General features: G+C 38.4%; 1 protein-coding gene across 4 annotated transcripts; it reads left to right on the top strand.

Annotated features, from left to right (window-relative positions):
- Positions 1 to 48,511: 48,511 nt before the first annotated feature.
- VSTM2A (V-set and transmembrane domain containing 2A) lies at positions 48,512 to 83,888 on the top strand. Of its 4 annotated transcripts, none has more exons than XM_060171536.1 (5): positions 48,512 to 48,790; positions 50,637 to 50,803; positions 52,225 to 52,269; positions 55,866 to 56,202; positions 83,475 to 83,888. In XM_060171536.1, exons 1-5 carry the CDS (start codon positions 48,712 to 48,714, stop codon positions 83,600 to 83,602), a joined length of 756 nt encoding a protein of 251 aa, XP_060027519.1. In that variant the 5' UTR covers positions 48,512 to 48,711; the 3' UTR covers positions 83,603 to 83,888. The 4 variants fall into 4 exon arrangements, with proteins under 4 accessions (XP_060027519.1, XP_060027520.1, XP_060027521.1 ...); XM_060171537.1 differs by having other exon boundaries at positions 83,120 to 83,568; XM_060171538.1 differs by lacking the exon at positions 83,475 to 83,888 and adding an exon at positions 82,998 to 83,210.
- The last annotated feature ends 60,291 nt before the right edge of the window (positions 83,889 to 144,179 follow it).

Below are 144,179 nucleotides of genomic sequence, written 5' to 3'. Positions count from 1 at the left end.
TTATCCTATAGTTTAGTCAATGTTTCCTTTTTATAAATAAAAAATTTAAAAGAAAAAGGATGGCAGAGGACTTAGTGGGAGTTGTATTGTTATGTGGAAAACTGGTAAATGTTATGCATGCATAAACTGTTGTATTTACTGTCAAATGTGAAACATTAATCCCCCAATAAAGAAATTAAAAAAGGGAAAAAAGTGGACATTTTCACCACATGCAGGGGGAAACTTCATAAGCAGAAATAGTGCTACAGATGCCTCTCTTTCTTGTTCTCTATCATCACCTCTCAGTTTCTCTCTATCCTAGCAAATAAAATGATAATGATAACTTTTAAAAGTGAACATTTTACTGGGATTGTATTTGATGTAACTTTTACAAATGGCCACAAGAAGCAGTAGATTCATATATGGTGCTGGCACCGAACCCCAAAGATAAAACTTGGAGGCAAAAATAAATAAATTAAATTAAATTAAATTAAGAAAACTAATATTTATCTGATACTGATCTGGCCATCAATTAATGAATAATATTACTCCATTACTTAATATTTGCCTTTCTGCCTGTCACTCTACCATATTCATTAAGTTACAGTTTTCCTAGCTATAGTTTTCCTGTTATTATAATGATTTATCTCCTAAAATAAAATTTTTAGTCAGGTCTATGGAAATGCAACTGATGTTTTCAAATGTTAATTAAGTACCTACATAATCTTTCACCCATGAGCCTTTAAAATAAGTATGTAATTAAACTTATAGAAATGTATCCCTTTAAAAAGTCATAATATTCATCATAAGTATGTTGGAGCAACCTAGATTTTCAAAATAGAAAAGAAATTAAATTATCATATCAGAATAAAGAGATCTTAGATTGAAAATAAAAATGACATATAGGACTCAGGAGGTCACTCAGTAGTGGAGTGTATGCTTTGAATAAAGAAGAAACCCTTGGTTTGATTCTCAACACCACACCTTTTAAAATTCAAAGTATATAAAAATTAATAATGCATTTCAATGACATGGGAAAATATATAAAGTGTACATATAATTAGAAAAACATATGAATATTAAATAAAAGGAAGAAATCACTCTAGGCATATGATAAGTAGAAATTTCCAAAGAAATTATAATATAAAGCAGATGTGTGGTATTTTTGTGGGGTATATAATTATTCATAGCTCATATTATTGTTTAATTAAATATCTACAATATAGCATGTGTATGATACTGGAATATATTAACTACTTATTACAGAGTTTTTAGGTTCAGAAACTTTATTATTAGCTGCCTGTCACCTTGAAAACTACTTTTCCCTTTGTATATTAAGAGCAGTAACTGCTGGGGGATGCATTGGATCGAGGTGCATCCCATGAGTACCCATTCATTGGGGAAACTGACGATCCTTCCTAGCCGACTGAATCCACATGGATCCCAGTCACTTTCAAAGTCAGCAAGAAGCAGTTCCTGACAGCTTTCAACCTGATGCTGTTGACTGGCTATGGAAGAAGGGCAAACGCTAGAAAAGAAGAAGAAGAAGAAGAAGAAGAAGAAGAAGAAGAAGAAGAAGAAGGAGAAGGAGAAGGAGAAGGAGAAGGAGAAGGAGAAGGAGAAGGAGAAGGAGAAGGAGAAGGAGAAGGAGAAGGAGAAGGAGAAGGAGAAGGAGAAGGAGAAGGAGAAGGAGAAGGAGAAGGAGAAGAAGAAGTAACTGCTGGGAGTAGGGCAGCGGGTTAAGTGCACGTGGCGCAAAGCGCAAGGAACAGGGTAAGGATCCCGGTTCAAGCCCCCGGCTCCTCACCTGCAGGGGAGTCGCTTCACAGGCGGTGGAGCAGATCTTCAGGTGTCTATCTTTCTCTCCTTCTCTCTGTCTTCCCCTCTTCTTTCTATTTCTCACTGTCCTATCCAACAACGATGACAACAATAATAACTACAATAATAAAACAACAAGGGCAACAAAAGGGAATAAATAAATAAATAAATAAATAAATAAATAAATAAAACTATTTTAAAAAGAGCAGTAACTGCTTAACAGATTTGTTTTAAATATTGAAAAAATATCTGGTGAGCAGTGAGAAATGTCTTGGTAAGCATTAATGAAAAGAATTAGCTTGTATAATAATATATAACAATTGCTTTATAGTATTGCCATTTCTCATTTCATGCCCTATTTCTATCAAAAGCACATTCACTGTCCTCATGCTGCCCATGATGTAGTCTAGACATCATGTTCAATATAGTGTCTTTACTCAACAGAGTAGTCTATCAAAAATTATTTACAAATGTGAGATTGAATGAATTCACACTTACTCAGTAATTGTGCTACTGTGTACTGAATCCACCAGGGTAGCACAGAAATTTCCATTCAGTTAGTATCTTTAAAGTACAGTTGCAAGTCTGCCTTTCAGCTGCAACTCCACTTTGACCACTGTGCTCTGTGCCTGAGGCTGAGCTCTGCACACCACATGTGTTTTGCTAACTGGCCCCTGGCTAGACTCTGCCAGTAGAGGCATCAGAGGGATTCTGGGAGACTGTACTTCCAAGAACTTTCCCCTTACAAGACTGCTTCCCCCAGGGCAATGGTTGTTTTGTCAGCAGGAACTGATGCCATCCTGCTCCATCTCTTATACTCCAGAACAAGCTTCCTTGCCCAATCTCCTTTTTTTTTTTTCCTTGACCTCATATTAGCTCTGGAGAGCCTGACTACAGGCACTAAAAGTCACAAGAATCTCTGGCATCAGTGCCAGTCAAGCAACTCTTCTTCAAAGACCTATCTGTGCTTTCTTTTTTTTTAAATTTATTTTTTATTTAAGAAATGATAAATTAACAAAACTATAGGGTAGGAAGGGTACAACTCCACACAATTCCCACCACCCAATCTCCATATCCCATCCCCTCCCCTGATAGTTTTCCCATTCTCTATCCCTCTAGGAGCATGGACCCAGGGTCATTGTAAATTGCAGAAGGTGGAAGATCTGGCTTCTGTAATTGCTTCCCTGCTGAACATGGACATTGACTGGTCAGTCCATACTCCCAGTCTGCCTCTCTCTTTCCCCAGCAGGGTGGGTCTCTGGGGAAGCGGAGGTCCAGGGCACATTGGTGGGGTCTTCAGTCCAGGGAAGCCTGGAAGGCATCCTGATGGCATCTGGAACCTGGTGACTGAAAAGAGAGTCAACATAACAAAGCCAAACAAATTGTTGAGCAATCATGGACCGAAAGGTTGGAATAGTGGAGAGAAAGTGTTAGGGGGATACTCACTGCAAACTCTAGTGTACTTCTGCTTTCAGGTATATATTTTGCACTAGTTTATGGATAAGTGTGAACATATGCTCTCTCTCACAGAACCTGGTGTATATCTAGGTTTTGGGACTTTGTTAGGAAGTGAACCACCTGGAATGGGATTAGAGAATACTATGAAAGGAAAGGTCTCACCCGAGTAATGAAGCTGAAGGGTTGTCATTCCACACGTGAAGTCTCTGGACACAGTCTGAGCTGAAGCATGTTGAGGTGGTAATCATTGTGTTGATTAGGTTGCGATCGGCAGATGTGATATTATTTGATATGGTTTGGGAGAGGCATATGGGAAAGTGGGCCCTATCCTAAGGTTTCAGGACTGGGGGAAATATAGGCTCTCTAGTGGAGATGTGAGGTTCCTGCTGTCTTAGGGTTCAAAAAGTCAATGGATAGTTAATGTTATCATCACATTATTTGGTAATTGGGTTAACTTTGAGAAGTCCTTTTGTTAGGGTTTGCTGTATAGTACCCAGTATCTTGTATGTAGCTGTGCCATTAGTTGCTTCTGATCTACTTGGTCTAGGCTTTTGAGAGTCTGCATATCAAATACACAGCCTATATATTAAAAAGACTCGGTCTGTGTTTTAAAAACTTCGAGACATACAATTAATTTTCCCCCTCTCATATTAATTAACTAGTGATTTATATGACTACACTTTACTAGGAGTGTACATAAACACCATTCCCACCACCAAAAGACTGTGTCCCATCCCACCCACGTACCCCCACCCCCACCCCCCACCGGCCCAGGAAGCTGCATGTCTACCCCTTACCACAGGGCTTTTACTTTGGTGCCCTACTCCATATTTAGTCAAATCCTGCTTTTAGTTTCCCTTTCAGATCTTCTTTCTCAACTTCTGTTGATGAGTGGGATCATCCCATACTCATCTTTATCTTTCTGACTTAGCTCACTTAACATAATTCCTTCTAGCTCTATCCAAGATGGGTCAGCGAAGGTGGGTTCATTGTTCTTGATAGCTATATAGTATTCCATTGTGTATATATACCACAGCTTTCTCAGCCACTCATCTGTTGTTGGGCACCTGGGTTGCTTCCAGGTTTTAGCTAGGATCTGTGCTTTCTAAGCTAGTAGATCTTAATTATCTCAGTCTGTAGTGCCTCCTTATCCAATGTTCCAGTCTACAATATTCAGCTAAAATTCTTTATGCTAAATAATGTCTGCTAAAATAATTAGTATTATATTTTTTCTGGGTCTCAACTAATAGAGTTGGCAAAAATGCCTGAATTCTGTATATTTTAATTTGTATTATGTTGTATGTTTTTTAACTTGCCACCAGAAAAATTTTCTGCTGCTATACTGTTCATCAGATTTACACACTTTTAAAGAGAATCTGACAGGTCAATAATATGTATCATATTGTCCATTCATTTGATTTACAAGGGTGTAAGGTTGTCTGAATAGTGGTTATATTGAAAACATTGATTGCTATATAGATGTGAATCGTATCAAAAAGCTAGTCTCATTCCTAACATTAAAATCAATTGCTCTATAAGTCTAAGTGAATATCTTACCCATATACAATATTTGACTGCTGCTTATTGAGGCTATACAATAACATCAGAATATACTATACTGACAATAACTTGGATGCACCTGCATTTCAGATTTCAGGCTCAGGGGGAAAAAGAAACAAAACTAGTATAGCCACAGACCCTTTGGAATATAACTGAAATATGCCTACAAGCTATCTACAAAACGAAGACCCCCTAAATCTTCATCTGCACTATTCCAGCCTTTAGATTCATGATTAGTCAATAATTTGTTTGGCTTTATATGTTAACTCTTTTTTCAGATACCAGGTTCCAGATGCCAACCAGACTTCCTTGGACAGACAACCCCACCAATGTATCCTAGAGCCCTGCTTCCCCAGAACCCCGCCCCACTAGGGAAAGAGAGAGGCAGGCTGGGAGTATGGATCGATCTGTCAACGCCCATGTTCAACGGGCAAGCAATTACAGAAGCCAGACCTTCAACCTTCTGCACCCCGTAATGACCTTGGGTCCATACTTCAAGAGGGTTAAAGAATAGGAAAGCTGTCAGGGGAGGGGGTGGGATACAGAGTTGTGGTGGTGGGAACTGTGTGGAGTTGCACCCCTCTTATCCTATGGTTTTGTCAATGTTTCCTTTTTATAAATAAGATAAAATATAAAAATAATATAAGTATCCATTGCTTCTTGGGAAACTACTAAGTCATTCTGGTCTCCCACATTCATCAGCATCATCTAATAGCAATAGAAAATTATCCTTTACCTCTCTATTTAGGAAATGCTGGTTTGCAGGACTCATTGTCACAGGGGTATATTTTCACATCCCCACAAGATAGTTTTCAATACACCTCATCTACAACCAGATTAACCCCCTCCGTCATTAGACACTGTTCATTCAAGCCCTTCCCATTCCTGTTTATGTCCTTGAATCTATTGAAATAGGCCACAGTTTGTTAACGTTTCTCACTGTACTTTTGCTTGCTTTGTCAATTAAGTCCCAGCAAAGACTAAAATCATCTGGTAAGTATCCTTCTGACCTATTTCACTTGAAATATTTCCATTAATGTTGTTTAAAAAAAAGAATATCTCATCCTCTTTTATAATGCAGTACTATTCATTTGTGTGCATTTTCCACAGCTCTTCCAATGTGTTGATGACAAGAGAATACTCTATAACACTTACCGTATTGCCAGCCTTAACCTGTTATGAAAAGCTGAGAAATTACAGAAAATAGAAAAATCCTTATTGAAATAAAAGTGATAGTAGTAAGTTCACTTTAATTTATTTAAAAATGTCTGCCAAATATCAAGAATCAATAACTATAGTTTGTATATCAGTTGTTGTTTGAAGTAAAAATATTTCTAGTAAAAATAGCTAATTCAGATCACAACTCAAAACAACTATACCATTTTTTTTCTAGAGTAACACTGTTGTGTCTTTAAGCCACAAAAGTGCTTTGTGTACAATTTTCTTTTGCCAGATACATTATTAGAAATACTTGTCCTCAGTGATGACATAGCATAAAAATGTTAACTGCCTTCTCAAGTACATCCTTCATAAAATTATATTAAAACAGTCAATGTGGGTTGGGTGGTGGCACACCCAGTAAAGCAGACACATTCCTATGCACAAGGACCTGCCTGACTTTAAGCTCTGGGTCCTCACCTGCAAAGGGGATGTTTCACAAGTGAGGAAGTTGAGCCGTAGGTGTCTCCCTCTCTCACTCTCAATCTCCCATTTCTCTCTCAATTTCTTTCTGTCTTTCAAAAAGAAAAACATAAAAACATAAAAAAGAGGAGAAGAGAGCCACAGGGAGTAGTAGGATTTAGTACAGGCTCCAAATCCCAGTGATATCCCTGGTGACTACATATATATGTATATATTAGAAAAAACAGTGAGTCCATGGAAATAAAGAATGTAATAAATATGGGCACAGATTGTATCTTGACATTTATTTGTACTAAAATGCCTGCAGTTTGATTTATCATGTTATTTTTCACCATCATGGCAAATACCAACACACTAAAGAAGGCAAATAATGTGGCAGTTTTCATATGAAAACTGATTTGACCTCACTTGACCTTGTGAAAGAGTCTTGCTCTTTTAGATATCCACACCACTGTAAGTTAGAACTGCTGGGTTAGAAAGAAACGCTCAGGATCCTTTTATGAAACAACCTGAAAGGCCAGATACTATTAATAATGATCTGACTCACCTTGTCAGCTAATTACATTAACAAAGATGTTATGTGGAAAGTGTCATGTGGATGTTGATTTACAAAACAGAGACAAGGATTCTAATTAGGAAACTCTGACAATAGCCCTGGAGAAATATGGAGATACTGTGAGAGAAGATAGTGACAGAGGAAAATATAAGAAGTCAGGTCTGAGTGAGAGTCAACATGTCTACTTTATGAATTGAAGATTAAATATGAAAAGAGGCAAGATAGCAATGGTGACCTCAAGACATGGAGAGTGAGATTGAGTGTGCTATGAATTTATTGGGAAGGGAGCAAAAGGAGAATGCACAGGCTGGACAGTTGAGCACACATATACAGGTTGGACAGTTGAGCACACATTTTACCATGCACAAGGACCAGGGTTCAAACCCCCACTCCTCATCTCCTTCATGCAGGGAAGACACTTCATAATCAGTGAAGCATGACTACAAGTGTCTATCTGTCCCTTTCCCTCTCTACCTCCCCCTTTGCACTCAATTTCTCCCTGTCCTATCTGAAAACTTAAAAGAGAACAGAAAGAAGAAGTGGGAGAGGAAAAATGACTGCCAGGAGCAGTGGATTTGTAGTGCAGACACCAAGCCCATGGTGGGAAAAATAATAATAATGATAATAACTAGGGAGAAAAAGGAAGAATGAATTTTCATTTCATTGAGTTTGAGGTACTAGGAAAGCATTATTTAAGAGTGAAAATATATAATCTGGAATTTAAAATACAGATCAAACCTATAATTATAGAAACAGGACTCAATAAATTTGAAATTGTGTGGTTCAATAAAGATAGCACTTAAATGTTAAATGTACATAAAGGAAAAAACATGAAGAAAATGAATCTAAGCCTTAGATCATTGCAAAAGTATAAGTATATACTTCATTGTCCCTACTGGCATAGCTTCTGATAGTGACAGAAGACAAGAAAACTAATTTAAAATGCATTTTTCAGCATATTTACTTCTTAATTGACAAATTGCTTTAATTGGTGATTATACAAAAATAGCTTTATCAAATTTGTCTTTGAAATGAAATTATGTCTAAAAAACTACTACACCAAATATTAAAATATATTAAAGCAAAAGTTTTCATCATCTGAAAATTAAAAATAGCATTAGCAGAATAATTATTCTTAGTAACTTCGATGTATTTGAATAAACTTCTTGACCTTATTCTGTAACATTGCAGCAATGACATTTTTCTGAAATATCTTCATCTTATGCAAGTGCATGTGTTAAATCATTATCTCTGGCTTTTTTTTTGTTTTTTTTTTTTTTGCTACCAGGGCTTTATGATTGCAAAATTCCATCACTCCAGATGGTCCTCCTCCTTTCTCTCTCCCTTTTAGAGGGTGAGAGGCAAAGAGAGCTTGAGAGGAGACAGAAATGAGAGACACCATAGCATTTAGTCCCCTGCTCCTGAAGTCTCCCCTGTGCAGGTGGTTGGAGATTGGGTCCAGGTCCTTGGGCCTGACAAAGGCTGCACTCTACTGGGTTAGATATTTCCACCCCCCCTGGCCACAATCTTTTGAAAGTAACTTCTAATAAAATCATTTCAAAACTTATACATTAGGGTTGGGTGGTGGTATAATTGATAGAGCATACATGTTAACATGTGTAAGAGCCCAGGTTCAAATCTCTGGCCCCCACTTATAGAAAGAAACTATCACAAGCAGTGAAATAGTGTTGCAGGTGTCTCTTGCTCTCTCTCCTTCTTTACCTTCCCTTTACCTCTCAATTTCTTTTTTAAATATTTTATTTTTATTTATTATTAGATAGAGACAGAAATTGAGATGGGAGGGGGAAATAGAGAGGGAGAGAGACAGAGAGATACCTGTAGCCCTGCTTTACCACTGATGAAGCTTTCCCCATGTAGGTGAGGACCAGGGACTCAAACCTGGGTCCTTATGCACCTTATTATGAGAGCTTAACCAGGTGTGCCACCACCAAGCCCCTTCCCTCTCAATTTCTATCTGTCTCTATCCAAAAAAAGAAAGAGAAAAGAAAGGCGAAGGTGAGTGGAAAGTCCACTGGGAGTGGTGGATCATCATGCAGGCAACAAGTCCAAGCAAAAACCCTCACGGGCAAAAGAGAAAAAAAAAAAGTTCCCTATCATCTGGTTTTTATGTAAGCAGTATTATTATAAAATGTAGGACCTAGTAGGGCACCAAAGTAAAAACCCTGGGTTGAGAGTGAGGGTGGATGTTCAGCTTCACAGGCGCGCGGGGGGAGGGGGGTTGCGGAGGTGGGGGGGGACACAGTCTTTTGGTGGTGGGAATGGTGTTTATGTACACTTCTATCAATTTGTAGTCATATAAATCACTATTTAATTAATATGAAAGGGAAAAAATTGAATGTCTCAAACTTTTAAAGTACAGACTGAAGTCTTTTTAATACATAGGTTGAGTCTTTGATATGTTGACTCTCTTAAAAGCTTAAAAGCCAGGGAGAAAAGAAGCAACCAGTGGCACAGATATATGCAAATAATGTCAAAGGACATAAATTATGGTGATATTGTGTATGATACAACAAATCCTAACAAAGGGATATTTCAAAGTTAACCCAATTGTCAAACAATGTGATTAAAGTAATAACTATCTATTGTCTTCTTAAACCCTAAGACGGCAGGATCCTCCTGCTTCCTCTTTAGAGCCTATATTTCCCCCAGTCCTGGAACCTCTAGGGTGGCGGTCACTTTCCTGAATGCTTCTCTCAATTCATACCAGATGATATTCCATCCACTGATGCCAACCTAATCAATGCAATGAGTAACACCTCAGCATGCTTCACTTCAGACTATGTCCAGAGACATCAGGCATAGAATGTCAACCATTCAGCCTCATTACTCGGGTGAGACCTTTTCTTTCATAATATTTTCAAATTTCATTCCAGGAAGTTGATTTCCTATCAGATTCCCAAAACTTAGATATAGACCAGGTCCCATAAGATAGAGCATATGTCAGCATGTATCCATAAATTAGGGCAAAATATATACATGAAAGCAAAAAGTACACAATAGTCTGTAGTGAGTCAGTAAAAAGTTCCCAATGAAATAGTGTCTACTTAGACTTAGATACCCTCCTCACCTACTTCCTATTACAATTGTCTCAGTCACTCCAAAGCTAACTTCATCAAAGCACAGACTGCAAAAGCTGAATAAGGGCAAGAGACTGGCATACTTTAATGATGACTCTTTAGTCACTATCAGGCCACCCCATCAGCTGGGACCCTATTCTGGAGTCCTGGGATTCCCAAACAGATATGATGGGCCTAGACCTCGAATAAATCCCTCTCTCCATTGTTATCAGTCATTCCTATCAGGAACAACACAGTAGACCCCTCTGTGGGCCCCCATAGGACTGTACCCTCAACTTGGATCAACAATGGAAGAGAACGTTCCATCCTCCAAAGGGAGGCTGGACAATAAACTCCATGCTACACCTGATGAAGATGAGTCCTGATATTGTGGCAGCTTAGAATATTCCTCCTTATGACCACAGAATGTGAGCTTAGATCTACAGGGATGCAGAATTCACATAGGCTCCTAAACTGACTCTGGGCCCCAAATCAGATCAAATCGATGGGTTTACAGTCAACAATATTTACATACCTGTCCCATATTTGGGAGCTACTCTCTTCCCTGATCCAGCTTTCTGGCCCTTATGCCAGCCATGACATCACCTCCCCAGACAATAATTAGGGACCATTTGCATATCAGATTCAGCCTCAGGAAAAAAAAAAGTTAGTATAGCCATAGGCCTTTTGGAATATAACTAAAGTGTGCCTACTAGCTATCTATGAAATGGAGGACTCTCCAACTCTTCATCTGCATTATTCCAGCCTTTAAGTCCATGACTGGTCAACAATTTGTTTGGCTTTGTATATTAACTCTCTTTTCAGCCACCAGGTTCCAGATGTTACCATGATGCCAACCAGACTTCCCTGAACAGACAATCCCACCAGTGTGTCCTGGAGCTCCGCTTCCCCAGAGCCCTTCCCCCCTAGGGAAAGAGAGAGACAGGATGGGAGTATGGATCAACCTGTGAATGCCCATGTTCAGTGGGAAAGCAATTACAGAATCCAGACCCTCTACCTTCTGCATCCCACAATGATCTTGGGTCCATACTCCCAGAGGGATAAAGAATAGGAAAGCTATGAGAGGAGGGGATGGGATATAGAGTTCTGGTGGTGGGAATTGTGTGGAGTTTTACCCCTCTTATCCTATGGTTTAGTCAATGTTTCCTTTTTATAAATTAAAAAAAATTGAAAAACCCTAGGACCTGTATGTATCTACATGTATTTTAAGTAAATTATGTGTTATAAGTCAACTTTTCTGAAACATGTAGACTCAGTAAGTTTCCTTGAAGTTTTACTTTTTTAAAATCAGTTTGCTGCTGTAACAGATTACTGCAAAGGAACACAAAGTTCTCATGCAAAAAAAAAAAAAAAAAAACAGTAATAATTGTAGATTCCCAACATGAAAAGCTATGGTAACAAGAGTGTCCTGCACTTTATAACTTTACAGAAATGTACTACCTAGCACATTTTAAAGTTAATCATTTTCCAAAGGAGACTTCCCTGTGGTGGTGTGGAATGCCTAGGGTGAGGCAAGGATGACCCACAAGGTGGGCGGGCAGCTGAGTAGCAGCACAGAGGCTCACCTACACTGCTGGGGTAAGGAATTCACCAAGTCTGGCTACTTGCATCTCCAAGTATGTGATCTCTCAGTGAGCACCCATAATGCTATTCTTTAAAAGAAGGTATAAGTATGTTGTTCTGTATCTGCAAATGTCAAGAGTGGTGGGTTTTGACAACTTTCTTTTAGTTTTAATTAAATTATGCAGGGAGAAATGTATTCGTTGCACAGAGTCACACAAAAATAGATATATGGCAGAAGACAGAAGGGTATGGTAAGAATTTCCATACCTATTTTAATGAAACTTTTGTTAATAATGCTTTTAAAATGAAAACTCATTTAGGGTAGAGGGGCAGGCTTGTACCTGGCTGAATGCACATGCTACAATGCACAAGGACCTGGGTTCAAGGCCCTGGTCCCCACCTACAGGGGGAAAGCTTCACAAGTGGTGAAGTAGGGCTGCAGGTGCCTCTCTGTCTCTCTCCTCTCCTCCCCAACCCCTCTCATTGTTTCTACTTAAATAAAAAAAATGAGAAATCATGGACAAATGCTAAACCACATATGATACAGACATCTTATGTCAGCTGAAATCATGGTGTGGCATTCACAGAAGCCGAGAAAGTTTTTCTAGAATAGCAAGATGACCAACATTGCATTATAAGAAGTAATGAAAAATTCACTGGGAATGAGTACCTGAATTTGTCAATTGGACAGTCCCAAGGAGTTATGGTTATAAAAGTTCAAATATCCCCTAGACAAGGAAATGGTTAAATAAATAGTTTGTGGTATATTCAATGAGACACTGCAGTATAACATTAAACTGAAAATACCCACAATAACAGAGTAATTTCATAATGTAAAGATGAATGGAAGAGTAGGGCCCCCCAAATTCTATAGTGCATGATGCCATTTTTATAAAGTTAGAATACATGTTTGCCACAAAATGAACACAAGATGAAGTGTGTGTATTATTCTGGTGGGGGAGTTACAGAGAAGCAAACTAGAAGATAATCACATATTTACAAATAACTATTGTCAATATTCTTTCTGTGTTTTGGGTGATGAGTCAGGCTGTTCAGTGAATAAAGAAGCAGAGAGAAGGAGAAGAGGAGGAAAAAATTACGAAAGAGGAAATTGGGCAGTAGCGCAGCAGATTAAGAGCATGTGGAGCAAAGAGCAAGGACCAGCATAAGGACTGCGGATTCGAGCCCCCAGCTCCCTACCTGCTGGGGAGTAGTTTCACAGGTGGTGAAGCAGGTCTGTAGATGTCTGTCTTTCTCTCTGTCTTCCCCTCCTCTCTCCATGTCTCTCTGTCTTATCTAACAACAGCAACAATAATAATAAACAAGGGCAATAAAAGGGAATATATATATATATATATATAATTTTTAAAAAAAGAAATTATGAAAGAAGAGCTTCTTTCATTCTCTTCCTGGAAAACGCTCCCTCAAATATATTGTAGGCCGTGTTAGTCAAGGTTAATTATACATGGAAGGGCACTTAACTAAGAACTTTGGGGGGGGGGTGAGAGCATGGATGGGGCATATATTTGGTTGTTATAGATGGAATTTTTGTAACTTCATCCAAATCTATACAGCTCTATCCCCAATGCACTTGTATTTTGATATGAGGGCTCTCACTTTATAAAAATGGGGACTTGTCATAACAAGTTATGTTTATTAAGATGTATTAAGGTCAAAAAGTAAATAATGAAGTCTCCCAGATTTAAGCAGGCTAAATAGAAAACATTTGAATTCTGGGGAAGAACCAAGTGATAGAAAAATGAAATTCTGTTAATTTGTGTAGTGATCTCCATGTTTGATAGTTATCATATAATTTGGATACAGAATTTGAAAATAAGAATCTTTCAATAAATCAATATCACATTCTCTAAAAATCACAGATTGAAGGAAAGTCAAAGAATGATTCAGTTCAAGAAATTAGTTTATAAACACGTGGCTTTAAAAAATTGCAAGTCATAGGTACATATAGGAAAATATATAACCTTAATTATCATCCTTGAATTTTGACAATTGTGTACATATTTAACTTATACCCAACATTTCCATCACCCCAAAACATTTTTCATGTTATTCTCAGTCAATCTCACACTAACACCAGGGAAAACCCTTACTGAATTCTATGACCATAGATTAGATTAGTTTTGCCTGTATCTAAATTTTACATAAGCAGAATAATTTGTTGTTAAGCTATTAAGTCCAACCTCTTTTGCTGAATACTATAGCAATCTGACTCATTCATGCTGTTTTGGGTAGTAGCAGTTGGCTCTTTTTATTGTGCTGATTCCACTGTATGATGATAGCATGATTTATTTACCCCCCAAGTCTACATTACGGGATGTTTTGGATTAGTTCCTGTTTGGAACAATTCAGAATAAACTACTATGAACATTCTAATTTAAGTTTTTTGACAGACATATTTATTCATTCTTTAACCAGAGGCATATACCAAAGGATAATACTGCTGAGTCATAGGGTAGATGGGCATTTAGCTCTAATGACTCTGAAAATGGTTTTCCACTTGGTTGTACCATCTTTTTCTCTTAGTCACCATGCAGGAAAATTGCCCCTGGCCCACATTCTAGGCCGCATGCTACTTTGTCACTGTTTAGCCAAATCCTCCTGGGAAATATAATAACTCAGTCTAGTTTTAGTTTCCATTTACATGTTAATAGGACCGTGACATGGGCAAGGCAAGTAAAATATCACTTCCAACACAAAAGTAAGAAAGAGGACATTGAAAAATTCAGTAATCAAGATAAATAATCTTTAATGCAATGATTGAAGAAGTAATGAATTGAGCCACAAAGATCAGGTGACACAAATTATCAAAATGTTAAGTTAGTATGTGTCAAACTGACAAGAATAAGAAATAGCCTTTATTTTGTGGCATTTAATATGAGATTATGTCTAGGCCTTTTGTTTTTTTATTATTATTATTTATAAAAAGGAAACACTGACAAAACCATAGGATAAGAGGGGTACAGCTTTGCACAATTCCCACCACAAAAACTCCGTATACCAACCCCTCCAGTGACAGCTTTCCTACCTACTCTTTAACCCTCTGAGAGTATGGATCCAAGATCATTGTGGGATGCAGAAGGTTGAAGATCTGGCTTCTGTAAGTGCTTCCCTGCTGAACATGGGCATTGACAGGTTGATCCATACTCCCATCCTGTCTCTTTCTTTCCCTAGTGGGGAAGGGCTCTGGGGAAGCAGAGCTCCAAAGCACATTGGTGGGGTTATCTGTCCAGGGAAGTCTGGTTGCATCCTGCTAGCATCTGGAACCTGGTGGCTGAAAAGAGAGTTAATATGCAAAGCCAAACAAACTGTTGGACAATTATGGACCTAAAGGCTAGAATAGTGCAGGTGAAGCATTGGGGGGGGGGGGGGGTCCTCCATTTTGTAGATAGCTAGTAGGCATATTTTAGCCTTTTGTAGGAGGCCTAGTAATTAGATTTTCTTTCTATTCCTGTTGTTTTAGCATCTTTTAAAATAATCAATAGATTTTATCAAATTTCTGATCTTGAGCATTAATTTATTTCAAATGTTAAGCCCTAATATTATCTATTAATAAATGTTAATGCAATATGTTATCCTATTCCTATCTTAGTGCATTAATTAATTGTCCAAGGCATCAAATCTTGGCTAAGGTCAAAGTCCAGAAGGCCTTAAGAGAAACTGTTATCATAACCTTAAATAATGCATATTAACTACAACAAAACAAGGGCAACAGAAAGGAAAATAAATAAATAAATACTTTAAAAAACACTTAAAATGCATATTATTCAGATGTAGTTATCTCCAAAAACAAACTTTTAATTTGAGAAAACTATTATTGTTGTTCTACCAAAGCACTGTTCAGGTCTGGCTTATGGTAGCACCAGGATTAAACCTGGCATCTCAGAGCCACATGCACCAAAAGTCTGTTGTGTAAATCACTATGCTATTTACCAGTTCCTCCCAGAAATCTATATTATGACAAGCAGGCAAGGGCTATCACAGCAGGTCTATTTCTGCATATGTGAAACCCCACCACTCTCCCTGATGGCACAGGTCCTATCCCATTCTTATCTCAGGGTTTAACACCCCCTTTGTCTGATTTATTTTACAATTTACAGCCCTGTGCATTCTACTTATACACATGATCCTTTCTAACCTGCCTGATGTTAATTTGTTCGCTTGATCAATCTAGGATCCCAGAAGATAGGAGAAATGTCCTGTGTACCTTTACACTTGCTCTTGTTATTGTCTAACATCAGCACATCAAAACAAGGTTGTGATCCACTTAAATATCTCCCTTCAATCATGTTTTAATTGCAGAAGTAAATTAGAAAATGACTATAGAATACAGAGAAGGATTATATAATTATCAATTATAACACTAATCATTAACTTGTAAGAATGTATAACATAATTTTGTTATCAGGTTGGATTGCCAGGTTAGATTTGAAAAATGATTTGATGATTTTCAATTTTACATATTCACAGCAAGAAAAAAATTCTGAGTCCTCTTATTTTAGGAACAGACTAAAACTACTCTGGTGAGATAGGTCTAGAGAGTGAAAAAGAAGCAGGATGATATAACTAGTTAATGAGTACTGAATCTTTTTTTTTGTACCCTTAATAGAAATGTTTATTATATGTTCCTACAGAATTTCTTCCACAGTCACATTTTCCTCTGTAGAAAATGTAGCCCACTTATAATACAAACTTTTATTTAAAATTGTGTTTATATTATTAGAATTTTCTCTTTTGCCTGTATTTATGCATGTTTTGCTCTAGCAAATATATATATACATAATTTAATTGTGAAAGCAACATTTTATAATAAAAATTTACAATAATGAAAAAATAACAGTAAGTTAGAATATTTGTGAAGAATCACTGTTAGCCTGCAAGTTCACCATTAAAGATTTTAGGGCCTATGTTATCAGCCCAGTTATTTCAATTTAGTCTACTACAACTGTGAAGGTAGCCCTAGTATTGAGTTTTATAATTCTATACATTCCTACATTGAAATACATCACCAACTTCATTTCACAGGCACACAAAAATAACAAATTTCCTATGATTTACATCCAAACCAATAAAAAGGAAATGAACAAAAAGGTTGAAGAGTCAAAGTGAACTATACTCATGTCAACTAACTAAATTCATCCATAATACAGTTCTCAAAGGCATTTAATTTATGTGAATCAAATATTCACTTTAAAAATTTCCAATAAAAAAAGTATCCTGAAAATGTTGACTGTTAGCATGCTTTATCAACACTGTGAGTCCCTTCTGGGATTTTTTTTTTTTTTTTAGCTCTGCAGCCCGTCATTCCTCATACTTGTTCATTCAACAAATCATATTGAGACTCTACTGGGAACACTATGTTTGGTGCTATGAATACTGCAGGAAATAAGACAACGGAGGTCAATGTCCTCTTGGGCTTTATAGTCTGCAGTGAAAGATAAACATTAAAATGATTAAATAAAGACATATCTGGCATTATGAGAGTCTCTAGTAATACATAATTCACTGAGGTCTGAACTCTCTCCATTTCCTAAGTCACTTCCACTAACCAACCCAGGTACACTGTAGAGAGAGTAACCACACCATTATGGAATGGCTATGTATGAAGAGACTTCCCTATAAATACAATGAATATGCAAAAACAAACAAATAAATAAATGATTGTGGGCATTTCTAGAGAACCGGAAAAGGTTATAGAGGTAACACAAAAAGTATAACTCTCAAAAGACTACCTAGCTTGAGATATATAGAATAAGAAACAATGCATTTTCAGAGAGTAACACTCTGCATTTGAATTAAATTGCAAATTAAAGGAAATTCAGGCTATACTAAACCTAAATTATAAGACAATAGGTTGAGATGGAAAATGGGACAGATCTTGATTTTAAAAAAAAAGTAGCATACACTATCAAAGCAGAATTGAAGATTTACTGGAAACAGTCTACCAGGAATTTTGGAGATATAAAAATGAAAATATTAAAAAGAACAATTTATAGATACAGTAGGAAAAATTAGAATAGAACAAAACAAAAGAAAAAAGAGTAGCTATGGAAGATACAACGGTGATAAACTGCACCAAGGTAACAAATCAAATGTATCTGAATTAATAATCAAGTTATAAACAAAATACTTTTAAAGTTGAAGAAAAACTGTGGCATAGAGTAGAATTACCCACCAGATTCAATAAAAGAAAATGAAGAATTATCAGTTGTTAAATTTATTTTTGCACCTGTGAATGAGTCCCAGATATCTGCAAAGGGTGTATATCTTTTCTTAAAAATGTTTATTGTAAAACATTTTAATTATTTTTAATGTACATGATTTTTTAGTGTTTATGTAAATGTTTGCAAGATTAGAAAATTACAGGTTTAAAATGTAATACAACCCTTTAAGGACTTTAACAATTTGAAGGATGCAACAGTTGAGCAGAAACACCAGGGCAGGAAACAGAGTGTAGTGTGGGTGGAACTCTGTTCACAGCCAGGACTGCCACTCTCTCTGCACATCTACAACTGCCAACACTGCCACCTTCTAGCAAGGCAACTCCCGCCACACACACCTGACCACAACAGCCTTTAATGTAGCACAACTGGGGTTTGGGTCTTGGCTGAGCCTGCCTATTTTGGTTGTAGGGAGGCTTGGCTACTGGCTCCTCCTCCTTTTCCATGCTTCAGCCTTTGCTCTAGGAATCCTGCATGAGCAAGCCCTCTTAGTGGGTAGTGGGCTCTTCTGTAGGAACTGGCTAGGCCATTGGGGTACATCTGCCTCTGTTGCCTTCTGGGGTGTACAGGGTTCTTCTTTCTTGGGTGACTTTGTGGACAGCCACTACAACACATTCTGACTACTGCCACTTGTCTTGAACTCCTTTTTGACCAGTAAGTAGACAGGGGTCAGGTACTCTGGAGTGTTGTTTCGAGAGTTATTCACCACAGGAGAGACAAGATAGAAGGTGATATTCTCAATGGGCTGGATTAACTTGAGGGCTTCCTGCATTGAGACCTCCCCAAAGTCAAGCCACTTAGAGACCCCGCTTCCTCTCCATCTAGTATGGCAGGCAACCTGGGGTGAATGTCCATCAAGTCTTTTTCAGGAATCCACTGTGATGATGGTGTAGGAGTACAGGCTCTCTCCTCCCTCTGGGGGCCCCCAGCAGTTGAAGATCCTAGCCAGTGTCAGCAGTCGACAGTTGTAGCAGACTTTCTCCCAGTCCTCAACCACCACCAAGTTTTGTGCTATATACCAGGGCCAGTAGAGCTCTTAGACTTCTTTTCAAACATTTTAGAATAAAATTTGATTCATTTCTCACCTAAATACTCCCTGTTGCTACCATTTTATATTAGCATGAAAATTGGGGCCAGGTGGTGGCATACCTGATTGAGTGCACACATTATAGTGGACAAGGTTCAAGCCCATGGTCTCCTCCTACAGGGGGAAAGTTTTGCAAGTAGTGAAGCAGGTCTGCAGGTGTCTGTCTATCTATCTATCTATCTATCTATCTATCTATCTATCTGTCTATTGTCCCCTCCCCTTTCAATTTCTCTCTGTCCTATAAAATATACAGTAAAAAAAACCTGAAACTAAAACAAAAAATTAAATTGTCCTACAACTTAATAAGCATATGATCAAAAATCATTTTTACCTAAAGATGACACTTTACGCATATATCCTTTCTTTTCATCTCTCCCTGTTTCTATTCTAGCTGATATGTGTCCTCATGGATAAAGCACATTACAATTGAGAAAGCCAGATTGAAAGCATTTTTAGTTAATCTCATGGGAAACAATTTTGGTGAATAGTGTAACTGCAATAATTATGGAAAATCAGAAAGACTGAAACCAGGGCTAAAGCAATGCACATTGTCATCACAGTTCTGTATCTACCTCCATCTTAATCTGTGTCCTTTCTCTCCTTCTCTGTAACTAGCTGGAATGTGAGTGTGACTGTATTGAAGGATGAGGACAGAGCAATCTGTAGAAACTTGTAGAAACTTTCAAGAGCCACATGTCAAGTGAGGTCAGAAACACTAACCTTTAGTTATTGTTTATGTTAGGTCAAATAACATGTAATCTTGGTTAATGTATTCTATATTTTAACACTAGCAGAAGACCTCAACTTTTACTCTTTACTCTTATTTTAATTTTTTAATAATTATTTTATTTTACTTATTTAGTTTCCCTTTTTTGTTTCCCTTATTGTTTTATTGTTGTAGTTATTATTGTTGTTATTGATGTCATAGTTGTTGGATAGGACAGAGAGAAATGGAGAGAGGAGAGGAAGACAGAGGGAGAGAGAAAGATAGACAACTGCGGACCTGCTTCATTGCTTGTGAAGCAAATCTCCCACAGGTAGGGAGCCCAGGGCTAGAACCAGGATCCTTAGGCCAGTCCTTGAACTTCCTGCCATGTGCACTTAACCCGCTGCACTACCGCCTGACTCCCAATTTTTACTCTTAAATTGTCCTCTCTGAATTATTAAATTTGATTTTGCTGCTAGGTTTGTGTGGCTTTTAGTTTGTTTTTATATATTTATTTCATATAAAAGAGATCTTCTCTTCTGTATGCAATGCTTGGACTGAACTCAGGACTTCAAATTTATTGTGTCCAGAATTCTACCACTACCTCAGCTCCTAGGTTTTAAGTTTGTGTATTTTGATGGACTTTTCACTAGAAGCTTCCATTTAATAACTGGAATGAGAAGAGAGGTTATTTGTATGTCAAATTAAGAGAATTATGGTGATTGACACTTTGAGGACACTCTTGTTCATGGCTGCATAATTTGCTAACAGCCCAAATTTGGAAGCAATCCATATGCTCAAAAACAGATGAGTGGCTAAGAAAGTTGTGGAGATACACACCATACTATTCAATGATTAAAGAAGATGAAATCATTTTGTTGTTGTTGCTTGATCTTAGATGGAACTTGAAGGAATTACCTTTTTTATTTATTTATAAAATAAAAATATCAACAAAATCATAGGATAATATGGGTACTATTCCATACAATTCCCACCACCAGAATCCATATACCACCCCCTCCTTTAAAAGTTTACCTATTCTTAACTCTCTGGGAGCATGGACCCAGGATAATTATGAGTGCAGAAGGTGGAAGGTCTGACTTCTTTGTGTGTGTGTTATTCTTTTTATTTTATTTTATTTTATTTTATTATTTATAAAAAGGAAACATTGACAAAACCATAGGATAATGGGGGTGCAATTCCACACAATTCTCCCTATAAGAACTCCATATGCCATCCCCTCCCCTGATAGCTTTCCTATTCTTTATCCCTCTGGGAATATAGACCCAGAGTCATTATGGGGTGCAGAAGGTGGAAGGTCTGCCTTCTGTAATTGCTTCCCTGCTGAACATAGGCATTGACAGGTTGATCCATAATCCAGCCTGTCTTTCGCTTTCCCTAGTGGGGAAGGGCTCTGGGGAAGCAGGGCTCCAGGACACATTCATAGGATTATCTGTCCAGGGAAGTCTGGTTGGCATCATGGTAGCATCTGGAACCTGGTGGCTGAAAAGAAAGTTAACATATAAAGCCAAAAAAATTGTTGAATAATCATGAACCTAAAGGCTGGAATAGTGCAGATGAAGAGTTGGAGGGCCCTCCATTTTGTAGATAGCTAGTAGGCCGATTTTAGTTATATTACAAAGGGCCTGTGGCAATATTAGCTTTTTGTTTTTTTTTTTTTTGTTTTTTTTTTTTCCCTGAGCCTGAAATCTGATCTGCAGGTGGGTCCTAATTATTGTCTGGGGAGATGATGTCATGGCTGGAAAAAGGACAAAAAAGCTGGATGAGGGAAGAGAGTAGCTCCCTAATATGGGAAAGGGGTATAAATATTGTTGACTGTAAGCCCCACTGAATTGATGTGGTCTGGGGCCCATATTCAGGTAGGAGCCTCTGCATCCCTGTAGATCTGAGCTCACATTCTGTGGTTATGAGTAGGAACATTCCAAGCTGCCCCAATGTAAGGGCCCATCTTCCTCAGGTGTAGCATAGAGTATGTTGTCCAGCCTCCCTTTGGAGGATGGAACATTCTCTACCATTGTTGATCCAAGTTGAGGGCAAGGTCCTATAGAGGCCCACAAAGGGGTCTATTGTGTTCCTGATAGAGATGACCAGTAATATTGGGGAGAGGGATTTATTCGAGGTCTAGGCCCATCATGTTTGTTTAGGAATATCAGGACTCCATGACTAGGGCCCCAGCTGATGGGGTGGCCTGATAGTGACTAAAGAGTCATCATCAAAGTATGCCAGACTCTTGCCCTTATTCAGCTTTTGCAGTCCTTGCTTTGCTAAATTTAGCTTTGAAGTGAGTGAGAGAACTGGAATAGGAAGTAGGTGAGGAGGGTATCTAAATAGACACTATTTCATTAGGAACTTTATACTGACTCACTGCAGACTATTGTGCACTTTTGCTTTCAGGTATATATTTTGCCCTAATTTATAAATACATCTGAACATATGCTCTATCTCATGGGACCTGGTCTATATCTAGGTTTTAGAACTTAGTTAGGAAGTGAACCACCTGGAAGGGAATTAGAGAATCCTATGAAAGGAAAGGTCTCACCTGAGTAATGAAGCTGAAGGGTTAACATTTCCATGCCTGTCATCTCTGGCCACAGTATGAAGTGAAGCATGCTGAAGTGGTACTCGTTGCGTTGATTAGATTGGGATCGGCAGATGCAATATCATTTGGTATGAATTGAGAGAAGCATGCAGAAAAGTGAGCCTCACCCTAGAGGTTTCAGGACTAGGGGGAATATAGGCTTTATAGAGGAAGTGGGAGGTTCTTCCTGTCTTAGGGTTTAAGAAGGCAATAGATAGTTATTGCTATAATCATATTATTTGGCAATTGGGTTAACTTTGAAAAATCCATTTGTTAGGATTTTCTGTATCATATACAACATCACCATAATTTATGTCCTTTGATATTATTTGTATATAGCTGTATTGCCAGTTGCTTCTATTCTCCTTGGTCTAAGCTTTTAAGAGAATCAAAATATCAAAGACTCAGCCTATGATCTGTGCATTAAAAGGTTTGAGACATTCAAATTTTCCCCTCTCATATTAATTAAATAGTTGATAGAAGTGTACATAAACACCATTCCCATCACCAAAAGACTGTGTCCCATCTGCCCCCCCCCAGTGAAGCTGAACTTCTCTGCCCTTGCCCTCAACCCAGATATTTTTTATTTTAGTGCCCTACTCAAAATTCAGTCAAATCTTGCTTTTAGTTTCTCTTTCTGTTCTTCTTTTTCAACTACTGTTGATGAGTGGTATCATCCCATAGTCATCTTTGTCTTTCTGACTTAGCTCACTTAACATAATTTTTTCTAGCTCCATCTAACATGGGTCAGAGAAGGTGGGTTCATTGTTCTTAATAGCTGCATAGTATTCCATTGTGTATATATACCACAGCTTTCTCAGGCATCCATCTGTTTTTGGGCACCTGGGATGCTTCCAGGTTTTAGCTATTATGAATTGTGCTGCTATGAACATAGGAGTACACATTTTTTTTTGTTTGTGTGTTATGGAATCTTTGGGGTATATCCTTAGGAGAGGACTTACTGAGTCATATGGAAGGCCCATGTCTAGCCTTGTGAGAGTTCTCCAGACTTCTCTCCACAGAGGTCAATTTATACTCCCACCAGAAGTGCAGAAGGGTTCCTTTGTCCCCACAGCCTCTCCAGCATTTGTTGTTGCTGTCTTTTTTAATGTATTCTCACAGGGGTAAGGTGGTATCTTAATGTTGTCTTTATTTGCATTTCTTTGACAATCAGTGGAAGGTCTGGCTTCTGTTATTGCTTCTCTGCTGAACATGAGTGTGTTGGTACTCCCAGCCTGTTTCTATCTTTCTTGAGTAAGGAAGGGCTCTGGAGAGGTGGGGCTCCATAGAAGAGTTATCTTTAAGTGAGATAATCCAAAGTGAGAAAGATTAATACCAGATGATCTCAGTCATAGGTGAAATTTATTAAACAAGAACAGAGAAAACACAAAGTAAAACTTGAACAGGGTTTGGTGTATTGTACCAAATCAAAGAACTCTGGGAAGATAGGGGTGAGGCAGTGGGAGATGTTTGGGCCCCTAATGCATGATTATGGAAAATGGCCTAAACTGGGAGTGAGAGTATTTTGCAGACACCTAGAACAGTGTGGTGAGAGACTATGCCAATGTGTTAAACATTGTAAACCAGAAATTCCCTCCCCCATCAAGAAAATAAAAGGAAAAAAGAAATACTAATCAAGCAGAGTGGCATGAACCAACTAGAAAATAATAGATTTTTTTAATTTTATATAGATTTAAGAGTCACCAGCAGGGACCAGGTGATAGCACATGGAGGTAAATGTACATGGCTCGAAGTGTAAGGGTTGGCTCAAGGATTCCAGTTAGAGGTGCCGGCTCCCCACCTGCAGGGAGGGAGGTTACTTCACAAGCAGTGAAGCAGGTCTGTAGGTGTCTGTCTTTCTCTCGCCCTTTCTGTCTTCCCCTCCTATCTCAGTTTCTCTCTGTCCTATCCAATAACAATGATGACAACAACAAAATGTGGGGGGGGGGGGGATGGCATCTAGGAGCTATGGATTTGTTGGGCAGGCACCAAATCCCAACAATAACCCTGGAAGAAGAAAAAAGAAGTCACCGGCATCATAAAAGGCCCATTTGAAACTTGTGAAAATTATGTTTACTGGTGTCAACTAGTGGTAATAGTGCCTGATGAAATTTCGAGAATAGAAAGCATAAATGTCCAAATTAGGAAATGATTGCAGAGAGAATGTCCAAATAACCAGTTCCCTGGTCAAACAATAAATGATCTTAACCTCAGATCTTAACCTCAAATCTTAAGATCTTAATTATGCCCCTTTGCATAATTCAAAGGAACTTTCAAAACAGTAGTATAATTTTTTTAATTTTCTTTATTAGAGGGATTAATGAGTCTGTAGTCAATAGTAAAACACAATACTTTGTACATGTATAACATTTCTCAGTTTTCCACATAACAGTTTAACCCCCTCTAGGTCCTCTTCTGCCATCATGTTCCACCTGAATCTTCCAACCCATTCCAGAGTCTTCTTTTTTTCTTTTTAATATTTATAAAAAGGAAACACTGACAAACCATAGAATAAGAGGGGTACAACTCCACACAATTCCTATCACCAGAACTCCATATCCCCTCCCCTCCCCTGATAGCTTTCCTTTCCCATATTTGGGAGCTACTCTCTTCCTGGTCCAACCTTCTGATCCTTTTTCCAGGCATGACATCATCTCTCCAGAGAATAGCTAGGATTTACCTTCAGATGTCAGGCTCAGGGAAAAAGAAAAAAAAAACTACTATAGTCATGGGCTCTTTGGAATATAACTAAAATAGGACTACTAACTATCTACAAAATGAAGACCCCTCAACTCTTTATATGAACTATTCTAGCCTTTAGGTTCATGATTAGTCAACAATTTGTTTGGCTCTATATGTTAACTTTTTTTCAGCCACCAGGTTCCAGATGCTACCATGATGCCAACCAGACTTCCCTGGGCAGATGATCCCACCAATGTGTCCCCACCATGTGAGCCCTGCTTCCCCAGAAACCCACCCCACTAGGGAAAGAAAGAGACAGGCTGGGAGTGTGGATCGACGTGTCAACACCCATATTCAGCAGGTAAGCAATTACAGAAGCCAGACCTCCAACCTTCTGCACCCCATAATGACCCTGGGTCCATACTCCCAGAGGGATAAAGAATAGGAAAACAGTAGTATAATTTTGCCTAATTAAAATAATACATGGAAAGTTAACCCAATTACCAATTAATGTGATGATAACATTAACTATCGATTGTCTTTTGGAACCCTAAGACAGCAGGAACCTCACATCTCCACTATAGAGCCTCTACTTCCCCCAATCCTGGAACCCTTGGATAGGGCCCACTTTCCCGCATGCCTCTCCCAATCCATATCAAATAATATTGCATCTGCCAATCACAACCTAACCAACGCAACGATTGCCACCTCAACATGCTTCACTTCAGACTGTGTCCAGAGACTTCACGTGTGGAATGACAACCCTTCAGCTTCATTACTCAATTGATACCTTTTCTTACATAGTATACTCTAATTCCATCTCAGGTGGTTCACTTTCTAACAAAGTCCCAAAACCTAGATATACACCAGTTTCTGTGAGAGAGAGCATACGTTCACACGTATCCGTAAACTACTGCAAAATACATACCTGAAAGCAGAAGTACACTAGAGTTTGCAGTGAGTACCCCCTAACACTTCCTCTCCACTATTCCAACCTTTGGGTCCATGATTGCTCAACAATTTGTTTGGCTTCGTATGTTAACTCTCTTTTCAGTCACCAGGTTCCATATGTCATCAGGATGCTGGCCAGGCTTCCCTGGACTGAAGACCCCACCAATATGTCCTGGAGCTCCGCTTCCCCAGAGACCCACCCTACTAGGGAAAGAGAGAGGCAGACGGGGGGTATGGACTGACCAGTCAACGCCCATGTTCAGCGGGGAAGCAATTACAGAAGCCAGACCTTCTACCTTCTGCAACCCACAATGACCCTGGGTCCATGCTCCCAGAGGGATAGAGAATGGGAAAGCTATCAGGGGAGGGGGTGGGATATGGAGATTGGGTGGTGGGAATTGTGTGGAGTTGTACCCCTCCTACCCTATGGTTTTGTTAATTAATCCTTTCTTAAATAAAAAAGAAAGAAATACATGGAGTTATACAATAATGCACATATTCCTCTGTATCTAAACTCCTGGTATTCAATTGTTTATGTATGTATCAACTTATCAATAAGTGTACATTATAAAACATTAACTTATATTTGATATATGCATATTAAACAAACTGTTCAGATATTCTACTGTAGATAGACATCTTTTATTACCAATTTCTACTTATTAAAGTTAATGCTGTTGTGAATAATCTTGTGCAAGATTCTTACTAAACCCATATACACATTACTTTTTATATATACTTAAGAATGGAATTAAAATTCATAGTTTAAATACATCTTAACCTTGATATGATAGTGTTTCAACGTGTTAGTATTAATGTAGAGATGTAGAATTAATCCCAAAAAATTGTTTGTGTTTTTCCATTTTGATTCACATCAAGGTCAACACTAGGAAACATTGTAGATTTTTGTTGTGGTTGTTGTTATTTTGTTTTATTAGTTATTCTAATGGTAATATATTGCTATCTCATTATAAATTTATTTATTTTGATACTAAAGAAAATGAACTTATTTCCACATTTCTAATTTTTTTTTTGTAAAATAAGTGTGAAACATTTTTCTCATTTAAAAAACATTTTATTTTAGCTTGTTGATATTATAGGTTTTTGATGTGAGCATTTTGTTGGTAAATGTTCCAGTGTTCTGGGACATGCTATGTCAATGTGTTTCATTCTTACTCAATTATAGTGGTATCATTTGACATATAGAATTTTTTTAATTTTAATGAAATTCAAGTTCTCAGTTTCAGTGGTTGTGGTTTTTTTCTGTGCCTACTTAATCTTTCACTATACAAAAAAAAATTAGGATTCTTCTCCTATGTTATCCATTAGAAAATTTAAACTATCAGTGTTTTTGTGTAGATCATAATCATGCTGGAGATTTGTTTGTTCTGCTGTATGACATAAATTAAGGGTTTACTGCCACTATTTCCATCCAGATGTTCAATTGATTTCAAGTAAAAACTGTCCTGTAACAATTATTCTGAAATTTCTCCCTTGTTACATATAATAGTCCATATAAACACAGTGGTTTTTATGTTCTTTATTTTAATTACATTTTTCCACTTACAGTCATGTTAATATTGTAACTTTATGCTACTTTGCTGTAACTAGTAGATAAAGTTTTCATTTCTCTTCATTTTTTCAAATATTTACTATTTTCATAGTCAAATTTTCTACAAAAAATAATTTCAAATAAGTAATGGCCAATAATACTCTCTTAAACATCTTGATTAGATTTGCATAGATTCATGCATTCCCTTGTCTTCCAATCAATATAAAGCATTCTAATTTTCTTTGTCTTTTTAATTTTTCAAATACTTATTTTGTTATTTATTTGAGACAGTGGGAGAGAACTAGGGCATTTACTTATACATTCTAGAATTTTTCTATATTTTTTATTTTCCACATATATAACAAACCCAGCAGTGCATGTTAACAATTTAGTTTCAACATATCTTTTCACATTTTATTTTTCTTTACATAATGCATTAACTAGCATCTCCAATAAATAATTGAATAATAGTGAAAACTATGTGGTGTATTATACCAAAGTAAAAGACTGGAGTGGCGGGGAGAGTTCAAGTCCTCAAATATGACAGAGGAGGACCTGTCATCATAGTGGAATTTGAACTGTTATGTGGACAACTGAAAATATTACATATGTACAAACTACTGAATATTACTGTTGACTATAAACTGTTAATCTTCCCAATAAAGAAAATGTGGTAAAAAGAACTAGATTAACATAAAATTCTGCTTCACAACCGGTGGTACAGCTATATACAAATAATGTCCAAGAACATAAATTATGGTGATGTTGGGTATTATATGGCAAATTCTAACAAAGGGATTTTTCAAAGTTAACCCAATTACCAAATAATGTGATTATAAAGATAACTATCTATTGTCTTCTTGAACTCTAAGACAGCAAGAACCTCACATTTCCACTATAGAGTCGATATTTCCCCCAGTCCTGGAACCTTTGGGTGGGGCACACTTTCCTGCATGCTTCTCTCAATTCATACCAAATAATATTGCATCTGCTGATCCCAACCTAATCAATGCAACGAGTACCACCTCAGCATGGTTCACTTCAGAATGTGTCCAGAGACTTCAGGTGTGGAATGACAACCCTTCAGCTTCATTACTTGAAAGGTGAGACCTTTCCTTTCATAGTATTCTCTAATTACATTCCAGGTGGTCCATTTCCTAACAAAGTCCCAAAACTTAGATATAGACCAGGTCCTGTGAGATAGAGCATATGTTCACACTTATCAATAAATGAGGGCAAAATATATACCTGAAAGCCAAAGTACACAATAGTCTGCAGTGAGTACCCCGCAACACTTCATCTGCACTATTCCAGATTTTAGGTCCATGATTGCTCAACAATTTAGCTTTGTATGTTAACTCTTTTCAGCCACCAGGTTCCAGATGCTAACATGATTCCAATCAGACTTCCCTGGACAGATGACTCCTCCAATGTGTCCTGGAGCTCCACTTCCCCAGTGCTCCAACCTACTGGGGAAAGAGAGAGGCAGGCTGGGAGTATGGATCCACCAGTCAATGCCCATGTTCAGTGGGGAAGCAATTACAGAAGCCAGACCTTCCACTTTCTGCATTCCACAATGACCTTGGGTCCATACTCCCAGAGTGATAAGGAATAGGAAAGCTATCAGAGGAGGGGATGGAATATGGAGATCTGGTGGTAGAAATTACATGGAGTTGTACCCCTCTTATCCTACAGTTTTGTTAATGTTGCCCTCTTTAAATAAATATAAAAAAGTTTTTTAAAGGAGACTTCCGGAGGTGGGGCTTTGAGCAGGAGCAGATCTCTTTCCTCTCCTCTCCTCTCCTCTCCTCTCCTCTCCTCTCCTCTCCTCTCCTCTCCTCTCCTCTCCTCTCCTCTCCTGGATCAACTAGGAATACCAAAGGAGACCACCTGGGACAGAAATGAGACAGGACTGGAACAACTACAGGAACCCACCAGGTCACTGGTAAGTGAAAACACATGTGGCTGGTGAAAGAGAGGAGCCTAAGGAGAGATTAAGTAGCTGGCAACAGTCCGGCAGTTTGTCAGTTGAGACACCACCTCCAATCTGTTCCACCAACAAGGGGACAGCTGAGGGGAGGAGAGGACTCCTCAGAGACTCACCAAGTGCAACTCTGGGTCTCCATTGCTACTGCCCTCAGACTCTGGAGCAGCAGCAGGGAGGGACACCAGGGGACAGAGATCTAGCCAGGAAACTTAGGAGAAGACCTATACCTCGGTGGCATAGCACTGGGGCTGTGAAAGTCTCTTTGCATAACCACTGGAGTATCTCTGCCACACCCTGCTTTATCTCTTGATCAGGAGTCAGTGATTAAGCTAAGAAGCCTACCTGTAGTTTAAAAGTGCTCAGGCTCCCATAGCCTACAGGGAAGAAAAAGAGGCTTTTATACCACTGAGCTCCAACTCAGGGATTAAAATACTATTGAAACAACTGTTAACTTCCACCACTGTGAACCCTTTAATTACCTTACTTAGACACAAGTCACTTCAGGAAATAGTGATCAGTAATTTAAAAAGTACTGAGAGAGGGAACTCATAACATAATATATAAAATGGTTAAACCAACTAGAAGAAATAATGGAGAAACAAACCAGGACAAGAGTCCAGCTAAAATCCCCCCAAAGGGTGAAGAACAAAATAATGAGTTCAACATCCAAACACTAGCTAAGGAAATAATCACAGGAGTGAGTGAAGAGTTTGAAAGAATTGTAATCAGAAATACAGGAACAACAAATGAGACTCTGGAATAAAACACTAATTATTTCAAGGTTATTAGAGAGCTGAAAGCTGAAATAGGTGAGCTAAGAACACAACTAGCTGAACAAGCTAAAACAGTATCAGAACAGGGTAACAAAACAGATGAACTCCAGGAAAAAGTAGAGGGCAGAGAGAATAGAATCAATGAGGCTGAAGACAGAATTAGCAAGATCGAGGACAAATTAGAGACAACTAAAAAAGAAGTAAGAGATCTCAAAAAGAGATTAAGAGATGCTGAAAACAACAACAGAGACCTATGGGATGACTTCAAAAGAAACAATATACACATTATTGGCTTACCAGAGGAAGAAAGAGAGGGAGAGGAAGAAAGCATTCTTCAGGCCATAATAGCTGAAAACTTCTCTAGTCTAGACAACATCAAAGACATAAAGATTCAAGTAGCCCAGAGGGTCCCAAACAGAATTAACCCAGACTTAAAGACACCAAGACACATCCTATTGGAATGGAAAGGAATAAGAACAAAGAAAGGATCCTGAAGGCTGCAAGAGAAAAAACAAAGAGTCACCTACAGAGGAAAACCCGTAAGATTAGCAGAAAACTTCTCCACACAAACACTACAGGCCAGAAGAGAATGACAAGATATCTATCGAGTGCTCAATGAGAAAGGCTTTCAACCAAGAAACTCAAAAGACACTACAGTCACTAAGAAATTGACAAATGCATTAGGACACAGCCAGATATCATGAAACAACTCAGTCTTCTACAGGGTACCCTCATAATGACTTTTTTCTTATAAGAATGATTACTAAATGACAGAAGTTAGCCACAAAAGTACAATCAATAGTCAAAACAGTGCCAAAACAATCAAAGATTATCCCCTGATCTCTGGTTGGAACCAATTGATTATACCCTAAAAGTTTAAAAAGCAGCTTTACTTCGAAAATATTACTCAAGCTATTCAACAAGAGAGGAGAAAACATTTTATGTCTGATGAACTAAAATATAACTTAGATCTTTAACCCCCCCCAAATAAATATCTTACCAAGTTCCAGAGATAAGTCAGATCATAAATTATATCTCTCTACATATATACTGAGGTAACACTGAAGTCATTCTCTCATACAACTCATGCTAGAAGGATATATCTAAATCAAATGTAAATTTCTGCATTGTATCTTTCCAGCTACTTGATTGCCGTATCAAAGACCTAATGCATTTGCCTTTTAGTCTTTACTTCTAGTTTTTCAGTATAGTACCAATTCCTCAAAGAATTACCCTGACACACCAATGGCTACAATACCCCCATGTTCACTAGACTGAAGACTTCCAGAAATTATATTGTAAATTGATCAGGTGAATCCATGGGTCAACCCAATGGTTGTTTCTAAATTGTTGAAACTTTAACTTAAAAGGGTTTGGGGAGCAGCAGTGCATAAAAGGATTCATAGCAGGGAGCTAGGAATAGGTCTAAACAATACAAGGTTTTATTAAGGTGAAACGGGTAAAAGCCAAAATAAGCAATTGTCATCAGGGGCTAAGAGTATGCTAGGTCCATAAATGTCTGAGTATAGTTATTAAAAGTTTAGTCCCATAAGATAAACAATTATCAGCTGAGGTACAGGTTGCTCATGACTGTAGAGGAGTCTTAAAAGGTTTCTGGCTAGCAGAGCCACACGTGTTCAGTTCCCAGGAGAAGCAGCCACGGCAGATACCTGGAGCATCTCCGTCAAGATGAAGCAGCAGCCAAAGAGATTGAGCTGCTCCAAGTCCGTGCTTTCATACATCCCTTCTCTGTGTGTCCCACCTCACGCTGACATCATTCACGTGCTAATGGTCCCAAACTCTTGTTGGGGTCAAAACACTAAATTAATTAACACATCTCAGGAATTTTCAGAATATTGACTTTCTGATATAACAACTGAAATTGAGACTGTAGACTGAGCCCAAGTTTGAGAAAGGAGCAGAAAGAGTAGGACAATAGATATGAAAATGTTAGAAAAGATTGGAATGACTCTAGTAAAATAGTTGGCAAACTAGTGTAGTAGTTATATTAAAGTAAAATAGTTATATTAAAGTAAAATAACTTAAACTAAATTAAAATGTTTGGCTAAGAATAAATTTTCTATTTTCAATGTGCAACAATTCTAGGATGTAGCAAGGTTTACAATGAACAATGGAGACATATTGAAGTTTGATAAACAGTATTTTTATTTTATATGAAATTAAATATATGAGAAAAACATCTATGCGGGTTGAAATAACTAAGGAATGAAGGCAGGTCACAAGTTAGAGAATAGGAAATCAGTTGCTAATTCCTCAATTAACTAAGGAGAGGATCAGCAAAGTAGAAAAAGATTATTTCTACGTTGAATGACATGAATTTCAAAGGGACACAGTTAAGTTCAAAGTGGAAAATTAAGTTGGGAAGTTCTGATTTTTATTTATTCGAACAGTGAGAGACAAAACAGTCTCCACAGGCAAAGACAATACCTGCGAATGTGGAATCAGTTGTAGACCCACAATTTTTATTAAGTTTTGAATGTGTGTGAAACAAAGTTTGATCTAGTAAAGTAATCTGACTAAAAATCATAAAAAAAAAAAACATGAGCTCCAGTTGCATTATTTCCTTTAATCTTCAGTATATAACAACATTTCCCCCATCCCATCTCAACCCTAAACTTTTTTTAAATATTTATTTTATTTATTTATTCCCTTTTGTTGCACTTGTTTTATTGTTGGTAGTTATTATTGTTGTCGTCATTGTTGGATAGGACAGAGAGAAATGCAGACAGGAGGGGAAGACAGACAGGGGGAGAGAAAGACAGACACCTGCAAACCTGCTTCACTGTCTGTGAAGGGATGCCCCTGCAGGTGGGGAGCCAGGGTTTGAACCAGGATCCTTACACCTGTCCTTGTGCTTTGTGCCACCAGCGCTTAATCCATTGTGCTACAGCCTGACTCCCAATCCTAAACTTCGTAACTACATTAAGTCATGGCGCGCGCGCGCACGCGCCCGCGCACACACACTTCAAAATGGAATAGTGAACACGCGATTGCAATTAGTAATATAACTCTTCAGATACAAAACATATCCCAGAGAATCCCAAATACTTCTTATATCTTGTTATCTTTTCTCCATCTTAAACAGAAAAACATGTTTCCAAAATACGGCTTCCTGTACTCATGGTTCCTTAAATCTAAAGCCTTTTTGCTCCTTCTTAGCAATTACCAACTAATTGATGATTCAGCCCAGCCATCAAAGGCTTCTCCCACAAGCCCATGGGTCCCTCAAAGGAGAATGTGAGTTGACTCCTACTCTCTGAATTTAGAACACTCTCACTTGGGACCAAAATTTCCTTGCATTCAACTTCAGATAACCTCAGAAATAAACCCTGGCCACTTAAATGAGCCTAAAGAAGCTTTGCTCAAATAAATTGCAAGTTGACCAAACAAAATTGAACTTGATACTTATCTAATGCTTCACATTGCTCTATCGCTAAAGAGGGGTATTTTTGAAAGCAAAAAATAAATGTCAGTGAGATAATTTATATAAACCAAGACTATTCTGTTGTGATCATGATTTTAACTTAGCTAACCTAGGACTAGCATGATGTTTCCTTAAAATTTGGGGGAGTCCTTTGTTGGTAAATAACTAAGTTCTTACGACTGAACTCCTAATCTGAGCAATTGAACCCTTCCTATCTTCAATTAAGTTTACTATTGTGAAGAACCACTTAATAGTCATATATTAACATACCCAGTATAGTTTATTCAAGGGAAGGTGGGACTTTCACACATACTGGATTTAGACCATTTTCCTTCTTCCAGTATAATTCAATCATAAAATACAACTAAGTTAATTCCAGACCTCTAGACTCTTGTCATGATGCCCTTCCCATACACATCTCATTAATATGACCTCAAGCCCACAGACCATTTTTAAAAATTTATTCTTATTTTGATCTAACTCCAGTTTTTTCTCAAACATCAGGTGTTTGTTCCTCAAACACAATTAATTATGATTTCCAACCAACTGCCAACGGAGAAGACCAAAATGCTCTCATATGTACCCCCCAAAAAAATCAATTTAAAAATGTAATGAGAATGTTCTTCCTAGTCAGTATGCATTTTTATACAACTCAGACTTATTAGTCAAAAACAAAAATACATTTCAATAAAAATAATAGTTATCTTTTATGTAGCACTTATTATATTCCTGACATTGTTCTTAGAAAATATGAAACAGAAAGTGATGTACAGAGGAAACTGGGTGACATTTAAGGGGAGATAAGTCACTTGCTGAAAGGTGTTGTTAAAATTTGGAGGCTCCAGCTGGCCGGGCTAGCTTCACAGGCAGGTAACAGAGACTCGCTGACACACGGCTGGGCAGGGAAGCTGTATTTCTTTATTCAGGAACAACGATTTATAAACTAAGACAAACTAATCACCAAACAGAACTCTCCTGCCTCCTTCTCCCACAGCGGCGCCAACAACTCTCCAACTCTGGAACTCTCTCGGGGTTCCTTGGGGCGGGGACAAGCGGGCCCGCGAAACTAGCAGGACTGAACCAATTTTCTTGGCAGGGGGAGAGCATACAACAGAAAGGCATATATATTAAATAAGCAATTTATCATTTTCCATATTTTGCCACCAAAGGTTTCAGTTAACTATGGTCAACCTTAGTGCAAAATCATTTCTGTAAAAATAAGATATTTTTAAGAAGTGAGACACACACACACACACACAAAAGTGAGAAATAATAGTTACATAACTTCTACCATAGTATACTATTATAACTTTTCTATTTTATTATTAGCTGTTATTCATCTCTGAGTCTAATTTATTAATAGTACTTTATCACAAGCATATGTGTATAGTAAAAGACAATTTATGTGGTGGATTGTATCCATGGGTTCAGACTTGGTATATATTCTACATACGTTTGGAAACTTGAACTCAGTCTGTGATACTCAATAACTGAGAAACATGATTACTTAAAAATGTAATGCTAGGGGAGTCGGTGGTGGTAGCACAGTGTGTTAAGTGCACGTGGCGCAAAGCTCAAGGACCAGCATAAGAATCCAAGGACCAGCTTAAGAATCCTGGGAAAATAGAGGAAGATGGCGGACTGAGAAGTCGCTGACAGCGAGCGCTCTGACCGCATTGTGCGTCGGCAACGGTAGGATTTTCTGCCTTTAGCAGGCCAGTTAATAAGGGATGACACCAAAAAGTGAGTACAATTTAATTTGGGTTAAGAATTAGAGTAAAGGCGACACGGACTAGCGGGGCTCCAGAATTCCCAGGGCGCTGGGCAAGGCGAGTGCGCCGGGCATTGACCTCCGCCCGCCCAGGAAGGTGGCTCCTCCGCCGGTTGCAGAGCGCGGCGGGCAGAGGACCCGGAGAGAGCACTTTAGCTCGGGGGCTTTCTCTTGGGAGTCTGCAGGGTCCACCACGGCCCTGAGAACAGATCCAAAGACTTCTTGAGTATAGCTCTCATTGGATCAAAGGACTTGGAGCTAGTTTTCATTTTTGAGAAATCCTTTAAAAAAGTCTGGAGGGAGGGGATTCCCGGAAGATGGCGGACTGAGAAGCGGTTAGCCTTGGAGCTCCGGACAAATCTCGTGTAAACAATAGGATTTTCTGCCTTTAGCAGGCCAGCCAATAAGGGGCCATAGCGGTCATACCAAGGATGTGTCTATAACTTAATTTGGGTTAAGAATTAGAATAGGGGAAAAAATTCTTTTTTCTTCCTTTTAATTTTCAAGCATAGATCCTTCCCACCGCCCCCCCCCCCCATAAGCAGTGCCTTGGACCAGCTACTAGCAGGATACCCCATACCACCAAACAGGTTTTTTTTTTTTTTTTTAAACTCACTGATACACATTTGGGAAGTTCCTCGCACTGCTCTTTAATTACAACCCTTCTTCTTATCTTCTCCCTTTTCTCTCTCTATCTCTTTTTTATTATTATTATTTTTTTTTATCTTGTCATACACTTCTTTCTTCTTTGCCTTTCTGAATTTGTGAATTACTTTGGGGAAGAAATCTGACCCAGAGTGGACTCTCTATGTGTGTCTATCTGCTCTAGTTCCCTTTACACTCTTGTTATCCCTAGAATATACACTGGATAGTAGATTTGCATAACTGTCTATTCTTGCTATCCTCTCTTTCTTTTCTCTTTCTTCACTGGGATTTGGTTACTATTTTTTCACGGACTGGAGAAATTTTTTGGCTAACTGGTAACGATTAAACTCCTTCAATACTTACTTCAGTTGCTACTGTAATTCCGGAGGTTGGTGAGTGCAATTGTCATAAAGGTATTTAGTACAGTGTTACTTGTGCTCAAATCACAACAACTGAGGAACAACAGAGCATTAAAAAAACAAAAAGAGAGAAACACATAAATAAAAAAAAATGGGTAGATTAAAAACAAATAAAACTGCTACCCCAATGAATGAAGACAAGAGCCCAGAAGAAACCACAAATCAGTCACAAGTAACCATAGATAAGAAAAGTATGCAAGCAATAATAAACTTATTAATCACAGAAATGAAAACAACATTGGAGGAAAGGAATGGCAGTATTAGGGAAACAACAGTTGAGACCCCCAAGGAAAATACTGATTATCTTGAGACAATTAGAGAAGTGAAAGCTGAAATAGCTGTAATGAAGAAAGAAGCTGAGGCAAGGGAAAGCAGACTAACAGAAGCAGAAAACAGAATTAGTCAGACAGAGGATGAGTTAGAGAAAACTAAGAAAGAGGTGAAAGAGCTTAAAAAGAGATTGAGAGACACTGAAAACAACAGAGACATATGGGATGATCTCAAAAGAAGTAACATTCGTATAATTGGCCTGCCAGAGGAAGAAAGAGAGGAAGGGGAAGAAAAAATTCTAGAGGAAATAATACAAGAAAATTTCCCGGACCTGAATAACAGAAAGGATATCAAGGTGCAAGAGGCCCAGAGAGTACCAAACAGAATCAACCCAGACCTGAAAACACCAAGACACATCATAGTCACAATGAGAAGAAGTAAGGATAAAGAAAGGATCCTAAAGGCTGCAAGAGAGAAACAAAAAGTCACATACAGGGGAAAACCCATAAGACTTTCTGCAGATTTCTCAATTCAAACTCTAAAAGCCAGAAGGGAGTGGCAAGATATCTATCGAGCCCTGAATGAAAAAGGGTTTCAACCAAGGATAATATATCCTGCTAGACTTTCATTCAAGCTAGATGGAGGGATCAAAACCTTCTTAGACAAACAACAGTTAAAGGAGGCAACTATCACCAAGCCGGCCCTGAAAGAGGTACTAAAAGACCTCTTATAAACAAGAACATCACTATAATACTTGTAATATATCAGAGTAAACAAATCGTTTTCAGAACAATGGCACTACAATACATTAAATCCATAATATCAATAAATGTCAATGGCTTAAACTCACCCATCAAAAGGCACAGGGTGGGGGGATGGATCAGAAAACATAACCCAACCATATGCTGCTTGCAAGAATCCCATCTGTCACAACAAGATAAACACAGACTTAAAGTGAAAGGATGGAAAACTATCATACAGGCTAACGGTCCACAAAAAAGGGCAGGAACAGCCATTCTCATCTCAGACACGACAGATTTTAAATTAAATAAAGTAATAAAAGATAGGCAAGGACATTACATAATGATTAGAGGATCAATCAGCCAAGAAGACTTAACAATTATTAACATCTATGCACCCAATGAGGGACCATATAAATACATTAAACACCTATTGAAAGAATTTCAAAAATAAATCAATACTAATACAATAATAGTGGGAGACTTCAATACCCCACTCTCACACTTAGACAGATCAACAAAGCAGAGAACCAATAAAGATACAAGAGAATTGAATGAAGAGATTGACAGACTAGACCTCTTGGACATTTTCAGACTCCTCCACCCCAAAAAACTGGAATATACCTTCTTTTCAAATCCACATAACACATACTCAAGGATAGACCACATGTTAGGCCACAAAGACAGCATCAATAAATTCAAGAGCATTGAAATCATCCCAAGTATCTTCTCAGACCACAGTGGAGTAAAACTAACTTTTAACAACAAACGGAAAATTATTAAAAGACATAGAATTTGGAAACTAAACAACATGCTCCTTAAGAACCACTGGGTCAGAGACTCACTCAAACAGGAAATTCAAATGTTCCTGGAAACTAATGAAAATGAAGACACAACCTATCAAAATATTTGGGACACAGCGAAAGCAGTACTGAGAGGGAAACTTATAGCTATACAATCACATATTAAACACCAAGAAGAAGCCCAAATGAACGACCTTACTACACACATCAAGGACTTAGAGGAAGAGGAACAAAGGAACCCTAAAGCAACCAGAAGGACAGAAATCACTAAAGTTAGAGCAGAAATAAACAACATCGAAAATAAAAGAACCATACAAAAGATCAATGAAGTCAAATGTTGGTTCTTTGAAAGATTAAACAAAATTGACAAACCCCTAGCCAGACTCAACAAACAAAAAAGAGAGAAGACTCAAATTAATAGAATTGTAAACGATGCAGGAGATATCACAACTGACACCACAGAAATCCAGAGAATTCTGCGAAACTTCTATAAAGAACTATATGCCACCAAGCTAGAGAATCTGGAAGAAATGGAACAATTCCTAGAAACCTATGCACTTCCAAAACTGAACCAAGAAGAACTACAAAATCTAAATGCACCAATCACAGACAAATTGAAACCGTTATTAAGAATCTCCCCAACAACAAAAGTCCTGGACCAGATGGTTTCACAAATGAATTCTACAAAACTTTCAGGAAACAGTTAATACCCATACTTCTTAAGCTATTCCATAAGATTGAAGAAACAGGAATACTCCCTTCCACCTTTTATGAAGCCAACATCACCCTGATACCAAAAGCTGATAGGGACAGAACAAAAAAGGAAAACTACAGACCAATATCTCTGATGAACATAGATGCCAAAATATTAAACAAGATCTTGGCCAACCGGATACAGCAACACATCAAAAAGATTGTTCATCATGACCAAGTGGGATTCATCCCAGGAATGCAAGGCTGGTTCAACATCCATAAATCAATCAATGTCATTCATCAAATCAATAAAAGGAAAGCCAAAAACCACATGATTATCTCAATAGATGCAGAGAAAGCCTTTGACAAAATCCAACACCCATTCATGCTCAAAACTCTACAGAAAATGGGAATAGATGGGAAATTCCTCAAGATAGTGGAGTCTATATATAGCAAACCTACAGCCAACATCATACTCAATGGAGAGAAGCTGAAAGCATTCCCCCTCAGATCGGGGACTAGACAGGGCTGTCCACTGTCACCGTTACTCTTCAACATAGTATTGGAAGTTCTTGCCATAGCAATCAGGCAAGAGAAAGAAATCAAAGGGATACAGATTGGAAGGGAAGAAGTCAAGCTCTCACTATTTGCAGATGATATGATAGTATACATAGAAAGACCTAAAGAATCCAGTAGAAAATTACTGGAAGTTGTTAGGCAATATAGCAAGGTATCAGGCTACAAAATCAATGTACAAAAATCAGTGGCATTTCTTTATGCAAGCACTAAATCTGAAGAAGAAGACATCCAGAAATCACTCCCATTTACTGTTTCAGCAAAATTAATCAAATACCTAGGAATAAAGTTGACCAAAGAAGTGAAAGACTTGTATACTGAAAACTATGAGTCGCTACTCAAGGAGATAGAAACTGATACCAAGAAATGGAAAGATATCCCATGCTCATGGATTGGAAGAATAAATATAATCAAAATGAATATTCTCCCCAGAGCCATATACAAATTTAATGCAATACCCATCAAAGTTCCACCAGGCTTCTTTAAGAGAATAGAACAAACACTACAATCATTTATCTGGAACCTGAAAACACCTAGAATTGCCAAAACCATCTTAAGGAAAAGAAACAGAAATGGAGGCATCACACTCCCAGACCTTAAACTATATTATAAAGCCATCATCATCAAAACAGCATGGTACTGGAACAAAAATAGGCATACAGACCAGTGGAACAGAATTGAAAGCCCAGAAGTAAATCCCAACACCTATGGTCATCTAATCTTTGATAAGGGGGCCCAAAGGATTAAATGGAAAAAGGAGGCTCTCTTTAATAAATGGTGCTGGGAAAACTGGCTTGAAACATGCAGAAGAATGAAATTGAACCACTTTATATCACCAGAAACAAAAATCAACTCCAAATGGATCAAAGACCTAGATGTCAGACCAGAAACAATCAAATACTTAGAGGAAAACATTGGTAAAACACTTTCCCACATACACCTCAAGGACATCTTTGATGAATCAAACCCAATTGCAAGGAAGACCAAAGCAGAAACAAACCAATGGGACTACATCAAATTGAAAAGCTTCTGCACATCCAAAGAAACTATTAAACAAACAGAGAGACCCCTCACAGAATGGGAGAAGATCTTCACATGCCAGACATCAGACAAGAAACTAATCACCAAAACATATAAAGAGCTCAGCAAACTTAGCACCAAAAAAGCAAATAACCCCATCCAAAAATGGGCAGAGGAAATGAACAAAACATTCACCACAGAGGAGATCCAAAAGGCTAACAAACATATGAAAAACTGCTATAGGTCACTTATTGTCAGAGAAATGCAAATCAAGACAACACTAAGATACCACCTCACTCCTGTAAGAATGGCATACATCAAAAAGGACAGCAGCAACAAATGCTGGAGAGGATGTGGGGACCGAGGAACCCTTTTACATTGCTGGTGGGAATGTAAATTGTTACAGCCCCTGTGGAGAGCAGTCTGGAAAACTCTCAGAAGGCTAGACATGGACCTTCCATATGACCCAATAATTCCTCTCCTGGGGTTATACCCCAAGGACTCCATAACACCCAACCAAAAAGAGGTGTGTACTCCTATGTTCATAGCAGCACAATTCATAATAGCTAAAACCTGGAAGCAACCCAGGTGCCCAACACCAGATGAGTGGCTGAGAAAGCTGTGGTATATATACACAATGGAATACTATGCAGCTATCAAGAACAATGAACCCACCTTCTCTGACCCATCTTGGACAGAGCTAGAAGGAATTATGTTAAGTGAACTAAGTCAGAAAGATAAAGATGAGTATGGGATGATCCCACTCATCAACAGAAGCTGACTAAGAAGATCTGAAAGGGAAACTAAAAGCAGCACCTGATCAAATTGTAAGTAGGGCACCAAAGTAGATACCCAGTGGTGAGGGGTAGGCATGTAGCTTCCTGGGCCAGTGGGGGGTGGGAGTGGGCGGGAGAGATGGGTCACAGTCCTTTGGTGGTGGGAATGGTGTTTATGTACACTCCTAGCAAAATGTAGACATATAAATCAGGAGCTAATTAATATGAGAGGGGGAAATCAATTGTATGTCTCAAAGTTTCTCAAAAGACAAACTGAATCTTTTTAATATATAGGCTATGTATTTGATATGCAGACTCTCTCAAAAGCCTAGACCAAGTAGATTAGAAGCTTCCAATAGCACAGCTATATACAAGATACTGGGTACTGTTCAGCAAACCATAACTAAGGGACTTTTCAAAGTTAACCCAATTAACAAATAATGTGATGATAATATTAACTATTGATTGTCTTTTTGAACCCTAAGACAGCAGGAACCTCACATCTTCACTATAGAGCCCCTACTTCCCCCAGTCCTGGAATCCTTGGATAGGGCCCACTTTCCTGTATGCATCTCCCAATCCAAACCAAATAACATTGCATCTGCCGATCACAACCTAACCAAAGCAACGATTGCTACCTCAACATGCTTCACCTCAGAATGTATCCAGAGACTTCATGTGTGGAATGACAACCCTTCAGCTTCATTACTCGGGTGAGACCTTTCCTTTAATAGTACACTCTAATTTCATCTCAGGTAGTTCACTTTCCAACAAAGTCCCATAACCTAGATATACACCAGTTTCTGTGAGAGAGAGCTTATGTGCACATGTATCCATAAACTACTGCAAAATATATACCTGAAAGCAGGACTACACTAGAGTTTGCAGTGAGTACCTCCCTAACACTTCCTCTCCACTATTCCAAGCTTGGGATCCATGATTGCTCAACAAATTGTTTGGCTTCATATGTTAACTCTCTTTTCAATCACCAGGTTCCAGATGCCACCAGGATGCTGGCTAGGCTTCCCTGGATTGAAGACCCCACCAATGTGTCCTGGAGCTCAGCTTCCCCAGAGCCACACCCTACTAGGGAAAGAGAGAGACAGACTGGGGGTATGGACCGACCAGTCAACGCCCATGTTCAGTGGGGAAGCAATTACAGAAGCCAGACCTTCTACCTTCTGCAACCCTCAACAACCCTGGGTCCATGCTCCCAGAGGGATAGAGAATGGGAAAGCTACCATGGGAGGGGGTGGGTTATGGGGATTGGGTGTTGGGAATTGTGTGGAGTTGTACCCCTCCTACCTTATGTTTTTGTTCACTAATCCTTTCTTAAATAAAAAATTAAAAATAAATAAATAAATAAATAAATAAATAAATAAAAATAACTAGCAAAAAAAAAAAAAAAAGAATCCTGGTTGGAGCCCCCAGCTCCCCACCTGCAGGGGAGTCCCTTCGCAGTCAGTGAAGCAGGTCTGCAGGTGTCTATCTTTCTCTCCCCCTCTGTCTTCCCCTTCTCTCTCCATTTCTCTCGTCCTATCCAACAATGACTACAACAGTAAAACAACAAGGGCAATAAAAGGGAATAAATAAATAAATAAATATAAAAATGTAAAGTTAGTTAAGTGTTACTTTGTTTTTTAAAATATTTCCAACAACATTATTATAAGTTATTATTTACTTTCACTCAATTTATAAATATAGGCAACAAACCGGGGAGAGACTTAGAAATTATAGACTCTACCAAAATTGCTGCTTCTCTTGTTCTATAAGTCCTCTTCACCAAATAATTATCTGTTGCACAAAAATAGATGTTGAAGATAGTTATTCATGTCTAACCAAACCCATAGCACTTTAATGGAAAAAAGCATATACTGAAATTAATAAATAACAGAAATGTCCACTTTTAACTGCAACATATTTTTGAAGCAAAAAGAAACATTCTGGAGGTAGTAATTTTGCCTAAAAATGCCCTCATATCTTCTTACTTCTTCTAACCAACCTTCCCCCTGGGCATTGACATAGAATAACCATGTTAACTTTTTTGCTACTGGAGAAATTAACAGATACAAATCATATTTTATTAAGAACTATTTTTAACCTCTCATAAGAGAAAAACAAGTGAATATAAGGTTCCATTAGTATTGCAGAATGCATCTAAACAGAGTGATTTATCAGCTTTTAAATACAATGTACTGAGAGCCCGGAATCCTAACCACTAGACCACCAGGGAGCACTTAAATACAATGTAGAACTTACCTTTTGCAGTTTCCAGAGGTTACCTCTAGGTTAGACCTGACAGTTTTTTTTTAAATATTTATTTTATTTATTTATTCCCTTTTGTTGCCCTTGTTGTTTTATTGTTGTAGTTATTATTGTTGTTGTCGTTGTTGGATAGGACAGAGAGAAATGGAGAGAGGAGGGGAAGACAGAGAGGAGGAGAGAAAGATAGACACCTGCAGACCTGCTTCACCGCCTGTGAAGCAACTCCCCTGCAGGTGGGGAGCTGGGGTTCGAACCGGGATCCTTATGCCGGTCCTTGTGCTTTGCGCCACCTGCGCTTAACCCGCTGCGCTACAGCCTGACTCCCTGACCTGACAGTTTTTAAATGGCATAACATGACCCCATTGGTAATTTGATTTCTAACTCTGTGAATTACAAAATTATATCAAGTTTCATAGAATATAAATTAGATTCAAGTCACCACACAGGCATTATTTAAATGGACAGGATCACTTTTTCATTCAGATATAAAGACAGAATGGGGGAGACACCACAGCACCAACATTTCCTCTTAGATCATAGTAAAAAAAATAATAATTCCCCGGGCTCAAAGCTGGGTCAAATGCACAGCAAGGCACACCTCTACACAATTACTTATGGAATGCCATAGAACATAGCATCAACATGATGGCTAGGTGGCATGGAGGAAGAGGAGAAATACACAGGAAATACTCTTCCATGCCTAGAAGCAGATATACTGCCATTCCTCATTAGTTCCCTACAACTTTGTTGGAAGAAAGAATCTTTTTTTGAAAGAAAGGATCCTCTTGTTAAAAAATAAGCTGAATCTCAGAAGTATGTCTTGGATATAGGAAATACTTATTTTAATTAAATTCTTTCTATTAAAATAGAAAGCTCGTCTCTATAAAGTAAATGTTCCAAAAGAAATCAAGCCAGTTTTTTTTCACCAGCACTATTTATTTCTTTAAAGCCACAAATATGTATTTTTTATCTGCATTGGCAAAGTTATAAATAAAATATCTATCAGGTATTGATAGATAAGATCTTTTATAAGAGATCCTAAGTCCATTTGTAACACAACTTTTTTTTCTTTCTTTTCCTTTTTTTTTTTTTCAATAGAGTACTGTTCAGTTTTGGCTTATATTGGTGCTAGGAACTGAACCTTGACTCTTTGGTACCTCAGGCATGAAAATCTTTTTTTTTTTCTACCATGAAGGTTGTCTCTGGGGCTCAGTGCCTGAATAACAAATCCTCCACTTCTGACCATTAATTTTCTTTTTTAATTTTTTTTTGGTATGGTCATTATGCTATCTCTCCAGTCCAGCTTAATCTTTTTTCTTTATTTTACCTTTCTTCTCCCTTTTTCTTTTCTTTTTTTCTTTTTTTTTTTTTGCCTCCAGGGTTATCACTGGGGCTATGTGCATGCACTATGAAACCCATTGCTCCTGGAGTCCATTCTTCCCATTTTTGTTGCCCTTGTTATTATTGTTATTGTTGTTGTTGTTGTTGTTGGATAGGACAGAGAAATCAAGAGAGGTGGGGAAGACAGAGAGGGGGAGAGAAAGATAAACACCTTCAGACCTGCTTCACTGCTTGTAAAAGGACAACCCCCTTGCAGGTGGGGCACCCTGGGGGCTCTAACTGGGTTCCTTATGGTGATCCTTCCTTCCCACCATGTGTACTTAACCCTCTGCACTACCACCTGCATCCCCTCTTCTTCCCTTTCTTTCTCTTGTTGCTTAATTGTTTATATCTTCTTAAAATCATTTGATGAACTATCTACCCTACATGACTTTTCCTCACACTTTACTTTTCAAATGTAGATGTATGTTATTATACTTCTGTACCCACAGTTCCTTTTAAAAGGGTCAGGGTGCTTTGATAAATTAATTCAGGAATTCCATTGCTAGCCCGCCTGCATGTTAGCTATTCAGTCCAGACGAAAGTTAGTAAAGTTTTGGGTCCCCTGGAATATACCTAAAATAGATCTACTAGTTCCTTCCAACATGAAGACCCAAATCTCACCTGCTGCATTCTTACTCTTAGTTTCCTGAATATTAAACAATTTTTTCAGCTTTATATTTTAATGCTTTCCAGCCACCAAGTTGCAGATGTTACCATGATGCCAACCTGACTTCCCTGAGCAGACAACCTCACCACTGAGTCCTGGAATTCCACCTCTCCAGAGCCCTACCCCACTAGGGAAAGATAGAAACTGTTTGGGGGTATGTATCAATCTTCCAATGCCCATGTCCAGTGGAGAAGCAGTTACAGAAGCCAGACCTTCCACCTTCTGTTCACCATAGATTTTTGGTCCGTACTCCCAGAGGGAAAAAGAATAAGAAACTTTCCCAGTGGAGGGGATGAGAACTCTGGTGGTGGGAATTGTATTGAATTGTGCCACAATTATCCCACAATCTTGTTGATCATTATTAAATCAATATATATAACCATTTGGCCCTTTGAATCTCTTGAATTGGGTGTGGTGCACTGTATCAAGACAAAGGACTCTGAGGAAGAAGGAGGGGGCTAGGGAAAATAGACCTTTGAGTTCCCAGTAGAAAGTGGTAAAAATGGATCTAGGCTGTGGGTGAGAATGCTTTGCAGACACCTAACACAGAGAGATGAGAAATTGTATTCATGTGTCAACAAACTATACTATAATCCATAACCTGCCAATAAAGGTGTGTGTGTGTGTGTGTATGTGTGTGTGTGTGTGTGTGTGTGTGTGTGTGTGTGTGTGTGTGTGTGTGTGTCCCCTTTTCTTTATATTGGAGATTTCCTACAGCAGATAGCCTTGAAGTTAGGCCATTTTCATGTCACATTAAGTCACATTAAAATCCTGTAAAGAGCACTGAATATTGGGCACATAGTTTAAAGCTAGAGATGACTTATCTTCGAGCACCAAAGACCTAAAATGTTTTGTTCATTTTTCCAAAATGATGTCCAGTGATGGTCAGTACATCAAGTTGGGTTTATTTCTATATTCTCTTCATATTCTCCATGGGAGAGCGTGGAGGAAAAATACACTTATTTCTACCAAACAACACACTTCACAATCCTTTGCTCAATACAAGAAAGGTGTATACTCTTCCTAGCATATACATGAACAGATGCACAATATTCCCTGGCTTTCTCCAGATCTGAAATTCAGTTGCTCTCTACAATCCAAAATAAACACATCTTAAAAAATAAGTATGTCATGGTCATGAGGTATTTGTCTCTTGGTTTTTCTGACCGTCTAAGTTACTGCTGCATTAAGGAACAGATGGCTAGATAAGCATTTAAAAGATTTAACAGTTACATTAAGGTTCTTGATTTATTTTGGAGAAATCAATCAAGTACAAATTCTTCCTCAGTAAAATGGAAATATATAAACTTCATTGGTTTCCTAACCACTTCATTAAGACTGAGTCATTATTCCCAAATAATATGGAAGATCTGCGGTATAGCTACATAGAAATAATGAGAATGAACTATCTGGTCCTCTATTTAGATGGCAAATGATTTTAATTTTTTTAAAAGATTTAATGCACTGACTAATGGTTGCACTTTGCAAGGCCAAGAAGACTCTTTAACTTGATGATACTGATTTTAGATTCTTAATCAAGAATAGGAAGTGTTTCTGTAAGGCACATAACTAGATTTGCTGCTGAAGCAAAACTTATTGTCTGGTTCCTAAAATAATGGTTCTTGTTCACACAGCTCCAGGGAACACTAAATAAACATTGTGTCATGCAAAAGAAGCAAATAAACAAAACCAGCCTAGCCTCACAAGGAAGCCCTGAATGAATGGCATTTGGCACCCCTCCCCCACTCCCAAGTACCAACGAGACGGAGACCGAGAAAGGCAGAGCGCTCTCCGGATGTTAGGAAATAACCTCTAATAAGCGTAGCACAGTGGGCTTCTCTTTCTGGCAAATCTCTCAGTCCTCCATGGGTACTTTCTGGAGCACTTGGTGCGTCTCGTTTGCAGGTAGCGCGGCGTATCTCCTGCAGGAGCTGCCCGGACGCCCTGAGGCTGCTAGGCTGTGAACCCCGAAAAGCCCCGCCAGCAGCCTCCGGGAGAGGACGGCTGGTCACCTGCTAAACCGCGTTTTCCTTGCCCATAGCAGCCTACCTCTTCCCATCCAAACCTTACCCTTCTATCAATCTATCACCTATCTCTCTCCCTCTCTCTCCATCTCTTCCTCTGTCCCCCATTTATCTTTCTCTATTTTTCTTTCTCTCCCTCCCTCGCTCCTCTCTCCTTTCTTCTGTTCCCTCTCCTTCTCTTTCGTCTCTCCTCTTTCCTTTCTTCCCCTCTCCTTTCTCTATCTTCCCTCTTTCCCTTCTCTCTCCTCTTTCATCTCTCTTCTCTCTCCCTTCTTTCCCCTCTCTATCCTATCTTTCCTCCTTCTCTTCTCTCTCTCCCTCTCCCTCTCTCCCTTTTTTCCTCTCTTCCTCTCTCCCTTTTTTCCTCTCTTCCTCTCTCAACTTCCTCCTTCACACTGTAGTTCTGCCGGTGCACAGAGGCATCTCAGCACAGAGGCATCCCAGAAAGACTGGTTTAATTGATGGGAACCGGTGGGGGGTAGAGAATAAAAAAGAAAAAAAAAATCTCTGCTCCGGTTCCGGGGGGGGGGGGGGGTGGAGGGGAGGAGGCGGGCCCAGCCGCACGACCAGAGCAGGGGTTCAGCGGCCTCCCAGGCGCTGTCCATCTAAGTTGCGCTGGCCCCAAGCCGGCCCCCGCGCAGCCCCAGCCGGCCGGGCCCGGCCCCCTGCTCTGCCGCTCGGCTAGGGGGCGGCGAGACGCAGGCGGCGAGCGGCTGACGTGGACCCGCTGCAGGTGCCGCGGCGCCCGCACTCCCGCCGCGCGTCCGCACTCGCTGTCACCGCCGCTGCAGCCCGGACCCGCTGCCGCCGCCAGCAGCTGCAGCCCCTGGCCCCGCGCTGCCCGCCCATCCAGCCGCGCCCGCTCCAGCCTGCTCCATGCGCGCCCCGTCCTCTTAAGGGCTTTTCTCCTTATTTTTTCTTTCCTGCTTTTGGTTTCACGAATGTGACCCCCCTCCCCTTTGAGAATGATGGGGATCTCTGGGGCGTATGTTGGATTTGTTTTCTTTTCCGTCTTATATGTCCAGGAAGGGCTTTCTTCTCAAGGTAAGACTTTGCTCTTCGGCAAGTGAGTGTGTGTGTGTGTGTGTGTGTGTGTGTGTGTGTGTGTGTGTGTGTGTGTGTGTGTTCGGTCGGTCTCTACAGTCAAAGAATGGCCAGGCTTTTATATATAGTGATGTTCCTTATAAGTCACAGTGGATTTCAGCTATACACAGTGCTGCTGGCATTTTTGCTTTAAAGTTTATTAAATAGTAGTCGAGCTGGATGTGAACGCAGATCTAGTCGGTATCAGAAAATGAGGTGGGATGTCTGGTGAGCAGAGGCACAGGAGCGTGTGTGTGTGTGTGTGTGTGTGTGTGTGTGTGTGTGTGTGTGTGTGTGTGTGTTTGCACAGGGTAGCCACTCATGCATATATAATCATCACAAACTAACACTGAGCTGGGAACGGGGCCTCTTTATTGCCAGTCCTCCTCCCGGGTGAATGGAGACTGAGTTTAGAGTTTCTTTACCCGGGTCCGAGGGACTCCGTTTGCTTGTGTGCTTAGCAAAAGGCATACTCCTGAGACCCCTAGACAGACACGACTTGCATACCAACAGCAGCAGCTTGTCAAACCCAGTTGTTGGGGACTTCTCAGGCTGCTGGGACTATTTCAGCACCACGAACAGATCACATACCTGCAGCCAGACTGCAAAGCTTCTGCATGCTGAAATGCGGCCTCCTCCTCCTCCTCCTCCTCCTCCTCCTCCTCCTCCTCCTCCTCCTCCTCCTCCTCCTTCTCCTCCTCCCCTTCCTCTTCCTCCTTCTCCTCCCAGCTAGAACAGAAAAGCCCTTCTTCAGAACAGAATGTCTCCTGAGCAGCTCCCTTTCCCTCAAGTGTAAATGCAGTTCCATTACAATAGAGATCTTGTAGGGATTTCAGCAACATTTGAAAAGAGCAATTAATGGCGTGTCTCTTTGCAAACTGGGGGCTGGGGAGTGCATCCTCCCAAGTCCTACTCCCCCTGTGCATGGTAGCTGTGCACTTCCACCAGCCACAAATCTCCAAGACTTTAAGGAATAAGCAGCAGCTTGCAAAGTGTCCCTTAGACAAGATGGGAACATCCATCCAAAGCAATCTGTGTTAAAGACATGCCTTCAGGAGAAAGGGAACATCTTATATTTGTGAGTTTTAACATGACTCCACGAATATAGTAAACTGGCAGTGTGAAGACTGGTAATGAAAGGGCCAGGGAAAATGTCTCTAGTGACTTCAAAACATTCTTTAATGTGAACTCAGACCAGGTATACAATTCTGACAGCCTGTTGATGCATGTATAGTGATTTGCAATAAATTGGTTTGAGAGAACAAAGATTAATAAGGAGAGAAATATATCTTCACAGCCTTGAAACTGCAACTTGTTTCCCTGCTATAATCTTGGAGCCACAATTGCTCTGATCTCTCAGCAATGTGGGTGTGCATTTGACAAATGATCACATTCCATTCTCTAGTGCTGGAAACATTCGATTAGTCGTAGATTGTTCAGGAACTTGCAGATAGAGGGTCCTCTGAAATCTCAGCTTGACAAATCTGTCTAAATTATGCCCTAGGTGAACCCCACAGTAAGTTTTGGGGTATGCTGCAATGTGATTGAAAGCTGTTTTGGATCTGTATGTGGGCAGCTCAGCTAACAGGGGAATTATTGGCAAACTTGTTAACCTTGCCATCCTCTGAATTTGATTAACAACAAAGTAATTTGGACTTGATATTAACAGAACAGGAAAGGAGGGAGGCAGGGAGTCCTAGGGATGTCTTAGAAGGTTTCTTCTTCTTCTTTTTTTTAAGGGTGGGGGATAGATGCTGGAAAGAGTGGTGTGTTGGGTATTGCTAAAGGATGAGTTTCTGTTTTGCAGCAAAATTTACCGAGTTTCCTCGGAACGTGACTGCAACTGAAGGACAAAATGTGGAGATGTCCTGCGCCTTCCAGAGTGGTTCGGCCTCAGTTTACTTGGAGATCCAGTGGTGGTTCCTGCGGGGACCCGAGGATCAGGAGCCTGGCACCGAGGTGGCCGGTGGGCAGGTACAGGAACCCTGCGGTCTTAGTCCCAAACACCCACCATCTGGTCCCTGTCACTCGCCCCTACTGCTCCCTAGTGGGCAATATGGTGCCTGAATGTCCCTCTGGTCCTGCCTGCTATTTGGGACCTGAGTGACTCCCAAGGATGTTGGAGAGTGGGGTGCACTTCCCCCCGGGACACTGATTGAGAGGGAGAGGTTGCTGTCAATGGTTTCTGCTTAAGGCTAGATAGGCAACACCTGCCCCTCTGAATTATTACCAATCTATTGAGGGGAGAGTTCTGTTGTTATATCAGAGATGAGCTGGGGGAGGGGTTGGTCCTATTCCACCCACCTCCCCCTCCTGACCAGTTCCCTTCGGATCTGAGCTCCTTAGAGAAAAAGATGGGGGCAGGGAGGTGGGGGTGTGGCAGGGAGGAAAAAGGGGTGGTGTAGGGAAGGCGGTGATCAGGGAGCTGAGGAGGGAGCCACAGGCAACCTGAAATTAGGTGTGAGGAGAGGGTGGGTGAGAGCTAAGGGAGAAGAGAAGGCGAGAAAGGAGAAGAGAGAGGAGGGGAAATGTTGAGGGGGGAGGGGAAAGGGGACCACAGCAGAGACTCAAAGGAGTTCTGCAGAAGATAGAAAGGTAACATCCATGAGCTCTCTGGGGAGGGCTCTCAGGAGCGCACAGAATCCAATCTGCAAGAACTTGCACCCACACCAGCCCCAGTCTACCCTTCTTTGAAAGCCCATTACTGCACAGGTATCCCCGAAGCACCCCGGGGAGACCCCGTACCCACCGCGACATCCCATGGCTCCTAGCCATACTCTGAAAGCACCCTGAACAGTACTGGTGCACACCTTATCCTGAGCTCCACCTTCCTAAACTTCCCAGTTTTCCCCAACTCCTCCTAACTGAGCCCCCCCCTGACCATACCAGAGACCCCATTCTTCCCTAAACCCCTTCCCAGAGCCCCCTCGACCCCGACCCCACCTTCATGAACCCCTCCCGGAGAGCCCAGTATGCATTGAGACCCCATTCTCCCTTGAGCCCCAGTTCCTGAGCCCCCTTCTTCCTGGAGCCCCTAGAGCTCCCCCAACCTGAGTCCTGTCTTCTGGAGGTCCCAGTATCTCTCGAGCCCCCTCCCTTCCCAGAACCCTTGTATCCCCCTGACTCCCTTTCTGAGTCCAACATACCCCAGTCTCCCCTAACTCCCCCACATACCCCTCTCCCTCACTGAGCACCCTCCCTCCAAGCCCCAGCCTTGCTGAATCCCCTCTTCCTAGGACTCCCCACCTTGGGTGTGGACCCAGGCCACCTTTGCTCTGGGCATCCCGTCCTCCTGTGAGTAGAACTGAGCGCCCGGTTTCTAGGGGGCTGGGCTGGGCGCGGGCAGGTCAGCGAACTGTGTCCCCCGTGTCCAACTTCACCCTCTTGCCTGGCAGGTGGAGCTGCTGCCAGACCCAGACAATGACGGGACCAAGATCAGCGTGAGTATTGGGGCGCCGGCGCCAGGGGGCGCGCCTGACTTTCTGCCAGGCCAGCCAGGCCCAGGGTGAAGCTGGTGCATGGATGAGATGACCTAAAGCTTTTACTATCCCCAAAGAGGCAGTTTCTGCAAACACAGAAGACTACAGTGAATTATCAACTGAAGCTACTTTGGAGAGCGTCTGGTCTACTAAAATGATGCATTTGAGCCATTCACTATTTAAGTTTAAATAATTACTAGTTAATTACTTTGTCATCCAAAGGCATGTGTGGCCTTTATTTTTTCTTTAACAGCTACATAAGTGCAAAAGCAAAGATCTTCGATTCTAACAACCATTCAAAATAATAGAAATACATAAAAATAAAACACAAAACTCTTCCTAGGCAAAAGAATTTGAGAACATTCAACAGGGTGTTGTAATAGTAATGAGAGCTATTCAATTCTCAGTCATGCATAATGTGTTTCTAATGTTATTTAAAAAAAAACTCTTAAATACAACTATAAAAAAATCAAGAAAAAAAAACAATTGGAGGTCATAGGTATATTGAAACTATAGATCTATGATTCTATCTACTGATATTATTTTTATAACTGTGTGATTAAAAAGTAGAAGATATGAAAATATTGTCTTCTACTACACTTCAAATAAAACCACATAGAATCCCTTTATGTTGATAGAACTGTTTAACCTGCTGGTAAATATCAAGTAAGTTTCTTGTGCAATAAATAGTTTAATAATAAGGACTAAGTCTATTATTCATAAGGATAGTATAAATGTATTCAAGAAATCTAAAAATCCAGTGATGTACATTTAAACCAGAAATTTATCAGAACTTTAACAGTAACACCAAGTAGTATTAGAATAACAGTAGGGAAAATGTACTATGCTAAATAATCAAATTCTGTGATCTAAATGTGTAATATCAATGTAGAAGAAAATATCAAACAAAAATGATACATAAAGAAGCCTCAACTTATATTCATAAATATACTCAGTTTTTAGAATATTTTGATTCATTTTTTATACCACAAAAATGATTTCCTTTATACAGCCTAGAAAAGCTGCATTGGTAGATCAAGTATTAATATTTTTCTTGAATGTCTCATTTTCTATGCATATTTATAAATAACTAGTATGTTGACTGACCTTTCAGCCTTCACTTGTCACCCATGTGCATATTGTCCAAACATCAATCACAAAAACAGCCCCCTAACACATAAATTTAAGATGCATAATCACACGTCCAACAGTTTGCTTTATCACCTGTGCCCACAGTTCACATACTCAAGTAAAATGAAAAAAGTTTGAAAAAAGGAAGTAGCTGCTTCCAGTTTGCCCAATTGTGTGACTTTCAACATAGATTCTAAGTCAGGCCTAGTTTACTTAGAATTCCCAGAACTGGGGTCAGGCAGTAGCACAACGGATTAAGCACACATAGCACAAAGCACAGGGACCAGAGTAAGGATCCTGGTTCAAGCCCCTGGACCCCCACCTGCAGGAGGGTCACTTCACAAGCATTGAACCATGTCTGCAGCTGTCTATCTTTCTCTCCCTCCCTCTTTCTCTACTCTCTCAACTTCTCTCTGTTCTATCCAACAATAACAACAACAAGGGCAAAAAAAAAGGGGGGTGGGAAATTGGCCTCCAAGAGCAGTGGAGTTGTAGTGTAGTGGAGTTGTAGTTCAGCAATAACCCTGGAGGCAAAAAAAAAAAAAAGAATTCCCAGAACTTTTCTAGAAAACTGATAGGAATGGGGGCAGGGTGGTGGTGGCTAAAGCCCCTGCTCCCATCTGCAGGAGAAATGCTTCGCTAGTGCTGAAACAGAGCTGCAGGTGTCTCTCTGTTTCTCTCCCTATCTCTCCATTCCTCTTGATTTCTGGCTATCTCTGTCCAATAAATAAATAAAGATAATGAAAAATATCTTTAGAAATCTGATACGAGCTTCATGCCCTACAAATGCAGATTCACTGTTTCTATATGCATCGACATGAGAGCATTTTCTAACACCCCCCCAATTATGTGTAGTGGTAAGAATAACTACCCAAGTAGCCAAGTGGTTGTGCACTTGGTAGAGTGTGAATGTTACAATGCACAAGGACCTGGGTTCAAGCCCTCTCTTCCTGACTGCAGGGGGAAGCTTCACAGGTGGTGATGCAGTGCTGCAGATAACTCTCTCCCTCTCTATCTCCCCATCCTCTCTCAATTATTCTGTTTATATTAAATAAAATTTTAAAATTGTAAATACTAACTACCTAAATATTCCAAAGCACCAGTTTACTCTAATAAAATGGAGTGATAAAAATATAAGTAGTTTTACAACCTCAGAATTACAGAAACTAAAACTGATAATTTTTTGAAACTATTAGTTTCCATTGTTTCATAGCATGTTTGTATTTAATTTCTCATTTATGTAAATATATTTTTGATTATGATATAAATGTGAGACACTATTTGTGTATATAACTCTCTGTAAAAAGAAAAAATGAAGCAACTAATTGCAAAATTAGTTGACTTTCCAAGTCTTCTTAATTATTTGTGACCATTAAAGAACAGAATGACGAGTGGTAGAACAACTTTCTATCATCCTCACTTTGGTTCCTCTTTCAAATCATCCAGATTCTTAAATCCTGGCTTCTGAAATCTGTCATCTTGTCAGTCTTAGATAAAATAGGATGTATATTATACCCAGCTCTTCTAGTAAAGATGTTTACAGATATATATGTAGACATATTCATAAATTTATATGCATTGAGCTTTATTTATTATACATAATCTTATGATTTTATGCATGCAATATGCATAATATACTACTTATGTATACATAACACATAACTATAGTCTTTCTAGTCTCTATACATAAAATGTTGCTACTATTCTGGCATAAAAGTACTAGGAAAATAAGGGTATCAATTTCAGGTTCAGAAAGCAAACCCATGTCTAATCTATGGCATCTCCAGTTTCAGTAGCTTAAATACCTTCTAATGGCAAGGTATTTTTTATGAACTATATGGCTTTAGGTGATATTAATCTACTTTCTCAGGCCACCCTGCCACTATGTTAGACTGTGCCAAAAATTTGAGAAGCAAAATCTTTCATATTCTACTCTATTTTGGCCAGTACTGTTAGTAGTCATCCCACTGTGAGAGCAAGCAAATTCTCACTTCAGTAATGTTGATCACAATGTCCAGCAAAATATTTTTGTAATCTTTGAATTATAACTTGCAATGAAAATAAAAGATATACATACTGGAGACCTGCCTTCATTAGGTGCATATTCATTTAGTTGAGCTAACCCGATAGGGGCCAATCTATGATTGGAAAATAGCAGAACTGCTATCAAAATTGAAAAATAGGTTTCACATGACTAATGGCATTTGGCGCTGGCTAAATTGAACTAATTATCCTGTGATTTTTTTTTTTTGATGTACTTGTTAGTAGTTTAGAGTAAATAAGACCTTCCAATGTGACTGCTAAGAAAATCAAAGTCCGTTAAGACCCTTGAATTTCCAGCATTAGCTAGCTAAGGATAATAGTGTGGGGACAAAATCACTTGATGTAGCACTTTCTTATTATTGTTTTTACCTGCAATTTTTCAGACAGTTAAAGTCCAAGGCAATGACATCTCTCACAAGCTTCAGATTTCCAAAGTGAGGAAAAAGGATGAAGGCTTATATGAGTGCAGGGTGACAGATGCCAATTATGGAGAGCTCCAGGAACACAAGGCCCAGGCCTACCTAAAAGTCAATGGCAACAGTCATGCCCGCAGGATGCAGGCCTTTGAAGCCTCGCCCATGTGGCTGCAAGACATGAAGCCCAGGAAGAATGTTTCTGCAGCTGCTCCCAACAGCATCCACAGCTCTGCCAACCAGAGAATGCACTCCACCTCCAGCCCTCAAGTGGTAGCCAAAATCCCCAAACAAAGTCCACAATCAGGTATGGAAACCCATTTTGAGCTTTCATTTCCCACTCAGAAACCTTCTACAGAAAGATCGGTCAAGTAGATTAGACAGATTCGGTTTTGTTGTGGTTGTTGTGGTCTTTATTTTTAGTCTGATCCCTAGATCAGTTAAAGTAATGATGTGAATGCTCAGGCTGGCATTACCAGAGGATGTGAATTGCCCGTTAGTCACTGGCAGTGCGGCATGTCTAGGAGATCTAAGAGCTGGACTTCTGTTCTTTCTCTATTTACACACTATAAGAACAATAAATCATGTCATATTGACTGGATTATAAATGCATGTTCATTTTCTCTACAGATTTATGTATCAATAATGACCCAAATTAAGGGACTCTCACTTAATCAAAATGTAAATGAAAGAGACGCTCGGTGGTTTCAGCGACCCATAGCTTTCCACAGGACTGTTCTCTAAGGAATTTTGCTTGTGAAGGAGACTTCAGCTGCCTGTGCTGAAAGTGATGATGATAATTGGAGGAAGTGAAAGGGTATGAAAGGCAGTAAGTGGTGCAGAGATAAGGCAACTCCTGTAAATGTGCCTTCGATGCCAATTTAGAAGCTTAGTCACTCATTTCCTAAGTCAGCTGTGCAAGTTAAAGCTGCTCTCAATAGCGTTAATTTATGCAGACATTCAGCCAATAGAAACTCATTGGTGTTTTAACCTTGATGTGGGGTGAACACTTCTTGGAGTAAGCAGGACCCTACACAACTCCATGACTATTCTGTATGCTGCCCAAACACTTGACATAGTATGAGAGGATGAGGAGAACATAATATTTTAATTTTGTCATTCTTTACATTTTCTCTTTAGATTTTATCACTAAGGAGTAACTAATGCTACTTTTGGAGATAAAAAATATATATATTACTAACACTCAAGGTCTTTTTGGCCAATAAAAATATATAGCCCATTCATCTGGATGATTTCATAGACACATATAAATATGTCTGTGTATGTGTATGTGCATATATATATGCCTTGCTTGTAGAAAAAAAAAACTTAAATAAGTACCAACATGTATTTGCTCTATAATACTCAAAGTAATCATTAATATGGGGGCCGAGTGGTGGCACATCTGGTAACACCTGCACACTATAATGCGCAAGGACCTGCGTTCAAGCCTCTGGTCTTGGTCCCTACCTGCAGGGGAAGCTTCAAAAGTGGGAAAATAGTACATCAGGTGTCTTTCTCTTTCTCTCCCTCTGTATCGCTCCCTCACCTCTCAATTTCTCTCTGTATCTATCCTAAATAAATAAATTTTTTTCAGGGGCCTGATGGTGGCATACCTGGTTGAGTGGATATGTTACAGTGTGCAAGGACCCAGGCTCAAGCCCCCAGCTCTCACCTGCAGGGGAAAGCTTCACGAGTGGTAAAGCAGAGCTGCAGGTGTCTCTTTTTCTCCCTCTTTATCTCTCCTTCCCCTCTTGATTTCTGGCTATCTTTATCCAGTAAATAAAGATAATAAAAAACAAACATTAAAATGTATGTATATTTAAAAATCAATATGGCCTGCAGACTTTAGCTTATGATCCCTGAAAGTCTTAGTGCATTTAAATATAGGTGTGGTGTTATCCCAGCATGCCTCAGTCATGGCAATTTACATCACTCTGAAGAATAAACAGCTTAGCTTCTCTGTAGATCAGTATTTGTAATTTTGTCCTGTGTTCCTCTTTATCAATTGTTTTGTTTTCCAAGTGTGATCTATATGTGCACTAATGGTTACAGTTTTGTAGCCACTATTTAATAGAAAGGTAATGTCTTTGGAGTCATTGCCCTCTCCATTATATCAAAAGAAGAAACTAAATTACTATAGTAAAATTATGTAGTACCTTCAGCAGGCAATTTATGGTGTTTTTAATTAGTGAAAACTCCAAATCATGGAAGGGAAGTTATTGGTTTAATGGAATATTTCATATTAGATACCATAAATCTTCTCTGTGGAACAAAATCACATTACCTACTCCAAATGATGAATTTTAAGCACAGAATGAAATGTCCTTTTTCTAAATTATTCATTTTAAGATTTAAAAATGTACTCTAAAATATTTTTTTATTTAATTTTAATACAATTCTTAGTATTGTTCTTGAACCAAATGGTAAGCTATAGATATTTTTCTAGTAATTCCCAAGTGAAAATCACTGGTCATTTTCCACTGCACCACCAGCCTCACTCATTGCATTTTCTAGAGTCAGGTTGAAAGGTATGCTGACTCATGGAAGGTTATTAAGATTAAAAATCATTTTTCTCTGAGAATTATAACAAAAAGATATATCTGAAATATAGCATAGGTTTTTTATTTCAATTTTCCTTACTAGTAAATACTGGAAGTGTTGTATCTGTTTGACATTTTCAAGTTTCTAGTTCTGAAGCTGTGGTGGTCCAGTTACTCATTGTCTTCAAATGTAAGACTGTGTGTTTGTACAGGTCATTGAATAGTATGACCTCACTTCCTGCCACTGATAGGCTCTTGGAATTGCAACGTCAAATGAATCGACATAGAAGGAAACCAATTCTCAGATAACATCATCATTTCATTCAATGTCAACTGGATTTTTTTCTCATCAGTGTTATGAGAGAATGACATTGAACAAAATGATGTTATTCAAGAGTCTGCTGTATATAATACAGTATTGGGGTGGATATTTATATACTATATTCACTGTAATACTTGCATTCTGGTTTATAATTATGCTTATAATTTTGTAGGTTATATTCAAATAAAGCTGATTTCATACCCATGTTTCATTTATTCACTCATTTATTCACTATCCATCTTGTTGATTATTTATATATCAGATCCAGTGGCATAGAAAGGAGAGAACAATTTCCTTTCTCAAAAGACCTTATGTTTTAGTTTATAGGAAAACATCATTTGTGAATCTCATTTGCTCTGAGTCATTTTTGTCTTATTAGAAGCAAGATGATGGTGAAGATATTGAAATTAAAATCTTGCTATTTCATGTCAAGCTCTTGATGGCCTTTGTTTATTTTCATTTGAGACAGGGAGGCTATTTCTTCCGGGCTACAGTGACACTGGATGCCTACCTATATCCTAAAACCCTGGTCTCTATGACCTTTGTTCTCATCATGGTCTTTGATTTAGTTGATTAAGTTTCTATGACTGAAACATTCAGTTCTTAGTTGATGTTATTTTTGTCAAAGGATTTCTCTATCTGACTGGAAGAAAAATATCAACTGAAAATAATTGCATCTATACATCTAAATAATGCTCAAATTGTCATATAACTATCCAGTTTTTCTAAAGCAGAAACTAATATGGAAAAGATACAGATATCCATTACTATCTATATATCACAAGATAAAAGATTTAACAATTAATATAGCCACTTTCATATTTCCCAGACAATTTAAAAGGTATTTTTATGGCATATCTGTTTAAATTCTTTTAGCACTGCTTTCATTTGATTATGAGCAATTAGAATCAAATATGAAGAATAATGAAGCAGACAGATCAAAATTTGACATAAATTTCTCCTCTCTAATTTTTAAAACTTCTCTAATTTTGTGTGCATATAGCTAACATTCATATCAAATCTCATCCTCTCTTGCCAATTTTTACTCTTTTAAAAAATATTTTATTTATTTATTAATGACAAAGATAAGAGGAGAGAGAGAAAGAACCAGACATCACTCTGGTATATGTACTGCCAGGGACTGAGCTCATGCTTGAGAGTACAATGCTTTATCCACTGCGACGCCTCCTGGACCATACCCATTTTTCATTCTATAAAAAGCCTAGAAACTAGATAAAATACTAGTGCATATTATGTATGGGTAAGCAAGAAATAAATATTCTCAAAAGGAAGTATTCACCACTCAGGTTGCTACAGATAAGAATGTCAATCAAAAAGAGTATAAGGGACATTTAAAGACTTTGAATGTGAAAGTAGAGTTGGATGTGGGAAATGACTTGGATTGTTAAGCTCGATCTTCTCACACAGCAGTATGACTTCTGTACACCCCACCCCATCTCTGTCACATCACCATTCTTGTAGCACCATTCCTGGTGCTACACCATTCTTCCATGGCTTCTTCCTATCCCACTGAGTACCTTCACTCCTTTCAGAAGCAAAGTGTCTTCTGCATACACAATCCTTCTTTATATTTCTTTACTCTTATGTTTCCTCCCCTGGTGTGTCTTCTCCTGGTGTCCTTACAAACAAAGCTGAAATATATCTCTGTGACATGTGAACTCACTGTCAGACTTCCCAAGAGGCTCAGATCCTGGTAGAGTTACTTCTTCCCGGAAAATCTTACTGCAGATGCTTCTGCCAGGGGGCCCAAATTCTCAATTCCTGTACCTCTTGTTCAGTTCAACTTCTAGGAAGAGTCTGTCCACATTAGTTCCCTATTAATTGGTTGTTAATCTTTCCCATTCTGGATTCTTCTTCCAAATTTCTCTTAAATGTGGGATATTTGTTTGTTTGTATCATTCTCAACTTCTGTGGCTTGATAATTTTTCCTTAGGACACTTCTATTTTGATGTCAAAATCTGACTACTTTCTGGCACCTGGAGTATATAGCCTTGCCCCTAGACATCCCACAAATCTGTCTCACAAGCACCAAGACAGTGAAGATGATTTCACACTGCCCACATTCCACCCACCAGCACCTGGCATTTGTCCTCTCCTTCTGAAAACATGCAACTATCCTGTAGTCAGTACAATAGTGGACAGAAGTCATGCTAATTCAGACAATACTATGTCAATTCCAGATCTTACCTTAAAGAAGACTGTTCTTCATGGACCCCTAAGAAGTAGCCACAATATCAGAAGTGCAACATTTGGAACCACAGTCTGAGTGACACCTAAACCAACCAGACTTCATTGCCAGGACCCCCAACTGTTACCTGGCAGGGTGCAGAACCTCAATAACTGTATCTACCTAGGGCAGCTAGTACGCATCCAATGAGGGAAGGCAGAAACTATTGCTACATGCATTCATTTGGAGAGTGGCATGTCTCACTGCAATTGATTCTAAAACTAGACATCTAAGCTGAAGTATTCAGGACAGAATGTATGATCTTAGTGTTCTCACCAAAAAAGAAATGTTTTCAGGATGTTGTCAAACTCTAAGCAATCACGGACCTTGTGAGAATCTTGAAAATATCCTGATCTCTTCTGTCAGTTGACAGAATTATTCATATAGATCCCCCAAGTTGTCTCAAAACTTCCTTGACAAACTGCGTCTTTCCTGCTCAAGTTTTACTTAACACTGGTCTTTTCATTCCTTGCATTTTTCCCCCAACAGTTTCTAAGAGTTGCTCAGCTTAATTTCCAATGCAAGGAACAGATGACAGCATTGGAAATATTAAATATCCACTATTTCCAATGCATCATAATTCACTTTCAATATTTAATTCCAAGTCCTATTTCTACAGAATTCCTAGTCCTTACACCAACCTACTGAATGTTTTCAGACCCTTCCTTACTTATTTGATTTCACAAATGCTCTTTTCTTTGTGGGTTCTTCTATTTCTGGCCTTCCTACTGAGTGCAAAGTTCTCTTGCAAAGCTTTCTTGTGTTGTCTCAGTCAGAACTGGTGTTTTCTAATTCAGGTCTCTACTGTATTTTGTTGACACATTTCAAAACTGTCACCATGCCTGTAGTTTAGCAATTTTCCCTGTGGATTTCCTCTTCTTCCTTTTTCTTTTTCCTGTCTTTTTCTCTTTTATTAATTTACCACTGATTTATAACATTATATAACTATGAGAAGCATATTTCTGTACTTCAGTATTTTTTGTTATTATTTATTTATTTGCCCCCCCTTTTTTTCTCTAGGGTTATTGCTGGAGCTTGGTGCCTGCATTATGAATCCACTGCTCCTGAAGGCCATTTTTTCCAATTTGTTGCTGTTGTTGTTACTGCTGTTGTTGTTAGGAAAGAGAGAAATTGAGAAAGGAAAGGAAGATGGAAAGGGGGAGAAAAAGACACCTGCAGACTTGCTTCACCACTTGTGAAGCAAACACCCTGCAGGTGGGGAGCTGGGGGTTGGAGCCAGGAGCTGGAACCCCGATCCTTATGCCAGGCCTTGCATCTCGTGCCATGTGTGCTTACCCCATTATTTATTTATTTTGAATAATAAAGAAAATAGAAACTGAAAGAGAAAGGAGAAGTAAAGAGGAAGAGAGAAAGAGAGACACCTGCAGCACTGCTTTATCAACTTGTGAAGCCTCCCTTTTGCAGGGGACCAGGATTTGAATCAGGGTACTTGAGCATTTAATGTGTGTACTCGAAGAGGTGTGCCATCACCTGACCCCTACACTTTAGTGTGTGTACTTGCCACGTCACGCTCACCTCCACTCTGAAGTCCTGCTCTCATCAGGGGGAACTACATGGCTCATCATTTCAATGATAACTCTACCTGCAAAGGTTATTGTTTACACCTGGAAATATTATGGCATATATATGCAGTCCACCAAATGTCTGGAACAGATGCAGATCATGGAAACAAGGAGAACAAGGAAAAGAGGGAGGAACAGTATTATCTTTGCTTTTATCATCTTTTCCTTGTGACTCTATGTTGTTTATAGATAATAATGGCATTCCAAACTGAAACAAGATTAGTAAAATGTTTAAATATGTAGAATGGATCATATAAATCAGACTTAATGGTGTTCTTATCAAAAATTCATATTTCAGGACTCTAACCAACACCTGCTAAATCACAATCTCTAGGGTAGTAGTTGTTATTATACAATGAAATAAAACTATGAGTGATACTGCAGGGAGTTGTGTGTGGAGGGGCCTATTTTTAAAGAATAATTTTTATTAGTGATTTAGTCATATTTAAAATGACTTTAAGATTACAGGGGTATAGTTACACACCTTATCTATCACCAAAGTTCTGTTACTCCCACCCCATAACCACCATAGTTCTCACTTCTTTATTTTTGCACTTTTTTGATTGGGCGGATTAATGGTTTATAGTAATCACAGTTTGGGGTACATAAGTAAAATTTCTGTTTTCTACAAAACACTCTCACCCCCAGGCTAGGTCCTCCTCCACCATTGTGCACCAGGACTTGAACACCCCCACCCCCCACTACTAGAGTCCTTTCTTTTGGTGCAATACACCAAACACAGTCCAAGTTCTGCTTTGTGTTTCACATTTCTGTTCTTATTTTTCAACTCCTTTCCATGAGTGAGATATCATACGTTTGTAAGAATCATTTTCTCTGCTATTGTGTTTTCTGTGGTTGGAATGAACTTCTGTAAGACAGCGTTCTCTCACACCTGTCATGAGCAGCTGGCACTTCTAAGAAACCTAGCCATAGTCAGGGAGCAGTTATGTTTCCACATGTGAAGTCTGTGGTCAATCAGCAGGAATGCTGGTTCTATGAGTTCCAAAATATGATTGCTGTGTTTTCACCATGAAGTAAACATGAACGCTGTGAGGCAGCTGCTGTTCCAGCTGCTGGAAAGCAGAGCCTCGATGAATGAAGTCCCTCTGCTATAGGTAGCTGTGGCAGCTTCCCAACACCATGGCCAGATTGGCAGGAAAGATGTGGACACAGAGTCAGTGCTGGGGCAGAAAGATGCAGACTGGAGCCTTGCAGGAGACTGTTTCCTGATGGCATCTGCATAAACGGTGTTCTGCATCTGGGTAGAAAATCAGCCTTATATAACTCAGGTCTTTGTGTTGATTTTGGTTTAAATGATCCAGCTTGGCTGCTTCCGTGGGTTAAATTAATTTGATCACTGTAATGTCTATCAGTTAAATGGCTGGTATGGAAATCAAGTGTCTGAATAAGATGAAAAATAGCTTTGAGCAAATGTTTTGTATAAAGCTATCCCCAGGATCCTCTAGAGCTATGTTTAACCCAGAATTATATAGATGAAGAATCTATACTGGCTAAATTCTAATGTAAACCCTAGCTAATAATTCACTGAAATTCAGTCACTAGCTGGGTCTCTGAGCCAAAGCCAACTGTGCAAGGGGACAGCTATTCTTTATGTGAGTGGCTACATGGGGGTTCACTAGGGAATACCAGGAGACCCTATAACAGAAAATGTGAAGCACATTGTGCAAATGGCTAAGCTCTCCCCCCTAATAATTTTATTTGGTAACATTTCCTTTTGTTTAGGAAATGCTATTTTACAAGTGTGTTGTCTCAAGAGTACAATTTTACTATTGTCCAAAGTATATATTAGCACACCTTGCCTTCCATCTAAATACCCACTCCCAGCACTGGAAGGTGTTGTACCTCTTCCTTTTCTCCTCCCCTTGCCCCATCCCATCTTGAGGATGCAAAATATATGACCTTACACCTTGCTATGGTTTACTCATGGTTCAGACTGTCTCTGCTATTACTTTGTTTCTTAAATCTCATGATAGTATCTGGTATTTCTTTTTCACTTCTGGATTATTTTACTTAGCATGACTCTCTTTGGCTCCACTACATTGTAACAGTTTTTTTTTTTTCCCTCCAGCTAAGCAGTATTCCACAGTATGTATATAGTATATCTTCTTTATCCATTCATCTGCCACTGGGCACTTTGGGTCATTTTTGTATTTTGTCTATTGTGTGTAGCACTACAGTGAACAGTGATATGTATATATCACTTGGACAAGTTTTTTTTTTTTTTAATAACTACAAGAGTAGTATAGATTGTATGGTGGGCCCATCTCAGTGTTTTGAGAAATCATTATAAAGACTGAACCAATTCACACTGCCACCAACAGCATAAAAATCTTCCTTTTCTTCCAAATCCTTACCAGCATTTGTTGCTTCTATCTCTGTTGGTATAGATCATTTTCACAAAGAAGGTATTCACCATCGTCTTTATTTATATTTCCATGATAATGAGCTTTTTTTTTTTCATGGGCCTGCTGTGCATCTTTACATCTTATCTGATGAATTGTGCAACTCTTCTCCCCATATTATGGTGGGGATGTTTGTTACTGTTGATGAGTGTTGTCATTAATTTGTGCATCTTGAATATTAGCCTTTTGTTTCATGTATGAAGTACGTATCTTTTCAATTATTCAGTAAGATATCTTTTTTGTTATGATGATGGTTTCGTTTTCTGTGCAGAAGCTTTCCAGCTTAAGGTAATTATCTGTTTATGCATTTTCTTGTTGTCTTGTCTTTTAACTAGTCTCCCTGAAGCCAATACTGCTTATGTTTCGTTCTCTGTGTTTTATGTATTTCAGTCTGACATCCAGTTCTCTGATCTACTTTGATTTCACATTTGTGCATGGTGAATCATCTCTAATGCTTTAATGATTCGTGATATTTCTGTAAACTGAACATAAAACTAAAGGATTTAAGAAACGGCTCTAAAAGAAGAGAGAGAGAGAGAGAGAGAGAGAGAGAGATGTAATTGCTGTTCCTCAAAGTTGTGTGTCCTCAGAGAGTAAAGATCCAAAACTTCTCCCAAGGAACTCTGCTGCCACCTTCAGTCTAACCCCATGTCTTCATCTGGCTGCAATGGGCTAATGTGAGAAGGAAGCCTGGCAGCCAAGGAGACCTGACAGGGCTTTGGTGACAGTGGACAGTAGACACTAGAGTGAGAAGGCTAGATAGTTCATAGCTCATCTCCATTATTCTAATTGGTGCATGCCTCAGGCTTCTTGTCTGTTAAATCAAGCCACACTATAATCTTCATCAAGAGTTGAGCACTAAATGAAACTATTTATGTGTAGGGCTTCTCACTAAACAAGTCAACAGTAAGTGGTAACTAGTTGCTATCTGAACACCATAGTATTGCATGTGCTTTATATATAATAGGCTGCAGAGAAAGTCATGATGAATTTTTGCATAGAATATAGAAAAATACATCATGGTGGCCTGGGAGGTGGCACAGTGATAAAGCTTTGGACTCTCAAGCATGAGGTCCTGAGTTCAATCCCCGGTAGCAAATGTGCCAAAGTGATGTCTGGTTCTTTCTCTCTCCTCCTATCTTTCTCATTAATAAATAAATAAAATATTTTTAAAAAAGAAAAATACATCATGACTTTTCCAACAGCATAATGTTTTAGAAATAGCAGAAATGAAATGAGAATAAATGGTCTATATTTTCCTTGCTGAGTGTGTATAGATGATGAAATGCAAAAAAGGAAGACTTGATCTTCATTCTTGGCTTGTTTATTTTTCTTTATTTATATAATTTCAGAGCTTTCTTTTTTCTTCCTCAGTCAGAGTGTCATTAATTGATGTTAATTATTTCTCTCTACAGCCATCACAAATTATCACCAGTTGTCTTGTCCAAGATTGCAACTATATCCCTATTATAAAACATAATAAAATTCCAAAGGATTTTTAAGAATTTGCACTGTATGACCTGGATAAACAACATGCATTTAGAAGATACAATTACGCAAACTGGCTGCCAGCTTAATTAAATTCAAGCTTTCAAAAAAAAGCTCCAACCATTTTTAATATCAAGAAGTAATTATAGGTGCACTGAAAACATAATGAGTGAATGTTGTTGAGAGAAAACTAAAATAGATTTAAAACTGTCTAACAAATAGCACTTTGCAGCAGGAAAGACCCCTGTTTGATTCCTAGATCTCTTCTCTACCAGCTTGTTCTTGGCTGGCTGAGATGCACATAAAATCACTGCAACTACAGAATGTTATTTGTAAAATAGTAACACTGTGTCCCAAGGGCCACATTTAGAATTAAGTAACATAATGTATGATAAATATCTATCAGAGTAAATTTGCACATGAGTGAGCTCAGCAATTATTAGTTCTCTTCCTCTGTATGTAGCAAATACTAACCTGCTAAATTGCTTTTAATTGACCTATTTTTTGCCGACTTAATTTCAAATGAGTTGAGAGTCATTAAATAACCATGATTTAGGATTATAATACAGGAACATAAATATGAATCAAGATTAGAGAAAATAAGAACTCTAGGAATCTTTAAGTTTATGTAGTACATGTATAATATATGATGAATTAAAATATGATAATTAAGGAAGAAGTTAATAAATGACCAAAGGGAACATTATCAAAATTTATTATAGATAACCAAGTGAATTATAACTAATTAAAGAGGTAAACAGAAGAGAAGAATCAGATATAAGAAGATTAATGCAGAACCAGAAACCTGGGGCTTAAGGTTACAAAATGAAATTAATATTTTATTAATATTAAATATTAATAAATTAATATTTATTTTAATATTTTAGCAGAAACAATTTGAACTATTTGTTTAATTAACTCAATGTAACTAAATAGTGGAATGACTGACAGGAAAACATATGTACATAATATGGGGGAAAGAGGGAAACTCCATTTTCTATATGTTGTAGTTATGGAATCTACTTTAAACGACTTACAGATATCACAAAAGCATACTGTGAATAAAGAGAGCATATAAATCAATTTTGGGGGAGTCGGGTGGTAGCGCAGCGGATTAAGCGCACTTGGCGCCAAGTGAAAGGACCAGGGTTAGAATCCCCACCTACAAGGAAGTCGCTTCACAAGCAGTGAAGCAGGTCTGTAGGTGTCTTATCTTTCTCTCCCCCTCTCTGTTGGGTTCCCCTCCTCTCTCCATTTCTCTCTGGCCTATCCAACAATGACGACAACAATAATAACTACAACAATGAAACAACTAGGGCAACAAAAGGGAATAAATAAATAATGAAAAAGAATATTTAAAAAATAAATAAATTTTTTATATGTGAGGAATACACAAATTGAAAATATTTGGAGCAAAATATACAACTCTCAATAATAACAACAGCAATGGATATTAACACATGAAAGATATAAAATATCTAGTTCTTGAAAAAAAATCAATGAGGAAGTAGGAATATGTGTCCAACTGGTTGCACACGATAGAACACACATGTCACATTACATGAGTATCTCAGTAGGAGCCCCCAGGCCCCACCTGAAAGTGGGAGGCTTCAGAAACAGTGAAGGAGAGCTGCAGGTGTATCTCTGTCTCTCTCCCTCTTTATCTCCCCCTTCTTCTCAATTTCTCTTTGTCTTTGTTAAAGCAAAAGAATAGAGAATGTGAAGATTATTCAAATAGAGTTAAAAGAGTTATATCTGAATAAATGAAGAAACATGCTCTATTTTTATATTGTAAAATTATAAGATTTTTTAAAAAATTATTTATAGACTTGATATATTTCTGATCAAAATCCTAGTCATTTAAAAAAATTGACAGCTATAATTCTAGCTGAGATAATTTTGTTTCATTTTTTAGTATGTGATTTAACAGTGTTTCTACAAAATTATGAGATTTCAGGGATATAATTTCACACCCACACATGGTGTATGTGGGCTCTGGAATCTTTTCAAAAAAATGTGTGTCATCAAGGTTACATAAATTAGGCATATTGCTACTTGTATGGTGATAAATTGATATTTATAGAGAAAAAAATTGTCAGAAATCTGTCACATAGCTGTAGATTGGTCAACTTGTGAATCTGAAATGATTCTCAGGGGCCAGGCAGTGGCACAGTGGGTTAAGTACACATAGTACGCAAGGACCTGCTCAATGATCCCGGTTCAAGCCCTGACCCCCCACCTTCAGGGGGGGGTTGCTTCACCAGTAGCAAAGTAGGTCTACAAGTGTCTGTCTTTCTCCCTCTCTATATCCCCTCCCCTCTCAATTTCTCTCTGTCCTATCCAAAAAGAAAATAAAAATAAATTAAAAAAAAATAGCTAGAATGATTCTCCTAAGAGGAAACCCTAAGGGAACCAGTGATGAAGGAGACCTAGTTCCATGATGGGGAGGCCTATCACAGAAGCTTTACCATAACTGGAAAAACATGGTGACCAACAGGCTGGGTGTTGGCACACCTGGTTGAGCACATACATTACAGTGTACAAGTACCCAGGTTGAAGATGCCAATCTGCAGAGGGAAAGCTTCAAAAGAGGCATCCTGAAGTGAAATAGGACTTTGAGTGTCTCTCTCTCTCTCTATCAGCCCCTCCTCTCTCAATTTCTCTCCGTTCTATCAAATAATATACAATAAATAAAATATTTTCTTAAAATGTCAGTAAGCAATGACGAGAGAAGTCAACAATGAATGTGTTAGCAGTCATATAGTGAATATCAAGCAGCTTCTAGAATTATATTTTCAAAGAATGGGTTAGTGATATTAGAAAAGATTCAAAATATAATATGATATGAAAAAGATCAAGCAAAAACATTGAAGTGCTGCATGTGGTGATATAGATGGGACTGTACTCTTAAAAACCTTACACTTTTGTAACCCAATGTTAAATGAATTAAAAATACAGGGGCTAGGTGGTGGTACACCTGGTTGAATCCACACACTACCATGTACAAGGACCTCGGTTGAAGCCTGCAGTTCTCAGCTGCAGGGGGAACACTTTACAAGTGGTGAAGCAGGTGTCTCTTTATCTCTCTCCCTCTTTCCCCTCCTGTCTCAATTTCCCTCTCTCTCCTATTAAATAAACTAGAAATGGAAAAATGGTTTCTGGGAGCAGTGGATGCATAGTGCTGCACTGAGTCCCAGAGACAACCCTACTGACAACTAAAAAGGGAGAGAAAGATAGAGGGAGGGACGGAGGGTAGGGGAGAAAGAGAGAGAGAGAGGGAGAAAGGAAGGGAAAAGAGAGAGCGAGAGGAAGGGAAAGAAAGAATAAAGAGAGGAAAATGCTTTAAAGTGGAAAAATATAGAGTACAAAATTATGTCTCAATCTGAGATGTGCACAGAAAAACACTGAAAATGTAAAGTCATACTTTAAAATATAAAGATAAATTGTAAAGTTTTATTATTTGTTTATTAGCACTTCTATAGTGTTTTACATCACTTTTTATTTATTCTAAGAAAAGAAAAATATTATTTTAAATGTCCCAAATCAAAAATAGGTCCATAACAATTATGAAAAAGAAAATACCTCAGCAAACATATAATATATTTCAACAAATAAAGATACAAGGTCAAAACAAAATAATGGCCATTTGTGATTGTGGAGCTAATGACACATTTAAAATATATAGAAATGTATTTGTATTATGTATACATGAATATATGCATTTAGCTGTGTTCATATATATATGTATATACTAAGACACTATTTTGGAGATGTTATGCATAAAAATTCACAGCAATGCTAAAATTAAAATCATTGCATCATTTTTGGAGGACTATATTGACAATATAATCATCAAATCATTCTTTTGTTTTTTTAGTTAACAGAATTTTAATATGTTTACATTGACTCAAGAAATCAAGACTATGTCAAGTCTTTGAATGAAGTGTCTTGTCACCATTTCTCCTCTCAGTAGTGTAATTCAGAGTCTCCCCCTTAGAGAAAGATCAAAGTGAGGAGCAGCAGTACAGTTATTGCTAGTACCAAGGAGAAAAGTACACTGACAGGTTCATGAATACTAGTTATATTTATTTAATATGACTGCTTTGGAAAAGACAGAACATATCAAATTAATTTTAAAATCCTATATTTTTGCTGGGGAGACATCACAATGGTTATTCAAAAAGACTTTCATGTTTGAGGCAACAAAGTTCCAGGTTCAATCCCCAACAATACCATAAGCCAGAGTTGAGCAGTGCTCTGGTAAAAAAAAAAAAATTATATGTATAATATGCAAAATTTAGGCTAAATATTCAGTGATTAACTTAAACTAAAATATAAAAGGTAGAAGTTTTAAGTCCCCATTGCATCAAGCCAACAATTATGGAACAAAATTAAAAAAAAAAACTGAAGCAATTCTGTTATTTTATTTTCATAGACAAACGCATCTTAAGAAACATGAAATACTGTAGTCAAATACTCCAGAATGTACAATATAAATGTTTTAAGCATTATACAACAAGAAAATCTGTTGTGGTTTTTTTTTCTTATTTTATTTAGAGGTATTATGTTTTAGATAGTCTTAGCAACATCTTTCTCAGCCATTTGCCAACTATTTTATTTTTAATTTTTCTGGTTATACACATTTATACACTATAAGGTTTTTTTTTTTGCTTAGTACTACAAATAGTTCATCTGAAAAAAATGCTGCATTAAGAGAGAAAGCAATAAAATCACATCATTGAGCAGGAAAAATGTGATATTTAAATGAAAAAAATCTATTCCAAGTATCTGAAGATACACAATCTTTGAAGATATGGATTGTGATTGATATATTTGGTTTTACTGCAGTATCTAGCTCTGTGCTTTTGAGATAATTAGAGTCAAATATTAAGGCATTCAGTGCTTTTTTGATTTGTACATGCTACAAACTACATAAGAGGATAATAAAGCTAAAAAGAGATGAGCTTGTGTTTAATGGGGTCAATTTTTAAGTATAAGCAATCTCAAGGCAGAGAAGACAGCATAATGGCTATTCTAAGAAGTTTTCATGTCTAAGGCTCTGAGATCTCAGGTTTGATCCCCAACATCACCATCAGACAGAGCTGAGAAGTGCTCTGGTTGCTTTCTGTATCTCCTTAACTAAAAATAATTAAATTAAATTAAATATAGAAAATATTTTTTAAAAAGAAAACAACTCCAGACCACCTATGTAACAATGGAAAGAAAGAACTGGCAATTAACAACTAGACTCATGACAACAGTAATATTTGTGTATTTAAAGTTATACTTGATAAGAAAGTGTAAAATTTTGTCCAGGAAATTTTTGAACAGTCTATTGATTCGTGTGTGTGTGTGTGTGTGTGTGTGTGTGTGTGTGTGTGTGTGTGTGTAATGAAGGCTAAGCCCATTCATAATTTTACTGCTCCTGGGCAGAGTTTTTTGTTGCTGTTGTTATTTGTTTGTTTTTATCAGTGAATGATTTAATAGTAATTTACAAAATTGTAATTTAATAGGGGTATAATTCCACACCATTCCTACCACCATAGTTCTGTGTCCTTATTCCCTCCATTGGAAACTGCAACAGGTGTGGGTTGACTTTATATCTATATCTGTCAACATATCTATATATTTTCCTTGTGTAGATAGATAGGTAGGTAGGTAGGTAGGTAGGTAGGTAGGTAGATAGATAGATAGGTAGATAGGTAGATAGATAGATGATAGATAGATAGATAGATAGATAGATAGATAGATAGATAGGTAGATAGATAGATAGATAGATACTACAGCACCAACGTCCCCCCTGGTTTTATGGCTCTCCCATGTGGTGCCAAGACTCAGCCTTGGGTCATATGCCTGCCAGGGCACATGTCCTACATGATAAACTACCTATTTCCTCCTTTTACCATTTAATTTTTATGTTTTTATAAAAAATTACTTCATATTTTTTATAATTTTGTTATTAATAGTTTGTTACAAGATTGCAGTGTATACCACCACACCTACCACCAAAGTTTTATAGCTCCACCCTCCCACCTCTCAAAGATAACCACCATAGTTTTCACAGTTTGCTTGCTTCTGGTTTATTTGAATTTTTTTTTTGTCAAGTTCATGTAATATCTCTAGATTCCACATATGAGTGAGACCATCTGGTAGTTGTCATTTATCTTTTTATTTATTTCACTAAGCATAATCACCTCCAATTCCATCCATTTTATCCCAAAGGACATACTATCACCTTTTTTTTTTTTTGGCTACAGAGTAGCATTGCATGGAATATATATCCCATAACTTTTTATTGTTATTTTATATTGATTTACAAAATTACAAGACAACAGAGGTATAACTCCACACTGTTCCCACCACCATAGTTCTAAACTTAAAACCCCTTCACTGTAAGCTACAACAATTTTCCTAAGGTTGCAGATATGGGTTAGCTATTATTTCTACAACTATTTGTATTTGTATATAACTGCCCATTTATTTTAAGGTCCCATCTTCTCTTCCTTTCCAAGTCAACACATAAACCTATTACTACACTCAAATGTCCCTCTCTATTTTCTCTTGTCTCTCCAGGTCTTGATGGAGTTAGAGTTCAGAGTCCTTTCATTATCTTCCCTTTACCTCTTCTCCCCACTGGGAGTATGGATCAAAATTATTTTGGGGGTTCAGAAGGTGAGAGCTCTGGTCTCTACAATTGCCTCTCTGCTGAGCATTAGCACCGACAGGTCTATTCAAATCCCCCATCCCATAATTTTTAGCCAGTCATCTGTTGATGAGCATTAAGGCTGCTTGCACTCTGACTATTGTGACTAATCCAGCTATGAACATAGGGGTGCATATGTCCCTTCAAATTAGTGCTAGAGTGTCCACTGGATAAATGCCTACGAGCAGTATTGCTAGGTCATAAGGTAGTTTCATTTTTATTAGTTTACTTCAGATGTAATTAATTCCACTGTCTAGGAAGATGATTTCAGTTATTAAGACAAATGAAGGGGGGCCAGGTAGTGGCTCACCTGGTTGGGCACACATGTTACAATGCACAAGGATCCAGGTTCAAGCCCCCAGTCCCCACCTGCAGGCGGAAAGCTTTGAGAGTGGTGAAGCAGGGCTGCAGGTGTCTCCCTCTCCTCATCTCTATACCCCCTTCCTTCTCTTTCTGGTTGTCTCTGTCCAAATAAATAAATAAAGATAATGAAAAAAAAGATAAATGAAAACATAGATAATTTTAAAATAGTAAGAGTAAGGGTCACACATGAACTCATACCTGGGAAAACAGATACTTCCTTACGCTAAAAGCAAGTGTACTTCTAAAACTGATTTTTGCTTTTGTATATCCTATTGGTATGAGGTCTTCAAATATTTTTTCTCAAAGATAAATATTGCTGAAGAATTAAAATTAAGTTTTTGGTTTTTTTCTCTTTTATTTTATTGGGGAATTAATGTCTTACATTCAACAGTAAATACAATAGCTTGTACAGGCATAACATTCCCCAGTTTCCCACATAACAATACAACCCCCACTAGGTCCTCTGAATCCTTCTTGGACCTGTATTCTCCCCACCCACCCACCCACCCCAGAGTCTTTTACTTTGGTGCGATACGCCAATTCCTTTTCAGGTTCTACTTCTGTTTTCTTTTCTGATCTTGTTTTTCAACTTCTGCCTGAGAGTGAGATCATCCCATATTCATCCTTCTGTTTGTGACTTATTTCACTTAACATGAATTTTTCAAGGTCCCACTTCACTCCTGTGAGAATGTCATACATCAGAAAAGGTAACAGCAGCAAATGCTGGAGAGGGTGTGGGGTCAAAGGAACCCTCCTACATTACTGTTGGGAATGTAAATTGGTCCAACTTCTGTGGAGAACAGTCTGGAGAACTCTCAGAAGGCTAGAAATGGACCTACCCTATGATCCTGGGGATATATCCTAAGGAACCCAACATATCCATCCAAAAAGGTCTGTGTACACATATGTTCTTGGCAGCACAATTTGTAATAGCCAAAACCTGGAAGCAACCCAGGTGTCCAACAACAGATGAGTGGCTGATCAAGCTGTAGTATATATACACAATGGAATACTACTCAACTGTAAAAAACGGTGACTTCAACATTTTCAGCCGATCTTGGATGGACCTTAAAATTAAGTGTTTAATTTGGGGGCAAATTGCTTTATTTATAAATCATGGTAGAATCGTTAACTTTTCAATTTATGGGAGATATGTGAAAACTGAAGCCACATATTAACAGATAACTTTCTTTCCTTCCTTTTTTGTATATACTTGATTCTGAATTCCATTTGTCAAAAAAAATTAACTCTCTGATGCTGTTGAAGATGGCAACCTTATGATATACAGAAAGAATGTACATGGACAAGCTAGTGATTCCTCAAAGGAGAAGATGCATCTTAGGAAACTAGTGGTGGTGCACCTGGTTGAGCGCTAGTGTTATGTGCAAGGACCCAGGTTCAAGCCCCCACTTCCCACCTATGGAGGGGAAGCTTTATGAGCAGTAAAGCAGTGCTGCAAGTGTCTATCTTTCTATCTCCCTATTTCCCCTTCTAATTCAATTTCTCTCTGTCTATCCAATATATATATTTTTTAAAGAAGATACATATTCACTCATTAATCCACAATACTAGCTGAGGTGCATTTTTCTCAGCTTCTTTCTGAGCCCATCTCTACTGACTTTCGAATAGGGTTCCTTCAACACAGACATCATACATGGATGCCAGTGAACTCACAGCTTCTGTTCCATTTCCCCCACTGGATCAGCACTTCACCAAATTCAGTTTTTTAGTTATTATTATTATTGGTAGGTTAATGGTTTACAGTATGTACAGTTGTCATCTAGGTACAATTTCTCATCTCATGAAAGTTATCTACAAAACACTCTCATCCCCCAACCTAGGTCTTCCTTACCATCATACTCCAGGACCTGAAAGCCCCCACCTCCAAAATTCCAGAGCCCTTTACTTTGGTGCAATACACCAAACCCAGTCCAACTTCTACTTGTGTTTCCTTTCCATTTCTTGGTTCTCAACTTTTGTCTATGAGTGAGATCATCCCATACTCATCCCTCTCTTTCTGGCACACTTCAAATGATTCCATTAAGCTCCATCCAAGATGAGGTGAAGGTGAATTCACCATTCTTTTTTTTTAATTTTTATTTATAAAAGGAAACATTGACTAAACTATAGGATAAGAGGGGTACAACTTCACACAATTCCCATCACCAGAACTCTGTATCCTATACCCTCCTTTGATAGATTTCCTATTCTTTAACCCTCTGAGTATGGACTCAAGGTCATTGTGGGATACAGAAGGTGGGAGGTCTGGCTTCTGTAATTTCTTCCCTGCTGAACATGGGTATTGACAGGTCGATCCTTATTCCCAGCCTGAATTCACCATTCTTAATAGCTGAGTAGTATTCCATTGTTAGTAAAGGCCACAGGTTTCTTAGCCACTAGTCTGTTGTTGGAATCCTAGGTTGCCTCTGAGTTTGGGCTATTTCAAATTTAGTTTTGTCTAGCAAAACTATTGTTAGTGCAACAGAACCATATATGTGTGCAGTTCCTAAAAGGAAATCTGTGATCATTTGACAAGCTTTGAGTTAACATTTACCTTCATAGTCTGAATAGAGTTTGCTAATTAATAATGAAAACATACCATGAAGTATATTTAAAATTCATCTGTAAATAGTTTCAAGCAATGTGACAGCATTTATTTATATGTCAGTAATTTTTGATAGTAGTAAATGATTCTTATTTATGTATTGAGTTAGAAAAAGTCATGGGTTATTTTTCTGTTTTTCTGTGCAAAAATATGTTCTAACTTTTTAAACAACCCATTATTAATAGCTATTAATAACCAGGGAAGTGATTCACTGGTAAAATGTATGTTTTGCTTTAATCTGTTGTTCTTACTCTATCTCAAGTAAGTTTTCAAAAAATGCAGCTATCAAATGTATGTAGTTTTAAAACTTCATGCATTAGAAATACTTTATTTAATCACTAATAGATAGTATTCTCCCTTCTGGTATGTCAGAACAACTGTTAAATAACCAGAATTTAGAAACTATAGATATTTAGATACAACGAATCATCAGATGAAACTGTGACATTTTATATAGTTTACACAACCTCCTAACTGTATAAACTTGACCATGTTCAAGCTTCAGTGTCTTAATAAGTAAAATGATTCTGATAGCATCACAGGAGACAATGACTGCAACTATCATAGTTGGCAACTCCATAGTCATCTACTGTAATCATGTGCACCAAGACCAGTTCTCCCTTGGATGAGTGAATTACAGTGGAAAATGCTTTTTCAGAGATGTCATGGCCTTAGCATGGGGGTGGGGAGGGTGGGGCAGCAGTATATTGTTACATTTGCATGATTCAGTCAACATGGAAGGCAGAAAATCTGAAAGACTCTTAAACTAATTGTGAGCCAAAGTCTGGAATACTGTGAGGAAAAAAGGGCTCACTGTGTGCCCTGTCATTTAGACTGTATGCATGCTAGCTGCACTGTTCCCCTAAGCTACTATGAGAGGTTTCCTAAGGACAATAGAGATGGAAATTTGCTGACTAAGGAAAGCAGGAAAGGCAATCTAAATAGTTACTTCCAATATGCCATTTATTTGTTACATCGCATGAAGAACATTTCTTTTTTAAAATATAATTCTGAAATAAATTGACATTGAATCTAGAAGGATTCTGATTTTTTTTAAAAAAAAAAAAGATGTTTTTTTCAAAAGGCATAATATAAAACCATCCTATTTTATGGCCTTTCCCCTTAAACCGTGATTTAGAATGTGCAAACCTGAATAAAAATGGTATTAAAGGCTAGCTTGAACTTTCTCACATGGCTATTTTCATGTCTGAATGATGACATCTGTAAAAATAAATAAATAAATAAATAAATAAATAAATAAATAAATAATATGGCATGTCAAATGACCCTGTCTGTTCCTGGAGCAGGAATGGACACTTCACAAGACCGACATCTTTAGAGACAAGTTTGGGGGGGGGGGCGGATAAAAAACAGGAAAAGGAAAATATTTCATGTTGCTTCACTTATTACTGGAGGACTTCCATTTCAGGTTTGTTATAGCATAAGCATCACTAGTACTTCCTTTTACAATGTGTTGTGGAGTCAGACCATGCATTCCCAGGGACAGAGAGTGTTTCTGCTTTCTTGCTCCTTTTGAATTCCCCAGATACTAAAGCAACATTAAAAAGGACCAGGGAGGTCTGAGGGTCCAGAGACTCCAGGTTCAATCCTGATACCACCATATATCAAAGATAAGTGGTACTTTGGTCTCTGAGACTTTTCTGTTCTCCCTTACCTGACCCAACTAAGGGTGGCATTCACACAGGCATTACACAGAAAGTTCTCAGAGATGAGAGAAAATGAATATTTGAACAACTGGTAATGTTCAGGAATAAATCATTCAGGTCATCTGAAAAGTCCACTTAGTTATTGAAATTAAATATATTAATTCTGTTCTGATTACCTTCCTGGTAACCAAAATCTCTGGTTTTCAATCTAGCCTTATCACCAAGGAAATCCGTTTGAATAATTGACTTAATCTTTCTTGGCCTTAGGCTATCAAATTTAAATCAAAAGCTTAGCTAAAAGAATGTCCTTACATGGGAAAGGGATGTGAAGAGTAATAATGGAACCACTCTTTACTCAAGCTCTTAAATAGATTGGGAAGAAACTTTAAGCTCTGAAAGTTCATAATATGAGAATTTCAAGCTTCTATTAATATGAATTTGGCATGCTATATTGATCAAGATAAATGTGACTTTGTTTATTAATTTTTTAAAGATTTTAAGGTTTTTTTTTTTTTTTTTAAACTTAAGGCTTATTGCTGGGGCTCAGTACTAGCATTACACATCCACCTCTATATTGATCAAAATAAATGCTACTTATTAATTTTTTTAAGATTTTAAGATTTTTTTTAAGATTTAAGGGTTATTGCTGGACCTCAGGACAAGCATTACAAATCCACCCCTTCTGTTGGCTATTTTTCCTTGTATTTATTTATTTATTTTAACAGGGCAGAGAGAAATTAAGAGGGTAGGGGGTGGAGAAGGTGAGAGAAAGAGAGACACCTGCAAACTTACTTCACCACTTGTGAGGAGAAGCTCCCCCCACCCCGGGCAGGGAGTGGGTGCTCTAACCTGGGTCTGTGCAAATGGTGATATACGTGCTTAGCCTGGTATGTTACCACCTGACTCTCATTTATTTATTAATTTTTATAAATACAAAGTGGAGGAAGAAAAATTTCATATAAAATACTTTGTTCTCTATTGCATATTATGTCTGGCCCATTTTCTCTAAAAGGACAAGCATATATTTGAGTAATAGTTTTGCATCGTGATTTAACAGGTGGAAACACTGATCTGAGACCTTATTGAGGGGATCAGGAGAAGCCACCATATTCAAGTGTTCTGACTGCATTGCTGCTCCTTATGCCTATGTTTCCCTTTACCTTACCACTTCTCACCCATTCACCATAGGCCAGTTATTTCATAGCATAAGAGAATATTATCCTGATCTCCGAGTTAATGATTGTATGGAGCTGTTGAGGGATTGAATTGAGATAATGCATGCAAAGTGTCTTCTTCCTACTCCTGATACATAAGATTTCAGTATTCTGAAGACTGGATTGGACAAGGAGAAGGAGTTAACCCTGTGAGACAGCATCTTCCAGTCTCGCCATTCAATACATGAAACTCAATACAGAAGAACAGTAAAAACTCAATACAGAAGAAACTCAACACAGAAGAAAAATTTAAATAGGAAGGTGCTTCCAGGAGGTTAAGTTCTTCTTTCCAACAAACCAAAAGTGTCCAGGAAACTTCCTAGAAGGAAGCTGGACTGTGAATCAGGACAAAGGGCAAAAAGTTCTCTGATGAAGTATTTCTGATCACACAGTGGTACAATGATACAAGGACATATTATCACCACTTAATTGCACAGTTAAATGTTTATTTCTTTATCTTTCATTCTGTTCTCTTTTTTTCTCCCCCTCCCTCCCTTCCTTTCTTCCTTCCTTCCTCCCTCCCTACCCTCCTTCCCTCCTCCCTCCCTACCCTCCTTCCCTCCTTCCTTCCTTCCTTCCTCTCTTCCTTCCTTCCTTCCTTTTCTTTTCTTTTCTTTTTTTTTTTTTTCCCAGAGCACTGCTAAGCTCTGACTTAAGGTGGTCTGGATTAAACCTGGGATTTGTAGCTTCCGACATAAGATTCTCTTTTTATAACAATTATGCTATCTCCTCTGCCCAATTCTGTTCTATTTTTTATAGAAATAGGTAGATTTTCTGTTATACTGAAAAATGAAAATCACAGGAAGAAAGAGAAACATATGTGAGTTTTTTTTCTCTGTATTTCCCCTGGTTCAAATTTTCATTTGTCACAGAAGCATCCCTAGGAAATGTTTGTGTGTCCACATCTCACCGAAGGTATCTTGACATTATATGAGGAAGAAAAATGGCTGATCAGTGGGAGTTCTGTTACTTTGACTTCTAAGAAGATTTCTTAAACTTTTCCATTTGCAAAATGGATAGGTAACTTCTCCTGCCTTAACAATAAGACAAATGAAAGGCACTATTATTTAAAAAAAAGAAGAAGAAAGAAAGAAAAGAAAGGCATCATTATTAGATAGAAGTTGAAGGATATCACAAATGACATTCTGAGTCAGATAGAAAATTCTTGATTCTATCAGGCTTCTTCATTTAGGAGTAATATCTGTACATTACCTTCACATAATGTAGATTATAGTATCTCCCTTTCTGTTTTAGTGGGATAAGATTTTAAAAGGAACTGTCTTAAACACTGAGAGAAATTTAATAATAGTAATAATATAATTAATTTAGTAATAATTGCTAAAAATCTCATCCTTAGTCCTTTAAAGAGCTGATAGAGTAATAAGTGAGATAAGTTATGGAAATTCAGTAAGGCCAAGGACACAGAAGAGGCAAGACCAAAATATTCCTAGAATTCAGAGCAAAGAGTGATTATAAATAACTGTTAGAACTGGAGGAAAATGGACTGTGGGTTATTTGAGGGCACTGTCTCTAAATTCACATTTTCAAGAGGAGGCAAACATGTCATCCTGCTTGAGCTAAACATAGAAAAAAGAAAGACAAAACAAACACAATGCATGATCTTCATCCAACACAATTCCTGGCATAATAATACAAAAAAAAATTAGCAGTACTAATCTCATTCTAGAAAACACTAATGTAGGAAGGATCTCATTCATGATCTCAGAACTAAGGGATAGCAGAGAATACCGGATTCCTAACTATGTCTCACTGTGTCAAAAAAAAATAATAAATGCTTCTCTCTGTAAAAATAAAAGCATAATGATTGCTCAAAGTTTGTTTTGTGCAATTTCTTTTTAATTTTCTATACATTAGATCATGGCATGTTTGGTAAACAATGTCATAATCAAAAGTGTACATCTGAATAAAAATAACTATATGATGGTTACTTAAACAGATCAGCTTACAGTTTTTCAATTTCTCAAATGTTCCTGTTTAAGTCTTTGAAATAACAAAGATAAAGGCATATATATATACACACACACACACACACACACACACACACATATATATATATATATATATATATATATATATATATATATATATATATATATTCAACTAGTAAATAAAACCAAAAACCAAAAAGGGAAAGAAAATAATCACTGGTTTGGTGACAATGTTTGCTTTAGGAATATACTATATATAAAATTGGCCTAACAGAATGAATTTTGTCTCAACAGAATTATATCAGGAAATACAGTATATAGTATATAGTATAGTATAGTATAGTATAGTATAGTATTGGATGAACAATTATAATCTAAAATTAAAATTTCTGTGACACGATGGTATATTCTTATCTGATGGCAGCTTAAACTTTCAGTACTTTTTACAGCACATAATTGGGTTTCTTTTCAGTTAAATTGTCTATCTAAATTCTGTTTTAACTTGCACATGCTAGACATAGTATACTAGGAACTGTTTGGCACAAAATGAAACATCAACTCTTTATCTTATAGGAGTGATGGTTCAGGCATTACTCTGAAGGATTGATTCATTGAAAAAAGTTCCATTTCAGCAAGTTAGAGGTAATTGGAAATATCCATGCTACACCCCCCCATTTTTAGAAGAGTGGATATTTATACTTACTTTGTGTTCGACATTGCAATTTTCAATCTTTCAATATTAGCAAAAACTTGTGTCAAGTGTTACTGGCTATTTAAGGAGTCATGATCATTTCATGTTATCATTAAGTAAATCCCTGTCAAGTAGTCTCTTAAGAGATAACAAGAACACATTTAATTTTGGAATGCTCTGATGCTAGTGGTTTTACATAGGTTGTATATGTGACATTTGTGCTTAGATCTGAATGTGGACTACACCTTTGTATTTAGAATCTTGCTACCCAGATTGATGAAGGAACACCCTTCACAGACCAAACACTAACTTCTGGGTTTTTAGTCAAAGGTTTCTGTGAGGGGGACATTGCGTGAAATATATGACCCACCTACTGACAAAGACAAACCAATGACAACACTTAAGTAAACTGAAACTTAGTGATGTGAGTCTACTAAATGCCCACTTTAGAACCCCAAATATTTGCCCCACAGTGATTTTGTAAGGCATGTGTTTAAGGCTTGATTTTTGTCTTTTTGTCATATGTACCTGGACATGATAAGTTGGCTTAATCAAAAGACTTAATATCTCTAACCTACCACTTTTCTTACCTTTCTCCACTTAAGAGAAAAAAATGCTTTGAGCCTCATAAATTCTTTAATTTCTTACCAACAAAAGTATTTAATGTGTCATTTATAGGTAGAAGCCTATTTAGTAAAATATACACATATATAAAGATGCAATTTACTGCTACTTTTATATAGGCTCAGAGCTCTATCAGATATGCTAGTTCTTGATAGCACTAATTTTTCCTCCAATTCCAAGGATGAACAATTGAGAAATGATCCTAACACAGAAGCAAGTGCCCAAATTTCTCCTTCCTCCAGCTTGTCCCCTGTCCCCCCCCCCCCCCAACATCCCCAGGTTGCCAGTGTTCTCAGGGTGGTGATGTCTCTCACCCATGGCTTTATGCTTAGGCTGCAGTAAAACAGGGACTCTGTTTTAGCTGCCAAAGTAGGAACAACTAAGTGATGTTAGGGAATGATTCTCAAAGAATTACCTGAGGGAAAATATCTGGATTCCTCTCAGTGTTCCCGACCTTGGGATGGCATTATTTGAAAACAGACAAAACAAACAAGACCGACTTCCTGGGACTGAAACACTCTATATGTGTTGTTATTTGCAGTGCATGCCAAGACATTCATGAGCACCAGAGCCAAGCTGGCGAGCTAATTATATATATATGTGTATGTGTTTAAAACAGCCTAATAAGGAGCATTGGAAATCTTCAAGATGAGCGAATATCTTATAACTTCTTCCGCAGGTGCGAGGATAGCTACAAGCCATGGACTTTCTGTCCTGCTTCTTGTTTGTGGCTTTGTGAAGGGTGCTTTGCTTTAATCTAAAGTGCTGACTTTTTTCCAATATCACTTTCTCTTCTTAAAGCAAAGAGCAAATCGCCTGTAAAATCTACGGAGCGGACAGCAAAGTTGACCCTAAACTCCAAGCACCACTCTGCACCCACTGTACTCTAGTTACCTACACAAGGAGCACCTGCTTCTGGAAGCATAAATGAAGAGGCTATCACACGCTTTGCTCATACTATTTTCTTTGGCAAATCACGGGTCTTTTCTTTCAAGAAAATTAGTGTGACGTGATAGGACATTTTCTAATAGCAAGATCTATTTTCCCCCTTCTTTCGGCTACTTAAAGTATCATCTCACTGACTGTCAGGGGTTGGTCAGAATGTCATCAGGATGATAAATATTAACCATGGATACCACTGGTTTCCTACCAACAGACCAATATCCAAAGGATATAAACAGATCAAGGCTACAGAACACAAACTATCATCAAAACAAGACCCCAATTGGGGACAAGAACAAAATTACCAACAATGCAAGTCAACAAGGAGAACACTTTCAATGAAGAAATCACAAGAACAAGATTTTGTTTTTAATTTTTCCTTTTTTAGTCCTTGGATTTTTCTCTTTTTCCTTGATTATAGTTCTTGTTCTATGGTGGCAAGTGCTGATTATGACCAATCCCTGTAAATCCTGGGAGGTTTATATAAATACATTTTGAGTGTTCTATATTTCAATGTATTTTAATTCATTTTGCTTTTCCTATATATGCAAAATTGACAAATTCTGTAAATTGCTTATAGTATGTGTGATACAGCTTCAAAGTAGCTAGACTATGACCCTCATGCAAGCTGATTCATGCAAGCTGATTTTCATCATTATATATAAATATATACATGCAAATACTATATGTTGGGCCACCAACCACTTTTTTTTTTGCTAAGCTATTTGTTTTTCACTTGCAACTCATATATTGTGCAAATTTCATAATGCATAGTTTCACTTCCACAGGTTTGACAGCTGCAGATGGTCTCTGCTGCCCTCTGCTTCCTACGGGAAAATGCATATTAAGCATAATCAAAATTGTATCAGTCTCTGATCAATTAATTAATTTGTTGTGTGTATGCTGTGTTGGAATTTGCTATGTTCCTTTACCTATGGTGTTTATTGAAGTTTGAGGGTCTCTTGACTCTGAAGAATGTATACTCTGGTTTTGACTGCTATCCCTACATTATTGTCATCATTGTTATTAATGTCAAAAAGCAATGTCAACTCTAGAAAATTTACTTAGGATGTAAACAGAGATGGTGAAGTGGTCACCATGATGCTCTAAATTCATGGAGTTATACTTCCTGCTGTGATAAAGATGCTGCTTCCTTCGACCTTTATAAATTTTTGTAGCTTTGTCATTCTGTTATTTGCTGCTAATTATATTTTAATGTCTCCTAATTAAAAATTAAAATGTGATTGTTGGCTAGATATAATATGTAAGAGATGCCTACAGATCCCTGATGAAAGACACATGTTCAATTTCCACTATTCAAGACTTATAATTTAAGATATTTCACTCTTAACTTTTTTGACTTTACAACTCAGACAACTTTTTTTTTCCTTTTACTCTGGCAAAGACTGACAGGACAAACTACTAATGTGTTGTATTGACACTGTGGAATACGGGTTGAGATTCAAATTACCTAAGTTTTCCTTCCAGAAAGATTCTTTCCCTTCCATAACAAAACCAGAGGATCATCTCTGTAGGACTTTCAGCTCCCAGACTAAGGTCCTAACTGAAGCTTGAAGGCAATGAATACCTCTGCTTTTCAAAGGTAAATGCGTTGATTTTTTTGCAACTCTATTACAAGTAATGTGCATATTTTCATAATATTCTTGGAATTATATTCTGAGAAAAAATATTTCATGCTGAATCTTTTATTGACATTTTTCTTGTTCATTTGGTTTATTATTTCCATCTAAAGAGAAAAATAAAGGATTTGATTGCGCTATTTTATTAATCTAGAAATTTATTTTCTTTCAAAATATAAAGCTTAAAATGCATAACATAACAGTAAAGTAAATATCATTTATTATGTATTTAAAGGCACCTGAGTATTACATACATTTTAGTATAAATTAGTGTGCTGATTCAACTTCAGTCAGGCTAGGACGATTCACCTTGTGATTTATTTTTACTCAAAGTTCAGGACATTAGATTGGTCATTTCTACAAGACAGACTTATGTCTGTATCAGTATTGTTTAAAATACTCTCATTACCAGATATGTGTGACTTGGAAAGAACTCTCACTAGATTCATTTACTCAGCATCTAATACAATGAAAATTTTGGTGAGTTACCAAGACTCTGATTTTTCTCTTTGAGTAAGAGCATAGAGTTCTATTTACTACACTAATCTAAATGAGTTAATAATGAATCTCAAATATTGGGATGGTAGCTATTACAAACTTGGGAAACTCCCTCTAGGACAATTGCTTTGTATGTAGCCATAACTTACAGAAAGAAATAAAGACTGAATAATTGGTTACCTGAATTTACCAACCTTGTTTTACAAGATTCTGTAACTTTTTTTTTTTATTATTGCTACCGGAGTTATAAGGGTTATTGTCGGAGCTCAGTGCCTGCATTACAAATCCATCACACCTAGCAGACCTTTTTTTTTTTCTATTTTTTTTTTCTATTTTTTTTCAGAGAGAAATTGAGAGGAAGGGACAAATAGAAGGAGAGAGAAAGACACTTTGCAACTCTGCTTCACCACTTGTTAAGCTTCCCATCTGCAGGGGGAAATCAGGGACTTCAACTGAGATTCTTACATATTGTAACTTAAGCATTCAACTAGGTACTACCTCTTGGCTCTTACAATGTTTTTATAAGAAGGAACCATAAAAAGTAAAATTGTTTACCTGCATTCAATTCAAATTCCTTAGTTCTTTCTTAATGAATTTCAATTTACTTGGGAATGAAAATGCCCAGGGTGGGGTAGATGCCATAATGATTATGCAAATAAACTCTCATACCTGAGGCTCCAACATCTCAGGTTCCATCTCCTGACCATCATACACCAGAGTTGAGTAGTGACTGGTTAAAAAAATAGAAAAAAGAAAAAAAAGTAAAGTAATAAGAGCATCTACAGCAGGAGATCTTGATATGAGTTAAGAGGCTGCTTTGGAGGTAGGTGGAGCACTGAACCCATTAAAACTGTTGATATATGCATATTAAGCAGTGCTGCGGGTGTCTTTCTTTCTCCCTTTCTATCTCCCCATACCCTCTTGATTTCAGGCTGTCTCTAATCAAGAAATAAAGGAAATTAAAAATTGTTAATAGTTTAAAATATAATTGTTAACATGTACCACATACAAATAAATAATCCTGATATGGATCCTATGTGAAAGACAAAATGTTAAGTATAAGTACAGCATAGTGGTCATTTCTATAAGTAAAATAATTGCAAATGGAAAATGCAATGTATCTGAAACAGTGCAAAAACTTTGATGATTGCACCTCTTCTAAAACTACAAAACATGTATGAACATAATCTCAAGTGTTCAACTCAAATAATTTTAATTTGAAATTCCTCATTAACTAGGGGCATTCAGTCATTCAAGAAATATTATAGACCTCAGTCACAGAGACAAAACAGATAACAACCATCCCCACATCCAGAGAGATCTAGATTGTAATCATTCAGAAACCAAGACAACATAGCAATAACTTCTAAGATGAAAACCCAGGAGAGTGATATGAAGGGTGACTAAGAGAGAGTTGAGGAAAGTTTCTCTGAAGAAGTAAAGCATAAGTGACAAGAAACCAGTCAAGACACTGTCTGAGAGTACAGACTTCCTTTTAACACAGAGAAAGACCATTGTGGGCAAAACTCCTATTGTAGAACCTACTGGTTTTGTTCATGAACAACAAAGAGGGCTGGAGTGAAAGATGTGGAGCAGGGGACAATTTAAGACAAGATGAGGTGAGAAGAAGCCAGAAAAGATGTCTAGCACAAAGGAACAAGCATTTATGGACATTCCAATGGGAATTATTGTTCTGAAGTCCAAACACAGCCATTCTCTGTATTCTGGCTTATCCCTGTGTATAGTTTACTTTGTGTGTAAGATTCTACTGGAAGTAAAATTGAATCATTCAGATAGACAAGAACTACAGAGATAGATTAAGTGTGAGACCACTTAACACAATAATTCACTTCATAGTATTAAGAATCAAAAGGAAAAAAATGAATGATGATCAAGATTGCTTCTGATAAAGCACTGAAGTAGTTGCAACAATTACAGATGCATTTTGAAATAAAAGCATGAGGATATAGATTCACAAAGGAAAGAAGAATGAAATAAAAGAGACTTTCTCCTAGACATTTTTTTTTTGGGGCAAAAAATTAGAGTTTAAAATAAAAGGGATGACTATATGTAAAGAGAGTACTCAAAAATTCAGGTCTTGGGGTCAAGGGGTGGTGTACCTGGTTGATCATACATGCTACAATGTGCAAAGACCCAGATTCAAACCCCCAGTCTCATTGTCTCTCTCCCTTCCTATCCCCCCTCACATTCTCTTTTTCTCTATCCAGAATAAATAAATAAAAATAGATTTAAAAATTCAGGTCTTAGAGTTCCCCACAACACAAACTCTACCAGTTTTCAGATTAAAGATTAGAGTGGGATAAGGCTTATTAAAAATGATTTTTTATTCAGTGGAGTTACATTTTCTCTAATAAATAAGATCTTTCTCTGATAAATAAGATTCATAGAAAACAGCTTGTGAGTTATGCTGGCATAAATTTGGGGAAGATGTGATTACCTAAAACAATTATCTTATAAAGCATTTCCCCATTAAGAATTAGCAACAACAACAAAAAAATCATGTAGCTACTCTTGAAATCTATGCTGAATCACACATGTTGAAAATAGGTATAATTGCATAGTATAAACTAACAACTGTATGAGCTGTGAAATAGTACTAAATCTCAGAGATCACTGTCACAGGACAGAATACATATATTACCATCCTTGAGGACTTTGGTTCAAGCTCTTCCCTACCACATGTGAGCACCATCCAAAGAGGAAGTTTTATGAGAGGTGGATAGATACTATGGTGGCTCTCCTCTCTCTATCTTTCTCTCTGTTTGGAAAAATGTCCCTAAGAAGCCTTGGAATTGCACAGGCATAATGTCTCAGAGAAGCTCTCATGGCAAAAATCAAGCAGTCAATCAATCAATACTAAAAATAAAGAATAATAATTGACAGGTGGGGATATTACCACTATACTAATGAGGATGGGCATTAGGATGAATAAAATACACACACACACACACACACACACATACACACACACACACACACACACACACACACACATCACTTGCCATAAAACATTTAAGTGACTTTACAATAAAAAAATTGAAGGGAAAAAATCATAAGGGCAGGGCTGGCCATTGGCACACCTAGTAAAATGTACGTGTTCCCTTGAGCAGGATCCAGGTTCAAGTCCCCAGTATCATGCAGGGGGAAAGCTTCACACATGGTAAAACCATGCTGCAGGTGCTCTTTGTTTCTCTCTCCTTTCTACCTCCACTTCCCTCTCAATTCCTCTCTGTCCTATCAAATAGAATTTTTAAAAACATTTTCTTTAAAAAAAAAAAAATCACAGGTGTATTTTAGTCCAAAATTTAATACACTAGTAAGCATAAGAAAATAATAGTGTGAAATGTAGAAAGCTATTTAATTGAGTCCTAACCCATTACTATATATTTAAAGTTTATGAAGTCTTATGAAGAGATTGTCAAATGAAAACATGCATTCTTTTCTCTCCACTAATATGGCATGACTAGTGTTGGGAAAAGGAATTGAATAAGGGCCTTGAACATGCCCATACTTTTTATATCTATTTCTTTTCTGTCTTAACATGTGATATCCACAATCTCTCATTATAAATGATGAGGTCCTTTAGAGTATATGCTTGAGAAATTTGAGACAAAATTCAATGGAGGAGAAACTGTCAGCTATTTCAAGTCACTTCCTTGACTGAGTTGGTCAGTGGAGACACTAAAGTAGTTATTTAATCAGCAAAGTGAGGGTTGGTAACTATAATGAGAAATGTTATCAGAACTATCTGATCCAGTTTTGAATAGTTGATTGAATCATGGACTCTCCAGGAAGGACATAAAAGGATAACCTTCTTGAAGTCACTTATGGGATAAGGAAAATTCTCTATTTCTTGGAAAAAAAAAAAAATTCCACACCAGATTCAGTTCACAGACTTAAAGTCCTTTCATTGAAGGAATCCCTGGTCTCAGCAATAGCATTTTATGCGATTACTTCTTCCCCTCCCCACCCCCCCACACCGCCAAAGAAAATTGAAGTATTTTGGAGCTAGGTGAGCACTGAGAAAACTAGAATACCTAGATCTTTCTGTGTTATTTGATAACGACTCAGAACGTTTTTTTTCCTTGTGGTGCAGTAGTCTAAGACACAGAGAGTAGGTGATTAATGGAATCCTAATAATCCATTTGGCCAATGAGACTGCTCTAGTCACTTGTAATTCTAGAGCACACAATTGGGATACACACCTTTAGTTTAGCAGTCCAAGAAAATCTCTTATTCCAGAAGATAATGAATATAAATATAGGGAGGACCCTAAAGTTTCCTCTCATTCTCAAAATAGTCAATGAAAGAGTAATGGAAGATTTAAGAGATACTCCTTAAGTCATGGGTGAAGCACTTACCTCTTTCTTTGGTTGCACAGAAGACAGCTGGGTTTTGAGTCTGTTGTTATGAGCACAGTTAGGTGCTGAGTGCAACTAGTTGCTGGTCAGATACTGATCAGGTACTGAAGCACATTAGCAGAGCACCTAGCACCTGCTGTGCAGCTAGTGATTTGGCAACTTTCCTCTTTACTGCAATTACAATAAGTAAAATAATTTTCATCCACTATGCCACCTCCTGAACTGCAAAAATAATTTTTAACATGGAAGGATTATCTTTTTTTAACCATCCTGCCTCAGAATTATATTTCTCTCCAGATCTAAGTCAGACTTTGGTCTTCCTCATTACCCCTTCAGATACACTCTTCTGATGATCTATTACACTGATGGCATCGTGTTGATAAGATCTGATATCACAGAGAAACAGTCTCCTGGAGGCCTTTTAAGATAGATACATGCTCTACAGGATAGAAGATAATAAACTCTATAAAAGTAGACAGTCATGTTTGGCTTCAAGCATACCTTCAAACATTTGAGGATATAACAGATAGTCTTTTATAAAATATTCCAATAAATAGAAAAAGTGGCACTCTGTCTGGCTTTATGAAACCAGTATCAACTTTTCTGTGTTTGTGAACACACACACACACACACACACACACACACATACACACACACACATACACACACACACCCCTGACAACAGTAGAGAAAGAACAAATTGCAGGCTCATTGAATTCATGAAGGTGGGTCCATAATCATTCACAGAATAAGAACTAAAAAGTGTCCAGGCAGTGGTGCACCTGGTTAAGCACACACATTGCAATGTACTTGAACAGGGTTCAAGCCCCCAGTTCCCACCTACAGTGGAGAAGCTTCATTAATAGTGGAACAGATCTGTAGGTGTCTGTTTGTTTGTCTCTCTCCCTTTCGACCTCCCCTTTCCTTCTTGATTTCTGTCTCTGTTCAGTGAATAAATATTAACAAATCTTTAAAAGAAAAGTAGTAAAAAAGCAAACAAATCTATTAACAAAAACATCAAGTGGAATGAATATGATTTGCTTCAGGGGTACAAAGTTGAAAATCCCAAAAATGAGATTATCTATAGTCTTAAATTATGGTCCCCCCAGAAGCCAAGAGACCAAGAACTGATTTATTGGGGTTGTCTAAGAACCACAGAGGAGGAAGACTTATTAAGTCAGAGTGCACAATCAAACCAGTAATACTTGAGGGCAGCTGGGGGTTTTATTTTTTATATTTTATTTTATTTTATTTATAAAAGGAAACACTGAAAAAAACATAGGGAAAGAGGGGTATAATTCCACACAGTTCCCACCACCAGAACTCAGTATCCCATCCCCTCCCTTGATAGCTTTCCTATTTATTAACCTTCTCTGAAGTCATGGGCCCCTTAAAATATGCCCTCTTCCCCTCCTCCTCTTTCCCCCCTTTTGAGTAGAGACTTCACACTGCAGGAATTCGATCACAGGCCTCTAGCTTCATATCCACTGACTTAACCTCTCGACCACGGCGAAAGAAGGTTTCTAATAATCTTAGCTTCTATCCATAATCATGAAAACCTGCAAGGACCCACTTCCTGCTTGCAATCACATCTTTCAGGTGTTTTCCCTTCTCCTTCTTACTCTGGCCCTCTTTCTTCTCTTTCCACGCCATATCTACACAAAGATCAAACCATCCCTAAGTACCCCACTTTTTCAAACCATCCCTAAGTACCCCATCATTTCTCCTCTTTTTCCTTATTAATGATTTTGCTATATTTGCTTTTTTAAAGTCCCGCATAAATTTTTGAATAAGCTGTTCAATTTCCTCCAATTATGTCATCGGGAATTCAATAGGAATTCTACTGATTATATAGATTGCAGACTGCTGCTGAGAAGTCACAAGTATCAGAGACCTCAAGAACAAAGGAGGGGACTGGTAGGGAGTTGGAAGAACTGGGTAGTATTGGGGTATATTTATCTTAGGTTCCTTGGTTTACTGAAATACTTCTAGAAATCCACTAGTGACACCTAAAATAGAGACTGTGTACCTAACACAAGAATTTCAAAGTTAATTGGAAAAAGTCTTTGGTGATTTGTTACAGTACTGAGGTTTGCATTAATTCTATAGGCAAGAGGTTTGTTTTTATAGATTGCCTTGGTCAAGTCAACAATTAAGGAATCCCTGGTGGTGGTATTTAAAACAAAATGGAATGTTTTCCAAAACATTTATTTTTGGCATTATCAGGGCCTTATGCAAGCACAATTTCATCACTTCACACCAACCTCTTCATATGTGAATGTCTGAAAGAGTAATATTGAAAAAATATTGGAAAATAAGGAAACACAGAGAAAAACTTGGACTGAGTTTGGTGTATTGCACCAAAGTAAAAAAACTCTTGAGTTGGAGTGGAGGGTTCAGGTACTAGAACATAATGGCACCCCACCTAACAGGAATTGAACACGGACCTCTGGCTTCACATCCAGCAACTCTTCAGCAGTGGTGTGGTGGGGGAAGGTTCTTAGTAATCTTAGATCCTATTGATGATAAAGAAAACCTGCAACCACCCACTTCCTGGCTCCCATAACACCTTTCACATGCTTGTGCTTAGCCATCTCACTCTTGCCCTCTTTCCTCCCTTTCTATGACTTATCTCAAGGACCAAACCATATCTACATACCCCTTTCACTTGACCTGTGTGCCCACAGGATAGAACAAGACAGGTAGAAATTCCCCCATCCCCTTCACGTATGAAGCCCCAAAACCTTTCCCTACACTCTCGCTGCACCTCCAGATGCACACACTCTACACCTTGACACCAAACTAACTCCACAGTCTTCTTCCAACACCAATCTTCGACATCTCACATAGCACAGCATAACACAGCAGTTCCCCACCTACTTTTGGTGTCTGTCTTTCTCTTCCCCTCTCTGTCTCCCCCTCCTCTCCATTTCTCTCTGTCCTATCTTACAACAATAACATCAATAACAACAATAATAACCACAATAATGATAAAAAATATGGCAATGAAAGTGAAAATAAATAAATATAAAAAATTAAAATATATATTTAAAAAATAATATAATGGGAATTCAGACCAACAGTGATGTAGGACATACACAGGCTCCTATGCTAAATATGAATAGACATAGGTTCTAAGTCAGATCAATGGGGTTTACAGTTAATGGTATTTATATACTCTTTCCGTATTTGGGAGCTACTCTCTGCCTTGATCCAGCTGTCTAGTCCTATATCCAACTCTGACATCATCTTCCCAGGCAATACTTTCAGTGCACCTGATGTTAGTTACCGGGCTCAGGCAAAAATTAATAAAGTTAGGGGTCGAGTGGTTGTGCAGCGGGTTAAGCACACATGGCACAGAACACAAGGACCAGTGTAAGGATCCGGATTTGAGCCCCTGGCTCCCCACCTGCAGGGGGGTTGCTTCACAGACAGTGAAGCAGGTATGCAGATTTCTAACCTTTTTCTCTCCCTCTCTGTCTTCCCCTCCTCTCTCCATTTCTCTCTGTCCTGTCCAACAATGGACCCAAGGTCATTGTGGGATGCAGAAGGTGGAAGGTCTGGCTTCTGTGACTGCTTCCCCACTGAACATGGGCACTGACAGTTCAATCCATACTCTGAGCCTGCCTCTCTCTTTCCCAAGAGGGGCAGGGTTATGGGGAATCAGAGCTTCAGGACACATTGGTGGGGTTGTCTGTCCAGGGAATTCTGGTTGCCATCATGGTAGCATCTGGAACCTGGTAGCTGAAAAGATTTAACATACAAAACCAAACAAATTGTTGATCAATCATGAACCTAAAGGCTAGAGAAGTGTAGATGAAGAGTTGGGGGGGGGTGTCCTCCATTTTGTAGATAGCTAGTAGGCATATTTTAGTTATATTTGAAAGGGCCTGTGGCTATAGTAGTTTTTTTTTTTTTTTCCTGAACCTGAAATCTGATATGCAGGTGGATCCAAGTTATTGTCTGGGGAGATGATGTCATGGCTGGCAGAAGGACCAGAAAGCTGGATCAGGGAAGAGAGTAGCTCCCACATATAGGAAAGAGGAGTAAATATTGTTGACTATAAACTCTAATGATTTGATCTGATCTAGGGCCCATATTCAGTTTAGGAGCCTATGTGACCTCTGAATCCCTGTAGATCTGAGCTCACATTCTGTGGTCATGAGTAGGAACATTCCAGGCTGCCCCAATATTAGGACCATCTTCCTCAGGTGTAGCATAGAATACGTTGTCCATCCTCCCTTCAGAGGATGGAACATTCTCTACCATTGTAGATCCAAGTTGAGGTCAAGGTCCTGTGCGGGCCCACTAAGGGGTCTCTTTTGTTGCTCCTGATAGAGGTGACCGGTAACAATGGAGAGAGGTGTTTATTTGAGGTCTAGGCCCATCATGTCTGTTTGGGAATCTCAGGACTCCCTGAATATGTCCCAGCAGCTGGAGTTTTTAATGTTTCGCAGTGTAAAACAAGTGGTATGGATCTAGTGCCTCAGAGCTATTCCCACATAAGAAGCTAGATTATTTAAATGTCAATCCCTGCTAGTTGTTGACTGGGTGTGTCTGGCCCTGAGGGAGAAAGAAAAAGGGAAGATTAATTTTGAGGCATTTCCACACTTGTATAGGTCTTCCACACCAACCAAGAGGATCTTCAGTCAAAGAGCTACATGCACTGGCAGCTGAAATTTTACCTGAACACACTGTTATACTGAAACCTTTGATGACTGACTAGAAAAATAGAGAAGGCAGGCAGACATCTCAGAGCACGAGACAGATACTTCAGGAAATTCAGCTCATGATTAAAACTCAGAAAACCATAAAAAGAAAGCTTCTTCCTTACTCTAGTCAAGTGTGCTATTGTGGCGGAGACCATACTAAGTTTTAACACAATAAAACTTCTCCTTTTATAATCAGAAGAAACAAGACAAAAAAAAAAAAAAAAAAAGCACACAACCACACATACATGTATTAAGCCTCCTTCTCTTTCCTCCCTTCTAGGCCAACCTCCTTCCCCCAGCAACAGCTGATAGAAACTGACATTTAAATTCTTTAGTTTCTCTTTTATGTGGAGATAACTCTGAGGCCCAAGATTTATGCTATTTGTTTAGCATTTTCAAGATGAAACTTGAGGCCATTATGTACGTGAAATGAGTCAGAAGAAAGAAATCCCAAATGATCTCCTTTAAATGCTGAATAAAACAAATGCCAAACCCAAGGTCATAGACTCATATGAAGAGCAGATTAGTTGCTGTCAGAGATGGAGAAGGGAGAGCAAAATGGGTGAGGGAGTTCAAAAGGTACAGACTTACAGTTATAAAATAGATAGACATCCCTTTAATGATGGAAATCATTTGATGAGGGTTGGGGAGATAGCATAATGGTTATTCAAAAACAATCTCCAACTGGGGCAGCAGAAATCCCAAATTCATTCCTTAGCATCACCGTTGGTTAGAGTGTGTAGGGAATTGTGAGGATATGGTAGAGCATGGAGGGACACCCCCCTCCCCATTGAAAGATGGGTGCCTGGGGGTCATGACCATCCTATCAGTCTCCCTCTACTAAGAGGTTGAGCAAGGAAGGACAGGGCCTTCAGGATCTGCCCCACCTATTAGCCTCCCTGCCTCACAAGGACCCCACATTCCCTGAGGCAATACCCCCCCTCCATTGTTATCTATATATCATTGTTCTGCTCTGTCAAATAGTTACTTCAGGCCCCCTCCCTACTTGCCTACCCCCTCTGTTTCTTTGATCATACCTGATCCATCTTCTCTCTGCCCTCAGGACCCCCCTCTGGCTGCTGGTTACTGATAACCCTGCTTCCTCATTCCTTTAACTGATTCTGACCCTCCCCCGACCCCTTGCCTCTCTGACCAATATATGGTATAGATAATTTACCTCCTCTGTAACCCCTTAAGCACCCTGCTTTGCTGTTCAGTAAATGAATTGTCCACCAGACTTTCCCCTGGTGATCTCTTTGTTGCATCTCTAGCTATGAACACTGCGAAAGACAGTCAACTCACTCCTGCTGCCTGGGAGCATATTCTCTCAGACATCCACTTATGGTGTACAATAGAGCATCCATGCCAGGGAGTTTGTGCCTAAGAGAGACCTCCCCACAGGATCCCAGTAAGAGTGGAGCAATGCTTTGGTAAAATAAATAAAATAGGATAAAATAAAATTAAATTAAATTAAATTAAAAAAATTGATGCAATCAACCTACTAGTAGATCTTTCTAAAGATAATGCCAAATGCGGGTTCAGTTTCAGTTTTTTCTGTGGACAATTGGCCCTGAGAAGTGCACAGTGATAACAGAATTTGTCTAAGAAAGTCCAGGCCTAGATGTTAATTTAACATGAGAAATAAGATTGTTTATCACCAGGACCAGCAAAATGACTCACTTCCCAGGTTCGAGCCCAGTTCCTACAGCGCTGAAGGAAGTTCTGGTGCTATAGTCCTCTCTCTCTCTCTCTCTCTCTCTCTTTGCCTATGTCTGCTAAATATCAATATATATTATGCTCATAAATTGGCCTTAAGATAATTATTATACCCACAGACAATAAACAATATTTGATCAAGTTCAAAATTATTACTTTTATAATTTTTAAAATATTTTATTTAATTTTCCTTTTTGTTGTCTTTGTTTTTTATTGTTGTTGTAGTTATAATTGCTATTATTGATGTCATTGTTGTTAGATAGGATAGAGATAAATGGAGAGAGGAGAAGAAGACAGAGAGGGGGAGAGAAAGATAGGCACCTGCAAACCTGCTTCACCACCTGTGAAGTGACTCCCCTGCAGGTGGGGAACCAGGGTCTCAAACCTGGATCCTTATGCCAGTCCTTGCGCTTTGTGCCACTTGTGCTTAACCCGCTGCACTACCACCCAACTCCCCAAAATTATTTTTTAATATATAAAGATTTTTGTTTATTTATTAATGAGAAAGACAGGAGAGAAAGAACCAGACATCACTCTGGTACATGCGCTGCTTGGGATTAAACTCAGAACCTCATGCTTTATCTATGGCACCACCTCCCGGACTACAAGTTCAAAATTCTTAAAAATAAAAATTACTAAGGGTTGCAAGATAACTCTCCTGGTATAGTGCATATTTTTAAATGCATAAGGACCTGGGTTCAAGTCCCCCATGAACATAAGGGAGAATTGTGCAAAGGGAAAGTTTCAAGAGTGATGGGGCAGTGCTGTAGTGTCTCTCTTTCTCTCTGTACATCTCTCTCCCTCTCTGCTCCTCACCTCTATCTAGAAAAAAGGAAAAGAAACTGCCCAGAGTGCTGGTATCAAACAGGTGTGAAGCCTCGGGGAAAAAAACCTAGCTGTATAAAAAACAAAAATTAATCTCAGTAAACTTGAAAGCTGCTTTCTCTGTAAGATGAATAAAATCTATCTTAAACTAATAACAAACCATTTCATTAATATTTAAACACTACATATACCTTCCTAAAACTTATAAATGTGACCAGGATCCCTGCTGTTTGATATTTAGCATTAACCTGATAATCTAGTCAGTGCAGAATACAAAAACAAGAATAAAATAACTGGACAGAAGAGTACAATTATTATAATTTAGAGACAAACAATTGTTTTTTTTTAATTTGTTTATTGAAGAATTAATGTTTTACATTCGACAGTAAATACAATAGTTTGTACATGCATAACATTTCCCAGTTTTCCATCTAACAATACAACCCCCACTAAGTCCTCTGTCATCCTTTTTGGACCTGTTATTTCTCCCCTAAACAATTGTCTTTAAAAAGCACAGGAGGGTTGTAATTTACTATTATATAATAGCATATACATACTGTTATGTAAAAGCAGTACTTCAAGACAATTGTAAAGACACACTAAGGGCAGGGGTAGATAGTTATGCAAAGAGATTCTCATGCCTGAGGCTCCAAAGTCTCAGGTTCAATCCCCTGCACCACCCATAAACCAGCAATGATAAGTGCTCCGGTAAAAGAAAAGAAAAAAAAAAGACATTATAAAAAATGCATCCAAACTGAAAACACACAAAACTTACACAAAACTAACAGCATTCGTAAAGATGCCGATAAAAGTGAAAAAAGGAATTAAACACCAAGGAATTACCATGTTCCAGAACTAGCCTTTATAAAGATTTACACTCCTTCCAAAGTCATGCATTTCTAGGAATATCCCACCTAGAGGGTCTTTGTTTTTGTGCCACCTGCACTTAACCCACTGCGCTACCGCCCACCTCCCAGGATCTTTATTTTTGTAATTGTTGTTTTATTAATGCTTTAATGGTTGTTTAGAAAAGTTATAAGATGACAGGAGTATAACTCCACACCACTGCCGTCACCAGAGTTCTGTGTCCCCATCTCTCACTAGCAGAAACTGCCATAGCTCTTCTCCCAAGGTTATGGATATGGGTTGAATATATATACATTTTTGCCCATTTTCGTTCACTTCTATGGCCCTGCTTTCATTTTATTTCTATTTTTAAGTTTTATTTATTTTATTTGAGAGAGAGAGAGTCCAGAATATTGCTCAGCTCTGGCTTATGGTGATGTTGGGGAATGAACCTGAGATTTCAGAGCCTCAGGCATGAAAGTCTTTTGTAGACCATTATACTGTCTCCCCAGGCACCCACTTCTTTTCTAACTCTCCTGCACCTATCAATACTTCTGAGTGTCCTTCCTTTTTCACCAGTGGATTTTTGTATTGCTGCACGTGGGTTCACTACATCTTAGCTCAGTTATTTCAGCTTTCAGCTCCCCAATTCCCTCCAGATAGTTAGTGTTTTCTTTTGGAATCTCACTTACTGTTTCCCCTTTTCTGATGATCTTACTTTAAAACTCTTTCCTCACTCCAGTAACTAATCCCTCAATTAACGTTTGGATCTTGTTCTCATTCTTACGTGCTTCTACTTTAATTTTTTTTTGTTAATTTTATGATTAGATAGAGAATATCTATAATTAATTGGGGGGATAAAGTGGGGTGGCCTGGGTGGACCTAGTTAAGTGCACATAATACTAAGTTTAAGGACCCATACAAGGATACAAGTTCAAGCCCCTCGCTCCCTACCTGCAGGTGGCAGCTTCACAAGTGGTAAAGCAGGCCTGCAGGTGTCTCTTTGTCTTTCACCTTTTCTATTTCCCCCTGCTCTCTTGATTTCTCTCTGTCTTATACAATAAAGCGGTAAAAATGACCACCAGGAGTGGTGTATTCTTAGTGCCAGCACTGAGCCCCAGCAATAACCCTGGAAGGAAAAAGACAAAACAAGAGAGAGAGCGAGAGCGAGAGCGAGAGAGAGAGAGAGAGAGAGAGAACTAGATCACCATAGCATCAATCTAGAATATGCAATTCCAAGGATCTAACCTGGAATCTCATGCTTTAGAATCCAAGGTTATATCCACTGTGCCACCTCCCAGACCAAGTCCATTATTTTCTTTTCAAAAAGTGCCAGTCGCTTTAGGAATTAATCACAGTGTCCAGAATGATGATGTCTGCATGTTCCTTACCAACCACTAAAAATGCCTTAAGACTGTAGTCAAGTCTGTACTCAGAACCGTGTTTTAGCCAAAGAAATAAATGCATAAAATCTGTTGATTTCCCTCTTCATTTTCTACATTTTGTCTCCTGTCCTGTCACTTTACTATTTTAAGTTCTGCTGATCCAACCCTTGTCTGTATTACCTACTCTCTGTTCATCATATCTATTACCTAAAACTTGAGGTTATCCTTTTGGGTTTATATTTAAGGGATTATTGCTGCTTAGTGCATTTTATTTTAAGTTTCTCATAAAATAACGCAGACATCAGAGACTGAGTGACACAGTCAAGATAATATGGCTGAAAATGGGAGAAGACAGGACTCAGATGCTCTACTTCCTCCCCTGGTGTCTTTTTTCCTACGCTATAATTCTTCTCCACAAAACAAAGCCTCCACAGAAAACTAGCCCCCAGTGAGCCCACTTAACCTCCATGACCTCTAATTTCCTCATCCATCAAAGGGAATTATGAGCTTTGTCCTTCTTGGCTCACAGACAACTGTGAAAGGCGCATAAGATAATGTATGTGAGGGAGTTTCTGAAGTGCTAATAAAAAATTCTAAGTGTCATTTTATTATCTTCACATGGAAGACAGCTGAAAAGCACTGGTATTAAAAATACCAGACTCAGCTTCTTACTACATGTGAAATCCATAGCAGTCAATAAAAGCTGTTTGGGCTTCATGATTTTTCCAACTAGGAAACAATGTGTATGTGCTCATATACACCTATTCACTGGGGACTGAATTGAGATTCAGAGTAAAGTAGTGTCTGACTCACACATACCCAATTTTCAATTAAAAAAGCCTATAAGGAAGATGAAACTTAAGAACAAAGAACAGTAAGGGAAAACATAAGATGAAACTCGCGGGAGTCGGGCGGTGGAGCAGTGGGTTAAGCGCACGTGGCGCAAAGCGCAGGGACCAGCGTAAGGATCCCGGTTCGAGCCCCCGGCTCCCCACCTGCAGGGGAGTCGCTTCACGGGCAGTGAAGCAGGTCTGAAGGTGTCTATCTTTCTCTCCCTCCTCTCTCCATTTCTCTCTGTCCTATCCAACAACAAAGCAACGTCAACAATGGCAATAATAACCGCAACGAGGCTGCAACAACTAGGGCAACAAAAAGGGGGGAAAAAGGCCTCCAGGAGCGGTGGATTCATGGTGCAGGCACCGAGCCCAGCAATAACCCTGGAGGAAAAACAAACAAACAAACAAAAAAAGATGAAATTCGCATAGGGTGTGGCATATTGCACCAAATCAAAGTTATTCAGGGGCAGGAAGGAAAGAAATGGGGTTGGAATCTTGGTTTGTCTCCTAGATGCCAATCTAGTGAAGATGAGAGGTTGTACCAAATTAAAAAAAAAAAAAAAGTCTATAAGGTGTCAAAAATTCAAAAACTTGAAAAAAGATAGTTTCTTAAGAACATTATTCTTAAGAGTATAGTGCATTAGAATTCTGAGGAAGAAAGCCAACTGTGTCTAGATAAAAGTAAAGTCTCATTAGAAAGCTCCAATATAGCACCTATGCAAAATTTATGCAGACTATTTTTAAAAACCAGGATTGACAGTGTAGTTCCAGTGCTTGCAAAGATTTAATATGAACTATAATGTCATAACATTGCAGTTAAAACTGAAGAAAGTGATTATAAGCACTCACTTCAATGCTTCAAGTCTCCCAGCTCTGGACAAAAGCTGAAACTATGAGCTAAAGAGCCATGAGATATAAGTCCTTGAAATGATGTGTGTGTGTGTGCGTGTGCGTGTGCGTGCGCGTGCGCGTGCGCGTGCGCGTGCGCGTGCGCGTGCGCGTGCGCGTGCGCGTGCGCGTGCGTGTGCGTGTGTGTGCGCGCGCGTGCGCATGTAGGCAGGGGGACTCTGCTTCTCCGCGTAGATGGCCAAGCAATATGAGAACTGTAGATGTCCTTCTCTGCCACTATTTCTTCAGTGTCAATCAACAGCAGCCAGGAAGCAGTGAAGGTAATTTTATTTTACTCCAGCAGTTTTTGCTCACATATGGAAGACAAATGAAGGGAAAGAAGAAGAAGCAGAAGTAACAGAAGAAGAAGGAGGGGAGGAGGAGGAGAGGGAAGAGAAGGAGAAGAAGAAGAGGAAGAAGAAGAAAATAAGAAAAGAGGAGAAGGAGAAAAAAATAAAGAAGGAAAGAAAGTAACCTCTCAAACAAATAGTGATCAGGCAACTTCTTAGACTCCTTGAAAACTATGATCAAAGGGAAGGGCTGGAAGGGTGTGTGGGGTGGGGCACATAGGTCTTTCATGGTGAATGTGGTCGGTTACACACAAACATATGTAGATATAAATTTATTCCTCTAGAATCTTATAATTTTGAAAAACATTGTTAAATCATCAATAAAAACAAACAGAGGACTTGTACATAGGACTTGTGTTTGTTTAGCAGCTGCAGGCTGGAGATGGGAATTCACAGAGTCCAGTTCAGATATTCTGAGAGCAAACAGCAGACTGATGGAACTCATTTAGTTCAAAGTTTGCAAAAATAATAATAATAATAATATAAGTATAAGAAAATTCAAAATCATGTGAACCAAAAATGATGGGGTCTATTAAAAAGTCTGTATGTTCACCACAAAAATGAATTGGATGCATGTGTTACTGGCATTTAAAATATATTCTGTAATATGTAAAGCTTTAAACTAAATATTTCTAGTACTTTGATCTAAAATGAACCTTGACACAGGAAAATTTATATATATATATATATATACTAATAGATATATTTTTTCTTTTGTTAGATATTATAGCATTATTTTGATGTGTAAAGGGATGTAGTTGCCATACATTCATTTACACAAATGTAAGTAATCAAATATGTAACACTACATATTACATTAATATGTGATGTTAAAGAAACCATCTTTATATAGGTGTGTAGTTGAAGCAAAATAGATTAAATTTTGCTAAAGGAATATGTTAGTTCGGTGATGGTCTGTCACCAACTTGACTAAGATTAGGTGCATCTCCCCATCATTTTCACTAAGAAAAAAGTATATATGTACTTACACACACACACACACACACACACACACACACACACACACACACACACAACACACACACTGCTCATTGCAGCACTACTTACAATAACCAAGATATGGAAACAAACTAAATGTTCAGTGAAAGACAATTAGATAATGATGGGGCATAAACAGTACTCTTAAGCCAGACAACAACAAGAGCAAAAAGTTAAAAACCAGAAATAATATGCAAACTAATGGGATAATGAAACTGAGAAGTAAACTGCAAAGTCTCTACTCCAGCAGAGGAAGTAACACAGCAGTAGATTGCCTGCCTTAATACAGAAGACTCTGTGTTCAATCCTTAGCACCAGCACAAGAGCGACAAAAACAAAGTGAGTCAAACTCCAGGGTTAGTAAAGCAGTGTTCTCCATCCTCCTTTTCTCTCCTTTTTCTTCTCCCTTCCTCCCCTTCTCCCCCTCCCTGGCCCTCTCCCCATTCTCTTTATCACCCTAATCTTTCTCCATCTTCCTATCTCTCCCCCTTCCCCTTCTCCCCCTTTCTCCATCTCCCTATCTCTCCCCTCCCCTCTCCCCCTTCCCCTCTCCCCTCACCCCTCCCTATCTCTCCCCCTTCCCCTCTCCCTTCCTCCCCTTCTCCCCCTCCCTGGCCCTCTCCCCATTCTCTTTATCACCCTAATCTTTCTCCATCTCCCTATCTCTCCCCCTTCCCCTCTCCCCTCTTCTCCCTCTCCCCCTTCCTCTCTCTCTCTCTCTCTTCTTTTCTTTCTCTCCTTCCCTCTGCTGTTGTCACTTCCTCACTGATAAAATTAATTGGGATGTGGTCTGGGAGGTGGCATAATGGATAAAGCATGAAGTCTTGAGTTCAATCCCTAGCAGCACATGGACCGCAGTGATATCTGGTTCTTCCTCTCTCTCCTATCTTTCTCATGAATAAATAAATAAATTCATTTAAAAAATTAATTGAGACTAGAAGATAGCTAAGCAGTAGACCACATGCATAAGTTTGAACCCTGACACCCCCTCCCTTCCAAAAAAAAAAAAAAAACAACTCAAGATAATTGCAGTTGTTTGTTGTGAGTCTAAACTATTATCTTGGTGTTACCTGTAGCATGAGCAAATGTCATGAGCACAGAATCAGGCATTCACTTTTTTGTTGTTTCTGTTTTTGTTTTTTGCCTCTGGGGTTATCACTGGGGCTCAGTGCCGGTACTATGAATCTACTGCTCCTGGTGGCCTTTTACATTTTTTTTCCATTTTATTGAATAGAATAAAGAGAAATTGAGGGAGGAGAGGAAGAGAAAAAGATAGACCTCTGCAAACCTACTTCAATGCTTGTGAAGTGACCCCCGCCCCTGCATATAGGGTGCCCAAGGCTCAAATCCAGATCCTTGCGCAGGCCCTTGTGCTTAATACTATGTGCGCTTAACCCAGTGCACCACTGCCTTTGCCCTGCCCAGCATTCACATTTTGTGTTAGGCTGAGTGACTATTAGCCATGTAGCCTGGGGGTGAGTTTTCTAATCCCACTGTCTCAATTTCTTGACCCACAAACTAGCAGGCAATAATAGCAGCTGCTCATAAGTTTGTTGTGATGACTAAGTAACATAATGATTGAGATCATCCCATAGTCATCCTTCTCTTTCTTTAACATGATTTCTTCAAGCTCCATCAAAGGTGAGATGGGATGATCTAACTCATGCACAGATGATTAGAAATAAAGATACAAAGCAGATAGTGGACTGGGTTTGATGTATTGCATCCAAGTAAAGGACTTTGGGGCTAGAGGCAGGGGTGTGGGAGGGGTTTGCACGTCCTGATGCATGATGGTAGAGGGGGACCTAGGCTGGGGGTGAGAGAGATTTTTTGCAGAAAACTGAGAAATTTTACACATGTACCAACAACCGTATTTACTACAAACCATTAATCCCCCAATGACATATCTAAAAAAAAAAAGAAAATATAAACACATGCAAAAAAATAGCATAATGTTTGCATACACTTCTAAATTAGAATAGCACTGTTCTATGTATTAACTGTCATTACACTATTCTTATAGAGGAAATAAGAAGCAGATTACTAAAGTATATAGCAGTACCACCCCTCCCTAATAAATCACTTGTGAAATGACAGCCTTTGTGGACAGAAGATAATGTTTATTATAAAAAAATAAAGTACTTTGTTACTCAAAAAGCATTATTTATATCAGCACCATTTTTATCACCCGAGAGTAGATTAGAAATACAGATTCAAAGCATGACCCTTAAACATAAATTTAAAACTATCATGATCATAAGCCCTCTTATGGGTCTCTATAGGATCTTGCCCTCAGTGTAGAACAACAATGGTAGAAACTGCCCCACTCTCCAGAGGGAGGCTGGATCAACCTGTGCTGCCACTTGAGGAAGACTAGTCCTGAAATAAATGCAGCCCAAAATATTCCTAGCTGTGACCATGGCCTGCAAGGTCAGACTGACAAGAATGCAGAGGTTACACAGGCTCCTGTCTAAATATGAATAAATATGGGCCCTAGGTCAGATTGATGGAGTCTACAGTTAATGGTATTTATATACTTTCCTCATATTCGGGAGGTACTCTCTGCCCTGATCCAGCTTTCTAGTCTTTTTTTTTTTCAATTCTGACAACATTTCCCCAGAAAATACATTCAGTCCACCTGCATGCTACTTACTTGGCTCAGGCAAAAATTACTGAGGTGATGGGCCCTTGAAATATACCTAAAATAAACTTCATAGCTTCTTCCCATACCAAGACCCTTAGTTCCATCTGCTCTAATCTGACCTTTAAGGTCCTGATTATTAAACAAACAATTTGTTATGTTATGCTGTATATATTAATGCTTTTCAGCCACCAAGTTGCTGATGACAACATGACTTCCATGGGTAGATAACTTTACCAATGTGTCCTGAAACCTCACCTCCCCAGAGCCCTACCCCACCCACTAGGGAAAGATGGAGAAAAGCTGGGTGCCGGGGGCCAGCCCCAGCAGGTTATTAGGATAACCTGAAGGAGAAGGGGTGTAGGTGAAGAATAAAGAATGAGAGACGAGTGAGTTGATGCTGAATCAAGCTCAAGCAGACATCTCTGTCTTACCTAAGCAGAATTTTATTTTTATAGTCTCATAAGGCTTAGATAATTCAAACAAAAATCACCAAGGCTTTGATTATTGAAACAAAAATCACCAAGTAAGAACAGCACAGGTAGGGAACACCTCCTGCTTTGTGGAACATTTACTTTCTAGGGGCACTTTCTGCCCTAGAGATAACATCACCATTTCTGTGTCTTTTGTTTTTCCTGTACCTGTGTGCTAGGCAAATTTCCTATTGAGTAAGATTAATATTCTACCTTTTATGCCATTCTCTTGGCCCTATGCATAAGAAGACAATGGTTTATAGAAAATTTCAGCTTGTTATGTTTCTACAGGCCTTAAACAAATTGAGCAGCCCATTTTTCACAAAATCTGTTCCATTGTTTGATCAAGGAATTTTGTTTTATTTTGTTCCAAGTTAAACTCTCTAGCTAGAATCCATCTTCTGTGTATGCTCACTGTGTGACCTAGGTTCTTGTGTACTATTCTTGTATAAGGAGGTGGGAGCATAGTGGTGGATGGTAGATTAAAAGGCCCATTGTATCTAGGCAGGTACCATAACTTTCTATTAATTATTTATGTTATGTAAGGTGGCCCCTCCACTGTGGGAACCACCAATCTTTCTCTATATTTTAGGGGGAATACTAAAGGAAGTGGTGTAGATAAAGGGGAAAACATTTTTTTCCTATTGGGGCCTCCTGAAAAATTCTGCATTACTGTTATTGCTTGTTCCATTATGATCAATCTTACAGAGTGCAGTGCAGGTTTTGTCATTATTTTTGTCATTTGGTCAGGCTCTGAGCCTGGCCATAGGTAAATATTATTAACACCACATAGAGCTTAATCATGGCAAAAGGCAAGATGGTTTTTTGGCCTTGGAGAGTCCAGCCGTGCTGAACTCCCTGCGAAGCTGTTACCGTGTCAAGCAGCTCGCATGGCGGCGCCTGCGCCAGCTGGGAGTATGAATCAACTTGTCAGCACCCATGTTCAGTGGAGAAGCAATAACAGAAGCCAGACTTCCCACCTTCTACATCCCAAAAAGATCTCTGGTCCATACTCCCAGAGGGATAAACAATAGAGAAGTTTCCAATGGAGGGGGTGGGACATGGAACTCTGATGGAATTGTGTGGAATTGTACCCCTCTTATCCTAACATCTTAATTAATAATCATTATTAAATCACACATGCACACACACATACATACCTCTCAGATTTGAATGCACGGAAATAGGCTTATTTGTGAAAAGCTTATAGTTTAATAGTAATGTTCACATTACATTTTGTTAAGAGAGTAAGTCTCATACTACATGTGATAAGCACATACACAATGACAAAAAAACAAAAAGGTTCATAAAGACACACTGGGATGCATGAATATTACCTCAGTGTTTGCTAAGCCCAAACAGGAAACTGCACACATTGTACACATGCTTTATATTAACTGTACTTCAGAAAGCTTTTTGAAAAAGAAGATATCTGAAACAAAATGATATATGAAATCTTGTTTCATTTTACTTCAACTGCAAATAGCTTCTATCAGAACCTGACTAAAATAATACCTGCTCTTTCTGAAAACGATCACTAGCAGTCGTAAGGACACTGTATACCTCACTAAATTATGCTGTCAACTGGAAATTAGCAATTGACCTGTGGATCCCTTTTTAATAAGAACATTCCTGCTGGTATTGATTTATAGAGAGCACTACTTCCTGTTGCAATATAAGTAGTAATAATTCTTCCTCTGAGGCACCTTATGTTTTTAAGGGTTCCTTTTAACAAATGAGATTTTAACAAGGCAGGAGTGATATTCTGTGATTGGAGACTGTTTGCTATGCACTAGTGATTTGGTTAATTGAAAAGGATCTTGAAGACTCCAGTATCAGAAATACACAGAAACAACTGCTTAACATGTGTCTGGAAATGGAGATAGAAAAAGAACAGAAGATGGAGGAAACAGAGGCGACATTTAGACTCACAAATTTAAAAGTCAATCAATTTAAGTCTTAAACCATAGAGAGCATCCCAGAGATCCTCAGTTTCCAAGATATTAATATCTCTACTGTGATAGTAAACAGTTCACTTGCCTGTGAGCTGGTTGTTCTATGAAACCAAGAACACATCTTAAACTCTCTAGCTGGTATCCTGTGTCCTAACATAAATTAATTTTTCTGCCAGTCCTCAGTAAGTCAGCCTCTGCAGTGGAGTGCTGGTTTCCTTGACCACTGTGTCCACAAATAAGACATTAGTCTCATTGAAATGGATTCAAACTTATTTTATTTAGATGTATGTCTTGTTAATTTCAAACACTTTAAGAATTCCTCCCCCAAGTCACACTGTGAATTTATGAGGACTGCTCCTTATTAGAAAACTTAGGTACATTCATATTACAGCTTAAGGAACAGAAACTTCAGCTTAACGACATGTATTGAAAACTTTTTTGAGACAACCACACCTCAGGAGATATTTGTCATTCATCTCTAAGTCTAAGGAGATCAGAGAATTAGATACCTGCATCATGTCACAGTGGCCATGAGAGTTCTTGTTCTTGTTCTAGCTCATTTTAGTGCAAAACGTATACATCTAACGAGTTATAGTATGAAAAATTTAGGAAAGTGATAAATATATTCATAGAGCTTAAGTAAAGGATGCAGTTCAGGATAATCTATGGATGGCGAGCAGTGATTATATCTCAGAGGACATCCTCTTTGTAAAAGAGTAGTTATAGGTCTTCTGAAATTTTAATTTACTTTCAGGTGCTAAGTTATAAGTAATAGATAATTCCTTTTACTTTGTTTCCTTCAAACGTTAACTCATGTTACCACATTGACACCATTTCTTTCCAACTTTGAGGGGTTTTATTATTATTATTATCACTTCTACTTTTACATTTATCACTTACTTGAATTTCATTTTCTTCAAAGGCTCCATAAATTATGAAAATATACAAAATAAATGTATGTATTACATACATAACATGTATGCCGTTTGTGACCGCAAAGTTGACCACTAAGGAGACCACTCAATATGTCCAACGCCTTTCAGACTTTAAGAATGATTCTGAACATTAGAAACCACCATATACAGCCTAACTTGAGCTTAAATCCTCTTTAGGAATTAAGGGCTGAGTGGTGGTGTGCTTGACTAAGCATACATGTTACCATGCACAGGATTTAGATTCAAGTCCCCAGACTCCACCTGCAGGGGGGAAACTTCATGAGTGGTGAAGCAGTGTTGTAGATGTCTCTCTCCCTCTTGCTCTTTATCTCCCTCTTCCTTCTAAATTTCTATCTGTGTCTATCCCATAACAAATTAAATTTAAATTTAAATTTTTTCACTTGCTAAAACAAGTAGAAATGATGCTGACCACAAAATGCCCTGTTTCTGAGATACAAAATCAAATGGGAGAAAATGAGCTAGAAAGGGGGAAAATAACTGATATCTAATTTTTATGAATAAGGATAATTCCTACTTATGAAAATCAACCTACCTTTAATAATTTCACAGTTACCTTAATTAGGGAGCTATGCTCCAAAGATTTTTGTTTGTCTGTTTTGTTCATTTTTTTTTAAGTTTTTATTTATAAAATGGAAACACTGACAAGACCATAGGATAAGAGAGATACAATTCCACACAATTCCTGCCACTGGAACTCCATATCCTATCCCCTCCCCTGATAGCTTTCCTATTCTTTAACCCTCTGGGAGCATGGGCCCAAGGTCGTTATGAGGTGCAGAAGGTGGAAGGTCTGGCTTCTGTAATTGCTTCCCCGCTGAACATGAGTGTTGAAAAAGCAATCCATTTTTTATGAGACAAAGAGACAGCGTCAATGAAAAAGACGACAGCACTGAAGCTTCCTTCAGTGTGGTGGGGGCTGGGCTGGAGACTGGGTCATGCACATGGCAAGCCTCCAGGAGATTGGTTGGAAAAAAGAACCTTGAAAAGGAGGGATGGACTTACATCCTTCTTGGAAACAAGTTAATGAAATGGCTCCCTCTCCCAAGCTTTATTAGGTGCTTCTGACATACAGCCTTGTGAAAGTTTCAGGCATACAATATGTGCATTTTTAGCCTCAATTATTTAACAAGGATAGTAGCATAACTCGCTTTTCTGCACTGGAAAAAGTTAAGATTTACCCTCTTAGCTTCTTCTTCTAGCGTTTGCCCTTCTTCTGTAGCCAGTCAACAGCGTCAGGTTGAGCCTGATGTAAAGATTCGAGATCTCCTTTGAATCTGGAGAGGTGGCAGTCGTTGACTATGTGGGTCATAGTCTGTCTGTAGCCGCAGGGGCAGTTCGGGTCGTCTCTGGCTCCCCAGCGATGGAACATAGCGACACACCGGCCATGGCCTGTTCGATAGCGATTGAGGAGGGCCCAATCATAACGTGCTAGGTCAAAGCCGGGTTGAAGCTTGCAGGGGTCTGTGATGAGGTGTTTGTTCTTTACCTCAGCTGACTGCCAACTCTGTTTCCAAGAGACTGGAACAGAGAAGTTCAGTGTAGGCGTAGGGGACCAGATTGGGTGATGAGACATGAAGCGTTGGACAGGGTGGGCGAAGATATCCGCGTATATTGGCAGATCCGGTCGAGCGCAGACGTGGGAAATGGACTTAGATGATGCCGCATGTCTACGAATATCTGGCAGGGCGATGTTGCTAAGAACTGGCAGCCATGGAACCTGGATGGAACGGATGGTTCCAGAAATTATCCTCATGGAGGAATATAATTTGGAATCGACCAAGTGGACATGGGGGCTATGGAACCATACTGGGGCACAGTATTCTGCAGTGGAATAGCATAATGCCAGACATGATGATCGTAGTGTGGAAGTGCTCGCGCCCCATGAGGAGCTGGCCAGTCTTGCAATGATGTTATTCCTCGCGCCCACCTTTGCTGCAGTTTTTATGAGATGTTCATGAAATGACAGAGTGCGATCGAGAGTAACGCCAAGATAGACTGGCTGGGCTTCATGCCGGATTCTCGTATCGCCAAGCTGCACATTAAGCTCACGCAAGGCCGAGGCATGGTGTAGATGGAAAACAGATGATACCGTTTTTGCAGTGCTAGGGATTAGTCGCCATTCTTTACAGTAATCAGACATCAGAGACATGTCTTTTGTGAGTGTTTCCTCGAGGATGTCAAACTTGGATGCCTAAGTTGCACAGCAGATGTCATCGGAGTAGATGAACTTCCTTGAAGAAGTTTCTGGGAGGTCATTGATGTAAATATTAAATAGCGTAGGAGCCAGAACAGAGCCCTGGGGGAGGCCACTTGAGACAAGTCTCCATCTGCTAGACTTGTCACCCAGATGCACCCGGAATCTTCTGTTTTGGAGAAGAAACGATATAGTGTTGGCCACCCATGGAGGCAGGCATCTTGAGATCTTGACTAGGAGACCACGGTGCCAGACCGTGTCATAGGCTGCTGTGAGATCAACAAAGACAGCACCCATCTTTAACTTCTTCTGGAATCCATTTTCAGTGTAAGTTGAGAGGGCCAGGGCTTGTTCGCAGGTAGATCTTCTCTTAGCAATTTTAATACACTGGTACTTTAAAATGATTTCTTAATTTTTATGACAGAAATCACTCTCATCAGCTCTAGTAGTATATGGCAGTACCAGGGGTTGAACATGAGGAATCTGAGGTCTCAGCATGCAAGTCTTGTACTCTATGCTGACATATCCCTCACTTCCTACAATACAGCATTGCCAAATTTAATCACCGCTACAGCCTTAGAATGTATTCCTTTATAACTGGGAATTTATATCCTTGAAGCCAAACAGAAGAGAACATCGTGCTATATACTTGCGTCTGTCATGCGTGGAAATATAAGGAGCAAGAAATTATCACTGGTAACTTGGAAATGATAGATTGTCGTCAAAGTAGCATATGCAACTTGGTGGCTGAAAAGCATTAAGATATAAAGTATAATAATAAATTAATAATCAGGAACCTAAAGGTAAGAATATAGCAGCATATCATTTCTTATTTCTTTTTAACTTTTTGAGATAAGACTGTTTTAGTGAACTGTCTTAATCTTATTCACGGCTCTTCAAAATATGTTGCCACCCCTTAAGCAGGCCATCACTAGAGGTAGCACCAAGGGAGTGATTTCTTATAAGAATTCTTTAGAAACATATATGTACCATGATGGAGACAGTCCAATAGTGAGAAGAAATGTAACAACACAAAAGATAAATGATTTGAATCTATGCTTGAGAGTGTGCAGAAGGAGCTGTAGGAAAGGAAGAGCCAGTTTTCAGAATATGTACAATTAAATTGACCTTATAAAAGGCAAAGCAGAATATGTAGAGATGCAGGGAGACGGGTGTGATAACTATGAATTCTTGCTTAGTGTTTCATTTTTCTCACAGAAAATCAAAATGGAGTTTAAAATCAGTTTGTAGTTTAAAAGAGACCCCTGGATAAACCAAAGTTAAAAATAATGGAAACGTGGATATCATGGATATGATTTGGAAGTACCAAAGACCTTCTCGGGTGCACTGGTAACAAACTTAGCACAAATTCAATCAGTGCCGTGGTACTATGTTTTTCTCTGGTTACTTTCACAGTCTTGGTTACAGGCACAAAATTTACGGAGAATTGGAATTAACTATATAGTTGTTGTTTTCGATGGGTTATGTTGTTTTCACCGGGCTGGCTTCACGGGCGGGTAACAGATGACCAGGGACTCATGTCTGGGTTGTACGCAGTATCTCTTTATTCATGCAGGACGCAGCACAATCTAAGACGAGCTAAGCTAAATTCAAGGTACAGTACTCTAAAACTCACAATGCTGTCTTTATATATACTTCCCAAGTAGGGTGGAAACAGGATGTGACATAGAGAGGGTGGAGAGAAAAGTGACTGGTGAAAATCAGGGTGTGACAAAGAAGGGATCAGGGTGTGACAAGGAGGGGGTGGAGCAGGCGAGAATCCTATCACTGAACCACAAATGCCCTGGAGGGAGGTGGAACTTGTTAACAGTGGTTATGTAAATAGAATAGTGTTAAGCAGGGGGGATTTAAACCAAATGAAACAGAAGGGGTCTCATGCATACCAACATATAGTTATAAGATTTCTTCTAGAAATGAAGTGAGCACATAGGTACATAGATGTAATTATATGATAGACCAGAAATTCTAAGATAGCAAAGAACAAAAAATGATGCATAAGCATAATTTAGACAATAATGATGAAGTCACAGGTCCATCTACTGAGACTGTAACAAGAGTTGTTGAAGCTGGAGTGTAGAGGAATGAGTTGGAATAATTTATTGTGGTCATTAAATCAATCTGTGTCAAAAACTAGAATACATAAAATTGAGGAGGAAGAGGAGAAGGAGGAGGAAGGGGAGAAAAACTAGTAGTAAAAAAAAAAAACTAAGAATGAGAGATAATAAGCATAATGTTTGATATAGTCTAAGAGTATGGAATTTTAGTGAGGAAATAGGAATAGTGATCTAGTAGCAATAAGAAATATTAAAGATATTTTACTAGTTATTTGTTGAAACACAACAAACATTAACTAAAAACTTGAAGTAGTAATGAGTTATATTACCTCTTTGTAGTCTCTGGAACAGTCTTTCTCGGTCATGAGGTCCATGGGTAAACATTCAAAGATAGTGAAAGCTAAGCAGAAACTATATTGTCCCTTATTGCCAAGTGTTAGAAGTCATGTGGAACCCCAGCTCCCCACCTGCAGGGGAGTCACTTCACAGGCGGTGAAGCAGGTCTGCGGGTGTCTGTCTTTCTCTCCTCCTCTCTGTCTTCCCCTCCTCTCTCCATTTCTCTCCTATCCAACAATGACAACAACAATAATAACTACAACAATTAAAAAAAAAAAAAAGAAGTCATGTGGCAACACCTCTGTCACATACCAGTGATTGAAGTAATTATGAAGGTCCATTTAAGTTCAAGGAAAGAGACTACAGACTCCCATCCACTGAAATCATGTTCATATTACTACTATTCATAAAATAATAGATTATTGCCACCCAGGACAATATATATAATGATGTGGCCATCTTTGGAAAACACAACTGTTCACAGTCACCTATTTTAAGTCTCAAATTAGTTGTAGGAGAAGAATAGAAATAAATCATCAACTATTTAAGAATAGCTTGGAGGAAAACAGAATATTATTTGTATCAGGAAATTTAAAAAGAAAGTGGAAATGTGGTACATTTTGCAGGGTTTAAAATAATTTGTACAGTTAAGGAAAATGAAATCATAGTAAAGATCCATAGAGAGGTCAGAATCTAAACTATAACTACTTGTCTAGAAGATTTGGATTAGAGATAAGCAGAAATGTATGGAATTAACTCTGAGGATGTTATGCACTGAAAAGGAAAGAGGAAGGGATGATGAGGGGTGGAACTGAGCCTGATCCAAGCTTGCAAAAGACATTAGCAATCTGGCAGGGGCAGCAATATCAAGAGTGCTCACGTCACTTCCTGACCAAAATGAACTGATCCCTACTAGCCCAGCATAAAGCATTAGAAAATCGACATAATTATTATCATAAATTAAAGGAAAATTTATTTGTTTACCATAGCTCATGTTGAGAAAATATTGGATACTATGACCCTCGTTTAAGATATAGAGAGCACCTGAATATTAGGAATCAAAGGGAATATTTGCACTTGATAATTTACCTACCCCCAACAATTAGCCTTATGGCTTAAGCAGCTGAAGTATCACCTTTAAAGTCAAGAACAATTCAAGAACACCTTCTCACACTGCTTAGCCATTAACAAAGTGGTATGAAAATGACTATGCAATTATAGAGGCAAAAAAATTTGCTATTTGCCATAATTACAGATAATATGATTGACAACAAAAAATTAAAGTTTATAGAAAAAAAGTTAGCATTAAAGAAATTTGAAAGGTTGAGGATCACAAAATAATTTTCAATAGCTTTTCTATGCACTAAAATAACTATAATACACATTTTTGTTATTGTTACAGTTATCATTGGTGTTTTATTACTCTGGTTCTATTTTTGAGCTAGAAAGAGAGAGAGAGAGAGAACCATAGCATAGAAGGTTATCTCAGTGGAGTAGGTGCCAGGGCTCTAACCTGGGTCTTTTGCATGACAAAGCAGGCACCTGCCCAGCTGAGCTTCCTCTCTGGCCCTGAAATGTGTTACTAGTAAGATGTACTCCCAGTAGAAGAGAGAGAGAGAAAAAAAAAAACAAAAAGGGATGCCTAGAAATATCAAATACATGATAATATACCTAAAGGCAACAAAAATTATAAAATATTTTATTACAAAATATAAAAGATCTTAAAAAGGAGGAAAGGTTTATTTTTGTGTTCATGGATGAAAAACCCATATATTGTGAAGATACCAGTGCACCCAAACCAATCTATAAACTTAGTGTAATTCTCTTAAAAATCTCAACAGTTTTGCACATAACTTGGACAGAAAACAGATCCACATGAAGGACCATGATCTTGAAATTTCAGAGCATTAAGAATAACTGCCGAAAGGTCTGGGGACACAGCATAAAAATTCTGCAGTAAGATTCTCATGCCTGACGTTCTAAGGTCCCAGGTTCACTCCCCAAATCCACCATAAGCCCATGCTGAACAGTGCTTTAGCATCTCTCTCTCTCTCTCTCTCTCTTTCTCTCTCTCTCTCTCTCTTTTTCTCTCCTTCTAAAATTATATAAATACATATATATATATATATATATATGGAAAACAGACCACTTTGTAAATGACTGTTAATCTTTTGCGTTTTACTTTTGTGTAGCAAGTCAGATACTATAAAATCATAGTATTGACTTCAAAGTTGAAAAAAATTGGGAAGATGAGGAAGAAGATGAAGTGGGGCATAAATAAAGGGCAAAGGGGAGAGGCAGAGAAAGGGAGAAAGGAAAAAGAAGAAAGGGAGTAGAAAAGAGATGAGAGGGAAAGGAGAGATTTTAAAAAAAAGTTGGACAAGGAAGAAAAAGAAGATCTTGAATCTAACCCTTAGGAGTTACTAAATAATATACTTGGCTAGAGAAAATTAAGAAAGAAAAATTAAGAGACCAGATTGTTATTTGTGTTTCAGTAGACTTTTACTGAATTTCTATCAATAGATGTTGAAAGTTTCTCTAACTCTTTGAAAGAACAAATAATGCCACAATGAATACATCTAGTTTTGTTTTTTTGTTTGTTTGTTTTTTGTTTTTACAATTAGTTTTTTAGTTTTTTTTTTTTTACAACAGTTTCATGTTATGTTCACATGAGACCTGGGCTTCTTCAGTCTGTGCCATTAAAGGGTGAAAAGTTTTCATTGAAGGATGAAAGTTAAGTTGACTTAATTTGGGAATGTAGACTATTAATTCTCTCCCTGGAAAACAGATGCAGAGCCTTTTCAGGTTAACTTACTTCTTCTGGTTTCCTTGCTAGAAAAGGAGATAAGCATTCTCTTCATATAAAATTGTCACAAGGGTTGATAGGCTGAATCTCAAACATTTAATATTGCACTAACTGAAAACTAAAGCTAAAGCTAACAAGCACCGCTGGTGAAAGGCGCATGTTTCATCCACTTTGGAAAACACTGTGGAGCTGTCTTGAGTGCGTGCCCACTCTGCAAGCCTGCTTTCCCTCTATGACAGAGCCTCAAGCTTGCATACATGGGCACAGTGAGGCATGCCCTGAAATGAGCAATAGTAGAAAAACTAGAAAGATCCCACCTTCATTCATCTACTAGGGAAATGATATAAACTCTGGCACTTTTGCATAAAGGGATAAGAAGCAGCAGCAGCACAAAGGAATAAATTAAAACTAAGTATAGCAGAACAGTTAAACATTTGAAACTGATTAGAAGTGAAAATTTACAGCATGCTATGTGAAAAAGTAATTCTGAAGGAAAGTGAACCAGCACTAATAATCATGCTTCCTACTGAATCTAAAAAATTGTTAGGATCAAACACACTGTGGTAAAGACTTCGACTGGAAGGAAGTCACCTATGTTTCCCCTTTCATGAAAAAGTTGTATTGATTTATTAACTATTACTTTATGTGAGTGGCCATCCCATCACATCCCTGCTAGCATGGTAATACACCAGCCACTACCACTGCATAGAAAAAAGACTCTGGATGGTTTGATTTTTTTTTTTTTTTTTTTACTGTTAACAGAAATTGAGAGAGGAGTGGGAGATAGGAAGGGAGAGAGAAAGACACCTGTGCATGCTTCACCACTCTTGAAGGGTCGCCCCTGAAGGTGGGAAGTAGGGTCGCAAACCCAGATCCTTGTGTGCATGAGTCCTTATGCTTCATACTATGTGCACATAACTGGGTGCACCATGGCCTGGCCCCCGAGAACTAAATCTTTTACAGCACATGCTAGTTTTATTTCCTGGTGCTGAATCAGCCCATATACTTTTGCTAAGTTTGTGTTGAAGAATGAGAGCTGAGTTGATTTGTGAATGTAGACTATTAATTCTCTCCTTGGGAAGACTGTAGGATTATTAAGTCAGGAGTGAGTGGAGGAGGCTCATTCTAAGTAGAAAAGGAAGGAACACGTGCAGATTCAGAGGCGGTGACCATCCTGAAAACTACAATTTGATTAATGTAACCCAAGGATAAGTAGGTAGGATTTTTGGAGGCAATATGGGTCAAAAAGATTGAGAGCAGCCTCCTTTAAACTACTACAGAACACCGAGAATGCTTTAATTAATGTACATGACCAGATTTTGTCTTAGGATAAAAACTGACGGTAGTGAAGAAGATATGTTGGAATGGATAAAGTCTAGACATGAAGCATCAGTCTTAGAAATTTTCTAAGAGACAGAAGGCCTAGACTGAGCAGAGCCAGGTGTTATGGAGAAGTAATGGCTTCCAGAGCAGCTGCAGAGACAGAATCAATAGGAGGGCGTGTAATTAGATTTTATGGCCAAATTCACATTTACTCTTACACAGTTTACCTTGGTCAGACATGTGACTTTTACCCAAAGATTTCAGAGAATATAAGAAATGAAAGAGGGCAGGGGTAGATAGCATAATGGTTATGCAAAGAGAGTGTCATGCCTGAGGCTCCAAAGTCCCAGGTTCAATCCCCTGCACCACCAGAAACCAGAGTTGAGCAGTGCTCTGGTTAAAAAAAAATTTAAAAAACAGAAATGAAAGAGAAACACACAAGTAGAGATCCATATATTTTAAAATATGCATGGAAGGGGGGATTTTTGTCACCATTTTCCAAGCTGTGCCACTTCTTTGAACTTTCTTTTTTTTTATTATCTTTATTTATTTATTAGACAGAGACAGCCAGAAATTGAGAAGGAAGGGGAGATAGAGAGGGAGAAAGACAGAGACACCTGCAGCACTGCTTCCCGACTCTCAAAGTTTTGCCCCTACAGATGGGAACTGGAGGCTCAAACCCTGGTCCTTGCTCATTGTAACATATGTGCTCCACCAGGTGCATTTAGGGGGTTAATTGTTAACAGTGCATTCATTGATATATGAGTACAATTTCATGATGCACCAGAACCCCACAGCTTTCTCCCTCCCCTCCTTTCCCTCCTCCCTCAAGTCCTTTGCTTTGATAACCTGCCCATGTTTTATTTTGTTTTCTTCCTCCCTGTCTCTATTTATCAATTCCCACTTATAAAATCTTACTCATGAGTGTCATTGCTGATTAAATAATGCTCTATATTTGAGATTATTTACTTATTCAAAATATGCTTCTTTTCCCAGGACAGGTAACAGGACTCTTGTGTTTTATGTCTTCCTTCTCTTTTATTATTATTGTAATTTAATTAAATTATTTTTCTTTATTTATTTATTGGATAGAGACAACCAGAAATTGAGAGGGAAGGGGGTGATAGAGAGGGAGAGAGACAGAGAGACACCTGCAGCCCTGCTTCACCACTTGCAAAGCTCTCCCCCTGCAAGTGGGAACCAGGGGCTTAAGCCTGGATCCTTGTGCATTGTAACATGTGCACTCATCCAGCTGTGCCACCACCTGGCCCTAATTAATTAATATTTTTTAACTAGAGCACTGCTCAGCTCTAGTTTATGGTGTTGGTGGAGGGATTGAACCTGGGACTTTGGAGCCTCAGGCATAAGAGATTCTTTGCATAACCCCTTCATTCTCTTTTACAAAGGCTTTATCCCTCCCTGGGTTTACGTGCCCTGGAGGCACATCTATGTTAGGATCAAGGGAACTCCTCCAGGCATTTATTTGCTTGTGGTTGTGAGTGTGACTATTAAGTACCAGGAGGGGAGTCGGGTGGTAGTGCAGCGGAGTTAAGTACACGTGGTGCAAAGCGCAAGGACCGGTGTGAGGACCCTGGTTCGAGCCTCTGGCTCCCCGCCTGCAGGGAAGTCACTTCACAGGCAGTGAGGCAGGTCTGCAGGTGTCTATCTTTCTCTCCCCCTCTCTGTCTTGCCCTCCTTTCTCCATTTCTCTCTGTTCTATCCAACAATGACGACATCAATAACAACAATAATAACAATAATAATAACAAAAGGAAATAAAGAAATATTAAAATAATAATAATAATAAGGACCAGGAGGTTGAGAAATAAAGAACGGGAAGGGCCTAAGGGAGTGGGAGTTGAGCTGTTCTCACTCCTCCACTCAAGACAGCTGCTGAAAAGACCTTCATCCTCACATTAAACTCCCTCCTTCTCCCCTACTCACTTTTGATCTCTCTCCTCTCTCATTTACTTCTTTCTCCCCCTTTCTTTTTTCATCCTCTTGCTCTTTTTTCCACATTCCTCTTGGTCTCCACATTGGCTCTGAGATTCCGGAAACTTCTCCCTCTCCTTATTTCTTCAGGCCCACAGGTGGGACTAGAGACTCTATTACTAACCCCTGTTGGTTTCTCTCCATTCTTCCCACATCTTTGTAAATAGCACATTGATTAAACTGTTGTCAAATTGCTCAAATTAAATGTAACATCTGTTTCCTGCTGGGATGCTAAGTGATACAGAAATTGGTACTGGAAATAGCTCTAGGATGCAGACCTTCCACTGGGAATCTGGGGTTTGGTTATTCTCCTTGCCATGGGAAAGAAGACTGGAGTTCCCAGGGAATTGTGATTATTCAAATTTAAGCAGAATACAGTGAAGGGCGGGTGGAGGGCAAGTTGTTGGAGAACTGATTCTGTGTGGCAATTAGTCTCTCTGATTGTCACTGTGGCTGGCATTGGCTATGCAAAGAGATTCTCTGTGCCTGAGGCTCCAAAGTCCCACAGTCAATCCCCCTGCACCACCATAAACCAGAGCTGGTCAATGCTCTAGAAAAAGAAAGAAAGAAAGAGAGAGAGAGAGAGAAAGGGAGAGAGAGAGAAAGAGAGAGTTGGGGTAGATAGCATAATGGTTATACAAAAAGATTCTCATACCTGAGAATCTCCAAAGTCCCAGGTTCAGTCCCCACCATAAGCCAGAACTGAGTAGTGCTCTAGTAGATGGGGAAAAAAAAAAAAAAAAAGCAAATCAGAAGGTCTTGGTGACAGATAAAGAGGTCTTCATCTCCTGGAGTTTAGAGCAGGTTGGAAGGATGATGGAGCCAGAGGTGTGACCACAAACCACAGAAGGATATTCCGCCCAGTTGGGCTGCACACCCACCACAGCCAGGCCATGCTGAGGAGGTGTGGGGCCTGGGATGTAGAGCAGAAAGATTTGAGTGAACAAAAAAAAAAAAGACAATGCAAGGCCACTGAATGCCTAGTATTTCTGAAATCCATTTAAGTAGAGATTGACCATAACAATCCCATAAGGAGTCCATCTCTCCTGGTTTAAGGAGAAATCATGAATGAGATCAGTCAGAAAGAGAAAGATGAATATGACATGATTTTACTCATGGACACAAGTTGTGAGATATTAACAGAAAGAGGAAATTCAAAGCAAAACTTAAACTGAGCTTGGCATATTGCACCAAAGTAAGGGACACTGTGTGTGTGTGTGTGTGTGTGTGTGTGTGTGGTAGGGGGAGGCTGGGAGTGACGTTGTCTTTCAAAAAACTGTGAAATTTTACACATGTATCAAAAACTATATTTACTGTAGAACATTAATCCCCCCAATTAAAAAGTTAATTGTAATAGCAGCTGCAAGTTAATTGCTACATATGTATCATATGAATATGTGAATATGTATATCATATGTGAAATTAATGTTTTCAGTGGAAAAGTACTGAGTCTGTGCATGATTAAGAGTATCCTCTAAAAGAATCTGGAAATAGTAATGCCATGCAACTTCCAATGTGACAAATTAAACCTTTGATATGGTATCTAGTCATGAGGGCTGGTAACAAACTGTCAATATGGTGATGCAAAATAATAATAATAATATTAATAAAACTCAGGACCTGAAAACTCAACAAAATACAACCAGGATTTCTTCAGAAATTCACTAAACCATAGCCACGAAGTTGTTGACGCTACTGTGATTCCATCCTGACCTTCCTGAGCAGGTGACCTTACCAAGGTATATTGGAACCTCACCTCTCCAGAGTCCTAGCCCACTAGGGAAAGACAGAAACAGGCTGGGGTATGGATCAACCTACCAATGTCCATGTTCAGTGAAAAAGGAGTTACAGAAGCCAGACCTTCCACCTTCTGCACTCCATAAAGAATCCATCTAGCCCCAATTACAAGTCTGTGCCAGTTTTCATCTTCAGGGGTCTTGGAGTTCATGAGAACAAATATGAAGTATGTTAGACCAAAGAGGACTGCTCTACATTCATCAAAATCAACCCTCCTAGAGGAATTGGGTTTCCTCAGCCACAGGGAATTAGTATAAATTGTCAGAGACAAGAACTCAAGTATGCTTTGCAGTCTGTGAAGTGCAGTGTGACATCTTTACTGGCTATGTCCTGGTAGGAAGTTTCTGACTGTAACTGTCACCTGGAGGACATTTTTAAAAGTCAATCTCCCTCCCCTTCTCTCTCTCTCCTTGTTTATTTTAGTTTTATTAGTGACTTAACGTTCATTTACAAAATTATAAGATAACAGGGGTATAATTCTGCACCATTCCCAATGCCAGAGGTCTGTGTCCCCATTCCCTCCACCAGAAGCTATAGTATAGTAGTTCTCCCAAAAGTTGCATATATGGGTTGAATATTATTTGTATAACTATATTTTTATATATTTGCCATTTTTTTCTGTGATCCTATCTTCTCTTCCTTTCTAAATCAAGCCTACACCTATTACTACTTCTGAATTTCCTTCCTTTTTTCCTCTTTTTTAAAAAATATTTTATTTCTCTATTTATTATTGGATAGAGACAGAGGAGAAATTGAGAGGGAAGGAAGAGATAGAGAGAAGGAGACAGAGAGACACCTACAACCCTGCTTTACCACTCACAAAGCTTCCCCTCTTCAGGTAGGAACCAGGGGCTTGAACCTGGGTCCTTGTAAATTATAGTGTTTTCACTTAACCAGGGTTGCCACCTCCTGACCCCCTTTTTTTCCTCTTTCTCTGGGCCCTGACAGAATTGAGAGTTCAGAGCACTCTGTTCATCATTTCTTCCCCTCTGGAAGTATGGACCACAATCCTTTTTCGGGTGCAGAAGGTGGATGTTCTCTGCTGGATATGGTCATTGGCAGGTCAATCCAGAACCCTAACCCATCTTTATCTCTCCCCAATGGGGTAGAAATCTAGAGAGATTAGATTCCAGAACACATTAGTGAGGTTTTCTGCCCAGTAGAGTCAGAATGGAATCATGATAGCATCTGCAACTTGGTGGCTGAAAGGCAGCAACGTATACAGAATAGGAAAGCTATCAGGGGAGGCAATGGGATGAGTTCGGTGGCGGGAATTGTGTGGAGTTTTACCCCTCTTATCCTATAGTCTTGTCAGTGTTTCCATTTTATAAATAAAAACTTTAAAAAGAGTAAGACAAAATGATTAACAGAAACAAAAAGGTAGAAATAGAGCAAATGAGAATAGGAATCTTAGGGTGAAAAAAAGGTAGGAAGTCTATTTTAGGTATGATCCTAGGGGCCCATGATTTTCATAGATTTTGCTTGAATTTGATAGCTTCACATGGAGGTAGACAAAAATATTATCTGGGGGGAGTCGGCGGTAGCGAAATGGGTTAAGTGCACTCAGTGCAAAGTGCAAGTCCAGATTAAGAATCCCAGTTCGAGCCTCCGGCTCCCCACCTGCAGGGGAGTCACTTCACAGGTGGTGAAGCAGGTCTGCAGGTGTCTATATTTCTATCCCCCTCTCTGTCTTCCCCTCTTCTCTCCATTTCTCTCTGTCCTATCTAAAAATGATATCAATAACAATAACAATAACTACAACAATAACAAAAAACAACAAGGGCAACAAAAGGGAAAATAAATAAACAAATATAAAAAATTTAAAAATATATATATTATCTGGGAAAATGATGTCAGAGTTGAGAATAAGACAAAAGCGAATTCTCTCTATTTATTTATTAGTGATTTAATATTGATTTACAAAATTACATATCAACAGGGGTATAACTATATATTGTTTCCACCACTAGAGTTCTAAATCCCCACTTCCTCTATTGTAAACTCAGAAGTTTTCCTAAGGTTACAGACATGGGTTAACTATTATTTCTACAACTATCTGTCTATATTTGTATATAATTGCCCTTTTTTGTCTTTTAAGGTCTTCTCTTCTCTTCCTTTCCAAGCTACACATAATCCTCTACTACATCCAAATGTCCCTCCCTTTCTACTTCTCTCTTCCTGGGTCCTGATGGAGCTGGAGTTCAGAGCACTCTTATTCTCTTCCTAGTATCACTTCTCCCTCACTGTGAGTGTGGATCAAAATTAGTTTTGGGGTACAGAAGGTAGGAGTTCTGATTTCTATAATTGCTTCTCTGATGCACATGGGTGTTGGCAGGTTATTCCATACCTCTAGCTTGTTTCTATCTTTCCCTGGTGGGGTGGGGCTCTGGAGAAGTGAGTTTCCAGGACATTGATGAGGTTGTCTGCTCAGAGAAATCAGTTTGGAATCATGATAGCATCTGCAACTTGGTGGCTGAAAGGCAACAAGATATAAAGTGGGATAAAATGGTTAATGAACAGGGGAACCAAAAATGTAGGAATAGAGCAGATGAGAATAGGGATCTTAGGGGGAAGGACTTTATTTCTCCAGAGCCCTATCCCATAAGGGAAAGAGAAACAAGCTGGGAGTATGGATTGACATGCCAACATCCATGTTCAGTGTAGAAGCAATTATAGAAGCCAGACCTTCCACTTCCTGTTCTCCATAAAGAATTTGGTCCATACTTCTAAAGGAAAAAAGAATAGGGAAGCTTCCAATAAAAGGGATGGGACATGGAACTCTGGTGGTAGGAATTGTATGGAATTGTACCCCTATTATCCTACAGTCTTGTCAATCATTATTAAATCACTAATAAAAAATAAGTTTAAATCTGTTTTTGACATTTTCACCAGTGAATGCATGTAATGAAATACTATAGCACTATCCACCACCCATGGGCCCATGGAGTTTTCCCCAGCAGTTTACAGTGCTCACACTTTGTGTGGGGCATCTGCATGGTATTTTGAGCACTCTACCAGGTGAGCAATCTCCTAGCACCAGATGGAGAAAGTTTAGGTAGAGGAAGAACTTAGCAATAGCCTCCAGCTGGTCTGTGACGAGTTGTATAACTAGAAGCCATAGATGCTCTTTTTTAAATTTCAATTTTTTGTCTTCCTTTTGGTTTTCTACTACATTACACAGAAAGCCCTGATTTGCAGCTACATTGCAGCTAATTCATCCATTGTAGCTTATATGTCTGGGCATGATGACAAGTTAGCTGGTGGATTGTCTGCTTATGTTGAGAAATTTATTGGATGAAGTACAAGCTAGAAGGCCAAGGAACCAATGTAATGGACTGTGTGGATATCTGACCTTCCAGATCCAGCTATCAATACCTTCCTCCTCACTGTGTGCCCACGAGCCCTACCACAATGAGCTAGGCCAATGGCCTCTGGTTTCCCATTGAGTTCAGACACAGATCCAAGGGAAGGACAAGAGAGCAGCAGCTGGGGTTGGATACTTACTCCCTTGGTGTCTTTCATGTGGGACTTCTTAGCTCCATTGTCCTTGCAATGCTGCCCTCCAACTCTGCAGAGCTGTCTTCAATATTTACTGACTCTGCCCAACAGGACTCCTAAGAGCTCCTCACCAGGCAGCAGCCTCCACACTGCCCACACAGTGGTAACCAGGCTCTTTATTAAACTTGCCTCAAATTACCCACATTGAGTGTGCCATCTGTTTGCACCAGGACCCTGACTGATACAGTTCCTCTTTACAAAATGTTTTTTTTCCTCTCTATGGCCTTTCTTTCTAAAAAAAGATTCAGGATTTTTTAATTAAAAGAAAAGTTTCCAAAAAGAAACTCATGTTGATTTTCCTTTATTTATTTATTTATTATTATTTTTTTTTACATTTTTGGGATGATGAGATTCTAAATAGCCCTGATTTTGGATTGCAGTCTGCCAAATTGCACTGTAAATAGCTTTGATTTGGGATTGTATGCCCCAGAATCAAGGTTATTTGCAAATTTATTTTTCCAAAAATCAGAAACCAGGTTTGAGAGTCCCAATCCTTTTATTTAAGAAAAATATTGTAACAAACTGAGCATAATTGTAGAAGGAAAGTATAGAAACATTTTTCTTGCCTGTGTATATCTAATTTGCCAACCACAAACAATATTTAAGCCATTCATTTGAGTTCATTTGCTCAGTTATTGCAGTTACTTCAATCAGAACTATAGTTCTCTCAGTATGTTACTGCCCAGCTGAGAATGTTAATTTTACACCACTCTTAGTACGCTGAGTCAGAATTTCTAAAGAATCTTTAACAAGCTAGCCAAGAAATTAACACACTTCATTTCTCTTCAAAAATATTCAAAATATGAATATAGGCAAAAAAATATGTCTCAGAGTAGCAGCTACAAAATAAGCATTCAGAATAAAGTAATTTTTAACAACTGCAGGTCTAAAATTATTTCTAATTTACAGGTGGCACTATAGTCCAATAATCTGTTTCTATGAGCATACGAAAGTACAAAATGTGTATAACCGCTGACTAATGTTCTTCATAGTCATAATTCTGAGAAGGTTTCTTAAACATCTGAAGCTTAAAATGTTGATTATCTTAGAGGAATGTTTAATAGAGCACCAAATTTTTGGAACAGATGATAGATACTGAGTAGCTTCATAGCCCAAGATGAAGTAGACACCAGGTCCATTCAGAACAGTGGCTGGTATTGGGGTGAGGGTCACTTTGTGCATCTGACACTTGTTGGGGAGGTGAAAAGGTGACTATTCATCCTAAAAGCAGTGAATGGAACCTTATGTCTGTAGAAGCATCCCGTACGGGGACTCATTTATGAGAGCCTGAAAGGGTTGTTCTCCAGGCCCATTAATTGTGAATGTCTTGAGGTAGGCACTAAGGATTAGTGTTTTAAAGATCCCAGGTAACTTCAGGTAAGTGTGAAAATGCACAGCCTCAGAGCCTGTCTATCAAGACCATAAATCACCCATCCATAGAAGAGAAAAGAAAACAAAGCTAAATGCCAAATATCTTAGCTGTAAATGAATGAAAAATGGTGGTGATGGGGGTGGGAGTGGGGTGGGGGGGTGGAGGGGATGTCTGAATTTTCTTTGGGACCAAAATAAAACAGTCAGCAGGGAAAGATCAAGGCTGGAATTAATTCTGGGAAAGAACCACCTCAGCTAGACTTCTAGCCAGGGTTAAGGCATCTGAAGTAAAGGAGAGTATGCACTACTGAAGTTAGGGACAGAGGGCAATGCAATTAAGTGGTTGCCAGCACACCTGTGTCCACATGCTACCCAGAGCCACCCCATGAGAGCAAGGATGCTAGATCATAGCAGTGCTGGGGCGTGAGACCGTCTCTCTTACCTTCCCAGCTCCCCCTAGAGACCAAGGGATTGGCAAACCCTGGAAAGGGGTACCAAAAATGTCCAAAGTAAGAAATTGTCTCAAAAAGTGAGCCTAGATGCAGTTATAAATCAACCTGCCAATGCTCAGGTTCAGGAGAAACAATTACAGAAGCCAGAACTCATACCTTCTACACTCCCCCCAAAAATTTTGGTCCAGACTCCCAGAGGGATAAATGATAACAGATGACGAGCAGAGGGTTCTGGACTTCAATTTCACCAGGACCTTAAACATCTGTCAATGCTATAATTTTTATTTTGCCCACAAAAATCTTTTTTAAAAAATTTTAGGCCAGAGCACAAGAGCAGCAGGCCCAGGGTCACCATATGCCACACCTCGGCCATGCTATAATTTCAAGTATTGTGTTTGTGATGAGAGTTTGGATAGATTTCGGTTTGGGTTTAATAGTCACAGTAGCTTTATGAACATCCTAACATCCATGCCTTTGAATTTATACCTGAGGCTAGAAATCTTGGTTCTAGGATACACATGTATTCCATTTTATTAGATTTTATCCAATATTTTCCCAAGTAATTTCATCAGTTCCTATCCTCACTGGCAGCATAAGAGAGTTCTGGTCATTCCTCTTGTTCCTTATTGCCTCCATCATTTTAAACCTAAACAAACTATATTGGCCAACACTTTATAAACATCAGCTGCCCTATATGAAAAGCTTTACTGCTGCACTTTTAAACAAAAATCAGCAGCTCCTCTTTTGCTATTGTACAGTGTTCCACTGTGTGCCTGTTCCATAGCAGCCAGATTCATTCCCTCATTGATCAACATCTGAGTTGTTTCCAGTTTAGAGATATTATAAATAAAACTGCTGCAAACATTTGTCTAGAAGTCTTTTTTAAATATACGTTTTTCTCCCACTTGAAAAAATAACTAGGAGTGGTATTTCTGTGTTGTGTAGACAGTGAGTGTTATGAACTCATGCAATACCATGGATGGACTGTGAGAGGATTAGGCTGAGTTTAAGAACAAAGACATAAAGGCTATATATTTTATGGTTCTGTCTATATAGCACTCAGGGCCACTAGGCAGAATCAGACGAGAGGTTACGTAGAGGTGAGAGAAGTGCTTGGGTAACTTTACGGGGTAATAGAAATATTCCATACTTTCATATATAATGGTGAAGGTTTTATATGTATATTTGTAAAAATTCATTGAACCATACATCTAAGAAGGGTAAATTTTATTACATGTAAGATATACTTCCATAAAATTTATTTTCAAATTAAACAAACAATACACACACATATCAATGAATCATGTTTAATATACAGAGAGACTGAGAAGATGGATGGATGGATGGATGGATGGATGGATGGATGGATGGATGGATGGATAGATTGATGGATGGATGGATGGGTGGGTGGATGAACTGATAGAGTTAGAAGGCATCAAAATCAGCTTCCCAAATCTATCCTACCACGTTTTTAATTATTCTACCCCATTTAGTAAATTTTAAAAGTAAAATGATAGTTATGAAAGTTAAATTCCCATAGAGCTAAATTACATTTGTCTGGTTTCTTGGTGCCTCTTCTCAAAATGGAAGATAGAATGAGCTTTACAATGATAAGGCTCATCCCATGAAGTCTCTCATCCATTGAAATTTTTCCCTGGGTCTTCATAGTGATAGGTCTAAAATCAAGATATTTCTCAATGTGTCCTCCTGCTTCTCTAGAGTCATCTCTGTTGGTCTTATTTTATTATTCCCTGACCTAGCTCCAGTCACACCTTCTTGCTATTCCTGGAACAAAGATATAGACCTGTTCTTCGCTTAGGATTTTTTTCCACCCTGCACAGTATGATTCACCTGGTCCTACACAGGTAACACTTTCACTCCCTCAGTTATTTGCTCCAACATCACTTTCTCAATTCAGACTACCTATACTCACCAGCATTAACTCCTTTCTACTTCTAACAACATTTTTACTCTCTCCATACATAGAATTTAGAACATTCCTGTGTATTATATACATTTTGGATCTGTTACATTTGCTTTTCTTATTAGAGATTTACAAGATTATTAGATAATAAGGGTATGGTTCCATTTTCATCACCAAAGTTCTGTGACCTTCCCTCAATGATAGCCACTATACTTTTTTAAGGTCTTAGATATAGGTTGACTATATATTTTTTCAAGTTCATGTGCTTCAATTCTCTATTTTCCACACATTAGTTAAATCATCCTATAGTTGTTCTTCACCTTATTACTTCACTAAGCATATCACTAAGCACATGAGTGGTGAATTCACACCTGAGCAAGACCTGGGCATGATACATGCAAAAGCATTGTGATTCTCATCTGTAACTAAGCCTTCTACATTTTATCTGATATTTCCAAATTCAGTAAATACCATCATTTTTTAAAATTTATTTTATTGGTGTAGTGGATTTAACACATGCATTCATATTTAACTAGTCTTTTCTTCTGTATTAAACTCTATGGGGTCATAGTAGATATATTACTCTTTTGACATATTTCTTAGTTCTCTTGCTAACATTTTATTTAAAATGAGCTGGCTTTTCCTTGCAATTGAGATTTTCTATAATTTTACTTCAGATGCTCTTATAATAAACCTTTACTATTAAAATTTTACTGACTTTGTAAAATAAAATAGGAACATTTATATCTTCTTTATGACCAAGTGTAGTCCCAGTAGAATTCTCAGTAGTAGATTATTTAAAATTCACTTGTGAAAAGACCTAATCTGGGTGTCCCTTTCAAAAGAATATATTTTGTTACCTATTTAATTTCTTTTATACTGTTTTCCATTATTTTTCTTCACTTCCTTTTGGATAATTTGTTAATTTATATTGTGCCGTGGTATTTATTTATCTGGTCTTCAAAGTTGTTGCCTTTCACTTATACAAAGTAGCATCTTGCTATTAAAAAATAATTTCCTCTATGACACCCAATAGTTCTTATCACTCATTAACATTAAGTTTACAGGTCTATTTTTTCATTGTTATTTTTATCAATATTGAGTGCAAGTTTTTATTTTTTACCTATTTTATCGTTTTTTTTTTTCATTGAAAGTATGTTATTTGTAATCTCATCAAATTTTGTTTTTACTTAATGGTTTTCACATATTTACTTCTTTTGGAAAATTTCAAAACTTTGCTTTATTATTTACTATTATTTTTCCTTTTTCTTCTTTAGTAGTAAAACCATTCAGCAATACACTTTTTTGGAACTAAAAATCTTACTATGTTCCCTATGGTTCTATAGAAAGCAGTCATTCTTTAATTTTATTCTAAATAGGAATATCTATAGAATATAACTTAATAAGTTATTAAGATTGCTATCCACTTATGAAGTTAAACCTGTTAAGAGAGCATGTCTCAGCTAAATAAAAATTTTAAATTTACTACACTAAAAGGAAAAAAAATCATAGTATATTAATTAAAATCAGAAGCTTTAAAAATTGTACTAGTTCTCTTTGGGACCATCACAATGTAGAAAAACACTTAGGGTCAAAATTGGCTTAAGCATTTCTAATTTAATCATTTCAAACATATCAAAATATCAAAAGTCTCAAGAGTAAATGTAAAACAACACAAAATGTTTAGAATTGAGAAATATTATTTCAATGATCATTTTTAGATCCAGGTGTAGCAGATGTATGTTAAAAAATTTGAGAAATAGAAAAAAAAATTCTGAGAGCTGGGTAGTGGCTTACCTCGTTGAGCGCACATGCTACAATGAGCAAGGACCCAGGTTCAAGCCCCCAGGCATTACCTGCAGGGCTGGGAAGCTTCACAAGTGGTGAGGCAGGTGTGCAGGCATCTCCCTCCCTGTCTGTCTCACCCCCTCCTCTCAAATTTTATCTTTATCCAGAATAAATAAAAAAAAACATTTAAAAAAGAAGAAGAAAATTCTGCAGAACTCTGCTGCTGAATTAGCCCTGTCAAATCATTTCACTGAAAAACAAGATGCATAACCTGAAGGCTGATGTTAAGTAAGATAAGTAAAAAAGAGAAGGACAAATACCAAATGCTCTCACTTGTAGGTGGAACTTAAAAAACAAGGACAGTAAGAGAAAACATAAAGTGAAACTTAGACTAGTTGGGGTGTACTGCACCAAAGCCAAAGACTTTGGGAAGTGAGGGGTCAAGAGAAATGAAAAAGGACTTGGAATATTGATGTACCCATGTATCAACAACTGTACTATAGACCATTATCCTTTTTAATAAAATGAAATAATAAAAAGATGATGCTGAAAATTCTTGATTTTAGATGTCAATTAAATATCACTGGATGAGAGCTTAGACTGGTTTTATTTAGAAAACTAAGACAATGAGACCAGGTAGTGGCACGTCTGGTTGGGTGAACACATGATGATGTGCAAGGAACTGGGTTCAAGGCCCCAGTCCCCATCTGTGGGAGAGTGGGGGTGGGGGAAGGGAAGCAGGGAGCTTCAGGAGAGGTGAAGCAGGGCTGCAAGTCTGTCTCAGTCTTACCCTTTTTCTTTCTTTCTTTTTTTTTTTAATTTAAGAAAGGATTAATTAACAAAACCATAAGGTAGGAGGGGTACAACTCCACATAATTCCCACAACCCAGTCTCCATAACCCACCCCCTCCCATGATAGCTTTCTGTTGTTTTCGACGGGTTATGTTGTTTTCACCGGGCTGGCTTCACGGGCGGGTAACAGACGACCAGGGACTCATGGCTGGGTTGTACGCAGTATCTCTTTCTTCATGCAGGACACAGCACAATCTAAGACGAGCTAAGCTGAACTCAAAGTACAGTACTCTAAAACTCACAATGCTGTCTTTATATATACTTGCCAAGTAAGGTGGAAACAGGATGTGACATAGAGAGGGTGGAGAGAAAAGTGACTGGTGAAAATCAGAGTGTGACAAAGAAGGGATCAGGGTGTGACAAGGAGGGGGTGGAGTAGGTGAGAATCCTATCACTGAACCACAAATGCCCTGGAGGGAGGTGGAACTTGTTAACAGTGGTTATGTAAATAGAATAGTGTTAAGCAGGGGGGACTTAAACCAAATGAAACAGAAGGGGTCTCATGCATACCAACAGCTTTCCCATTCTCTATCCCTCTGGGAGCATGGACCCAGGGTCATTGAGGGTTGCAGAAGGTAGAAGGTCTGGCTTCTGTAATTGCTTCCCCGTTGAACATGGGCGTTGACTGGTCGGTCCATACTCCCAGTCTGCCTCTCTCTTTCCCTAGTAGGGTGTGTCTCTGGGGAAGCTGAGCTCCAGGACACATTGGTGGGGTCTTCAATCCAGGGAAGCCTGGCCAGCATCCTGGTGGCATCTGGAAGCCGGTGATTGAAAAGAGAGTTAACATATGAAGCCAAACAAATTGTTGAGCAATCATGGACCCAAAGCTTGGAATAGTGGAGAGGAAGTGTTAGGGGGGTACTCACTGCAAACTCTAGTGTACTTCTGCTTTCTGGTATATATTTTGTAGTAGTTTATGGATACGTGTGAACATAAGCTCTCTCTCACAGAAACTGGTGTATATCTAGGTTATGGGACTTTGTTAGAAAGTGAACCACCTGAGATGAAATTAGAGTGTACTATAAAAGGAAAGGTCTCACCAGAGTAATGAAGCTGAAGGGTTGTCATTCCACTCGTGAGGTCTCTGGACACAGTCTGAGGTGAAGCATGTTGAGGTGGCAATCATTGCGTTGGTTAGGTTGTGATCGGCAGATGCAATATTATTTGGTATGGATTGGGAGATGCATACGGGAAAGTGGGCCCTATCCAAGGGTTCCAGGATTGGGGAAAGTAGGGGCTCTATAGTGGAGATGTGAGGTTCCTGCTGTCTTAGGGTTCAAAAAGACAATGGATAGTTAATGTTATCATCACATTATTTGGTAATTGGGTTAACTTTGAAAAGTCCTTTTGTTAGGGTTTGCTGTACAGTATGCAGTATCTTGTATATAGCTGTGCTATTGGATGCTTCTAATCTACTTGATCTAGGCTTTTGAGAGAGTCCGCATATCAAATACACAGTCTATATATTAAAAGGATTCAGTTTGTGTTTTGAAAAACTTTGAGACATACAATTGATTTCCCCCTCTCATATTAATTAACTACTGATTTATATGTCTACATTTTGCTAGGAGTGTACATAAACACCATTCCCACCACCAAAAGACTGTGACCCATCCCTCCCACCCACTCCCACTCCCCACTGGCCCAGGAAGCTGCATGTCTACCCCTCACCACAGGGCTTTTACTTTGGTGCCCTACTTACAATTTGATAAGGTCCTGCTTTTAGTTTCCCTTTTAGATCTTCTTCCTCAACTTCTGTTGATGAGTGGGATCATCCCATACTCATCTTTATCTTTCTGACTTAATTCACTTAACATAATTCCTTTTAGCTCTGTCCAAGATGGGTCAGAGAAGGTGGGCTCATTGTTCTTGATAGCTGCATAGTATTCCATTGTGTATATATACCACAGCTTTCTCAGCCACTCATCTGTTGTTGGGCACCTGGGTTGCTTCCAGGTTTTAGCTATTATGAATTGTGCTGCTATGAACATAGGAGTACACACCTCTTTTTGGTTGGGTGTTATGGAGTCCTTGGGGTATAACCCCAGGAGAGGAATTACTGGATCATATGGAAGGTCCATGTCTAGCCTTCTGAGAGTTTTCCAGACTGCTCTCCACAGGGGCTGTAACAATTTACATTCCCACCAGCAATGTACAAGGGTTCCTCTGTCCCCACAACCTCTCCAGCATTTGTTGCTGCTGTCCTTTTTGATGTATGCCATTCTTACAGGAGTGAGGTGGTATCTTAGTGTTGTCTTAATTTGCATTTCTCTGACAATCAGTGACCTAGAGTTGTTTTTCTTATGTTTGTTAGCCTTTTGGATCTCCTCTGTAGTGAATGTTTTGTTCATATTCTCTGCCCATTTTTGGATGGGGTCATTTGCTTTTTTGGTGCTAAGTTTGCTGAGCACTTTATATATTTTGGTGATTAGTTTCTTGTCTGATGTCTAGCATGTGAAGATCTTCTCCCATTCTGTGAGCGGTCTCTCTGTTTGTTTAATAGTTTCTATGGATGTGCAGAAGCTTTTCAATTTGATGAAGTCCCATTGGTTTGTTTCTGCTTTAGTCTTCCTTGCAATTGGGTTTGATTCATCAAAGATGTCCCTGAGGTGTAGGTGGGAAAGTGTTTTACCAATGTTTTCCTTTAAGTATTTGATTGTTTCTGGTCTGACATCTAGGTCTTTGATCCATTTGGAGTTGATTTTTGTTTCTGGTGAGATAAAGTGGTTCAATTTCATTCTTCTGCATGTTACAACCCAGTTTTCCCAGCACCATTTATTAAAGAGAGCCTCCTTTTTCCATTTAATCCTTTGGGCCCCCTTATCAAATATTAGATGACAATAGGTGTGGGGATTTTTTCTGGGCTTTCAATTCTGTTCCACTGGTCTGTGTGACTATTTTTGTTCCAGTACCAGGCTGTTTTGATGATGATGGCTTTATAATATAGTTTAAGGTCTGGGAGTGTGATGCCTCTATTTCTGTTTCTTTTCCTCAAGATGGTTTTGGCAATTCTAGGTGTTTTCAGGTTCCAGATATATGATTGTAGTGTTTGTTCTATTCTCTTAAAGAAGCTTGGTGGAACTTTGATGGGTATTGCATTAAATTTATATATGGCTCTGTGGAGAATATTCGTTTTGATGATATTTATTCTTCCAACCCATGAACATGGGATATCTTTCCATTTCTTGGTATCAGTTTCTATTTCCTTGAGTAGCGACTCATAGTTTTCAGCATACAAGTCTTTCACTTCTTTGGTCAACTTTATTCCTAGGTATTTGATTGATTTTGCTGAAACAGTACATGGGAGTGATTTCTGGATGTCTTCTTCTTCAGATTTAGTGTTTGCATAAAGAAATGCCACTGATTTTTGTACATTGATTTTGTAGCCTGATACCTTGCTATATTGCCTAATAACTTCCAGTAATTTTCTGCTGGATTCTTTAGGTCTTTATATGTATACTATCATATCATCTGCAAATAGTGAGAGCTTGACGTCCTCCCTTCCAATCTGTATTCCTTTTATTTCTTTCTCTTGCCTGATTGCTATGGCAAGAACTTCCAATACTATGTTGAAGAGTAACGGTGACATTGGACAGCCCTGTCTAGTCCCCGATCTGAGGGGGAATGCTTTCAACTTCTGTCCATTGAGTATGATGTTGGCTGTAGGTTTGCTATATATAGACTCCACTATCTTGAGGAATTTCCCATCTATTCCCATTTTTTCTATAGTTTTGAGCATGAATGTGTGTTGGATTTTGTCAAAGGCTTTCTCTGCATCTATTGAGATAATCATGTGGTTTTTGGCTTTGCTTTTATTGATGTGGTGAATGACATTGATTGAGTTATGGATGTTGAACCAACCTTGCGTTCTTGGGATGAATCCCACTTGGTCATGATGAACAATCTTTTTGATGTGTTGCTGCATCCGGTTGGCCAAGATCTTGTTTAATATTTTGGCATCTATGTTCATCAGAGATATTGGTCTGTAGTTTTCCTTTTTTGTTCTGTCCCTATCAGCTTTTGGTATCAGGGTGATGTTGGCTTCATAGAAGGTGGAAGGGAGTATTCCTGTTTCTTCAATCTTATGGAAAATCTTAAGAAGTATGGGTAATAACTGTTTCCTGAAAGTTTTGTAGAATTCGTTTGTGAAGCCATCTGGTCCAGGACTTTTGTTGTTGGGATCGTTCCCTCTTTCTTTCCCCCTCCCTACCACTCCGTTCCATTATAGTTTCTCTTTCTCTGTTGAAATAAATACATGAAATATTTAAAAAGAAAAAGAAAAAGAAAAGACTATGATATATTTCTGTTTCTAGTGCAGCAGTTCAAATAAATGGTTATATGAATATTCTCTCTCTCCATTACATAATTTCAGATTCTCAGAAAACACTTTGAAAAAAACCATGAAAGTTATGTACATTAGTAACATCAACAAAATGCTAGCAAAGATAAATTATCAAAACATCCCTCAAATCAGAAAATAAATATGAGAAAGTGTGTGCAAAAGCACAGAAGTAACACTCACCAGATTATTAAGAAAACAACTACAAAACGTTAATGACAAAGAGTTAATGGTTTCAAAATGAGTCAGGCTAGTAAATAATAACATTAATATTCATGTAACTGTCCTTAATATCCAATAATAACATTAATATCCACGTAACTGTCATTAATATCAAATGTAACTGTCTTTTAAAAAATGTGTGTGTGCATGTGCATGTACATGTGCAAGTGTGTGTGTGTGTGTGTGTGTGTGTGTGTGTGTGTGTGTGTATGTGTAATTATAAAAAAAAAACTAACTCATGGAGCAAAGTAGTTGATAAGACTGTAAACACTTACGCAAGAGCAGTATGAGTATGCTATTTAGGAAAGCAGAATTAAATACCAGGAGAAACAGCTGCATTTGTTGAGTGTAATTGTCATGGTGGAGCAGGATCAAAAGTGGGAAAGAATAAATTAGGTGACACCTTTTTTTTTTCTGGTTTAAGCCTCTAATTCAATTTGACTTTTAGAAAATACAAGTATTGCAGTGATAAAAATAAAATCTAAAGTGCCAGGAGATACACATACTTAGCTGTGCATATAGACACACACATGCATGGACATGCTCACAAAATACAAATGTGTGTGTATACATGCTTATATGATTTCTGTGCACACATGCAACTTACACTCAAATGTAAGAATTGCTGCAGGCTAACTGAGGATATTCTCACATTTTTGTTGCTGAGTAGTGGGATATGGGAAAACATATCCTATTCTTTCAAGTCTGTATTTTGAAAATGTCCTGTAGCCTCGAAGATATGTTGCTATTTAGGAAAGAAATTAAGAATCAAATCTATTGAGGCAGGGACTGGGGGTGGAGAGACAGCACAATGACTATGCATACAGGACACTCCTGCATGAGGCTCTGAATTCACAGGTTCAGTCCCCAGCACCACCATAAGCCAGAGCTGAGCAGTGTTCTGGTAAAAAAATAAAAAAGTAAAAGGAAGGGAGGGAGTGACCTGGGAGGGAAGAAGGACAAAAGAACTCTGTCAAAGGTTGGCAAATACTGCTTAATGTGTTAGAGGTACTGAGACAAAGAAGACATAGAGGGAGCTACCAAGGAAGACATCCAAAGGAGTGTTTCCACATGAGGAAAGGCAGCTCTGCTGTCAATGTCTTTTCATTCTTTAAATGCATTATTTTGTCTTTTCTTGCTGTCCTTTTTTTGCAGACAGAGGCTAGGGTGGGGGAGGTAATAAACTGTGGTTTATTACCACCAGCCATCTTATGTCTTGAAACTCTCATATCACAAACTTTCATATTTATATCTCTATTTGACATCTATAAAGCCATATTCTGTGAGAGAAGATGACTGTAACTCATTCTGAAGTGCATTATTTATTTGGGGAGCTATTTTTTTTGTTATTTGCATCTATGTGCTGTTTTTACTTTCTGCAACCCTCCTGCATGTTTTAATTGTTATGACCTTAAACATGCTTACCAAAATAATTGCTCTAATATGTGATGTTGATTTTACTTGTTGTTACTTCTTAATGGATATAAGATGCTTTACAGAAATATTATGGAAATCTAATCCTTGCGCTATGAGAAAGGTATGTATCAGAGAAACAGATGGTTGATAGGCTGTGACTCGTCACAGATGAGTCTGAAGTTTTATAGCAAGAGTCTACCAGCAGATAGGAAAATGTATCTAGACAAAAACCTGCCTGGAGTCAGCACAGCTAATTTTAGACCATTTCACATTTTTCCCCCTAAATGATATGAACAATATGATTGAGTCACTTTGCTGAAAGCAACTGAAGAAGACTGACAAATATATAATGCTTCCAGTCATGAAGTCCCAATTGGTCCAGTCACAGAAAAATTGATCATGCCTACAGAGATGTTTGTGTGAACACAAGCTAGGCTCTCCCCATGTGGTAACTGGTAAATGGGTGTGTCCAGGACTACAGGGAAACCTACTCAAGAATATGCAGTCAAGAAAATCTCGGAAGCAGTGATCTCATGGGTGTGGCAGGACCCAGGTAAACAACAAATAAATCCATACATTTCATGCATCTCTTTAAGATGGGGTAAATATTAGAAAGACAAAGACACTATGAGGTAAACTATCCAATGCCAGCTTGCATCCAATTTCCTCATGTGCTTAATCCTCAGGCCCACCACACCTATGGCCATGATCACCTGTGACCAGGCCACTTCTCAGGTGACCTTCATGAACATCAGGTTTAGAGTACAAGACTAACAGTACTGGGCACAGAACCACCTCAATAAGCTTAACATTATTTCTTAGAAAAGAATAACTTGATTTACTTATTAATGACAGAGAGGGCAGAGGACAAAAGCATTCCCTGGCACATGCAATGTCACAGGTCAAAATCTGAACCTTATGCTGTGTATGTCCAAAACTTCAGCTGCAGTTTTAACTTCCCAGTTCACAGCCAACATATTCCTTAGTATCCATAGTGAGGACCATGCAATGACACACTTGGCTGAGTGCACGTTACCATGCACGAGAACCAGGATTTCAAGACCCCCAAATCCCTGCCTGTAGGGGAGAAACTTCACAATCAGTGAAGTAGTGCTGCAGGTCTCTCACTTTCTCTCTACCTCACTTTCTCTGTCCTGTAAAATAAAAAAAAAGAGAGAAGAAAATCACTTGTATCAGAGGACTCTTCTGTAATTTAATTTCTTTTCCTCTTGACACTCTTCAAAAATGCCATTACAAAGTCTTATAAGAAATTCCATGTGCTGTTCAGAGGTGTTTCTGCTCTGACTGTGAATAGCTGTGTGGCAAATGAAAAGCACAGGCTGTCCAGGGGATGGCTCAGGTTGTGATGAGCTGTCATCCTGACATGTAGCTGTAGCTATATTGTCTCTCTAGACATGGCTGAAACCCTTGGAGGTTGAGCTCTGCAAAGAAGAGGTCAGGTAGAGGAGTAACATAGGGAAGAAGAGAGACATTGTGACAGTTTCAGAAGTCCTATGCCCCAAGTTGAGAAAGTGAGGAATTGGAAATCACAATCTACAGAGATGTGAGACCAGGAGAAAAATCAACAGCTGTCACCCTGTGCCTACCTCAAAAACAGTTACCCCCCCACCCCACACACACACACTCCTCACCCCTACATAGCCTTTTGGTTATTGAGATGAATCTTAGTCTCTAATCAGGTCCTTTCTTCAATTCCATCTATCTCAAAGCAATTTTGGGCTGAGAGATTACAGAATAATGTGGAAAACCCGTGATATTTGCTGCTAGTAATGGGAATATGTTTGTCAGAAGCTAAGAGTGTAGAATTAGCCCACATGTAGTGACAATGGGTCTTCACAGTGTCACCTCCTCTGGATCCCAGAGTGCTCATGTATGTGGGGAGGGGTGTGAGGAGGTGGACAGGTATGAGTGGGCTCCTGTTTCCTTGTGTGAAGTGACCTCAGAGACCAGCAAGAAGGAGATGCTTGAAGAATCTCATAGTAAGATTTCAGTTTTATTAATGTTATTATTTTTATTTACAAGAGTAATGGGCTAACATTTGAAATTGTAAGGGGTAGGATGAGTGTACTGAAGACTAGAATAGCCATTCATCAATCGTCAGTCTATGGAAAAATCACTTCACTTTTCCAATCAATGAAGATGGGCTGCTGTCACTCAAGCTGTCACCCAGCCCTACAGGAGTCCATAGTCACCCATACACACACTAGTGTTCACACCTGGTGTTCCAGGATCTGGCCGAAAGGAACCATGCCCACCCCAGTGCTCCTACCTTTAGTAGAAGCTTCTATGGAAAAATGTTGCTAAAATACTGCACTTTTTTTTCTTTTAATTTTTTTATTATCTTTATTTTTTACTAGTGATTTAATAATGGTTAACAGGATTGTGGGATAGAAGTGGTACTATTCCATATATATCCCACCACCAGAGTTCCATATCCCCCTCCACCTCCACTGGAAGTTTCCTATTCTCTACCCCTCTGGAAATATGGACAAAAAAATACTTAAGTGGTGCAAAAGGTGGCAGTTCTCACTTCTCAATTGATTTTCCACTGTACATGGGCACTGACAGGTCAATCCACACCCCCAGCCGGTTTCTATCCTAGTGGAGTAGAGATCTGGTGAGTTGAGGTTCCGAGACACATTGGTGAGATTGTCTGCCCATGGAAGTCAGGTTGATATCATGGTAGCATCTTCAACTTGGTGGCTTAAAAGCATTAAGTTATAAAGCAGAAGAAATTACTTAATAATCAGGAACCTAAAAGTAAGAATATAGCCAATGAAATGTGGGGTCTTTCTGTTGGAAGGAGCCAGGAAGTCTATTTTAGGTATATTCCAAGGGGACAATGACTTCACTAATTTTTAGTACCTCTACTGTTAAAGCTCTTCCACAAGATTGAAGACACAGAAAAACTCCCACATTCTATGAAGTAAACATCACCATGATAACAAAAGCAGATAGGGACACAATAAAAAAACTACAGACCAATATATGATGAACATAGATGCTAAAATACTGAACATAGTCAAACTGATACAGCAGTGTATTTAAAAAGATTATTCATCATGGCCAAGTAGGATTTATCCCAAGAATGCAAGGCTGGTTCAATATGCATAATCAATCAATGTGATTCACTACATCAATAAGAGCAAAGCCAAACAACACATGACTGTCTTAATAGATGCAGAGAAAGCCTTTGACAGAATCCAACATCCATTCATGATCAAACACTACAAAAAAATGGGAATAGATGGAAAACTCCTCAATAAAGTGAAGTCTATATACAGCAAACCTATAGCCAACATCATACTCAATGGACAGAAGCTGAAAGCATTCCCCCTCAGATCAAGAATTAGACAAGGTTGTCCATTGTCACCATCAGTCTTCAACATAGTGTTGGAAGTTCTCACCAAAGCAATCAGGCAAGAGAAGGGAATCAAAGGAATACAGATTGGAAGGAAGGTAGTCAGACTCTCACTATTTGCAAATGGCATTCTAGTATACATAGAAAAACCTAAAGAATCCAGCAGAAAGCTAGAAATTATTATGCATTCCTTTTTTAATTGAGCAGATTAATGGTTTACAGTAAATACAGTTGTTGTTACATGTGTAAAGTTTCTCAGTTTTCTGCAAAACACTCTCACCCCCAGCCTCACTTTCCTTCCACCATAGTGCACCAGGACCTGGAAATAACCCCCACCCCAGAGTCCTTTATTTTGGTGCAATACACCAAACCCAGTCCAAGTTTTGTTTTGTGTTTCTTACTTTCTGTTCTTACTTCTCAGCCTCTGTCCATGAGTGAGGTAATCCCATATTCATCCTCCTCTTACTGTTTTATCTCACTTAACATGAATCCTTCAAGGCCCATCCAAGATGAAGTGAAGAAGGCAAATTCACCAGTTTTAATAGCTGATTTAATGCCACTGTGTATATATATCACAACAACATATTCTTTGGAGGTGCTCAGAGCTGAGGATCTAGAAAATGAGATGGAATAATATAGCCAAAAATCTTTTACCCTTTTACCTTTGTCTAACCTAATAGAAGTTCACTTCTGCCAAAATGCTCTGAGTAACTCCTTACATTATAAACAGCACCTTGCCTGATTATGATCTTTTGCTCCAGTGATTAACCAACCATTCGGTCACTATCTTTCAATACAAATCTCAGGTGTAATCTTTAAATTATTAAGATACCATTTTTAACAGTTTTACAGTGAAAGTTATATCTTACATTTTATTGTGATGGTTATTCTTTTTATTTCCAAGGAAAGAATATATTTGCTACTTTTACTATCAACTTCAATTTTTATAGTCTGTGCATAATTTTTGTTTAATTAGCTATTATTGTCTTACTAATTTACTTCTTTTTTCCAGAACTCTTTATAAATTATTATGTAGTTATTAATATTTCACAATATTTAAAGCAAACCTTTTTCCAAACGATTGTCTTCCTGCAGTGTCTAGATGATTTTATGAATAGAGGATTTTAATATTCCACTTTGTGAGAATAATTATTTCTTCTTTTGCTCTTATAAGTCTGATGCAGAGAATAAATAAATAATCATTAATATGGTTTTCTAAGTCCTGGTCTGTTTATCAGTGACAAATTGAGAACTAACCATTAGGACCAGCAATAAAAACTGTTAACCTTTCAAAAATTCTAACAGAAACATGACACAGTAATTTTGCTTGTTATAACAACAAAATCGGGCCTAAATTTTTTCTTTTAAATTCCATTTTTACAGTAAGTATATATAAAATTATATAATTATATATAGAATATAATGCATTTTTAAGTGTACTAAAAGACATGGAAACACAAAGTCCCATTTCTCCACAGAAACATTTAATTAACAAGGAAAAATCATGGGAAACAACTTATGGGGGTCTCTGGAAAATAGTCAAAGGCTCATAGGCAGGAATCAGATCTCCAGCAAAGAGAATCTATCTTCAAGGTGGTGGAAAGCTTTGTGACATTTTCCTACTTACTACACCACACTCTGCACAGTGCAGTCCTCAAGCAGATGGCAGACACATACCCAGAACTCCCCCTGCCCCATGGACAGCAAAACAGATGTTATTTGAAAATTCCATGCATATCTGTTCTAACCTGTCCAGGAAACACCTGAGACAATAATATGCCTCTTCTTTTCTGCCTCGCTAGGGATGTAAGCAGGAAATATGGAGGAAACCATGTGTGAATACCCCAAGAATAACTACACACTCACGGAAATATGGAACAGGGATTAGCTGGAATATACAACAGGCCATCAAAGGCCCAGAAGAGAATCTGGGACTGAAACTCTGGGAAATTAGTCATTCAAACCAACCATTTTTGTCATTCTTTTTAAAATCACATATACTAGCTAATCCCTTGGACTGATGCACAGTTCTATGAAGCAGAAAATCTGTCTTTAACAAAGGAACTTTAAAAGTAAACTTTGAGGGGGTCAGGCCGTAATGCAGTGGGTTAAGCACACATGGTACAAAGCACAAGCAAGGTTAGGTTTAAGAATCCGGGTACAAGCCCCTGGCTCCCACCTACAGGGGGGTCGCTTCACAAGTGGTGAAGCTGGTGTGCAAGTTTCTCTCTTTATCTCCCCTTCTCTGTCTTCCCCTCCTCTCTGGATTTCTCTCTGCCCTATCTAACAACAATGACAGCAAAGACAATAATAATAATAACAACAAAAATGATAAACAACAAGAGCAACAAAGGGGAAAAATTAGCCTCCAGAAACAGTGGATTTGTAGTGCAGGCACTGAGCCCCAGTGATAACCCTGGAGGCAAATAAATAAATAAATAAATACTATAAAAAGTACTTTGATTGTCTACTACTAATTATAAAAATAAAAAGAGGTAAACTTGTTTTACTGAAGCAATATTTCCTTATAGAGTTATGTAAGTTACAGGGTAGAAATCAACATCCCAAAGCAGCCATTTTCTCAGAGATGAATTTAGAAAACTGCATGCACACCCAGAGAAACATATACTCAGAAATGACTTGAGAAGAGCCTTAATCACTCATCTTGTAATGAGCCCAGCTCAGAGCAAGCTGACCCAAGTGATAGCCAAAGGCTATCCGAAAATACTGAGGAAGAAAAAAGGACCATTACCACCTTTTTTTCTTTGTATCTGTATGTGCCTGCTTATTTGTTTCAACTCATGATATTCAGAAAGTTCTCTATCAAAACATGATCTAAAAGAATTGAGATTTTAGTTTTTTTATTTTAATTTTTAATAAAAAGGAAACACTGATAAAATCATAAGATAAGAGTACAACTCCACACAATTCCTACCACCAGAACTCTATATTCCATCCCCTCCCCTGATATCTTCCTTACTGTTTTTAACCCTCTGGGATTATAGGCCCAGGGTCATTATGGGGTGCAGAAGGTGGAAGGTCTGGCTTCTGTAATTGCTTCCCCGCTGAATATGGGCATTAACAGGTCGATCCATACTCCCAGTCTGCCTCTCTCCTTCCCTAGGGGGGCAGGGTTCTGGGGAATCAAAGCACCAGGACACACTGGTGGTGTTGTCTGTCCAGGGAAGTCTGGTTGGCATCATGGTAGCATCTGGAGCCTGGTGGCTAAAAAGAGAGTTAACATATAAAGCCAAACAAGTTGTTGACTAAGCATGAACCTAACGGCTGGAGTAGTGCAGAAGACAAGTTGGAGGGGGTCTCCATTTTGTAGATAGCTAGTAGGCATATGATCAATCACACAAGATAAGAAATGTGATTTTTTCCCCCACAAAATTAGCTTGGAAGAGTCTCAAGTAGACTGCTAGAATCTTCAACTATGAGAAAAAATACAAAACAGCAAATCCTAGGAAAAGAAGAAGTTATGATTTCAGAATTATAATAGTCAATGCCTAATTTCTAAGTCACAAGACACAAAAAAAGGAAATAATGAACCATTCAAATTTTGAAAACAAATTGAAAAAAATCATAAACATCACACACACTAGATACAGACTTCAAGAGAATCTTTAATAAGCTTAGATTATCTTAAATAATTTTAGATTTAATAATCTTAAATAAACTCAGAAAGTTTACTTAAAACTTGGGACATAAAATAAAAAGAAATAGGAAAGCAATATACTAAAAACAGCTTATTGACTAAGAGATTCAAATTTTAAAAGAAGCAGAAGAGAAATTATGGAACTGAAAAACACAATTTAAAGGAAAATTTACTATAGGGGTGCACTGCAGACATCATGAGAATGCCGCAGCATTACTCAGCATGATGATAGAACAATATAATCAAGCCTGAGAGAAAACAAAAAAGAGATCCAGAAAATGTAAATAGAGCTAAAGGAATCAAGGGAACACTATCATTCAAATCCACATACA

The sequence above is a fragment of the Erinaceus europaeus genome, chromosome 14, assembly GCF_950295315.1.
Source record: "Erinaceus europaeus chromosome 14, mEriEur2.1, whole genome shotgun sequence".
NCBI classification, from domain to species: Eukaryota; Metazoa; Chordata; class Mammalia; order Eulipotyphla; family Erinaceidae; genus Erinaceus; species Erinaceus europaeus.
The sequence above is the reverse complement of the archived record's forward strand: the minus strand, read 5'-3'. Positions and strand labels throughout refer to the sequence as shown.

Excerpts from the sequence above, each read along its gene's own strand:
- VSTM2A (XM_060171536.1), top strand. The coding sequence starts at position 48,712 with ATGATGGGGATCTCTGGGGCGTATGTTGGATTTGTTTTCTTTTCCGTC. Across the intron at positions 50,804-52,224 it reads CCGAGGTGGCCGGTGGGCAG|GTGGAGCTGCTGCCAGACCC; the intron begins GTACAGGAACCC and ends CTTGCCTGGCAG. Across the intron at positions 52,270-55,865 it reads ATGACGGGACCAAGATCAGC|ACAGTTAAAGTCCAAGGCAA; the intron begins GTGAGTATTGGG and ends GCAATTTTTCAG.